Consider the following 144,179-nt stretch of genomic DNA (forward strand, 5'->3'; position numbering starts at 1 on the left):
GAAAACCATACTGGATGCCCGTGATCTTCGGGCCCTTAGACGGCACTGCATCACATACAGGAATGCTACTGTAATGGAAATCACAACATGGGCTCAGGAATATTTCCAGAAAACATTGTCGGTGAACACAATCCACTGTGCCATTCGCTGTTGCCGGCTAAAACTCTATAGGTCAAAAAAGAAGCCATATCTAAACATGATCCAGAAACGCAGGCGTTTTCTCTGGGCCAAGGCATATTTAAAATGGACTGTGGCAAAGTGGAAAACTGTTCTGTGGTCAGACGAATCAAAATTTGAAGTTCTTTTTGGAAAACTGGGACGCCATGTCATCCGGACTAAAGAGGACAAGGACAACCCAAGTTGTTATCAGCGCTCAGTTCAGAAGCCTGCATCTTTGATGGTATGGGGTTGCATGAGTGCGTGTGGCATGGGCAGCTTACACATCTGGAAAGGCACCATCAATGCTGAAAGGTATATCTAAGTTCTAGAACAACATATGCTCCCATCCAGATGTTGTCTCTTTCAGGGAAGACCTTGCATTTTCCAACATGACAATGCCAGACCACATACTGCATCAATTACAACATCATGCTGCGTAGAAGGAGGATCCGGGTACTGAAATGGCCAGCCTGCAGTCCAGATATTTCACCCATAGAAAACATTTGGCGCATCATAAAGAGGAAGATGCGACAAAGAAGACCTAAGACAGTTGAGCAACTAGAAGCCTGTATTAGACAAGAATGGGACAAGATTCCTATTCCTAAACTTGAGCAACTTGTCTCCTCAGTCCCCAGACGTTTGCAGACCGTTATAAAAAGAAGAGGGGATGCCACACAGTGGTAAACATGGCCTTGTCCCAACTTTTTTGAGATGTGTTGATGCCATGAAATTTAAAATAAACTTATTTTTCCCTTAAAATGATAAATTTTCTCAGTTTAAACATTTGATATGTCATCTATGTTGTATTCTGAATAAAATATAGAAATTTGAAACTTCCACATCATTGCATTCTGTTTTTATTCACAATTTGTACAGTGCCACAACTTTTTTGGAATCGGGTTTGTAATTTGTCTTGCATTTAGTCACAATAGAAGAAAACAATGATTACAGATATATTTTTAAAGGTGATAATTTTTTGATTATTTTTTTTTGTAGTAATTTTTGTAGTAAATTTCTTCATTAAAGGGAATAAAATAATATCCTTTCAACTGAAGCCTCGGAACTCCCGGTTTGCAAAATATTACTTGGCATCTTATAACGTTTTCTGTAAACAAATTCTCTTTATTTTTGAACATGTATAAGCATGCATAAGTAGCTGTCCTGCCAATTACATCTTTGACACTATAATCATACTTTTTTGCTCTTCCAAGGGACTCTACAGGGCCTCTGGAGATGAAAGGGCAGTAAAACATACACAGATCTATTCTCATCATGGACAAGAAACTGCGCCGAGTCATTTGCCATTATGTAAGTTGTTATCTTAGAATAAGAATAGAAACCCACCCAAACAATAAATAATAATAAAATTGACGTTTGGAATGGGCTCTGTTTATTTCATCAAGACCAAGAATTGTGTTGACAGTAAACAAAACTAAATTGGTTTAAAGAACCAATACATATTGTGACACTTCAATGTACTATTACATAGTCATTCAGACACAGTCATTGTGTCATTCAGTAATCATCATAAATTTCACACTGTCTGTACCTTGTCTTACTGAGTGAAAGCCATACAAATCATGCAATGCATGCAATGCAAATCATAGACCTAATTTGTAAATCTCTGTGTCAAACATTTCTCATCTTTGTCAGGTGCTAAACATCAGTAATGTGCATGCCATCTTGTACAGTACATGATTCATGTTGATCTTTCCCTGCACATCACCCTCAGTTGTGCAAGAATTGCCTGTATTTGTTCCATGCAGGCTGTTCTAATGTATCTTTCAGCCTTCATGTAACTGAATGTCATTAATTTGGACTAAATGTTAATGTCTTAATTTAAGGTCATGGTAATTATATGTATTGTTTACAAAATTAAATTGTATATTTACCAAACACCATCCATTTCAGACACCAGGGGCCCGTTTCAGAAAGGAGGTTAAGTGAAAACTCTATGTTAACCCTGAAATCAGGGAAACTCTGGGTTTTCCGTTTCAAAATGGGAGGTTTGTCAAACCCGGGAAAGCAGGGTAAGTCAAGCCCGTTTCTGGAAGAGAGGTAACTTATACTCAGAGTCAGTTACCGTGGTAACTTACTCTGTGAACCTAACCTGGTCGGGAGCAGGTTTTCTTTGGTAAACCCAGAGTTTCTTTCGGTCTCCTCCCCCTTTTTAAAGTGTAAGCGATGTTTTAATACCTCATTCATTCATTCACGCCGCAAAATTTGGAAAATAAAATAAATTTTAATAATTTTTTTTCACTCCGTCAAAGAGGAGTATCACAGGACTGTAGGTCAGTGGTGTAGCAATGGGTTTAAATGAGGCTAATCTGATAAATGATGTTTACTTGATAACATCTTTCTGTGACCTGTGGAAGTAACCCGAAATAATCAGAATTTCCTTCAGGATTTCCAGTGTGGTTGGATGCATTGATGACAAGCATGATTACTGTATGAAATGGAAGGATGCCAGATGGAGGGGTATACGAGCCATAACCACCACTACAACTGTTAAATAAGCAAATTATTAAAAATTTTTGGTCATCTTTATTTCCTAATACAAAAGCAAAAGTTATTATTTTTACTTTTGGATTTTAGAAATCTTCCAATACTTGACCATCTCCTCTTCATCTGTCAGTGGTGCTGGTCCAGGTTCTCCCTCTGCCTTCTTGTCAGTAGTTAATTTTATTACTCTAATTAAGAAATGTAACAGGTTGGATTAGAGCATATTTAATTTTGTGAAAAGAGTGTTAGACTATGTGGAAAAAGCTGCAGCGCATTGAAATAGACACTGAATGATATTTAATGTCAAATGTCTGTAAAGTCATTTAGCCCACACCCATGAACCTTTCATGTTTAAAGCTTTATTCAATTGTGTTTTTATACTTCATTTTTAGCTGCTGCCATGTTCCTGTTTCTTTTTCAGTCTTTTTAATTTTTTTTTTTTTGTGGCCATGAGATACCATTAAAATGAATATTAGTTCAATAATTTACAGTTTTCACCTCAGATATTATAACAGTTATTAAGTTATAGACAGTTATTAAGAATTAATGTTACGCATTGACAGAGGTACGCGCGCTGACGTCTTTTTGGCGGGAGCTGTTGCCATGGTGAATCGTAATTTCGGTGCTCTGCTGATCATGACTTTTCATAGTCGTGGTGCACGCGCTTAACTCAGTCAACCTACTTAGAGTTGAGTAAACTAACTCAGTTCAGCTGTTCTGTAACCGAAAACTCAGAGTTTCCCATCTCAGAGTAAGTCAACTCAGAGTTCAAGTTTAAACTCAGAGTTGGTTGAACCTCCTTATTGAAACGGGCCCCTGATCATTTCATTGTCTAAATGTCCCATAATGCCAGGATATTTGTTTAATGTTTTATAACATATAAACATTAACAGCGTTAACAATATGAATGTTATTAGATTCTAGGAATGGTAGGCACAAAGGTGTGTTACTGTTCCAAGTCTCAGTGTTCAGATCAGTATGCTCAATCATGTGTCCTTGATCAATCACTGTGTATATTTTTTTTATACTGTGTTGTAAATAAAATAGAAATAATCAAAAACCCACACTATTTTACTCTCGTTGCACTCTTTCTCAGTCACTTTCATATTGATGGCCCATTATGGCATGTCTCTCATCACTAAATATTCATGGCCATTGTCACTGGATATGCCTTAAGACAAATCATGTCTTATTAAAAGAAAACAATATATTGATTGAACTTTTCTGAGTAAAAAGGATGATTTTCATATCATTTTGTAGTAAACTAAACTTCGTGTAAAAACTCTAGTCTACCACATCGAATTCTCAAAAGTCTTGTGAACAAATATTATGCATGTGTTTTATGGCCTTATTTCAGTGACTTGTTTCACTAAGCACGCATAAACGTTGTTTTCTCAAAAACAAACATGTACATTCATGCTGCTCACATATTATTGTAGCCCAGTTTGTGCTGATTACAGTGTTACCAGACTTTAGCCATTAATATGTTTTTAAGATACTGAAAAACCCCCACAAATGTCAGGGCATGTCAAAACTTCTCCAAGACCCCTGGAGTTGCATTGTCAAATGGTAATAGTTTGGTGTCAAGTTGTGTGATTTTGAACCACACAAAACACAAGTTATTTAACATGTTTCAGCTGTCCATCTTTTCCAGCTATACATGGTCTACCTGCGCTGTGCATGGGCTTCAGACAGTGGACAGTGTTTTCCCAAGTATCAGCCCTTATGTAGGGAGAATGTATTAAAGGGAACATGTATTTTAATTTTTTTGCACACAAGAAGTGGTGACATACTGCCAAGTATGGTGACCCATACTCGGAATTCGTGCTCTGCATTTAACCCATCCAACGTGCACACACACAGCAGTGAACACACACACACCGTGAACACACACCCGGAGCAGTGGGCAGCCATTTATTTTAACTCTCCAGAATGTCCGTCTTCTAGACTTAGCTCCAAGCATACTGTAAATAAGCATCAGTCGATACAACGACTGGTAGATCAATGTTCCACAGCTTCTTAGGGCATATCTGTTAGGGCAATCTGTCAAATTATACATTTAAAAACTATATCTGAAAATATATTATTTTACTGGGGGCGGGGTGTCATCTTCTAAACAAATCAAAATCTTTTAACATTCTTGTTATACAACATGCCAACATTGAAGTGGAGGTAAACATTTAATAACTCTTTATTCAATCCATGTTAGTCACAGAAGAAGTAAACATCTGCACACAGCATTTTTCTAGCATACATGATACACAGAAACATTGTTTTTAGGATAGTAAAAGCACAGAAAAAATGCAATGAAAAATGAAGTTAGAAATTCCTGAAAAGGTGTTCCATAAAAACAAAAAATATATATCTTTTACAGCTATGTAACTACATTAACCAAAAAACATACTATCAAAAACATGGACAAAAACAAAGACATGGACATAAGTGCATCCAGGTCTGGGCTCATGATGTGGAGTGTATATTTCAACAATCAACAGTTCACATTCTTAAATGGGTGTATGTATCTTAAAGTAACAAGTAAACAAATAAAGAAGGGATAGTTAAGCAATTGTTGGCAACTTCCAAACAAAACAGAGAAAATACATGTCACAGCAAAAAAGTTACACTTATTACAAAATATAGAAAGTTCAAAAGAATCATAAGTTGTATTGTACTTGCTAATTATCTGAGAGATTACTTTGACAGATTGTACCTTAAGATTGTACAGCATAAAATGCTTTTTATAAAGTAGCAAATATGCATACTGTGCCTCAGGTGCACAAAAGGCACTGATTTCACAAGTTTATACTGACGTTATTTGTAAATCAATTGTAAGTTTTCCCTGACATGAGAGTGACTGGGTAAGACTTCATACTGTACTTCATACAGAATCTATCTTTGGTTTCTTTCTTGTCTGAGAAGAACAGAGAACTTCCATGTGTCGGTGTACTGTGAGAGCAGGATCTCTTCAGGGAAGAACTCGTCCACCTCAGGAGGAATGTCCAGATCTTTACGCTCCAAGTAGGACACAACAGTGTCTTTAAGACTGGAAGACAGACAGAATTTAGTGAGTTATGATAGATTTTCATGTTCAACAGGACCTTTAGAGTACACCACCACAATCTTAACAAGGCACCCATGGATTCTGCTCTGCAGATTGCTGTAGAATACAAAACCCATCTTAATTAACTTTGATTATCTTGAGTATAGTATTTTCAGTGTAATACTTTTTGCCACCACAATTTTATAGATTTGTTTTTGTAAACTGCATACAAATTTGTGGACAATGAAAGAAGAAAATTATATTCAGACAGCTTTTTGGTCAATAACTTGTATATATAAAAAACCATGCATAACCATGCAAGGATTTTTCTGAAGAACAGCAGGCAGTTTAACTGTTCAGGACAAACAAGGAACTCATGAACAACTATCACTAAACAAAAAAAAAAAAAAAAAACAGAAAAAACAGCTTTGGATCGTTCAGGTAACAACCTGAACTTAAGAATCAAGTGTATGTAAACTTTTGAACGGGGTCATTTTTATAAATTCAACTATTATTTTCTCTTGTGGACTATATGTAAACATCTTTTATGTGAAATATCTTATTCAGGTCAGTACTAAATAAACAATAACATGCATTTTGTATGATCCGTCTTATTCTGGTAAAATAATTAATATTTTGCAGATTCTGAAAGTGTAAAGTTTTGACTTCAACTGTATATATATTTTGATATAGACATTTTTATGGATACATGCCATGGACACAGGACACTATTATAAAACAGATTCATAACTAAATAATATAAATATAAACAAATAAATTTCCCTCCAGTTTAAACAATGAAGCTATATATTTCTAGTTGAGCGTGATGAGTGTGTAGCACATAGTTTGGCCAGTTTCATGTTTTGGATAGCCTTCCCTAGCATACTGAAAACCACTGCGTCATAAATAAATGGTTATTTCAGATATTACTCTTACTAGGATAATTGAGTGTGTTTATATTCTACAAAACCAGTCAGAAATTACTTTTAGTAATTTAAAAAAACAAATAAGCTATTGCTATAGCTTGCAGTTCAGTAAGTGAGTCACATGTTTATTGATGAATAAACTGATGAATTCGTGAGTTTATTAAGTATTCGTCAGACTGATTCCAAAACCGTAATGTGAGTGAAAAGAAATCAGTGAAGGAAGGTGTGCTTTCAAGTAATTTGTTTGTGAATCAGACTACATTAGCATTTATTTGTACCATCCTCATGAGCTGCACTAAAACAAAAAATAAAAGATGTGTAATATTCTTATTACATTAACAAACTGGGTACATTTTATTTATGCTTGTGGCTCAGGAGAATCAGCACTGCACTAAACACTGGTATAAATCACTACACAAGCAATTCTTGAAAATGTTTCATTAACTGTTAAACTGCCTAAATAATGAACTGAAGCAAAAGTGAAACCCTCCCGCAAAAACCAACTGGTTGTGCACATTTGAAGAAAGCAAAATTTAGAACAAAAGTTGCAGCACTTGTAATATTCCTATTAGGTCTCACCCCCAGTCAGGCTTAAAGGTGTCCGTGGCTTTTGGGTTTTTCAGGACCAAAAACAGGAACTCATGCATCTCCAACAGGAAGGCATCAGCACTGGACTTAGTGAAAAAACTAGTGAGCAGCCTCTTGTGTTCCTCCTGCAAAGGAAGTTTGTACTCTTTGCTGATGCCCACAAACGGGTCCTGAAGAGCAGATGAACAAAGTCATTACCACATACAAGCTCAATAAAAGCACAAGACAGAATACTATATACTGTGCTGAGTGTCTCACCCTCTTCAGACGTAGCATTGTCTCTGATTTCAGAGAGCTGAGCAGCTGCCACAGTGCCACACAGTGTTTCAAGCTACACCTACTTAATGCCTGCGCACACAATTATCACATACAGGTATCACACATTGCCAGAAAACAGATTAGTCAGAGGGGTCAATTAGTGAGACTGACATGTCGCGATTTCAGTGTGTACTACTTGTTAATGCTATGATGTATGTAGGTCTTTTTTTAGCATCTTGCATCACAAACACTGTGAAATACTTTTACCTTGATGTTAACTTAAAAAGCAAAGTTTAAATATCTCAAGGCCTCTTCTGTTCCATCTAACAGTTTTTTTAAACACAAGAATGTGTGTTAAACCCCCCTAAGAGAAACATGTCTGTAATGACATTAAACTAATCTAAATAAACAGGACTTCCTTAAGACCAGTGAGGATAGCATCCACTGCTTAAAAATAATAAATGCAGACATGCACAAGTGTGTACATGACCAACCTTGAAGACATGTGGGGCCATGTGGTCAGTCATCTGTAGCACCTCCTTCAAATAAATGCTCAGCTGCATGTGTGGATCTCCCCCTGTCATGGCGAGGAAACCCAGGGCCAGTTCGACTGTGGACAGGGCCTCATACACGTCACTGTAGGACTGCAGCTCCTTCACGAGGTCATACTGTGTCAGAGGCTGCAATGACTCCTTTGGATACACAATAATATAACGGCTTGTGAGACAGGACAATGGATGTAATGGATATAATTTATTTTAAAAGTTGCATTTAAACAATATTAATATTCATTAAGAGCATTTTGGGACCTACAATAACATAATATCAATGTATAAACATCTATAATGTAATAAATAATATAACTTACTTGTTGAACTTTGCTCTTAACGTCTTTAAATATGATCTCATAATTTCTGTCCTGTCTGTTCACCAGTGTTGGAATACCCTGAAACATGAAAAGACAAAAACACAAAACAAAACCAAAATAAATGTAATTTTACTCATTTATCTACTCTACTGGTTGTCAATCCTGAAGAACTACTAAAAAATACACCCAAATCAACATCTGACTCTACTCAATTTGTTGTCAAGCCTGAAGAAATCCTGAAAACACATCTGAACAGGCATTTTTCAGCTCTTGTGGTGCTGTGACGTACATTAAGGGTGATGTGTGGTTTTCCCTGTAGAAAGCGGGTGAGGATCTGCTGCTGAATCTTGGGCAGGTCGTACTCCGCCAGGGTTTCCTGCCCACGCTCCATCCTGTATTGGCAGTTGGACAGCACCAAAGGCAGCACATCCCGCTCATACTCATAACGTATCACGTGCAGCTCCGTCAGGTCACCTGGGCTTACCGTGTAACTGGAAGGAAACAGGACAGAGAATGACCTGGAGGTGCCTAACTGGGAAATTGTGTGTGGTGGGCTAAAAGCTGCTAAATTTAACCGCTAGCTCACAGTGACTCAGGGTTCTGAATCACTGTGAAATTGGAAAACCAATATAAAATTGGAAAACCAATTTTATATAAAAAATTTTATATACCAATATATATAAAAAAAAAAACACCAATCAAAACAATAAAATAGCATACAAAGACATAATACATTACATTTACATTACATTAAATTTAGTCATTTAGCAGATGCTTTTATCCAAAGCGACTTATGCAAATGAGGACAATAGAAGCAATCAAAACCAACAAAAGAGCAACAACATGCAAGTGCTATGACAAGTTTTGGTTAGCCTAACGCAGTACACATAGCAAGGTGTTTTTAAAAAAGGTGTCATAGCAAGGTGTTTTTAAAAAAAAAAAAAACAAGCAGATAGAAAAGAAAAAAAGACAGCTAGTGTTAGTTTTTCAAGAAAAGCTAGCAGTTAGAGAATAAATATGCAATTGATAGAGGGTCAAGTGTGTGTGTTTTTTTCTAAATAAAAAGACGTCAGATAAGTAAAATAGAATTAGAATTGATAGTTTTAGAGTTAGCGGGTCAAATAAAGATAATGAATAATGATAATACATAGAGAGAAAAAAAGCTAAGGATGACTCGCATATTATAAGCCTTCTCTAAAAGGAAGGCTTTAAGTTTTACTTTAAACCAGAGCTCTGAACCGGTTCAAGGAATGAAAACAAAAACCAGAAAATAATGAAATTTTGACAGTAACAGAACCAGAAACAAAATCAAATTTTATAGTTCCGAACAGAATCAAAAATTTGAAATGGCCATTAACCGGTTAATAATGTTATTTTATCGTTCCATTTAATATTTGAAATTTGCTGTCAACCAATAATGAATTCAAGTAGTAGGCTACGGCCTATATTGCAAATGTGGCGCTGATGCGTCCAACGCGTGAAATGCTCGTCCGCGCTCAGCTGTGAACTCGTCAATGGCAATGCACCGGCATTAGATTAGTTTATCCGAAGATAGTGTTAGATGGATTCAACAGATCACACGCACCTGCAGCGTGTCTGTGAATGGAGAAAACAGAATAAAACTATAGGCTTACATAAAAAGGAATATATATATATATATATATATATATATATATATATATATATATATATATATATATATATATATAGGCCTATGAACGAAATATACATAATATTGCCAGAAGTATTGGGTCACCCCCTTCATTAGAATGTTTAAGCATATAAAGATATTCTAGGGAATTGTGTGTTTCTAATTTTATAGCAACAGTTTGGACAGGACCCTTTTCTATTCTAACATGACAGTGCCTCTGTGTATAAGGCACGGTTCAAAAAGACATTGATTGAGAGATTGATTCAGTCAGTGTGGAAGAACTTGACTGGTCTGCAGAAAGCCAAGTCCTGATCCCAGCTGAACACCTCTGGTGTGACTTTAAATGACAGGATTGTACTGGGTGACCCAGTACTTTTGGCAATATAGTGTAATTTACACTTAAAGATTAACAAAACGAAAGAAAGAAGCTGAGTTTCTGAGTTTTTGTGACACAATCCAAAGTTCACAGAAATGAAAACGACAGCAGAAAATAGTTTTCTTTATTTTGTCGCTTAACGCACAAACAGTCAACATATTTTTGCGATAGCCTATTGCAACCTGTTCATTACCAAAATTACAGTATCATTATCAAAATTCATTATAAAAATACAGTTAAAGAACCATATATATAAGTAGCACTGGTCCATTGTGCATTCAGCGTGACCACTAAGCTGATATGCGAAGGATGATGATCGATGCGAGTGAAGTACAAAGCCTATTTCATATATAATAATATTTTAGCATCCAGATACGTTGCAAACATTTTGTGGCGAATGGCTTTACATTTATATAGCCAAAACGCTTTAAAAATCGCCTTAACTTTAGAGGATTTGTTGTGGAGAGAAGGGAACTTTAACTGTTTATAATGTTTGTAAACATTTTGCTTTTACCGGCATTTTAGCCTACATTACTTCTGAATGTAGGCCTAATCATAAAATGCGATGTGAGCCTATGTGACTTTGCCTATGTTTTTTTTTTCTCTCAAAACGCAATTTTTTAAGAGTAGCGTTTAACAATGCAGCAAACATTTTTAAATATCTTGAAAAAATACTTTAATGTCTTTAAAGCGTTAGCAGATTTTCTCTTTTGTTTACTAGGCTACATTTGGCCAAAATCTATAAAAGACGATGCTGTATTGGCTATAATTAAATGCAGCGTGTTGTTGTTTTTTTCTTTCTTTTTGAGCAAAGAAAACTCTGTACTTTATTATCATTATTATTATAGGCAAAAAAAAAAAGAAAAAAAAAAAACGTTATTAACCGGTTTCGGAACGATGATGATACATGAGAAACGCAGGAACAGAAATGTTAAAATATCGATTCTGCTCGGAGTGAACCGATTTATATTTGTTAAAATCTGTAGTGATTATCCTAATAGATAAAGGGTAGGATATTCCACAATTGGGGGCCCAGGGGTTAAAGCAATAAAAAAATCCTCAGCCTTATTCCGGGGAAAGGACGAGGTGGGGAAGCACATACAAATCATGCAATGACTGTGGCAACTTTAACATTTGAAACGGTACTATAGCAAAGTTATTGCTTTGCTAACTCAAACAGATTTTTTTCATGAATATATGGTTGATCTGAAGAATGAAAGCTATAAAATACACTTGGAAAATTATGAGCTGTATCATCACTTATCAACACTAAGGGTGTGACAATACACTTAGCTCACGAGATGAGACAAAATATAAATACTTGGTTCACTAGAACGAGACAATACTTTACAAATATTTTGTCATTTGAAAATATCTTAAAAATAGTATTCTTTTAATTACAAAAAGTAAAACAATGCAGTTGTATTTTGAAATATTTTAATCTAGGGCTGTAACTAATTATTTTGGTAATCAAGTAATCTGATGATTATTTTGACAATTGAGTAATATGATATTTTTTTAGTAACACAAACAGGCCTAATTGAAAACCAAGCTTTATTATGACTTTATATAAACTAATGAATGAGGCAATAATAATTGGCTCAAATAAAATATCAAAACCATGGTTTTATTGAACACTGTTAAATTGAAAACTGTTATGTAATATGCCTATACCTATGCCTATAATATGCCTGTACATTATGCACCATAAATAACAGTAAGTACATCATGTATTATAACAAATACCTGCAGAGGGCGCCAACGGCCTGGTGACGTTTCACTATACAGTGTGATTAAACAACGTTTAAATACATTATTTTAATATTTGGCCACATGCAAACTCAGCAACTTTTATTTTGAAATAGTGATGTACAATAAATGGCATATTTAGAAGCAGGTTGATGTATTCTCCTGTGTTGGCAAAGGGAGGAGCGTCTCCCTGCAGCCCAGAAGATCCAGGGGGCGTGGTTGGATCCAGATCCAACTCCTCCCACCTTACATATTCCTAAACCTACCCATCTCCACCCCCTGATCACTAAACCCACCCATCTCCTACCCCTAAAGCCCCGTTCAGACTACACAATATTTTTTTTTGGTTACGACAGTCACGGTGTCAGATTATGCGATTTTGACTCATAAAATCTTGTCGTGTCGTGAACAAGAAACATGTCAGTCTATACGATGCTATCCGAGCATTCATTCTTTGAATGCCGTCATTAACAAGGTACAAGACAGAAGGTGCTATGAGTTTAAACAAACAAAAGCTAGCAAATAGCGCGTTTTGTCCTGTCTTGTCATCAGAAAACTCCAAAAAAGAAAGAAAACCTGACAATGGACATAAGTCTGGATGACATGAAGAGGATGGTATGGACTGTCTAAGAGAACTGAGGTAAAATATATTTTATCTTTTTTTTTACTGTGTAGGCCCTCATCATAAATGCAGGAGTATTGTTGCCGTAGCTCCACGAACATTTGCTTCATTGTAAAATTACAGATGCCATTAAATGACTGATGCCATTGTCTCATGTCTTCATTTTGACATGTTTGAAAGTTTGTTGAAAGGCGCTTCTGTGCTCCTATTGGCCAGTGTCACAAATGTAATGGAACTTGTCGTGTACGACGGAAAAAATATTAAACATGCTAGTATTTCTGTGTTGATGTTGCGAAGTGTCGCAGAGGTGTCGTGTACTATGACACACTACACGAGAGGAAACGATTGAATCATACGTCCTGACGCCCATTGTCGTTTACGAATCCCCACGACACCCTAGGTCCAAGCAGATCGTGGCAAAATCGGGCTAAAATCGTGTAGTCTGAACGGGGCTTCAACCTACAAATCTCCACCCCCTAGATGTGGATCCAACCACGCCCCCTGGATCTTGTGGGCTGCAGCGAGCCCTACTTGGGCAAAGGTTTATAAATGATTTATGTTGCAAATCTAGTGAGATAATGCACACTGTTTTTCCAGATGAACGTTAAGCAATTCAAATTCACAGCATATGCAGAGGAAGAGTTTAGCCCCTTTCACACATACAGTCTTCACTGGTAAATTACCGGTAAGTTAACGTTACCATCAGGACCTTTTCAAAAATCCTGCTAAATTTGTTCTGGCAATCATATCATTCTTACGGAGATGACATGATTACTCTGAGCTGCTTACAAAGCTCCGCTGCTTTTTAATTAGTTTTTCTATGTAAATATGTGCTAGATGGACATCTTTGACCATTGCTCCTCACAGCTTTTTACTTTACTTACTTACTTTACTTTTGTCATTTAGCAGACGCTTTTGTCCAAAGCGATAACAACGTTGCATATAACAACATTTCAATAATAAACACATAAATGAAAAAACTAAAATAAAAACCGATACTTCTATCCCTTGCCGGTGTCCCTGCCTGGTGGAGTCGCACGGTAGAGTTGATGGTATTTACACTCTTTACTTTTTACTTTTGTCATATAGCAGACTCTTTTGTCCAAAGCGACTTACAAATAAGAAAAAGTAACTAAAACTAAAAGTTACAACTCTATAAATACTATATACCCACAAATTAAATAAAATTGACATGCATATAACAACATTTCAATAATAAACATATAAATGAAAAAGCTAAAATAAAAAGCGATACTTCTGTCCCTGCCCGGTGGAGTCGCGCGGTAGAGTTGATGGTCTTTACACTCTTCGGTCTTCACACTAAGAGGGCTTCACACGACGACTGCTGCGACCGCTGCCGCGGTATAATAACCTTTTTTTATACCAATCCAACAAATCACCATTTCAATTCAGCTGGACCCACTTTCCTGTTTATCAACTAAAAATGGCCAAGCAAGTGCACACACTGACAAGATACGCGATACAGTACGAGACCAAACGCGATTTCAGCAACTCTCAACACAGTAAACAAAATAAGCTTTTTGTCGTCGCGGTTCTCCATTCATCAGGTCTCTGATAACTATTATGCGCGTCTCGTGTTTATAAGAGCAAAAAAAAATCTTATTGGCTAGGAATGATAATTTGGTTGAGAGTGAAAGCTGCGCTCCTCCTCTCCATTGGTAGGTGAACTCATGGACTCATGGTAGGAATTTTTTTTTTCCCGCAGCCAAATGCTGCACGCCAGGGATCCGGCACGGTGCCGGAGAACTTTAAGCCCTGCAACCCATTTAAGACCTTAAAAACAGAGTAAAATCTTAAACTCTATTCTAAAACACAACGGCAACCAATGCAGAGAAAATAAGACGGGTGTAATATGGTCATATTTACATGTGCCAGCAAGAAGTCTATTAGCTGCATTTTGGACTTTGGACATTGATTTAAGTTGCCAGAGACAGCTAATGGTCCAAACACAATTGCCTCAGTATTGCTTTAGTACATTGTAACAGCAAAATAATCTGTTGTTTTTAATGAAACTCTTTAAGAACATGTACATTTTCTGAATAACATTAAATCAGTAAACATTAAGACTCATGGTATGAAATATCTCTCATAGCCACAAATGGTACATGATGAGTTATGTCATGATGATTAATACTTAGGGTTGTGGGTTTGCTGAAGTCAGTAACTCATGAGCAGTGACTACTATATCAAACACCACAAATGACATGGGACTAAATTTGCTGAATCTCTTACCCAGACTCCTCTCCAGTGTATCTTTCAACAGTGTAGATGAGATCGTTGTGCAGGGTGATGAGGTAGCTGACGAGGGCAGTGGAGCACAGGCCCAGGCCGCTTCTTTGCGGCAGCAGCACCTGCATGTCTGCGTCCAGATCCAGATCCTCCCGAGTGTAATCGTGCGGCAGCTTTATCTCTCCTGACACAAACAGACCATCAGACGCATCAATCAATGGAAAAAAAGAATAGACATCTGTCGAATAAATTACTGCCCAGTGGTTTAAAGTGTAAAGAAAGTGGTCACGACAGTGTTGTTACTTATTGTTTCAATAAGTCTGTCACGAATCTGGTCCATGCTCTTCCGGACAATCACCACCAGAGGTCACCTGTTCACCACATTGACCCTCACACTACACAGCACACTGGACTTCAGTTCCCACAATGCATTGCACAGATCACAGCTGTCACCATTCACACATCACACACACCTGATGCTCATTATCACACACTATTTAAGCCTGGGACTTGCTCTTGCTGGGGGCCGAGTATTATTTGCATTTATCACTCTCTTAGCGATAGCAAATTTACATAGCCATTGTCATAGTCATAGTCTTGCCTTGTTTTCCTGCCGTGTTTGACCCTGCTCGTGTTTCCTGGATTTACCCTTCGCTTCTGCCGTTTGGACTCTGTTCGCTCCCCGTTTGGATTATTGCTCTTGTCTCTGGATTATCTCTCTGCCTTGCCCCTTTGGATACTGTTCGCCGATCGTCGACCCACGCTTGCTCCACGGATTGCTTTGTCTTGCCTCCACCATACCTGTTTGCCACTGTCTGACCCTGCCTGGTTACTGACCATGTTTGGTAATAAAGCTTTGCATATGGATCCGCACGTCTCACGTCTCGTCAGCCCCGTTATAAAGTCAGTGAATGCTTGTGAATATTTGGATTTATGCACTGATTATTTATAAAATCTGATCACAATTTAATTAACAATTATAGACAAACAAATCTGATTAAACTAATCATGTTCAAAGTTGTACTTTTCACATATCTATTGAATACTTTATTTAATCACCAACAGTGTATGGTGAAGAAAGCTGCAACTGAATTTTCTACATTTGCAGACAAGGTATCCTACCTACTTATGAATAACTTAATAGATCTTTACCATTGGTAACCAGGCTTTGTGTGCCTTAAAATAAAGGGCAGAGCAGCTTCCAATCTTATCTCCTTAACTGACTTCAATTAGCTTCAGGAAAAGTCATATCAGAGGTTAACTTGCAGTAGTTTATCCAGCCTGCTATGTCAATGAACAATCAGTGTCTTCAATAAAATTTTGAAAAGTGTTTTGTGTTATTAGTTAAGTCAGACTGTGTTTGTCTATAATTGTGACTTGATGAAGATCAGACAATATTTTAATACAGAAATCCAGTTATTTTCACAAACTTATGCTTGCCGTTGTAGGTAGGAGATGATTTACCTGTGGTAGCCAGAGATGCCCTAATTTGGTTCCAAGTTGATATAAAGATTTTTATGCGCTTTTCATACCAAGCAGTGAGTGAAGCTGTTGAATGAAAACATGGCACAATCATTATGTTTGCAATGAAAGTAAACTTTATTATTAGAGAAATGGCATATGCTTGCATGACTGCTGAAAATATTTGTGCTGAAATGGGCTTACTGAAATTATTAACAACAATGAAATGATCATAGACCAATCATAAATATCTCCATACTGACTCAACACTTTCCCATGGCAAATCATCACTAATATCACCATATTAGTACCTGCTTTCTGATTTTGCAGGAACTCTCCAATGGTGTTGTAGTTTAGCTCTGTCATGTTCTGGAACTTTTTTACCAAATCCCACTGGAGAACCAAGATGTCTGGAAGGAACCGCACCAGCCGTAGCTCTGCTTCCTGAAATATACAGCTTTACAGTTTCTGTTTTCTCTAAAATTTTTTGCCATTATTACAGATTTTTTCCTAATTAGCATGCTAAAACAAAATAAACTATGGCTGGCCCTTCATAAGACTAGCATCAAAGTCAACCATGCTAACAGTCAAAGGACTGTCTACACAACATAAACAATCTGTCTAGAAAGCAGGCATCATGAAAAGCATTCTCTGGTTGTTAAACTAATGAGAAACACTCTGGTTGATAAATATCTTACCCTCTGAAGGAACCTCCAGAGCACTGGTAAGTTGTCCCGGCCACTGTTTTGCTCCACAATGTGGGTCAAACTCAACATTGAGACCTTCCTTCTGCAGCTCCAGATGGATGAATTATGGATGAGGGAGTTCCGGGGCAGAGAGCGAAGGAAAAGCCCTGGCTCCCCAAATGTCAACTTCATCACTGGATTAGAAGACACTCGCTCATCCTTCCTGATGAAGGCGTTCACTTCCTTTAGCTGATGCTCCAAAACCTGAGAGAAATATCAAAGAATGGAAAATAATAATTTAGCTAATCTAAGGGTTATGAGAAGTTTCTACTACTGAGGTCATTAATGTAACAATTAATCAACAGCTCTTAATCAACCATTCAGGTTTTACTTTTTTGTTAGGCCCAGTGTTATAAAACAACTACTCAACGATGAAAATGTTTTTAAATGTAAATAAATTTGTCAATCCATTTTATAAGCAATGAAAAATAAGGGAAACAAATGGAAAATAAAGCATGATTTACACACTAAAAGATGCAAAAAACTTTAAGTTGCTTAATGCATTCTGGGTTCTGCGATGTACTAAAAGATGACTTGTTCACCTTCAGCTGATGTGTGATGACATCATTATTCATGGCATTTTCCCATCCATTTCTTGCATTTTTAGTGGAAAGGTTTGGATCGTAAGGAACAGGCCCTGTTTAGAATAACAAAATGTTATGTTTCTTGAATTTCTGAGGGAGGAGATCAATATGGCCAGTGACAAATGTAAGATGAGGTGTGGGACTCTTACACTGGCTGGTCTGATGGGGATCCAGTAGACTGTGGATGGTCAAATGGATTGAACTGACTGTATCATCCAGCCCTTTGCCAAGAGCTCTGCTTAGTTGCTCCATGTCCTTCAAAAGATGGGCCATCAGGAATGGGCCAGGATCCAGCACAGCAGGCTTGATGATCTGGATGAGACTCTTAAGAGAAACATGCAAGAATATGGGATGAATATAGTTAAAGGTGCTGTCTGGTTAAAGAGCTGGGTCTGGTTCCTGATACATTTCCTCAGTTCTTCAAACACATGTGTATTTCTTTTGGATGTATTTAATGTATGCATCACATGTATCAATACTCAAAACCACAATTAGCATATGATCATGATATATATGTATCAAACAGCAGGCAGAAAGAATGTAATACCCGTGGGTTGTTCTGAGCTCCCAGCAGCATGGACATGTGTGTGAGCAGTCTGAGAAGAGCGAAGGGGGCAGGTGACATATTCTTAGTGTCCTGCATGTCAGGTTGGTCACGACGCTGTGCATCACCCAGAATGTGACCCGACTGAGTACGGTCCCCTCTGCAAAGAGGTACAATTGCCTCAAATTGATTAAAACAATTACCTGTAAGAATTACCTCTAAAAAGATACCATCCACATCTCTACAAATAATTATTATGGCTAATAAATGACTAAATTTAAAAACAAAAAAATCCTTAGTCAAAACCGGTTCAACAGGTACAGTAGTCATTTATATAAGGAATGACACATAGGAATGTATAGTGTGCAAGTCAATACTGCAAAATAAATCCCAAAATTTTAATTAAAATGCTAATTTTGTATAGTTCAATAGAACTTTATGGTAAGGTTTTATATGTTAACATTAATTACAATATTTTACATGAAATAATACTCCTAAATAATTATTAATTATGTTTAGTTAATGTCTTCATATATTAATGCATTTTTAACCTTTAACCTGTTAACCTTCGCCCCCATTGTGGGCCTCACAGGTGAAAATAACCTACCTCAATTAAAATGGTAACAGTTTGTGACAAAGTGTGCTACACAAACAAATTAGGTATCTTTGGAAAAAAGACACTCTATGCTTTACTATCTATCATCCAGAGTTGATAATGCTCAAAAAGATAAAAAGTTATAGACACTGACGTGAAAAATATTTTTTCACACTGAATGTTTTTTTATTTCATATACAAATACATGAAATAAGTCCTGGAGCAATCCAGAAAAGTAATGGATTGAAAGCCACATGTCTCATGAGTTCATATTTCAAATTTGAAGACGATACCATGAAAAATGAGATTCCTGCAATATTTTTTCTGAAACTATTTATAGTCCCCCCACCACCCTGTTTGAGGAAAAATAACCACCAAATGGATTGCAGAATTATTTTAGTCATTATACATGTTCCTGCATAGTTTTTCAATTATAAAATAATAGACAGATTTATTTGAGCACTAAAAAATACAAAAATAATTATTTGAGTAATAAAAAAGGAAAAAAAATGGAAAAAAATGCTTTGTATATAGTAGTAGTATTCTGATTGCCAGACATGAAGTGATATTGGCAGACATGGTCATAGAGTCAGTAATCACACGCTGATGTGCTTCCATTCAGATGATAATCAAACAGATGGTCCATATAATCAATAATAGCTGATCATTGAATCACAATGATAGACTTTTTTTTTTCTGAGACTTTTTTTTTCCGTGGACGGTATCATTCTGTTTGTAAAACTGTATGCTACAGCACCGTGTTGTTTTATTATCACCAAGACGCTGTTTTTGAGCGTAATTTATTCCATAACGGACGCGAACAATAACTCTCCCGAAGAAATGAAATGTAAACAAAGGAATATTCATCCTTATTACAACGTTATTGTTTCGCTGGACAAAAAGTGCTCGCTGGGATGTTGTTCTGTGGACCCTTACCTGTCTAACTAAACTGGGATTTCAGCAGTGGACGCGTTTGTGACTCGTTATTACAGTGATAAAGGTACGTACAGCTTTTTTATTCTGCCTGTTTTGATGTGTACTGCTTACACAAATGTAGCAAATACATTCCTTATAAGCTTTCCATCGGAAAACAGCGATCTGTCGTCGATGCTTGAGGCTTAGACCTTCAGAATGATATATAGTTTGTCAAGATTAACGATATTCTTTCACGTTAAATTCATTCATAAACATTAAACTAGTGGGGAAAAAAATGCTTCAGTGCGCTGTCGCTCTGGTAAACGTTAACAGGTTAAGGTAAAAAAGAGAAAAAACAAGCATTAATTGCAAGAGTAACTCACTGTATCTGCATGGCTTGGAAGCCTTGAATAGGATTGTGGTTGGTGCCACCTATTTGTGCGTCACAGTCTGGACAGCGACCAACCTCCATGGGTCGACCACACTGGACAGATAACAGAAAGAAAATCATGTTTTAATTTTAAAAAGAAGAAAAAATACACTAATCTAATTCTGTGCTCTGTGACAATTAATGTTTAGTTAATGCAGCATTAATGCAAATCAGGAATTAAGTTACATGACCCTACCTCACCAACAGTGCATGGATGACCATTAGGACAGACTATAAAACACAAAAGGACACCAGAGATTAGGATATGTTGATATATAATCCTCTCAATGAAAAATGTCACGTCAATGGCAAGGACCTGTTAAAATTCCAGTTCCCTTGGACCCCATTAGGGCTGGGTATCGTTCAAAAATGTTCGATACCGATACCAATACCTTGAGTTCGATACCGGTTCCTGAACGATACTTTTTTCGATACCAATTTTAAGAAAACAGTTTTAACAAGATTACATTATCTAAAAAAACTTTGGTTTTATTTATTTCAGCTTGTTGACATGTATACAGACTCAAAAACTCATCTCCTGAGCCACTGCACAAAGAAACAAAATATAGCCAACACAAAAAATCAGTACAAATAATTTTAATAAAGCTCAAATAGTTTTCAGTTTACACTAGTGCGTGCTCGTTTTAAAACGCATAGCTCAGACAGAATCATCATTTCTATTCATTTATTCTAGGTTGTTAAAGACTTCAAGAAATTTAAAATCTTTATCCACTTTGTGGATGTTTTTATTTTCTTTAACAATGTTTTATTGTTATTAAATTCTATGTTGTAGTATGTCTAATTATTGGAATGCATAAAAACTACTTAGTTTATTCAAATTTATTCTTAAAACAGCCTTATGAAATGTTTTCTTTTTCCTCAGAAATTCTGTTCTGTATCTGGTTTTCAAATGAAGGCATAAAACATTAATTTAATTTTTCTTTTAAATTATTGAAAATAAAACTTTATTTATTTATTTTGGCAAACAAAATGTTACTATTAAAATTAAAACATGGAAGAAATGTTGTGTGATCATTAATAAAAAAAAATAAGAGTTTTAATAATTTTAATAGTAGCCTAGTAGTAGCAGTATGTACACTCTGCTGAACAATATTAATTTATTTCTGCCGCAGTGTCTTCCAAGTTAATCCGAACTTTTATTTTGACGGGTTTCCGGGAATACCTTTACAGTTCTGTGTGTATATGATATGACGCAAGTTTTACTCAAATCAAACGGTAAAATGCTGATGAAGTGACTCTCAGAGCAGTTCTAGAGCTGTTGTTCATGTGTTTATGTCCTCATTTAGTGAGACGGCAGACGCTGAAATGTCACGCGAGCTTCAGTCTGTGTCAAGTAAGCGAAACTGCGCGATATAGAGAGCAGACTGCTCCGTACGCTTTCGAATCGCTCTCGCGGATGTCAAACACTGATCAATCAGCACCGTCACTTCTAGTCAAACACACCTAGTGCTGCAGGCTTATTGGCTCACTGACGTTAATGAGATTAAACCCTTAGGTATCGAAATTTGGTACCGAACGACAAGACGTTTTTCGATACTCGGTGGTATCGAGGCAATTCGGTCGGTGCCTAAAAAGTATCGAACTCGATACCCAGCCCTAGACCCCATGGTGACTCAAAAAAGATTATCAATTTTACTTTATTAATACATGCATTCTGGTCTTGTAAACAATTCTTCAGTATTTTTTTTTTCTTTTCATCATCTTTTATTAAACTACTTAAAAGTAAAATAAAAAGTTAAAAAAGGACGTTAAATAACTTGCTCCATCTCTGAAATTACTTTTCTTTTTCACTGACATCACAAGGCCCTCTCATTTTCTACCTCTCCCTTCTAGCCACTCCATTCAGGTACAATATGTACTGTAAATCACCAATTTTTTTTTTTTTTTTTTTACAAACCAATCAATTCCGGGTGGAGAAAATCCTGCTATACATTTTTCTTTCTTTTTTTTAATATCCCATTTCACTCTAAAATATGTCATATCAGAAGAATAATATGGTTTGTGAAATCAGTTTCATTTTATTTTAACATAGCACACTTTTGTGGAATTTAATTCTGTAAGAAATTATATTACCAATATCAATAGGCATACATTATTGCTTTTGCTGTTATTTTAGGCATTACAACAGAGGCATTACAACTCAATACAACAGAAAATTACATTTTATGCAACACCCAGGCAAACACAGTCAAATATATTATCCTAAACTCCTAAAGTTCTGATAATGAAGTTATTTTTAGTTATCACTGCATTAACACGAGCTAGAACAGGGTAACATAACGTAAATTAATATAGCATTTCTGGTCAGATATTAACCACTGGGTTTTCAAGTGCACTGAATTTTTACAGGTCTTGAATTTTGCATGACACTGGCAAATTCTATAGCAGCACAGATAAACAGAATCCACTCACAATACCACTGAAGTTGTCCCATGGCCTGCTGGGCAACTGCCAACATGTCATCAGGCATAGTTGGGATGAATGAAGCCTGTCAGGAGAACATGATAGAAATATCACACCCAAACACATTTTAGACACCATGTAAAGGGTGAAGGGTTCATACCATCATGTTGTTTGGGGACAGTGCCAGTTGCTGCAGTGGCTTAAGTAAAGGCAGATTTCCACACAGCAGTACTGCAGCCATGTGAACCGTGACCTCTACCAGCACAAATTCTCTGCCTGAGGTCTGTGGTTGTACACGCAGAGCATGAAGATCATTTTTCACCAGCGCTTGAGCAAATGCCCTCATTTCATTATTGACTAACACTTCTGAGCTTCTGATAAAATCCTCGAGGCCAGCACATTGCTATAGAAAACAACATGAATATCAGACACATGGCAGTGATACACATTTATCAAAAAATCCATAGAATACAGTATATAGAATATATATATATATATATATATATATATATATATATATATATATATAAAATTGTTGTGTAGCATATCTTTGTTTTTTTTACCTCAGGTTTAGGGTGCATGTTGGGGTTACCACTTCTGTATAGGGCGGTGACTTCTCTGAACAAAGCCAGTAGCAGATAAACAGCTTTCTTCATGGGTGTGCAGTTGCATTCCTTCTGACAAAGATGTTTTGAAAGACATTGCAAACTGGTCAGCACAGATTAAGCAGTTTAACAAGACTGAGGAAGAGAAATGGCAAGTATTTGATTGCATATTTTAAGCATTACCCAGTACTTATTATTAAAAATATACATTTTAGCACATTAAAGGATATATTTTTTATTGTAATAATACATACTATTGTCCTGTAAAAATAAAAAGCAGCATTTAATAATCATAACATTATAATATAATATAACATAATAAAGTACTATAATATATTATAATAAAGTATATAGAATTGTTATTATTATTAAAGTACCTGCCAAAAGTTTGAAAACATCACAATTATTAATAATTTTCAAATAAATATCTTCTGCTCATCAAGGCTGAATTTATTTGATCAAAATAAAGTTAAAAACCCAGCAATATAGTGAAATATTACAAATAATAATAAAAAAGTTTTCAAGTTTAATATATTATAAAATGTAACGTTATTCCTGCGATGCAAAGCAGAATTTTCTTCATCATTACTCCAGTTTTCAGTGTCACATGATCTTTTAGAAATCATTACAATTTATTTGACTCAAGAAACATTTCTGATTATTATCAATGTTGAAAACTTGTTGAAAATGTTGCTGCTTCATATTTTGTGGAAATGGTGATACACTTTATTTTTCAGGATATTTTGATTAATATAAAGTTTAATGAACAGCATTTATTTGTATTTATCAAATATATTAATTACATTTATTAATGCATTCATTAACTATAAATTTTAAATGCCTTCACTCACTTTTTAATCACTTTCATGCATGATGAATAAAATTATTAATTTCTCTCTCTTTTAATCTTATATAAATGTTTGAGTGGTATCATTGTTTCCACAAAAATATTAAGCCGCAAAATAGTTTTTAACATTGACAATAATGAAAAACTGTTTCTTGAGCAGCAAATCAGCATATTAGAATGATTTCTGAAGGATTATGTGACACTGAAACTAAACGTTTCTAAATGACGAATGTTGCGTTCCCAAATGCAAATTAAAGCGGCTCAAACCAAGCACAGCGCAACTAGCACTAACAGCGAATTGAAACTAAAAACAGTACTGTAACAGTAGACGTAGCGCGTCAGACTACAGCCTATTATATAATTACATCACAACTGTTGTACATTTTATGACAGCTCTAGCAATCTCAAATTCTCACCGCCATTCATAAAAAGTCACGGGGTCGTTTCAGCGACGAATCTACTCGCGTTTGGCGCTTTGAATTTTTTGAACGCTTTTAACTGTCCTGCAGATGGCGCCGCAAGCTCGTGCAGCGCTCTCAGGACCATTCAGTCCATGATGTTTTAGAGAACAATGTTTTTGCAGTTTATTTTGCTGTTTATTTAGGTAACAGGTCATTTATTAAGGCCATTTGCGCGATTTCAATCATCATGCAGTAACCAAACCCCTCCCACCCCACAACCACCACCAAAAAAACCCTCAGATCTACGCGAATCACATAGGTCATCCCTCAGAGTTTGGAAAATACGGAAATCCGTATTTATGAAGAGAAAAAAAAAGAAAAAAAAAAATCACATCCCTGATATGTGTTGTCTTATGTCAAACAAAGTTATTTGAATATCATTGAAATGATCAAAATCAACAATTTAAATTTTTTCCCTTTTGAATTTGGGCCATTTGACATTTTTGCCCAAAGCCCCTGTTAAGACCCTGGTCACTGCCACAGATGCACTGTGATATGGTCTATCCACCTTATTTTTCAACACGGATGTAAGCCGTTTTCTGTGAAGGTGCGAGATGTCCAGTTCACTAGCTGCTGTAGGGAAATAACTAGAGCAGGGGTTCTCAAAGTCTACATTCAAAGGTCCAAATCTGAATTTTCCTGAAAGGTCCGGAACAATTGGTTATTACAAAACGTGTTTTTAATAAACAATACATACATAACATATAACAAATAAACACTCATTTTAAAAAAAAAAGGTTCCCTTTGCTTTCAAAATACTTTAATAACAAGTGCAAAAGTGGCAAAACAATTAATTTAAGTGTCAGCAGTAGAAGTCGACCTATAATGTTTTTTCTCTGGCCAATGCCGATATTTAGAAATCAGGGCAGCCTATGGCCGATATATGATGCTGATTTTTTGGGCCGATTTTCTCTTTTTTTCCCTTTATATCAAAAGAGAGTTTGCGTAAATGGTTATTGCAGGGCACAAGATAGTAATAGTAGTAGTAGTAGCCTAATTCATAGTAATAATACATGGCTCAAAACTTAAGCACCTTCTCAAAACAGTTCTGAAGCATGCTTTGTTTATGTTTGCTGACAGACACCAGTGTTTCCCGCAGACTAGCAAATGCAAGTTGATTCTCTGCCAGCAGGAGGCGCTGTTGGAGCGTGATATATAGCTGTTAACGACTGTAATCAAATAAGCGCTACTTTATCAGCCATTACAGGAAAGACCAAATGAAAATTGGCATCAAAGCTTTTCTGAAGAAAACGGACGGTTCTTTTAAAAGATACATTCATATAAAAACACCCGCGCAGCATTTTATTTTTGAAACGCGCAGTGCTCAGTTTATTCAACGAAGTATAAGCCTTTTGGAAAATCTATTTGTAGCGGTCAGTTTTGATATTGTGACAAGCCGCCACAAATAAATGTATACACTGGGCACTGCTATAAGACAAATTGCCATAATATAAGTGATAGCAAAACAAAACAACAAAATTAAAATATTAGCGGTGAAATGTCGCCCGATTATGTCAAACGTCATACGCTCACTGGATGTCATGATGACAACAAATGTCATGAAGGAAAAGTTTCAATATCTCGCCTGCAATTTCGGACCTTCTCCAAAAGACATAAAAAAATAAGAATAAATAAACAAATGATTTACAAGTTAATAATAATTAGTGTTCTTGAAATATGAAATAGAAGCGGGTCCGGATTGAATTCCCTCCGGGTCCGGATCCGGACCGGAGTCCGGACTTTGAGAAGCACTGAACTAGAGGAATAACAAAGTGCAGTAAATTATAAAAACTGCACTACAAACCATTGTTCATAGTCAGTGTTGGGTAAGTTACTTTCAAAAAGTAATTAATTACTATTACGAATTACATCAATATTGTATTTAAATTACTTTACTAATTACTCTGTCTGAAAAGTAACTTAGTTTCTCAATAAGTAACTTATTCAAATTGCTAATGAGGCTACATCTTAAAATCCCTATAAACATAAATAGAAATTAAACTCTTTATTCTTTAAATTTGAGTCAAACATATAATAGTTTAGTCTTTAGCTTTAAAACAACTGTAATACTTAAATATTTTTATAAAAAAACTTTACCTTCTTTGGCAAAAAAAATTAATAAATACTCTACAAAATATCTGAATAACAAAAAAGCTTAAGAAAAGTTAAACAATACATTTCAGTTTGGCAAGATGTTCAGGAGAAGCCCAACTAGTAAAATTCATAACGGTTTATGTAAAAATAACATGTTAACTAATGTAGGTAAGAATAAATTACAGAAATTATCTTCTCCGCTGAATAAAGCTGTGTCAGATCGTTGTTCTTCTGAGGTAAATCCCATCTTATTCCTCATGGCAGGTCTTTTTTCAAAAACGATGAAAATTAGATGGATCTCAAATTTTTTTTTTAAATCTATTTTTTGTATCTAGGTGAGGGCGTTTGTGCGCAGGTGACTGCATATAATGAGCTCAGATATGGGAAAGACCACCTTGCTTTAGTTTCATACTCATTACAGAATCAGGAATATTCATTTTTGATTTGAATTTTTCATTTTAAAGTAGACACTTCAAGCTTTCAGATACGGAAGAGACTGTTCATATGGATTACATGATCACGAATATTCCTTTTCAATTTGAATTCGTTCATTTTAAAGTAGACACTTCAAGCTTTCTATAGACACATTTCTCATGTCTCTGTGTCAAGTATTCGCTGAGTTTGTGATGCGTAGAATGTTGCACACAGAGACCTAGATGGCAGAAAGCGCAGCCTGTTTGATTTGTTTATTTTACAAGAGCACAATATTTTGTTCTTATTGTCAGTGTACACAGATAAAACTAGGCCCTTTTTAGAATCGACTGATTTTGGTCTTATCTGTACCTGAGTATTTAAGGTTTCTCTGTGAATCAGGAAAAACTGAAAGTGAACGCCAGCACACAGAGGGTTAAATACGGTGCATTCAATTTTATCTTTAGACTGTAAATTTAAATTTCAAATTCGATATTAATTTTAGAACCGCTGAAATGATTTACTGTATGTAATGCAAGTACTTTATAAGTAACTATAATTAAATTACCTAAAAAATTAACAGTAATCCCTTACTTTACTTTTTCGGTGGATAAGTAATTTAATTACAGTAACGCGATACTTAGTAACACATTACACCCAACACTGTTCATAGTTAAAGCAATACATTAAAATATTATGGTAAGACATCAATTTGTAATATCAAGCAGTAAAATGAGCTGTTTTGTAAAGCTAAAAATAGCTGGAAGTAGATGACACTGGACGTCAGACCCATAAAATTTAAAAATGGCCGTGCCTGCTCATAAGGGAAAAATAAGGTGGATAGGCAGCTCTCTAGATTTTAGAGCCACAGTGTGTGTGTGTGGGCATGTGTGTGTGTGTGCGTTGTAAAGGAGTAAAAAAATACCTCAATAGCTTTCTGTATTGCGCTCATGTTGCAATCTAGCATGGCTTTGGCTACTGCATCTCGAATGGTTTTGTAGTCCATTCCACATGCTAGATACTGGTCAATTTGACTGTCATCTTGAGTCTGAGAGAAATAAACATAGCAGTTAAAGAATAAATACTGTCACTCATGACAGAATTATGAAGTTAATTAAACTAAAACCCACCGACTCAAGAATCTCCTGAGGAAACAGCCACTTGAACCCTTCCTGTGTCAGAAGTTTCTGGACATATTCAACCCCATGAAGACTGCAGGTCTTTCTGATGAGGTAAACCCTGTACCAGTCATTCCTGATTTGGCAGCATAGACTAACCACGCTGTCCAAAAACGGTGGGATAAAAGCTGAAGGATCATTGTGTGCACCTAAAATCAGGAAAACAATATCAATACCAAAAGAAAAATTATTTAAATTTCAAATACAGACATTTTTTTCAACTTTAAGTTCTAGCCTTTGACAAACATGGCAACTTTTTTTTTTAGTTTTTGTGTGAATCTCATGAATTCCAAAAGAAATATTCTAGGGTCATAGTGCATATTTCATGAACTGTTGCAATAATGTTTCAAAACTGGGTAGAAATAACAGAAAGCATTGCAAAAAAAAAAAAAAAAAAGTTGCAATGCAACAACAATAAAAAATAAGTTCTTAAAATAAGGTGCTAAAATATTGTGAACAATAACAATTTTTTTTCATGTAATTTTTTAAATGTTTTTAAACCTGGACATCTTCGGTCACGTTTTATGATGTCATGTCACACACTAAAACACAAGCACTACAGGCTTTTTCAAATTACCAGCACTTGTCACTCTATTCACTAGCAGGTCAGCCGCCATATCCAGGCACAATCGAACTCTGGCCACCCGCTGCAGGTGCTCTATAGATGCAGTATGTGCAGACACAGCATCAGAGTGAAGGAACTCCAGCAGAAAACGAGTTTCCTCCTGTAAACAGGCCTGCTGCTCCGCCACAGAATGCCACTGTGTCCGATCATACATTGAGTCCTGCAGACACAGGAGAAACATACTGTACTTCAAAACAAATTTTAAACATAGCACATAAGGGTATTTTAACACTAATTCTTGAGAAATTAATAAAAAAATATATTTTATTTAAATAAAGTAAGATTAAGTTAAGATGTATAGAAAAGAATAAAAGCAAAAAAGCATAACTAGCCTTAGTCTGCATGCTATTTTTCACAGTAGATATGCAGTTATATATATCACCAAAAATATTTCATTTTCATAAAAAACTAAAACTAAGCCATAAAAAATGGCAGGTGAATGCGAGTTGGTCAGGGCAGTGATATACACACCTCCAAACAGTTTATGTACAAAGAATAAAGCTCGGTTTTATCAGTCTCCTCAATGATGTTGCTTTGCTCAACTTCTGTCAGATGCTGCTGAAGATAGTGCTTCACATCATCAAAGCTGAAAAAGAGAAAAGACAAAAAATATTTCAATAAATGTTTAAGAGAGTGCTGTGAGCTGTTAGAAGCCCTGCGCTCACCTGTACTTGAGCAGGAGCTTCAGTACCACTGAACGCACCACTGGATTTTTATCGAAAGAGTCATCAAAGGGAGAAAGAGCCTTAGTCAAGAACCTCCGGTCACGCCCTGAGAGTATGAGGAACAACGTTCTGGTCATTTATTCATTCTAATCAAAACCTAGACCTCCATACATATACTTCATAAACAGACATACCTCTGATCTGAGGGAGTGAGCAGGACTCCACCATCAGGAGGGACAACAGGTGTAGGATGATATCTCTGCTGGGAGGAGTGTTGTCCTTGAAGCACACAGTTGTGACCATATCAATGAAGAAAGCATTGCATCGCATTCTGAAGAATGCGTTTTGACTGATGAGATCCCTAATGACCAAAATAAGCACATCATCTTTTAGAACAATAGAGAGAATACAGATAGACAATCAAAGAGATGAAGAACAACTATTCATCCCAAACAATTAGCAGATTACCGTATTTCATCAGAGGCCTTGAGCACAAAGGCATCAGGCACTTCTTGTACACACAGAGGGCAGTGCATCTGGCCAGGCACCAGCCACTGTTTGATACAGGTTAGGCAGTAGATGTGGTCACAGGGCAGGCTCAAAGGGTCCTGAGGGTCTCCCATGCACACTGGACAAGGCTGAATGCCAAACCTGTGTAAACAAACACAGTGACAAATCACCACACTCCTTTAGTAGCCTCTTACTAAACCTTTTGATTAAAGAAAATATTACTAATAAAAAAACCTGAAAATGGTTTGGGATGCTCCATCTTTGCAGGCTTTGAGTACGGTGATCACTGCCTCAAACGGCTGCCTCGTTTTAAGATTTGAGTCCCGCTCTAAGACCTTTAGCAAAGAGATGAGTGCTGATAAGCAGAAATTAAATTGCTCAAGAAATTATTGTCAAGGAAATGGACAGAGTCGACTCACTTGTGCTAGGCGTCGAGTGTGTTCCAGAACTAGTGGCCTGAGTTTCAACCTCACATCTCCAACACCCAGCAGCATGTGCTCCACAAACAAGGCCAGAGAGCAAATGCGACGCCACCCATGTCTGAAAATTAATAATACAATGATGTAATGATAATATTGATAACTACACAATACAGTAAATAGTCTTATTTGCAGGCAAAGCCAGCACTGGTGACAGGGTTGTGTGCTGGGGACCTAGAATATTGTAATGGACAATGAGGTAGAGCCCTGGGGGCCTGACTTATTTGCGCCCCTAGGGCCAGGCTTTGGACCAATTTTCACGTCATAGCTCACATGTTTTTAGGATTCGCCTTTTTATATTTTAGACATCCATCAATTAAGGTAACGGAAAAAATGTGCTGCGCTGCTGGAAACAACAGCATACCATGCTTCCACGACTGTCAAGATTGGTGCACACAGTGTCTCAGTTGCCCCGACTAAAGATTCTAAATAACAAGTCGATCATTTAATCCATTAAATTGACTAATTGCACATTTATATTAATTTAATTACTTAAATACTAAACCATAATGAGCCTTTAATATATAGGTATATTAGCCTTTAATATATAGCTGTGAAGCAACAATTTTAATTATTTATTAATAAACTAGTCAGTTTTCCAAGTCAGTGTCGGCTGCAAAAATTAAGTTAACAATGCTGACAATCTCCGTAGCACTTTATTTTACAAAAGCATGTTTTGTTGATAATGTGAATGCAGATAATTAAAGTAGACCTATTACAGTTTTCAAATTATGCATTACTCTTAGCTGGAAGAGCAAAAATGTATTTTAAGTTGTTTTCAATGTTATCAGGAAAAGAAAAAAAAACCCTGCATGTGATTGCAGTGGTGTCTCCATGCATTAAGCACGCTTTAGCATTCCGTAGTCTGCAGAAATGTGATTTGCCTTCAATAAAATTCATAGATATAAAACACTTCAAGCATGTCAAGTCTTGATTTTAAAAGGCTAAATTGATCAAATATGAGGTCAACTCACTGCTGGCCGCTAGGTAATCACTTTAAAAAACGAAAACTTGAATTTAGCTAAACATTTTTTCTATATTAACTTAATAAAGTAACCATTTTGCAATCAAAAATAAAACTGAACAATTTTTAATGGCTGCAGTCAGACAAATTCTGATAAGCTGTTGAACAAGGGCCAGGCTAGGGCTTAGATTTGAGGCCCGTGCAGGGCTTTACAACGAGGGGCCTTGTCAAAAAGGTAAAAAGTCTTTGAACCACTGATCTAAGTAATCAAAACAGATGCAGGAGCAACCAAGTCCCACACTGTCAGACTGAAAAACAGCTTACTCCCCAGAGCTGTAGGTGCTACCAAGCAATAATGTAACAAGAATAGACAGATAACATGTTACTTGTACATGCTGTAACATTTCCCAAGACTCATAAGACAATAATTGTAGAGCTCATAAAAGACAAATTTTAGAGCTCATAACTCACTGGATGTGGGTGACCATCTGTTTGCTTTTCTCTCCATAGTGGCGTAGGCTAACCTCACAGCAGACCAGCTCAATTGGGACCTGTAGTTTTTTTACGCGTCTAAGCCAGGCCAGACTCTGAACATCTCCATCTAGAGTCTGGGGCTCCAGGTATTCAATACAGGCCACAGCAGCGTACATATCTAACACCTGAAAAACATAAAGGTAGTCAGGGGGGGAAGTAAACAATCAATCACTGTGATACACTGTAATAAATATTTTCATGCATACTTTGACAGCAGAAGTAAGTTGAATGCAATTACCAATTCTGTGCCCTCTCTGGCACATCTGTTATCAATTAGCATGTGAGCAATCTGAGGTTCTATACTGATCATCCTGTAGAGGTTCTGTATTCGATTCTTGAAATGATGATAGGCAGCATGAACCCATGCCAGAGAAATTACTTCACTTTCATGTGCTTCCTGACCACCTCTAAGCTCATGTACGCCACAAGTAAGGGCGCCACATAAGAGCTATAGAAAAAGGTAAAAAACAACACATGAACAAGTGTGCTTGGATATGCAGATGATGGGTAGAAATCTAGCTCTGAAAAGGTCTGTTTCTCACCTTGAGATCCACCTCTAATGTTACATTCATTGTCATGGAGATGAAATCCTGGAGATACCTGTGGAAAAACTCCATCTGCATCTCTTGGGTTGCTTCAGAGATGTACCTGCCCAAGGGGGTCTTCCAAAAGAACTCTTCAAATTGCTTTATTGAATGTCCTGTTAAAAGAAATGCAAATACATATTTTAAAGGAAAATTAAAGGAAAATGTAAAAGAGAACTCTTCAAGAGAACAAACCTGACTTAAGAATAATTGGTCATAAAAAAAAAACTAAAAAAAACATAGCAAAGGAAGAAGTTGTGTAAAATACCTTCTCGTTGCAAAGCATGCACCCAGAGGTCCTCTAGACTATCTTTAATCCTCCAGCTGAAAGGCAAGGTGCAAGCCATGTTCCTGTCGACTGCAATGTGGTTCTGAACCAAGATTGTCTTCATCTCTGAGCTATAAAACATAGTGTTTTCAGTTACAGCAATGACTTTTGCTAATTGTAGACATGATTGCTTAGAAAACATTGTTAGTGTATGATTGAGATTTACACAACATGCTGTTGCTTTTAATTTGTGGGGAGAATGAGTTCTGCTCATTGCCATTATTGTTATTATTTGGGTAGCTAGCTCGATACCAGTTGAGTAACTTGCTCAGAAGGATTCTCTTTTAGCTGTTGCTCAAAAATAACAGTAGTTGACCTTAAAGAAAAAAAACTGACTGAGCAGCAATGCTAAGAATGCAATGCATATTTGCTTTGCATTATGAATTCCTGTCAGAAACAAAGTACAATCAAGCTTGTGAAACCAGGAGCATTAGCATATTTGCATATGTTTTGGGCCCAACGGCTCACAAAATGCACCTTGAAATCAAATAATTACATACTTGTTTTCCATTCTTGTGTAAGGAACATTTAGTAACTTGAAATCTCCAAAAATGTCCAACCACAGTTTCTTCAAAGATTCTTCAGAATGTCTATCCAGCAAGAGATCTAGATTGCAGTCGCGGTCAATAATTGAAACAAGTTGTGCAAGGAAGGGAGTTACTACTGCTTGAACTCGCCTCCATAGGGCATGTCTAAAAAACAAACAAATAATTATTAAAAGTAGAAGTAGTTGAAGACAGAGTAGAAGGTATAGGGTAGAAGACAGAATATATAGAAGGTATAGGGTTTTACAAAGAGCCAATAGGGACTAGTCAAGCCAATGAGGATCCATGAGAACATCTGAAAGGGTACAATCCAATATACTGTGAAAAACACTCTCTCTCTTACACTTACCTAAAAGTCCCACCTTCTTGCAATGCATCAGTATTTAGTGCTTCCTTTGAGACCCAGCTCTTAGCAGAGATTGTGTTTTCATCACGAGTCATCAATAGAAAATGAAGTCGCTTCTTTAAAGTTTTCAAAAATTCAGCTGGTAAAATAAAAACCTAAATATCAGTGATCCCTTATGAGACAGTTAATGAAAGCTATAAAGAATAACAATAGAAACAGCGATCTCTCACCGTGTAGAGTCTTGTTGTCAGCCAATAGCATTAGCAGAATCTCTATTCTCTTGGTACTTCGGGTGCTTGCCTCTGTCTGATCTCTTAGCATGCCAACTGCACTCTGAACACAGCTTCGCACTAGTGCTGTGGTGTCCAAAACATTCTTCCAGCCCTACAAACAACTACATTTTTACTTACCGAGTCTTCCTAGAAGTGTACTGAACAATAGTGGCAACAGGGTGGCAATAGTATCAAAACATTACTGAAAATATAGTGCTGTTGTTGAGGATGTGACTCACAGTATTGTCTTCTGGCTCCATCTTTTCATCTTCTGTGTACATGTCATCAACCTCCATAGCTGCAAGCAATAAAAATTATTAGAATTTTTTTGAGAATGTGAATCAACCCTTTAAAGATTAATGCTCAATATTTTAAAAATAAAATGGCATCACCTTCAGGCTCATCTGCTTTCTCTTCAAACAGCTGGCTAATGGTCAGACACTGCAAGGCTTTTATATCAGATACAAAATCTTTCGATCTTCTGAGGTCATCAATGTGGATTGACTTCCATGGCCCTTATAAAAGAAACTTTAGAGATGAGATTTTCGCTAAAAGAAACAGTGTTGATCATTGATGAAATCAAACTAGTCTTACCGCCATTAAATCCAATGTAGGAAGTTCCACCATCCATTCTGGGTAGTTTAGTGATGAAGTACACAAAAACCTTTTGATTGTCCTCTTTCCTGAATTTGTTGATTTCATTGATAGAAGAATACCTGGAAATATATTTTAAATTCAAATTACGCTGCTTTGCATTTACTGAAGTAGCAAAATATGCCACCAACCACATTTAACTCACTTTGCAGATGCAATGACATTTAACCTTTGGGAGCCTTCATCAAAATCGGATTGGATGATAAGTATCTTGTCCCCAGTGGTGGTTTCCAAATAATTCCTGAATACAGAGAAAAGGGTTTTAATACATTTAATTAAGAACAAACGAGCATTTTTGTTGTGATGTGACATGATGTAGTGATGTGAGCACAATACTTGATTTTCTTGAGGAATGAGTGTTCCGTGTCAAATTGCTGTAGTGAGAGGAGCTCTATGTTTTGAACTACGTTGTGTAGCTGTTCAGTTTCTGCAGCAGTCAGAAGCCTTGAGAATGTAGTTATCTAAGGATTAGAAAAAAGAATGCAAGTGTTAATATTGAAATGTTATAAATTGCTCTAGAGCAGTGGTTTCAAAACTTTTTCTCTCCAAGGTCCCTCAATATCTATGACAGTACTTTAATGCCCCCAATGTAGACTATTGTATCTACTATGTAGTGATGAAATGTACTATGTAGTAATGAAAAAGCTGCTTGGCTTCAATCTCTTTATTTAAAGAAACTAGAATTGGCAATATTTTAAAATAACCAAGTAAAATAATTATAAATAAGTAAAATTAAAATAATTAAATCCTAATTCCATTGAACATTTCAATTACAGAAACTTCAAGAACCGAATGAATCATTTATGATCAATGAATTTGCAATACAGGAGTTTTCTAGTTGTTTGTGATTGCGGGATAAGAATTATTTATTTTATTTTATTATATACATATTTGTTAAAATTATTTTTTACACATTAAAATATTTTACATTGTGACTTGATTAGGAAAAAAAAAACATTTTCATTCAAGAAATTAATGATTTTAAAATTGTAATAATTTTGTTAACATCTCGAAACCTCATATGTTGTACTGTTTAAAGGTTTTCCAAGAAGGGAACCCTGGTTCTTAAATATTACAGTTGCTGAGGGAATTCATTAAAATAAGAAACATGCTGCCAGTTTGCATCATTTTAGCTGTTTTACCTTATTTTAAACCTTGTTTTAAAGGGTTAGTTCACCCAAAAATGAAAATTCTGTCATTAATTACCCTCATGTCGTTCCAAACCCATAATACTTTTAAGATTAAAGATATTTTAAAAGACCCGTAAAATTAAGATATTTTTTATGCATCCCGTGAGCTCTCTGACCCTCCCATAGACAGTAAGGATCCTTACACGGTCAAGGTCCAGAAACATAGCAGGGACATCGGTAAAATAATTCATGTGACATCAGGGGTTCAACTGTAATTTTACGAAGCTACAAGAATACTTCTTGTGCAGAAAGAAAACAAAAATAACGACTTTATTCGTCTTCTCTGCATCACCCTAGCACCATTTTGGAGAGTATCCACTGAACGTAAACAACGTATGCTATTCTGTGTCAGCTGCATCACGCAGATACGTTGTTTACGTTCAGATCAAAGTGCAAACAACCTAGACAATGTATCCACGTGACACAGCTGACACAGAATAGCATACGTTGTTTACGTAAAGTGGATCCTCTCCAAAATGGTGCCAGGGCTTCTCGTAGCTTTGTACAATTACGGTTGAACCCCTGATGTCACATGGATTATTTTACCGATGTCCTTGCTGTTTCTGGACCTTGATTGTGTAAAGATTCTTGCTGTCTATGGGAGTGTCAGAGAGCGCTCAGATTCCATCAAAAATATCTTAATTTGTGTTCCAAAGATGATCAAAGGTCTTATGTGTTTGGGACAACATGAGAGTGAGTAATTAATGACAGAATTTTCATTTTTGGGTGAACCTTCTGAACCATCTTTTACAAGACTGCTGAGGCCCCCTAGTCAGTTCTAGCCCCCAAATAAAAACCACTCCTCTACAGTAATAATCAGAGTATTTAAAATACAATGGATTTACCTCTGTGAAAGAGGCATGGCTAGGCCCTGCTTGCTGTAGGTGAGAAAGGATGAAGTCAGCAAGGGAACTGTGCTTCTGGTCTTCAAAGTATACCCTTGACAAGTGGTCACTTTCTACATTGGAGAGGGAAGTGCAGTCCAGCCGAACCACAGCATCTGGTGTTGAACAGTTTAAAAGGATCAATTTAGCCTCACCTAAGATAACTTTTCTAGGATCTGAGAGCTCCTGTCCTTTGAGTTGCTCTGTAACTTGTACCACAACAGATGCACAAGTGTCCGAGTGGAAGCCAATGAAAGCATCAGCTGGAAGGTAACGACGTGCTTGGGGAGCAATTGAGTGCTTGCCTCTAGCAGAAATGAAGGATTGAACCCACTGTTCAAGCTTCTCAACAAGGTCTTTTTGCTCACTCTTTAGTACAGTATTGAGGTCAAGATAATGTTTCTCCAATCTGTTGATCAGTGGAATGGGAAACTGCTTGTACACAATGTCCTTCTCTTCAATGACAATGAGCCTGAAGTCTCTGTGCACTCTGCATTTGACTCTGTGGGTTCCAAGCCCCAAATCCACATATTTCTGACCTCCAAGGCTAACGTAATATTGGTTGAGGGCATCATACAAGCTTTCGTACAAGTTCTGCAAGTTCAAAAGCACAACAGTTTGGCCAGTTTCCATACAGATCTTGACACGGTTAATGTTGCGGCATATCTGAGTATACTCCTGGTCTTTTGGAAAGCTTGAACCAAAGATAATCTCTGGTTGGTACTGGTCTGAAAAAAATGTTTGCTGAAGAATTTGAAGGGCTGCATAGTTTTTGGTCAGAACCAGAAGGTATCTGCATTCTTCATCTTGTCCAATGGCTGTGATGTTCTCTCTTACAAGCTCAATGGCACTGATAGTCTCAAGCTTGGGTTTGATATTTAGTCTGCTGGTGAAAACTGTGACAGCATCCACATTATCCTTGCCACTGAAGTTCCTCAGAACAGCCTTCACAATCTGTTCTGCACTAGGTTTCTGATCATTGGCTTTGGCAACAGCGAACATCATCTTTATCAAGCTGTAATAGTCTCGCAGGCCAAAAAAACCTTTTCCCTGTTTCTTACAGATGTTCAGGTAAGCACGGGCAAATGGCTGAAAGTAATCTCTCACCCTTTCAAGGATCATAGCATCTGAGGAACATATTCCTTTTGCGCTCTCAATCAACTCCTTTTCATCAGGATCACCACGTGAAACAAATATCCCTCTATTCATCTTGGCTGGGTCCAAAGCCCAGTTCGAGATACCGATGAATCCCACCTTCTTGTGTGGTACCGGTTGATCATCTATGCATCCCTCTTCCAGCAAAGGATGTAAAGTTTTCAGAGGCATTTTCTGGGAATCCTCAGCCAAACCTATCTCATCTAGCACTACCACTGAGACATACTCTGATAGGTTCTTGCCTTCCTGAAAACGGGCACATTGCTTGAATGTATTGATAATCCCATCTGGTGTAGAATGAGGACTGCACTGGAAGGAAACAAGATGAATTTGCTTCAGTTTTCGAAACAGATCAGAATGGGCTGCTTGGCCTTGCATGCCATCTGCAACCAACGTTTTAGACAAGGACTTGGAGCTTCCAGGTTTTCCAACCAAAAAGAGAGGTATTCGTAGTTCAATGCAAATCACCATCATGAAGACATTTTCCTTCAAGGCATTGTTTCGGGCAATGGTTTCACCCAATGGAACACCACTCAGAAAAAGATCCTGAATAACTGAGATCTCCTGCAGCACTTTCATTGGGCTGTAAGTCTTTGGAAGGTACCCGCAAATTTTTTTTCTGTATTTCTCTTTATCCTCCAAGCAGGCATGGTAACATACACCGACAGCCATAACTAAAGACCAAAGAATCGGGTCTCTTTCATCAGTATCCCTCTGATGTTGATCGCTTCTCTCTGCCCTCTGATTACTCTCAAACTGGTCAAGCTCTGAGAGTAACATTGGGTGATTTTTGTAGAACCAGCCAAAAACTTGCATGCAGCGCTCTACATCCCTCAGACTCACAAAACTACATTCATCCTGTCTTGTTCGCATGTACTTCTGTGAGGATGACAGAACATCTGTAATGGTTGTGACGTAATCTGAATCAATTAAATAGGTTTCAGATACCCTTTCGATAATTTGCTTGATGTACATTTTTTCAGTATGGTCATTGAGCTGTCCAAAGTCCCAAACTAGTGGAATCATACTAGGTGGTAAGGCCTGCACTCTGTACACAAGCTGGCGAAGTGGAATGGATCCAAGTTTTTCATCGGTTTCATCAGCACGAACTCTGTATCCCAAACCAGCTAACTCCAATCTCTTGATCATTACATCTGTGTGTTTCCTGTATGGGTTGCAAGCAGCAATGATTTGCAAGCCAGTGTCACCTGTCAAATCCTGTCCCTCAGCAGTGTTGTCACAAAGAATTTCCTTAATACTGCTAATGGCCTCTGTTGTGTTTGCTTCATCAAAGAACAACACCGTGCCAAACCCATAATCCAGCTTGTTTCTTAATGCCATGGCCTCTGCTTCTCTCACTTTGGTGTAAATCATGTCTGAGCTTGTCCCTCCATGAACTTTGACTAATTTCATGTTGTCAGTGGCAACTCCACATCTGTGCATCTCACAAAGGAATTTTATTAGCCTGGTTTTCCCACATCCTGTCTCACCCATTATTATTACAGGAATCCCACAGCGGAAGCGCATGTGAATTGCCAACATTTTCAAAATGTTGTCTGTGGTGAGCTCGTATGTTTCATCTGGGTCAAGAGGCCACTGTATTCCTAACACCCTGGAAAGTCTCTCAATTTTCTCCCATCTTGGGAGCTGGTCAAAATCAACATTAAAAGGAACTCTCTGTAGTTTGAGGCCCTCATAGAGCTCTCTGGTCATAATGTTCTGCTTGATCACTCTGTTTGTTGATGGATCAATTGCATCAATCCCATTCTGTGCATTTGGCTGAAGATGAAAGCCAATGAATGTCATGGACTCATGGTCATCATTGAAGAAAATATATGGATGTGGTTCTGACTCCCATCGTTTTCTTATCCTAAACGGAGCCAGATCCTCTTCATTGATAGAAGCAAGGTCATTGTGCAGTCTCCCAGGACTCTGGTCAGAGATGCTAAGTGAAGGAGTGGCGAAATCCTTTGCCATGAGAATCATAAAATCAACAACAAAATTTTTGAATCCCAACAGAGTGTCCCCTATGAAAGAAAAATCACAGAAGACCGATCTCTCACAATCCCGAAGTTGTAAGTTCAGGAACCAAGTGAAATTCCGCAACTCTGCCCAAGAGGGGTCTACAATGCCACAGTACACAAACAACATCTGCAGGCATTCCACATGAGTTCCTTCAATTCCTTGGTACATGAAAGCATCCAAATTGCCACCATTGTAGAAACGCTGCAGGTACTGATAAGGCCGTTGGTAGGCCTCACTCTTGAACTCTTGGTCATCCATAAGGGGATCATCACTCTGTTCTAATAAAGGATCTTCCTGCATTCTCATTTCCAACTCAAGGACCTCTTTGGGTGGACGGCAGTAGACACTTGGAAACACATCCAGGAAAGCAGATGGAACTTTTGCACCCTAACATGAAGAGACAAATTAATTTACGAGGCATTTGTCTAATTAATGACAACAAATCCTAAGTGATTTAATGAGTTTACTTACAGCTCTTCGATCATTTCGGGATGTCCCAGGTCTTAGTATCTCGATGACATACAAGTGCTTATTACTGCTTTTCCACATGTTTCCTTCTGAGTCCATAAGGTAACCAAGGATCAGCAGCCTGAACAGAAATTCATGAAGTCCTTTCTTTACCTGTAAGTATATAAACAATACTGAAAACAGCATCAACATTTCTTTCTATTCCCAAATAAAATAATTTAAAATTTTTTAAATTTAAATCAGGTAGCTACCATGGTGGTGACATCAAAATGATAGACTGAAAGATTTTTCTTGGGGCTGTTGAGTAAGGACTGAAGGATGACATTTTCATCAACTCTTGGCTCAATTAACCTGATGCACTTCAGCTGTGAAGCCTTCTTGGTGATCTTCTTCAAATTCTCATACATTCGTTTAATGTAAAGTGATTTTCCTAGAATGCACCACACAGATGTAATTACCACTTTTAGCAAAAATAATTATAATCACAAATAGGGTACATTATTTAGCTGACACAAATTCTGAAAACTAGCCAATTTAAATCCATTACTTGAATATATACTCACCAACTCCTGATCTTTCTGAGGATACAACTCCCACACACTGTCTGTCTTTGAATACAGCAGCAGCACTGGATATGTCAGCTGGTACTGTAAAATGCCTAACAAGGTATCGCTGAATACTGACAATTGGTTCTTGGGGAATCAAGTGCAATCTAAATTGACTAAAAGCTGAAGGAAGGTATGCATGATCTCTGTTAGAGCTGCAGACCAACACAAGTCTGTAATCATTTCTGCTCCGTGCACTTTGGTGCTGAAAAAATTGTTCTACTTTGTAGCTGATTTCATAGGTAAGTTGGTCCACATAGAGCATAGTGTATATCTTCTTTCCCCTGTAGCCGTCAGAGAGACAGCGCCTGAGGAAAAGTTCCACTTCTTCATATGAAGTGGAAGCACTACAGAGGAGTACTTCATCATAGGTTGGTAGAGGCTGACCGTTGCTGCTCATGTAAATTGAAATGCAAGATATCAGAATTTCTTCAGAAGGGCAGATGATTAAATTTGGTTTTCCAGTAGCCATTCCATTTGGAAGTTCTCTCTGAATGTACGGTGTTCTCTCATCCTGTGAGGAATCAGCCTTATGTTCGTTGGGGCTGTTGGCCAAAATTTCTAGAAGATATCCAAGTCTTCTGACATCAAGGGAGTCTGGCAGAAAATTGTTCATGTTCTGCATGTAAGCATTCCAAATCACAACTAGCTTTTTTGACCCAATAGCATCCCCCAGCTGGCTTGCCAAGACATCAATCAATGGGCACGGTTCCTCAATACTCTCATTCTCCATCATACTGGGGACTTCCATAAAAGTTTGAAAGTCTAAGTCATCATTTTGCTCAGGACCCTTCTTAATTACTTCATACTGAAGCCTGTGCCAAGCCTGTCTCAAATCCGAAGTGGTGCAATTAGGTTTGATAAAGGAGAGCATCATAAGAACTTGATCTTCCATTGCAGCTACATTGCCCTGGGCTAGCTGATGGCACAGGTAGACTACTTGTTCTGCAGTGTAATAGTTTAAGAAATAATGTTGAGATCTCTGCTTGTCCATAAAATCTTTCCAGAAGCATAAACAGCTCTCCATTTTCTTACAGACTTCTGGCAGCTGTTCTGTGACATCACCTTCCATCATGACAACACTGACGACATTCCCCAAATTGAAGTCCATAATGATGCATGCTTCTTTACTATTACAGTTGATGTTTGCCTCCCAATGTCTGAACAATGGATTTCCAGCAACAAACAAATCAATGAATACAGAGCCCAACCTCTGTACACTGGCAAAAACCTGGAAAAAGGAAAGAAGTTAATTTGGGGATAATTATAACAGTCATGGTGAGACAGAATAAAATATCTAAAAGGTAAAAGTCACCTCTGCAAACTGATCGACTTCACACTGGCCCTGATCTCCTTTGCCAGACATTAGCATCAATTTATTTTGAAGATCTCTGAGGTCTTCCAGAGAATAAATACGCTTCTCACAGCCCTCATCATGCTCTTCCATAATATGTAGCTTCAGAATATTTTCCAAACACAACTGAAAAAAAGCAATACTCAATGTTTGATATTTCTTAAATATATACATCAATTATGCCATTTAATAAAGATAAGATAACTAAAAATAACCATTGAGCTATTGTCACTGCTTCTCAAGGAAACTGTATAAAAATCTAGCTAAAACTAACTTAAGTGGAAACTGTGGAACCTCTACTCACGCTCTAATTGGTTCATTCAATTCTATGTCCCCAGCCAATCAGTTTCATGTAATTATTACTGTTAACACATATTCAGTGAATGCCATGTTTGTTAATTTCTGGATTATCAGGTGGTGGCGAACTGAATGAGCTGGATGATCATTTTGGTCTAGCAACAAATCAGCTCCCATTTTTAAAATATCAGCACAATCACCTTCCAACTGATTTTTTTTTTCCAGCAAACATCTTGATCGAGATGACCAGGTCTCCAACAACTAATATATTGAGCTCTATCTTTTCAATTGCCTAAACTAGTTTTTAACAACTGAAACCTGATTTTCCTTGCAAGGCCCTGACCAAGACAACAGTCAGTTTGGTCAACCAACTAAACCAGCTTGAAACCAGTTAGCATTTTCCAAATCAAATCTACCCCTTCAAGCTGATTTTAATCGGCAATCCAGTATAATGTTAGCAAATACTCTGTTTGAGTTCAGATAAATGTAGCACAGATGATGCACACAGTTAATAACAAACCTTCTTTTGATTTTGTGCACTGATAACGTAGATGCCTTTTGTGTTGATAGTCGATGCCAGAGATAGAGATGACAGCTCCACTGACCCATGACTGTCCTTGACTGTTTTCAACCATTCTATGTGTCTTGCAGAGTCACACTGAAATAGAGAAAATGTTGGTGAACAAGACAATCCTATTTTCTTCCTCTGGGTAGTAAAGCTAGCAGATACTCTTACCAATTTTTTGGGGAGGTTGGGATCATTGTCAAGTGCCTTCCATAGCTTCTTCAGCATTTCTTTAAAGTGCTTGAAGCCAGCATCTGGCTTCAAATCATAGAGCATTGAGGAGTAGCCAAGAACTGCATCATGAAAACAGGCTACACGATCCACATCCAAATCATTCTCTCCGGCAGAGATGGAAGCCAAATCCACAAAGACTTTCAACTCATTGATATCTGAAGTAATAAAAATGAATAACATTTGCTTATAAAAAAGCATAAGAATTAAGAAATCCCATTCAATTACCAGCACAAACATCTTTTTACCTTCAAGAGCCTCTTTAACCCAAATAACAAAATTCTTTCTGAGGCCAAGCTCCCTAAGGCACAGTCTACGGGAATCGGTGATGTCCACAAGCACAGTTTTTGCCTGCATCAACTCATTGTCTATGCTGTCAAGACGTTCCTGTTTAAATTCCAAGTGTGTCTGAAGGGAAGAAAGCCTCATGGGTTTACCACATGCCTTTTGTTCATTAAAAAATGCATTATTTGACAATAATAATAATGGTAAAAATTAGATGACATACAGTAACAAGCAACTTCTCCAAAACTTGAAAGTCTCCTTGTAGGCAGAGTGTTTGTTTGACCATCATGACCACCTGAGCTGACTCTACTGCCAGATGAAGCTCATGGTATTGCTCGATCTGCTGTATTCTTGTCTGGACCCAGCGCTGGTCATCATTGCGATCCAGTTTGCATATAATTGCAACTTCTGCTTCAAGATCATCATATTTTCCCTTGTAGGCTTTGAAGGTTACATCAACTTCTTCAAATGATATGCTACCACCTTTAAGCCTTGTGTATATGTTTTTGTAGGCATCATAACATAGTTCAAATATTTCACTATGAAGATCTTCAAGTGTGATAATCAATTCCTCCTCTGAAAATATTATTGCGTCATCTTTAGAGTTCTTTGCAAACACTGCTGCCTGTTTCACCCAACACAATTTGAAAATGTAGCTGTCTTTATAGCTGTTTAAAATCTCTGCCATAGATCGAACATCATCTTCTAGCTCAAAGTAGGTGACTACTCCTGACATTTCAGAGGGAATCTGATTTATCGAATTAATTTCCATGAACTCATCCAAGTCCATCTCATCAATGTCAATATTCAGTTTTTTGTCCAACCCTTCCAAATCAACTGTAAAACAGAACAAACTTAGTATTAAAATGAGAGCAATCTGTTATTGCGATCTTTATGAATGCAATCTGTTATTGTCAGAAGCTCAGTAGATAATGTAGCATATACTATACCCATCACATGCTCTTGCAGATTGCGGCTCATTGTAATAAGAGCATCCACCAGTTCTCTCTCATGATTAATAGCCTTCACCTCCTCTTGTCTAGACTGAAGAAGTCTCCTCATGGCAGTGGTGTCCTTGTATTTTTCATTCTCACAAAAACAGTCTGTAAAAACAGTAGGGTAATGACTCCTCATATTATTGTATAGTAAAAGGGTCAAATCTCACATGTGAGGTGTTTTACCTAAATTAAGCAGCTCAAAGAAAGCGCTCCTCTTTTGCAGTATGTGATTGAGTAGCTTTATTGCTATTTTCCCAGTCACAACTTGATTTAAAATGTTTGAGAATAATGAGGTTGCCATGGCAAATTTCTCTCTAGCCTCGTCAGAAAGCTGATCAATCAGTTTTTCATCAGCACCTGCAGAGCAAATAAATAACAACTGTCATGCTGTTTCTGTCTCATTAATTGTAAACACAGCAACCATATAATTATAATAACCATATAATTACCATGAAGCTGGAAAATATTCTTAGCTGCTGTCCAGCCCAAAAGATGTTTGAGAATAACTTCTTCTTCCACCAGATAGGTTCCTTTATCATCTTTTGGCCAGGACTTTAGGATGATGGTAGATACAAGCTTTCCAAATTTCCAGTTTATCCGATATTCGTTTAATTTCTCAAAAAGTTTCCCCTCGGATTTAGTCTGTTAAAAAAGTCTGCACAGTAAGTTATATTTGCACACTTCCAATATTCAATACCAAACAAAAGCTACCCTAACAACTGTTAGAAAGAAATTTGAAACCATGTACTTTCAACAATGTACTGCTTAAACACTGAAAATCCCAAAGAACAGAAAAGTCTAACATCAAATACATTTTTATCTCTATGCGCTAATGACTTCTGAAACCAAAATGAACATCGTCACCATTTATTCCACTTTGCGTCAAGTGCTTTCCCTTGTTTTGCATTAAAATTGTGCAGTTCAATACTTGTACAATACTTGATTCTGATTGGTCATTTGCAGCAGGAGGTCAGATGTTCAGAGGTCTTGTTTCATACAAGAACAACTGCTGTAATCTGCATCTTAATTTATTGACTATATTGTAAATTAAATCAGAGGACTGTAAAATTGTTGCAGTATTATTGTTGCCATGGCTGATTGTTTTGTACATTGTAATGGATTATTTTCCTTGTGGAATGCTAAGGAAATCCTATACAAGTAGGATTTTAAGACAATTTCCACTCAAATATTTCATATTAGTGTTATATATGTTTTGCACAGCCATGTAATATAAGCATAACTGTACATTATCCCTTACATGTTTTCCACAAAGAAAGAAAATTGTTTGAAAATACCTAATTATAGGAAGTAAGCAAACATAAATTTTGGGTGAACTATACCTTTCCATGCATACACACAGGACTGTATATATGTATACTGCATTATGCATTTCAAGCCAGCAGTGAACAAGCCAGTGTGAACAAAGTGAAAGACCTTTACCTGGCATATTGTGGTAACAGCCTGGAGAGCACATTTCTCGACACTACCCACCAAATAAGGATGGGAGGCATTAAGTTCCTCAATCTTTGAACAATAAACCTGGATTTGATCCAGATGATTTTCCTAATAAAAGTAAAAATAAATAGCTTATTTACAAGTACAGAAAATGTTGTCAAAGATAGTTATAACATTTTAATGTCAATAATTACACTGATTTATATCGGATGACCCTAATATACATATAAATTGATAGTAATTACCAATCCAGATTGCAAGTTCTAAACTTTGAAGCTAAGACATCATTTATTTTGCCGTGTCACTGTAGATTCAGTATTGGTGCAGGAAATACTGTCAGAATATTTTAGTACAGTGTTCCCTGCACACCAGTGGAATAATGAAGATATTCATAGTTAATGTAATTGAAAGTCATGAATTTTTAATTATTAGTATTTTTTTTTTTGTTTCTGAAAATTATAAAATAGTGGACCGTTTTCCAACCCAACTAAACATGTATACTAGAGCTGTGTAATTAATACCTGTTGATATTTCCCCTCAAAGTCTGTTGTAAATGTCTCTCTCCATTCTTTAGTGAAGTCCTTACTCATGAAATCTATGGCTATAATGTTATTCCAAATCTGTCAAATAGAACATAAAACAATTGTTATAGTAATTATATAGATTTAAAGTATGCAGACTGGATTAGTTAGCTTGTATGAACATTTGTTCTGCTTACCTCAATTTCTGTAGTGAAGCTGGCACACGTCACATAACCTCTGTTTAAAAGTCTACCTTTTAAAGTTTGTGTGCTCCATGCTCTGACAGTTTGCTTGGCCTCACTGAGTAATGCAAGTTTCTTCTCAGAAAAAGTGTCTGCTTGTTCTGAGGTCTTAAAGTTGAACAAATATTAACATGTTCATATCGAATCAACGGTATGTCTTCTGAATGACTATTGGCTTTAATCAGAAATTTAACAAAGATATTATGATTTCAGAATGGAATACCTGGGCAAATCCTGATACAGAGGCGACAAGGTTCATGCAAGCAACAGGAATATCAGTGAAATTCTGTGCATAGCTGTAGTAATGAACTAGATTGCAGATCTTTTGTAGAAGTTTGCAAGTTGCTTGTATGCACTGAATGCCATAATCCTCATTTGGACAGCTACAACAGTAATGAAAGCCAATTAAGCAATGTACATTGATAAGGCCATTGTATTTGTTTGGATCAGATTTTCTTCTTCTGCATTTTATCTTACATTTCTGCCATGAGCCCCCAAGGCAATAAAAACAGAATTTATGCAAATCTAATGTATTTTAGTAAACTTTACCTGTATTTTTTTTCAAGCAAGTGACTTTGAATGTGTCCCAGAATCTCTGCTACACTCTATGATATAAATATAATCATCAAATATGGACAATACAAATGGCAGCATTTTTCTCAGTTACAGATCCTTTTATTTGCCAAAGATATACTGCAAGCTAAATTAATCTGTTCTGGTTTGTACATAAATGGTTATTTCTTGTGATGGCTTTATACTCACTGTGGATGTGGAGTAGTTTATTTCAGTGGGGCATTTCATGGTGAAAACCTGTAGAATGTCCAGGAGCTCTGCTTGGATGATAGAGCTGCACTCCACCAACTCATCTACTGACATCAGATACATCCAAGACCGAGCTAGCAGTTTGTCCACCTCCACCAAATGTCCATGTGTCTTCATGAGATTGAACATCGCCCTAAAATAGAGGGATTCAACAGACATTAATGATATATACATACATACACACATACAGGTGCTGGTCATAAAATTAGAATATCATGAAAAAGTTTATTTATTTCAGTAATACCATTCAAAAAGTGAAACTTGTATATTAGATTCATTCATTACACAGAGACTGATATATTTCAAATGTTTATTTCCTTTAATTTTGATGATTATAACTGACAACTAATGAAAGTCCCAAATTCAGTATTCCAGAAAATTAGAATATTGTGAAAATGTTCAATACTGAAGACACCTGGTGCCACACTCTAATCAGCTAATTAACTCAAAACACCTGCAAAAGCCTTTAAATGGTCTCTCAGTCTAGTTCTGTAGGCTACACAATCATGGGGAAGACTGCTGACTTGACAGTTGTCCAAAAGACGACCATCGACACCTTGCACAAGGAGGGCAAGACACAAAAGGTCATTGCTAAAGAGCTCTGTGTCCAAGCACATTAATAGAGAGGCGAAGGGAAGGACAAGATGTGGTAGAAAAAAAGTGTACAAGCAATAGGGATAACCGCACCCTGGAGAGGATTGTGAAACAAAACCCATTCAAAAATGTGGGGGAGATTCACAAAGAGTGGACTGCAGCTGGAGTCAGTGCTTCAAGAACCACCGCGCACAGACGTATGCAAGACATGGGTTTCAGCTGTCGCATTCCTTGTGTCAAGCCACTCTTGAACAAGAGACAGCGTCAGAAGCGTCTTGCCTGGGCTAAAGACAAAAAGGACTGGACTGCTGCTGAGTGGTCCAAAGTTATGTTCTCTGATGAAAGTAAATTTTGCATTTCCTTTGGAACTCAAGGTCCCAGAATCTGGAGGAAGAGAGGAGAGGCACATAATCCACGTTGCTTGAGGTCCAGTGTAAAGTTTCCACAGTCATTGATGGTTTGGGGTGCCATGTCATCTGCTGGTGTTGGTCCATTGTGTTTTCTGAGGTCCAAGGTCAACGCAGCCGTCTACCAGGAAGTTTTAGAGCACTTCATGCTTCCTGCTGCTGACCAACTTTATGGAGATGCAGATTTCATTTTCCAACAGGACTTGGCACCTGCACACACTGCCAAAGCTACCAGTACCTGGTGTAAGGACCATGGTATCCCTGTTCTTGATTGGCCAGCAAACTTGCCTGACCTTAAAAATTCGTCACGCACAGAGACCTTGCACACTGAGTCCGATGCGTTTTAATTAATCCGTTGCGAAAAAATTCGCAAAACTATACAAAATGTCTTCAAGCAGTGAGGATGATTTTGTTGTCCTCTCTCTTTTTAAAAAAAGAAAAAGAAAAAGGAAATATTGGGTCCATCCAATCCTTAGATTGCACAGAGAGGAAGTAGAGTTCCACCTCCTTATCAAAGAGCTGCGGGATTACCCCGAGAGATTCAAAGTATATTTCAGGATGTCAGTGCCTCAGTTTGATACTTTGCTAGCGATACTGAATCCACATATTAAAAAGACCACCAATTTCCGTGAACCAATTTATCCTGAACAGAGACTGTCTGAGGTATGGATACACCCACACACACACACACACACACCGAACTGCGGCATCGGAAAGGTGCGCGCCAGGCAAAAAAAAAATAGGCTACAGCAGTTCTTTATATTCTGTATCTTTGTATTCCGCAATTTGTTTGTCATAAAGTGCTCTGTGCTGCAAGATGAAGTGTATTAATTTGTCTGACACTATTTTGGATTTTGGCTTTCGCTTGTACGGTGACTCTGAATTAGTGTTGTCAAAAATATTGATATTTCGATAAATATCGATACTGAAATATCTGAACGGTACCAATATTAATTTCCCGAAGTATCGATACACCGATACTAGCCGAGCTGTCACTTTCACTTCTCTCCAAAGGCGCGTGGACAAGCACCACACGTGACCGCAATTGTCTCCTTTGCTCTGGTTAAATAGCAAAAGTGAAGTGAATAGAAAGATGACTGCTCTGGTTGTTAAAGAACACAGCAGGAGCGCTATCTGTAGGATCTATGATCTCCGCGATGCAGAGAACGCGCACGGAATCCAGTCATAAAAACGGAATTTACAGTTTAACGCGGAATGTCACGGAATTTGTCAAAGTTTGGAGGAATTAATCAAAAGTAGGTCATTACACTAAATCGCGATATGGACTAGTATCTGTAAATATTAAGCTGCAAAAGTCGATTTAAATATGAATCCTGCATGTTCTGCGCGTCTCTGTGTGAATGTGCTGCATGTGCGGTTGTGTTTACTAATGTGGCGCTCGCGGTGATTTCAGCGTCTGCCGTCTCAATGAGGACATAAATACATCAACAATATCTCCAGAACTGATCTGAAAGGCACTTTACGAGCATTTTACCATTTAATTTGAGTAAAACTAGCATCATATCATACACACACAGAACTTTAGAAGTATTCACGGCAACCCGTCAAAATAAAAGTTCGGTTTAACCTATTAAAGACCGTGTGCCAGAAATAGGCTATATTACTGTTATTTAGTAGAATGTACATAATACTACTACTTACTACTACTGTTCATTTTTTTTAAAGAAATAATCACAAAATATTTTAATAGTAAATCCCCTTCATTTGCCAAAAATGTAAATGTTTAATTTTCATTAATTCAAATATAAATGAATTAAAATTGTTTTATGCCTTCATCTGATATCCAGTAAAATTGAAATACACAACACAGAATTTCTGAGGGGGAAAACACATTTCATAAGGCTACTGTAAGAATAAATAAAAATTGTTTGTATGCATTCAAAATAGCCTAATAGACATGCTAAAACACAGAATTTGGTAACAATAAAACATAAGGTGAGAAAAAAATTTAACATTTCATACGGTCCTAAACGTGTCATTTTTGTTACACTTTTAATAAATTAAAATGTTAAATTGTATAATTTTCATGATTTTAATGAATTAGACATGCTTTTAGATTAATAGCTTTTAATTTGACCATTAAAAAAAAAAGAGTCCAGAAAAATTCAAACGGAAAAAAACAGAATCCAGAAAAATTTAAATGGAAAAAATTGAATGTAGAAAAAAATAAAACGGAATTTGGGGAAAAATAAAACGGATTTCATAGGACCATATATCTGGAAATATTTTGGTTATGAAGCAAATGAGAATATCAACAAATAGAACTTTTAATTAGTACATGTATTAGTAAACGTTAGTTTCAATTAACATTTAACTTAGATTAATAAAAGATTAATAAATAAATGCAGTACCTCAAGACATTTTTTTGTTAATGTAAAATATACCGCATGTTCTCGACTTGTTACATTTATCTTTAAATTAAAAAAATTACCCCCTTAATATTGTGGCAGTTTTTTTCTCCGTGGTATCGAAAATGGTATCGAGTATCGATATTTTTCAAGGTATCGTATCGAAGTTAGAAATTCCAGTATCGTGACAACACTACTCTGAATTGTCAAAACACCTTCTCAAAGCATCTCAAAATGCTATATACGGATGCGAAAAACGCAAAAAAAAAATCGAACCCGATCCGAATTATTTTTTGACGGACGAAAATTTTGGAGGCAGTGTGCAAATGTGATTGACAAAACGTGAGGTCGTATTTATTTTTCAACGTGGTAAATTTTGGACGAAAAATTCAGACTCAGTGTGCAATGGCCTTAAGGGTGTACTCACACTAGGTAAAGTCGTACTCACACTGGGGAAAGTCATGGCCTAATGGTTAGAGAGTCAGACTCGTAATCCAGAAGGTTGCTAGTTCGAGTCTCAGGTCTGGCAGGAATTGTAGGTGGGGTGAGTGAATGTACAGCGCTCTTTCCACCCTCAATACCACGACTGAGGTGCCCTTGAGCAAGGCACCGAACCCCCAACTGCTCCCCGTGCACTGCAGCATAAATGGCTGCCTATTGCTCTGGGTGTTGACGGTGTGCGTGTTCACTGCTGTGTGTGCACTTTGGATGGGTTAAATGCAGAGCACAAATTCTGAGTATGGGTCACCATACTTGGCCATACGTCACGTCACTTTTTCACTTTTCAATCTTAACCGTGCCCGAGTGCGTTTGACCCCCAAAGCCTGGTTCGTTTGACTAGTGTGATGGTTCCGTGCCACGCTGGGGCACAGTTCGTTTATCCGTCCCTGGCTCGGTTGGAAGAGGTTCTAACCGCGCTGCATGATACGTGCAGCATGATTGCGTTAACATTTCTTAGTGGCAAAAGTGATAGATCTGTAAAGCAATATATTGTGAGAGGGCCATGTGTTATCGCATCCCAAACGACTCAAAATAATAAACCACAAAGTTAACAAAATGAAGCACTCCACTGTGCTGAGCGAGAGCGCTTCTCTTCTGTCTTCACGTGCTATCGGAAACTTCATGTTTCCCACTTATGAAGTCGTGATTACGAGCTCGTTGCATTCTTTTCTGTTAAAAATAACAGTAAACAGTGGTGGGTGAATGTTGATGCTTAGCCTAAATAATTTTATCATGTGAGCCATGTGAATGCTCCAGCAGTCTTAGGCCAAGATTAAAGTTAAGATTTTCTAAATTAAAATGACAGAAAAACATTTGGAAACCTACAGACAAATTTAGTACCTTCGATCCTGGGATCTTGTGTAAGTTGTATTAGCTGATTTGAGTCCCTGTAGTCCAGCCCAGCTCTGATCATATTGTGAGTTGACCTTAGTAGACACGGGCTCAAATGGTTTTGAAGTGCCCTTAAGAAGGTGCAGTAGTGGAATTACAATGATCCATTTAGGCATGTCCTCTGCTCTCACCCTGTTGATCAGTTCCTTCACCATGTCAGAAAAGCTGAAGAGCAAATCCGTTATCAAACGTTATTAAGAGCTTTTAAATAATGTTAAATAATAATTAAACCAATGTTCTGAGATAATTTTTATAAGCTGTATTGACAATGTCTGTGGCATGCTGTTGAAAAATAATTTAGGCAATTTGTAAAAACAAACACTTTTACAAGACAATGGAAGTGGGTGATTGTATTGGAGGGTTTAAAGCCATGTTGGAAGGCATTTAGCAAATAATGACTTAAATTTAGTTTGTTCCACATACAAAACCACTGTATTCAAGAAGACCAAATAGCGCACAGAGACTACTTTTGTAGCACATTTGAAGGGTTCATCCAAAAATACAAATTGTCATTATTTATTCGCCCTTCTTTTGTCTTCAACAGAAATAAAGAAATTCATACATGTTTGGAAAAACATGAGGGTGAGTAAATGATAACATTTTTATTTTTGGGTGAACTTTCCCTTTAATTCAGTATGCATTCACTCTATAGAAAAACAACAACAAATGTATATATTCATCATTAATATAAATAGTGCAAAATAACAGCACAGCAAACATTGTTCTCACAATAAATACAATTGAATTTTTGTGTGTGGGACTTCTTCTGTTGTATGTACAGTATTTGATGTGTTCAATGCTTCTGCCGGCAATCATTCAGTTGTGCAGGGGGTGTTTCTTTATTTGTTATAAAAGGCTAAATATTTGTAATTTAACAAATGTTAAAATAAAATGACCTTGAGATGATTTTGTATTCTTAATTGAACCAAGGTGTACACATGTTCTACAGTTAATTTGATGTGATGATCTCTCAGACCATGTCTAGTCTAGTCTAGTCTAGACTTGGTCTAGGTCACAAAACTTTCTGTATATTTAGTTTTATTCCAGAAGTGTTTTGTTTTGCAACATGTTCCCTCCAGATCTCTATAATTTACATAAAACCAAAATAACTTTACTCACTTTTTAATTGCTGAGAATGATTCTGTTATGTCTGTCCAGAAAGACAGGAATTTATCCTTAGGCAATTTTGGCAGGCACAGGGCAGTGCAGAGACGAGAAAGAGTTGTCTTTTCTAATTCTAAATGATACTGTTGCCATACATAAAGCATAATGAGGCCAGCCTTCAGTGGTTCCTTGATGAATTCGCTTTTTTCCTCCTTGTCTTTCTGTAACTCGGGAGTCACCCTCTCCAGCATGAACTGCTTCAGAAGCTTTCTCACCTGACATGATAAAAATACGATATGTTGGATTTTATGTAGACATTTGCATTTGAGCACTGGATGCCGGTTGTGCTCTTAAAGGCATAGTTCCTCAAAAAGTAAAAATTCTGTCATTGTGTACTCAAGTTTATGTGTCTAACTTTAAATGTGTATGAAGTTCCTTGAAGAACAAAAGTGCAATACTGCATAAAATAATATTGCAGAGTAGTGTTTTCTATTATAGGAACTGAGACTGTCAAGTTAAAAAAGGAAGACAAAATAAACACCATAAAAAAAAAAATAAAAAAAAAAAATCATAACATTTGTCAATTTGCCACTTGTGCTATATTCCATATGAAGTCACAAAAGAGAAAATTTATTAAAAAAAAATATATATTTCCTGTAGCCATAGCTCTTAAATCTAATTTAATGTGAACTAAAGATGTTTGACATCATAGATCCTGATGTGGCATATATATATGTATTGAACGTGACTACAAAAGATATTTAGAAGCTGTCTTCAAAAGAATATAGTCATGTGAATTGCTTTTGTCACTTTTTGCTTTTTTTAGATATTGACAGCTCCAGTCCCCAACATGCTGAGATATGGTTTTAATATACACTGACTGAGTATAATATTCATGATATAATTAGTGGAAATGGATTCCACAAGATGTTGGAAAACTTGCAGACCCTTACTGGACACCATTCAGTTTGCTTATTAGCAAACAGGACCATGGATGATGCAATCAACATGGGATCCTTACAGAAAAATAAATATACTAAAATGTATTTAAAATACATTTACTTCATGTTAAGTATACTATAAATACATTTATTTATGTACTTAAAAATACCCTGCACCATGCTAAACTGGTACACATAAGTCTGCAAAATTGGCTTATATAAATGTTTATATAAATGTGGCATTATATTATATGCTTATATAAATGTGAATTGTGCACAAGTAGTACTCCAAATAAAGTTTAAAAATAATTTTTTATATCAATGAGTCTCGAGCGTCAGTAAATATGTCAATAGATTTTGAACTACACAGAGTGTGAAATAAATGTATTTTAAATATATTGATTCATTACATCCTGCAACATCTGGATAAACCTGACTAAACTAACTTCTCTGTGCCCACCTCCACCAGTCAGTGGATCAATTTCCTGAAAGCAGCAGCTAGTGAGGTTGGGGAAATTCACATCTAGCACCTGCAATATCAGCACTGGTGCGCAACAGGGCTGTGTGCTCTCTCCACTAATCTTATCCCTATACACAAATGACTGCACCTCTACAGAGTTTGTACCTCAAACTCCTGAGGTATACAGATGATACCACTGTCAATGGCCTTATCCAAGATGTTGATGAATCTGTTTACAGAAGAGAGGTTGAACAGCTGGCTCTCTGGTGCAGTCAATATGACCTGGAGCTGAACATGAGAAACCCCAGTAATACCGTTTTTCACCATTCTCAACAGTGAGTCATTCGGGCTCCTGGGATCAACCCTCTCCCAGGACCTGAAGCGGAACACTCACATTGACTCCACTGAGAAAAATCCCAGCAGAGGTTGTACTTCCTTTGTCAAGTTCAATCTGCCACAGGTTACGGTTACTGAGTTTATTACTGTCTGGTTTGGGTCAGCGACCAAATCAGACAGAAGACGACTGCAACGGACGACTGAGACAACTGCCCAACCTTCAGAACTTGCATTCTCAAGAATGAAGAAACGGGCAGGTAACATCATAACAGACCCCTCACACCTAGACTACAGATTGTTTGTACTAACATCCAGGCACAAGAACAGTTTTTTGTCCCTTAAAGCAGACAAATTACTATCTACCTGTATTAGTGCTCTTGTGGTGTTTTTGAAATATAACAGAAAACGTTTTTGGAGGAACTAGTCTTGTAATGTATGAATGTGTTTAGTATGTAATGAGTTACATATGGTTTACTTACATCTTTTTCACTGTAATCGAGTGAGGACCATTTTGTATGTGTCTTTTCAAATACAAAAGGGTTTCCATAGACCTCAAAAAACTGTTTGAGTTGACTAAAGAAGTTGCTGAGGTTCATTTTGCTCCAGCTTCTCAGGAGGTCAAAGATACTTTCCAGCATGACTGCACCAGCAATTTGTCTCCCCTGGAGTACACTTTTCTTATGATCAGGCCAAACAGCTTTTCTGATCCAGTCAAACATATTATTAGATGGTTCTGCACAGATGATATCATCATACTGATGCCATTCCCCTGCAATACACCAAAAGAACAAATTTAGTCTCTTAAAAGTGAAAATTAAAGTTTAATATAGAATTCTGAAGAGCTTCACCTACCTTCATCATTTAGGAGGTGTGATTTAACAAACAGACATCGGTTGGTGGTTTCATCTGAATCCAATTTGTAGATGTATTCATAAAGTAATTCAAACTTTTTTTGCTTTTTTGCTTTATACACAACATACTTGTAGGGGATGGACACAGATGCAGCATCAGTTTTTTTGCATACAAATTTCCCTTCCACAAGAAATCCATGCTCTCCAAGATCCCTAAAAATCAGATTATTATTTAAATAACTGGTTTCACCAATGAATAATAAATATCTGGCTCTGAAAATCTTTACTAACCGTGTCACAAACAGTTCGACCAGATCTTTTTCCCAGTTACCAATGTGACTACCAGCTCTTATAAAAATATAATCCTCCTCTGGCTTAAACTTGAAGTGTTTTGACAGGACAGCATGAAAGTAAATGGTGAGTCTGTCACTGGAACTTATATGTTGATTTGATGCTGGATTTCTGCAATTAAAAAAATATTGATACAATAATATTCCAGAGGGAAAAACTGTACTATACACCATGTCTACAACGGACGCGAGGGGTGCGGCGCAACAAAATACTATAGAACTCATTATAATCAGCGATGCGGTCTACACTGGATGCACAAATCCCCGACAGTAAACTGATGGACGCTTTGTCACGTCCAGTGTAGACAGACTTAAGCTGTCGCGTCCGGAGTAGACATTGTGTAAGTGCAACCAAAAAGTTCATTCATTACAGCATACCTTTTTGGGAGCGCAACACACTGACTTTCTGGATCATCACTTTCTTTTTGTTTCTGGTCCATAGCAAAATCTTTCTTTCCATGATCAGACTGCTGCTGTTTCTGACTGTGCTCAACATTTATTGGTGAATCTCCACTGGAACTGTGATTCTTCTAAATGCAACATAAACAGAAATGGTCATCTTTTAAGTCCATGTTTGGAAATTCAGCATCTTTACTTCTTGTATTCTGTCGACTACGTAATATTTCTGCAGTTAAGGTTCTCTTTCATTCTGTGGTTTCTGACAATAGGGAGCTAAAGGATGCCCTGGTCTTTATTTGTATGATGGGAAAATTCCACACTCACAAAGCATGATACCTTAACTTTAAACCTAATGGTACAATATTCACTTCTGATTTACTTTTACTTTACTCATCACTTCAAATAATCTCCTCTAATAGAAAAGCTTTAAAAACATCCAATCTTATAAAAAAATTAATAAATAAGTAGCTTTTATGATTGTATGATTTAGGTTTCATTTTTTTCTACTTCATTTACCTTTGAATTTTTAAAGTACCCCCCACATGTTCTTGTTCTAATGTTTATCTGTATATTTCTGATATGGTTAATAAAAAAAAAAACAAAAAAAACTTTGGGCTACCTGAGATTGTCAGCGCTAGATAATAAAACATGTCTGACTAGCTTAAGCTTTAGTTCCCTCTAATGACAGCTTCCAAATTTACAAATAGGTAAGATTTATTATTCGTTTCAATTTATTAACATTAATTTATCATTTGTATTGTATCATTTGTATTTCATTTTTGCTTACCTTAGATTTATTCTGTTGGCTAAATGCCATGTCCTGTGATGAATTCTGTGGTTCCTGATTCTGATTTCTGTGAAGATGAAGTATGTATTGTCATTTCAGTTAAAATGACATTAGAATCGTAGTAAAAAAAAGAAAAAAAAGAAAAAGCATTTATCATAATACATAAAAAAATACATAAAATAAATACTTTTTTGTTTTAGGAGATGAGACATGCTGAATGCCTTTACTGGTTTTAGTTTCCCCACTTTTTTGTTTCTCAGATGCTGTATTCTTCTGGTCTGCAGGAGCAGACTGCTGCTTCTTACTCTGCTCAACCTTCACTGAAGAATCGCCACTGGGTCCGTGATTCTTCTAAATAAACATGAAAAGAAATGCTGATCATATACAGTAACTCCATGTTTGGAATTTCCGATAACAGACCAACATATTGGTCCAGTAAACCAATCAACTATGGGCTATCTGAGATGGTTAGCATTAGCTAGTAAAACATGTCTGTCTGCCCTAAAATTTTGCTCCGTCTAATTCCAGCTCCCAAATTTACACCGTAGGTAAAGTGCATTATTTGATTCACTTTATAAAACAATAATTTCATTTATCATTTCTATATAAATATATTTCATTTTTGTTTACCTTAGATTTATTCTGTGGGCCAAACACCATGTCCTGTGATGAAATCAGTGGGTCCTGATTCTGATTTCTGTAAAGTTAAAGTATGTATTGACATTTCAATTAAAATGACATGAGAAACATGGTTTAAAAAACAAGAAGCATTTATCAAAATACATAAAAAGATTTGCATACTTTGTTTTAGGAGATGAGACATGCAGTATGCCTTCACTGGTTTCTGCTTCCTCACTTTTATTTTGTTTCTCAGATGCTGTATTCTTCTGGTCTGCATTAGCAGACTGCTGCTTCTGACTCTGCTCAACCTTCGCTGGTAAATCTCCACTGGAGCTGTGGTTGTTCTGTGCCCCCACATCCTGATCATCTGTCTCCCTTTGAGTTCCTGTGCTGCTCTTTATGTTTGCATTCTGGTCCATATCACCATCTCCATCTAGATTAGATTGTTTTATTTTGGACACACTCTTTTGTACTTTATTCTTAGATTTAACTTTGTCTTCTTCAGCTTTCTGATTTGCACCCAAGGTCACTGCTGGAGAAGCTTTGTCAGTGCTAACGCTGATCAGCTCTTGGGTCAATTGTAACTTAGATGTTTCTGTCATTTCAGGTGCTACACAACTCTCCTTGCTACTATTAGGTGGCTCATCAGACTGACCTACAGCAGCATCTATGGCTAAAGCAGAGACAGCATGTTGTTTCAGCTCAGCACTTTCAGTTTCTGGTGGGCTCAGATGAGAGGATGATTTAGCTGGTTTAGGTATTTCATCTACATTGCAGTAAGAGCCATCACTGTCAGAAGATTGGTCTTCCTCCATTTTATTCTCTCTTTCAGTCAGCGATATATCAGAGAGATCTGAGGTCAGAGACGAAGGGCCCTCTGCAAAACCAGCTTTTTTCTTCTTCTTCTTTCTTTTCTGTAGATGCATGATGAAAAATAGAATTTGCATTATAAATTACAACAGAATTTTATAAGTATTACACATTAAAAAAAAAAAAAAAAAAAAAAATACAGGACTATTTCATTGTTAGAATTAATTTTCACATCCAGCACCTTTTTCTTTGGGGTAGGGATTATATCCTTATTTGGTCGTTTTGGGGATACATTGGAATTCTGGTTATCCAATGCTTCTGATTCACATCCGATATCAGTAATTTCTGCATCGGTACTGTGTGGAATGTTTGAGGAGGTTTGAAACTTGTCTTGTGGCTTGTCTGATAAACAAAAAAACAAAAGGTCACAGCAAACACACACTGGGTCTCATTCACTAAGCTTAAATTCTAAATTTAAGAAAAAATATAGGAACAACTCAAAGCACACGTACGCAAAAAGGACATAAGCATAAAAGTAATTAAAATTACTCAATTTGAAATATGATCAATTTGTATGATGAACAGAGCAATATTTAAGTAGATAAATATTGGTCAACCATATAGATGTATATGGAGCACATATAAAATGTGATATGATGTCACATCAATAGCATAACATTTAGTTTATATTTGTCTTACAATATCATGACAGTCAGGCCATACAAGAACCAATAAGGTTATTAGTTGTATGTATTAATTTCAGGCTCTCTTTATGCATTTTTGGAGCTTGAAACATTCTTTTACTTTCATTGTATGGGCAAAAACTACTGAAATAGACTTTAAATTCCTTCTGTGGTCCACAGAAAGAAAATTAAGTCTGTCTTTTACAGTCTGTGCAGTGTGCACATATCAAGACTTTCTAAATTGGACAAAATTAGTTAAACCCATCATATATGACAGGCGGTTGGAGTTGGAAAGTAAGATGCATTTGTGACATCAGCTAAAAAGAAAGTTGCTTTGGAGGTGGAGAATTTTTTTTTTTTGGAATAATTTGTATTAATGAATCACACACAATAAGACCAAAAACATGTATTTTGATTTGATGTTGACCTTAAGCAGTCAGCACTATGACAAAAGAATGAGGAACTGTGTCCGAAACTGCTCACTCATTCACTATATAGTGAATGCCACATAGTTAAGTATATGGAAAAAAAACTCCTAACCACACAGCATATTGTTAGATGCCATTTATACACACGTTAAATGACCTGTCTTAATGTCAAAGTAAATGTCTTTTTATAATCATAAATCATATCTTTATAATTAAGTGATACTTTAATGGAAATAAACAAAATGTATGAATAAAAATATGCACAAATAAGCATTCAGAATAAGGAAATAAATAATATTAAGTAACAAATGAAATTACAGAACAAAAAATGGTAAGATCTATAAAGACTCAAGCACCCACCTGCTGCTGTCTCATTTGACTGAGATGTCATCTTACAGCCACACAGACTGCAGAAGTTTGGTGCCTTTTCCAAAGACACATGACTGCACTCAGGACACTTCATTCTTTGGTAATGTCTGCAAAGAGCACAAGTATGAGGAAAGGGGTCTTACCCACTATTTCACAATATAATGATAACACACAAGTGGTCACATGACTTCTAAAAACTCCATATTGCTTTCAATTTCCATTTGCATATAAGCCAAAGTTCACCATCTAGAAAGTGAATTTAGTAAACACAGACTGTGGGAATCATGTGAATGCCCACAATTCATCTAAATGAAAACAGCCCCACACTTCATCTCTAAGTGCAGATCCACATTTAAATAAATATTTAAGGCACACTCCAATAAATGCCTACTACACACAATTGAGTTCAAATGCCAGAAAGTCACTAGGTAAAATGTTTCTATTCTGCATTTTTCTAATTTAACGCAAAATAATAATTCGTCAAAAGTTGTAATGTATAAATAAAACATAAATGAAGACAAAAAATAAATAAAAATACTATGAATTTGAGAATGGCTTGGAACTGACATGAACAACCTGATAACCATGTTCTCTAGAATTATTTAAGAATGTTCCAAAGAGCATCTTGTGATTCAATCTAAACTTTAATCTGTATAATGGAGCTCACATGGAAAACTTGGATTAATATATTAGATATTAAATATGTCATATGACCTTGAAATAATGCACATCTTTTTATTATTCATTTTATGTTTTTTTTTTTTTTTCAACATTACATGACCATTATTCTAAATAACTTTGGCTAAGCATTCTACAAACATTCTATACTCTCTATCAGGAAGCCATTGTGATATGTACATACATGACATTCACTGACCTGAACTTTCTTAGGATTTTTATTATATGTTGCTTGCCAAACCTTAAAAGCCAACAGCTTCATCACGTGGTGGAAAAATGTATATAAATTGTGATTATTAAAATTTATTGAACACTGCAGTGTTTTATTATATTATGTGTTGATACTATTTTATAAAAGCAACAAGCCACTCCAGTTTTCCTCCACTTTACTGTACATTCCTTCACGATGGTGAATTCACTGTAAATGACTGTCTTTCAGGACTTCTGTTGAAATTCCCCTCTTTCGCAAAATAAAAATAATCAAGAGAACAAATAAAACTACATGCATTAATACAAATATAAACGAATAGACAATACAGAAATTTCACCTAAATTAATACAGAAATTAGTTAATAAACTAGCAAATGTAAAAACATACGAATTCGTGCATTTTTTCGGTCGGCCCTCCTCTACATGTTGCCAAATCCCCCAATAGAGGCCGCTGTCGCACTGGAAATTAAAAGTAATGCGAGCAAGAAGAAACCCGCCACAAAATGAAACCATAATATATAGATATTACGATTGTAATCACCAATCGCATACGGGTATATGCGTATAAATATATATATTGTCTACAAACGATAAGCTGCTCCTTTCATTATAAGATATTACTGAAAACGGCAGCCTATGACGTGTCTGAATGGCGAACCTGTATTTATTTCACAACCATCCTTTAATCAATTAAACAAACAAAACGTATGCGTCTGACATATATCGACAACTTAACTTTACGATCTGTGCATAATAAGCACATATTTTATCAGTAAAATTGCACAACTGCCCGATACAAACACGACTACGCAATACTGACGTTGACAACCAAGCTAACAATAATTATGCTCAGACAAGTTTACTTATTAAAAGAATAAAGAGTCTGTGCGACTGTTATTTTAGCTGTATAACGTAGATGATCTGATAGATGATATAAACGGCCTATCAAGACGAACTCGCAGTCTGGTCTTTTCCTCATGTGACATGCTAAAGCTAAACTGACACACATTATGAAGGAATTTGCGTCTTACCTAGAGCAGGTGTGCGTTTTCAAAGTCACCGTGGCATACCATCGTGTATTTGACCCTCAGTCAGATCTGATCACGTTCGTATGCTCCACACAAACCATGAAAGTAGCTGCTGAGGAAGAGCAGAGGGAGCTTAACATAGATCTCTGAAGTTTCGTTTCCTGAAAAATGGGCGTGATTTTCATGTGTATCCATTAATACGAAACTACAAGCCAATAACACAATGGGAAGTACTTGCATTAAATTGTCTGCTAAAATGCCAGTTTCTTGCTTATCATTGTTTTATGTCATAATATTTTATAAATGTTTATTCAGAAGGGTTTTACTGTACACTTCTTTAAGAAAATATCCCCACACGCCCTCAGTTATTTTTAATTCTAGTCACAGAACATTAAATGTAGGAAATATGTTTTTTTTTCTCCACATATTTGACAAGTATGAAGTATAAGTAAACTTTCAAATAGGAGAAACCCTTGAACTATATTCTGCAGTGAAATACATTCTGACTGAAATATTCTGCATTTGTTTCTTTGTAGCCTACTTTAAAGACACAAACATGTCCTGCTTTCAGGTGTGGCAGCATCAGCATTTACTACAGAAAGGTCAAAGTTATTGTGGTGATAGCTGAATTCCTCAGCTTCCTGAATTGAAAGAACTAAAACAAACATTAATGTCTAATATAACACAATGTACAATAATACAAACTTTAGCAGAATATAGGCTATGCGATTAATAGAATAACTTAATGGCACTTTTGATGTAGCTAAAGGAAAGTAGGGCTTAATCATTATCACATATTCATATTTCTTCTGTCAGCACATGCCTTGAGGCTCTGTAATTCATATGTGCCCGTTTTGACCCTTCTTCCATAAACTGTGATTTTTTTTTTTTTTTTTTACAAGATGCTTTCACTGCTCTCAATGCTCATTCTGCCCCCTGCTTGTAGCAATTTATTTGCATTGTTGCAAACTGTGCTGCTGGTCACTAACTATAAATCTGACTTCATAGCACTTGTTACTTCATAAGCCAAACAACTTGTCTTACAGATGGAATTCCTTTAGAAACTGAGATCCCTTTAAAGGTGTGTCTTCTACAATCAATATATCAGAAAAGATTTATTGACAGCCATTTTATTTGGTCCTAAGTATCACAAATATGTACATGCTTTTTCATGTGACTTCTAGATTAATGTGAAGCGTTTCATTCCTTTGATGCCTTCAGGGCCTGTGCTTCACTTAGAAGGCTTATAGTGACATTTATGATAGTGGACTTCTTGAAAAGATCACCAGGTCAACTCCAAAATGTTTAGCACTGTTGAGTTGTGCTTGGGAGCTCAGTTCACCCAAGGAACAAAGCACCAGTTGCACTACAGAAGTGACGTTTGACAGACTGGTGTATTATCAAATACTATATTGGATTTTGTTCAATAAAGCAGTTTTGGTGACTTGACATCAGTCAGGAGATGAGAAAATTGGAATCTTCCTGTCATTGATTTACTCCTGTATTTAGGGCTGCTATTGTATATTTTCCAGCAAAACGCTCTGATAAACCTGGAAATTAACTTTTAAATCGATGATAGAAAGCTGTCCAAACACTCAGGGAGTAAAACAACCCAAAGCTGTGATGTATATATAATATTTGGCCAGTATTTCTCCAGAACATCCACGTGCTATTTTGCAAACTTATTTGTTTGTTTTTTGGACAGCAGTGACTTCCTGACTTCTAGTTGTTTGTTATGTGTTTGTTACTGTTTTGCCTTAGCTGAAGATAAGATAAAATATTATGACCAGCTGACGCAGAAATCAATGCTAAATGCAGGGCTGACAAACTTTTTTCCTCTGTAAAAGCCAAAAGGAAAGAGAGAAGAAAGAGATTTGAGAAAAGAGAAAAGATGACAATGCTACAATGGAGTTTCGATAGGTGATACTGGTGCCCAATTAACAATTTCAGGATTTTTTTTTTTTAGCAGTTTCCACTTTGTAGCTATCTTATATGGACTTTATCCAATTCCTGGAGCTTGTGAAATGGCTGACGCACTGACTGACTCATGGCAACAGTGTGTAGAGCGTGACTTCTCAGGTCAGGTTCTGCTATCTCATCCTCAAGGTTACCAGTCTGGGAAGAGGAATTCAAAAACAAGGATTAGAACTAAGTAAAGGACTCAAAATAATAATTGTACTTAAAAAGCTTGTTTCTCATTGCTTACATATTATGTACATCAGAGGCTACCTGAAGATTTTACGTAATTTGTGCAAAATGCTAACAAGGATAAGAAGAGAGAAGCTAGGCGGCAAAAAAATTCAGTTTTATGTTTCAAAATGAAAAAAAATGTTATGTTATTATTTATATTATTATTTCATAATGCCTGTTTTTTCCACTAAAATATATAGAATAAAAAGAAAGGCCAATTCCACAACATAGTGCTCATATTAATGGCAAGAAAAAGAAAAAAAGACTATTTACACACACATAGAAATATGGGCACACACATGAGCTGTACTTATCCCTCGTATATTTGACTTCGTACAACAACATCATTCAGTGGACAAAACACTGGTATACCATACCATCAAGATGTTAACCACTTAAATATTTTACTTTTTGTTAATACGGATGAAGCGCACTGTTAAATTTAGCCACCAGTTAGCGTTGCTACACCTGTAATGGTGAGAAAGATTCAAATATCGGATGTGTACATCAATGCACCTTTTTATGCATTTTTTTTTCTTGCAGAAAGTATTCAAATTAAACGTTTATGCCAAGCCATTTTGAATACTGAATTGTTTATCCTTATAGTTTATTTAACATGAGATTATTACATTTTTAGAAGTTTGTTCATAGGATGTAGCCTATAGGCCTATATCCTACACAAAAAGGCAGAAGTAGTAGGCTATATCTAATCTTTGGATAACATTTACATTTATATTAATGGCTAACCGGATAAAATTTTGTATGAGACTCATAGTAACCTAACAGCAATTTTAGTCATTTGCTAGGAGTAGATAGTAGACAATTCGGATAAATAAGAGGGATAAATCAGCTGGCATGAATAAGGTTATCCTCTACAACTGTTATTTTAATAGCTATCATCGGGATACTAGTCTATTATAGTTTTGCTTTGAAATAGATTTTGTTTTATATTTTCTTCTTTCATTTTAATTTTAGTTAGGCCTACAGTTGTAATTGTGTTGTGTGTTTTTAGCATTTTTATTAGTTTGGGTTATTTTAAAATATGTCTTTAATTTTAAGTTTTGTTTCATTTATTTGTATATCAAGTCGAACTAAAGGAAAATGAGAACTGTTGCCTTGTCAACTAGCTTAAAATGGTTTTCATATTTTATTTTTCATATTTTTGTTTCAGTAAACATTTATTTCAAGTAACGACATTTTTGTATAATTGAATTTTCGTTAACTATAATAACCCTGGCTCTACAGTAACCTACTTGTTTCTTTTAAAATGTAGAAAGCGTAACTGGTGGTGATGGCGCAGTGGATAAGACACATGCCTTTGGTGTGAGAGACCCGGGTTCGAATCCACTGTGAGACACCAATGTGTCCCTGAGCAAGACACTTAACCCCTAGTTGCTCCAGAGGCGTGCGACCTCTGACATATATAGCAATTGTATGTCGCTTTGGATAAAAGCGTCATTTAAATTTAATGAATAAATGTAAATGTAATGAAGACAGCAGAGCCCGAAGAGCTTCAGGGAACAACATCAGCAGCTATGAAGAGATCTGAAAGACTCACACTGCTTCTGCTCGTTTCTTTACTAGCAGTTTGTCGTTCAGTGGATGCCTGGTATAAACAAGCGGCGAGACCGAGTTACTACCCCGTGGGCAGAGCTTCAGGACTCCTGCCTGGGATCAGGAGGTCAGAACCAGAACTAGAGGCCATCGATCCACTGACAGACATCAGTGCCCTGCCAGAAACACATTTCCCACGCAACTTCCTCAAAAACATGGTAAGATTGCTACAACAACTTATTGGTGTCTCTCTTTCTAGCTATTCATAAAGACTCAAAATGTCATATTATTCATATTCTAAGTTAAGTTGATTTTCAGCTTTTTCAAAACAAACCTTAAACTATTCTGATCCTACCACAGCTTCTTCCAAACTAAGATTACAATATCAAAGCATACATTGTATTACAACACAATTATCATACTTTATGATTATTATTTTTTCCCTCTCTCTCTCTCTCTCTGTAGCCTATTTGTGTAAAGAATGTCTTTCCAGACCTGCAAAGCTGTGAGTTTCTTCAGGACAGTAGCTTGTTTAAGTGTGGGGCCAGTGTGATCTTCAGTCTGGACTCAAGAATCTGTCTCAGCAGCTGAGAATGGACAGTACCTTTCAGTCAATCTGAACTACAGTATACATACAGTATTTGTAAGGTCTGAACAAGTGCACTCTTAATATTGCAGTAATGTGGAATAAAATGTTTGAATGTCATTCATTAAATTCACATCAAAACTGTAATGTATTTTTTAGTTACTTTTATGTGGCTATTAATGTGGCAGTGGATTTTAGTGGAAGCATGAATTTATTCACATACAGGTGTCCACAGGAGTGGTCGCAGATATAATTTCTTACACCATCTATGAACATGTTCCATTAATGACGACACCTACAAAGTACCAGTATTTTGTTCGTTTTGATCACACAATTTTGTTTTCAAACCGATCAAGTTATTTCAAGTAAATGCCCCAGATATGATCTAATATAAGGACTTCAGTGTCATTCAGCAACTTGACCAGATCCACTTTTTACATAGACATGTTATAGTACAAAGCAAAACATCCAGCTAAATATAATTCAGCCCATTTATTTACAACAACACTTTAATGATCCCACAATTAAGTCAATTAACTAAGCAAGTAACAACTCAAAGATGCCCGTAATTAAAATATAAAAAATGTATTGCATTTATATGGATTTCATGATGTGTTAAAAATAAGCAATTTTGTTAAAAATGTACACACAGCAGACAAAAATAAAAACAGGAATATAACAAATAAATTAGAGAAGTGAGACTGTTTGAAGGTTATGTTTAACAATAGTGCTCATGGTGAGCTGGAAGGCGTCACGTACGCTGGAGGGGTCTGTGGCATTGGTGAAGTGAGAGTACACCATCTTGCCTGAGGTGGTAGCACATGCCAAAAACTGGTCAGTCACATATTGAGCAGCACAACTCACATCACGGTCAGACCCTGCATCCCAACACAAACACATTAATCAATTCCTTAATATCACTTACCAAATATCATTCCAAAAGTTAAAAAGACAATGATGTCCTTGTGCATTTTTTATACTATTACATACAGTATGCTGTATACACATGTATCATGCAGAGTTTGAAATAAGGAACAATTTACTTTACAATTTAATTTGCTAAACCCTGCCTTAAAAAAAAAAAAAAAAAAAAAAAAAAAACTCATTCCTACCTTAGCTATAAGCTAAGCTACTATACTCTAATACCAGTCTAAAACAGTCCTGTGTGTCTGGATATGTAAAAAAAAAAAAAAAACGGAACTGCACAGACATTATGCAACAATGCTTAAACATTGTTCCTAGGGCTCTTAAGGCCAATTCACACCACACAGACAAACGCCATCAAAACTCCAACAAACGGTGTGAATTGGCCTTTATAAGAGTGACGGGAGGTATCCAGAGAAGATGGATTATTAGTATCTGCAGCCTCTGCAAAGGGTCAACTAGACATGGAAGGGCAACAAATCAACAGAGAGAGAGAGAGAGAGAAGCAAACAACATCTATGGTCATTAATTGAATATTTTGTAACTTCAAAAAGCTTATTAATAAACCCTGTAAAGTAGAATTATGCTCCACAGAAATAAAAGGACTGTGTTTAAAAAAAAAAAAAAAAAAAGAAAAAAAAAAAAAGTGTAGTACCTTTGAAGTCCGGCTGATAAAGTCGCAGGTGTCTCCCAGAATACAGTATTTTCTCAGCAAACAGATCAATTTTGTTCATAAATAAAACCTGAAAATTGAATTCAAAGTTAAAGAAAATTAAAAACATCTGAAGCCATTCAGTCCTTTCAATTCATTCATCCCTATTGTTTGTCTATTGCAGAATAAAGTGTTTGTTATATTAATTAGTATACAGGTACATCAAAAAATTTGAATATCGTGAAAGTTAATTTTTTCTTGTAACTTTTCAAAAAGTGAAATATTTTAGATTCATTACAAGTAAAACACTTCAAAAGTTTTGTTTTAATTTTGATTAGAGCTTACAGCTCACAAAACTCAATCAGTATCTCAAAATATTAGAATATTTACATATTAGTTTCAATTAATGGCCATCCCTACAGTATAAATTCCGGGTATCTCTTGTTCTTTGAAACCACAATAATGGGGAAGACTGCTGACTTGGCAATGATCCAGAAGATGAACATTGATGCCCTCCACAAAGAGGGTAAGTCACAGAGGGTCAGTTGACTGGAATGAAGAAATTGGGTAGGAAAATGTGCACAAGCAATAGGGATGACCGCAAGCTTGAGAATATTGTCAAGCAAAGCGGATTCAAACACTTGGGAGAGCTTCACAAGGAGTGGACTGAAGCTGGAGTCAGTGTATCTAGAGTCACCACGCTCATACGTCTTCAGGAAAAGGGCTACCAAGCGACTTCTGAACCAGAAACAACGTCAGAAGCATCTAACCAGGGCTAAAGAGAAAAAGAACTGGACTGTTGCTCAGTGGTCCAAAGTGCTTTTTTCAGATGAAAGTTTTGCATCTCATTTGGAAATCAAGGTCCCAGAGTCTGGAGGAAGAGTGGAGAGTCACAGAATCCATGTTGCTTAAAGTCCAGTGAAGTTTCCACAGTCAGTGATGATTTGGGCTGCCATGTCATCTGCTGGTGTTGGTCCACTGTGTTTTCTGAAGTCCACAGTCAACACCGCAATCTACCAGGAAATTTTGGAGCACTTCATGCTTCCTCTTCTGCTGACAAGCTTTATGGAGATGCTGATTTCATTTTCCAGCAGAACTTGGCACCTGCCTACACTGCCAAAAGGTACAAAAAGCTGGTTCACTGAGCATGGTGTTACTGTGCTTGATTGGCCAGCAAACTCACCTGACCTGAACACCATAGAGAATCTATGGGGTATTGTCAAGAGGAAGATGAGAGACACCAGACCCAACAATGCAGATGACCTGAAGGCCGCTATCAAAGCAACCTGGGCTTCCATTACACTTGAGCAGTGCCACAGGCTGATTGCCTCCATGTCATGCCGCATTGATGCAGTAATTCCTGCAAAAGGAGGCCCAACCAAGTATTGAGTGCACAGAAATGAACACTTTTCAGAAGCTTGACATTTCCGTTTAAAACATCCTTTTTTATTGAGCCTATGTAATATTATAATTTTCTGAGACACTGAATTTTGGGTTTTCATTATCTGTGAGCCACAATCATCAATTTCAAGAAATAAAAGCTTGAAATATTTCACTATGTGTAAAGAATCTATATAATATATGGGTTTCACTTTCTGAAATTAGTGACAAAATATTGACCTTTTTCATGATATTCTAATTTTTTGAGATGTACCTGTATACTCTGAAAATTATTGTATGACCATTCTTAATAGGACCATTACCTAATGGACAAAGACTATCATATGGAAATGCATAACTGAAGTGGTACAGAATAATGGATGTAAAGAGAGGTCAGCACTTGTTGTAATGAAGCAGGTTAGGTGTACACACAATCTCAATGAGTACAGACAATTATGTGCGGTTATTAAACTGTGGGGTTTATGAAACTGATTCTTTCAATGGAAAGGAGCACATAAAAAGGAGCACAAATACAAATCAAGCATCGTACATATACATACAATACATCGTAATAGTATAAATAATCATCATCATCATATTTTTTGCAGACAACATCTTTTTTGTTTTTTTACCCCAGTTCAGATCAAAGATGACAATAACAATTAAATAGTGTGAAAGCCCTAATGTCAGATTACACCAATTTTACTGACAGACATGAAACAAACCCAGCTCACCAGAGAAGCTCCTCTGAAAAACACACTGTTACATGTGGACCTGAAGTACTCCAGGCTTTCATGGAGACGGTTCTGTGGTTTAAAAAATAAATAAATTAATAAAAAAAAAAAAAAAAAAAAAAAAAGTTACATTTTGTAATCCTTGGTATTGGAGTGTGACATGTTATACAAGGAATATCTATGGTAGGAGCTATTTTCAATCCACTTCATTTTTTCCTCTTTTTGCACTTTTTAAACTTTCCGATTAACCTTCGATGGTTGAAGGGCGAGTAGAATGTCACCTAGTTTTTGAAAATGTTCATTATTGTATTCATAGAGCGAAACTTTCGCAGATTGTTTAATGAAACGGTTTAACGAAATGTAACTCACATAGTTCATGCAAAACATCACAGGGCATAGACCAAATCCATACATACAATTATGCGGTTAGCAGATTCTTACTCTTTGCAAGAGCTCAAGATGTCTTCAGTGTCTAAGCTTGCATAGTGTACTTTACGATCTACATGCTTTTAATTTGTCAGATCTTAACTAAAGCCTGTTTTGACAGACACAAACTTTTCTGACAATAATATAAGATCCAACTAAATCATCTGGGTTTTGACCAAATAGGACAGCATTCTAGAGTTAGAAAGATCCTGCAATATGACAAGGTCTCTAAAATCAAATATGCTATACTCACCTTGGAATGATTTTCATCAAGGTTTTGATCATACCCACTAAGAGGCACCATAAACAGCACTGCCTGGACATTGTCAAAATAACTGTACCACTTCTTTCTTTCTGAACAATGACCACCCACATCATATAGCCTATAAACAAATGAGTATTTGTAAACAAATTATTCATAAGAAAAAAGAAAAAAAAAAACTGAATCTCATATGACCAAGTCAAAATTGGTTAAACTAATTTGAAGTAAGTTAAGTTTAAAAGTTAATGAAAATTTACAGTGTGCTGCCTTCCATTTAAATTTAATTCAGGTGTACATAAATATTTTTATCCTTTTTTAATCTTAACAAACCCTTGTCATTGTGATTTTACTGTATGGAAAGGTGAACATTCTGCTAAACATCTTTAGTCAGTCAGTAATGAAAATATGGACATAGAATCACAAACAACTTTTAGCTATGATAATATTACAGAAATCTATGCTTTACCTGTACAGTGAGTTGTTGACTCTGAACTGGGTTTCGATGACACCACGAGTCCTTACTCGCACTCTGAGGACATCCGTTTTAGTGGGGATGTAGTTTGGTGCGATGATGCGACTTATGTTCTCAAAAAAACTCCATTTGTGCAAATACAAAACAGAGGAAAAAAAAAAGAAAAAAAAAAAAAGTTTAATGCTCAATTTTACACACAAAAAACAACGTGCCCATTTTTTCCCTAAACAATAATTACAATGGTTACCTCGAAGATAAGATTATTAAATTAATAAACAGTATTAAACATAACAGTATTAAATATCCTGCAACTGTCATTCATAAACTATGCTTACTACCACCACATAAGTGACTCATGACATTATTTGCAATTTGGAAAATGATATCAAACAGGGGAATTAAAGAACAAGCCACTTAGTCAAACATGAAGATTACATTCAATATTTTAATAGTTCCAAATGGCAAGATGAAATTATTTACCAGCCATAAATCTTTCATTCAGGGATTTGAAATGAGAAACTTCTGATGTTAAAATTTCCCTTAGGTTAAACATTTTTAGAAGATGCAGAAGTCATGGCCGATGACCCTTTTATTACAGTAGATGGTTATTTTACACATGGCCAATGGAGACAGAGATTGCTGTTGCTGCATGCACCTCACCATAACCTTTCATTCAGTTTATGGTTGAATCAGGTTTGTTTTATTTTACCGTACCTTTGGTCGATGTTCCTCCATAAACGCACATTTTTTTATGCACAGTTTCTAAACAAACCATCACACTGTTAATGACTAGAAAGCTATGCTGCAGTTATTTGCATCAAAGAGTGATTTATTTATGTGATTGGCCAAGTTGAGAGACCACAGATGCAGTAAAATACTGCAAATTGTTGGAGCATCCAGCAAACACAAGGACTCTAAAAATAGCCATTAAAACCGATACATTTAGCAACAAGTAAATTTACAGCTATGCAAAGTGTGATCTCATTCATTGTAGTATTTCACTTCTCATCTATTTCAACATTTAAAATTCTCACGCAAGCATCATTTGTTACATAAGAATAATTGACAAACCCAAACATAATTGAAATCTCCTGCAATACAAGCAATTGTTCCTGAAATGAGCCAGCTAAGAGCTGTATTTGCATATGATGCAAATACTAACAAACAGGGGCATGGCTACAGGAACATGGAGAGTTTTCAATGACTGCACAATTATTTCCAGGGACAAACATTACATTACACACTTCAACAACTCCCCATGGGGAGAACTTTACTGCAATAAATGTAAAATTATTAATATGGCATATAAGGATGCAGGAAAACACTTCACGATTATTCAGTCCAGGACAGATGTTCCTGTCAAATAAAAGTTGACATTCTATACAGCTTAGCTAATAAACTAGCTAATTTATCATGTGTCAAAAACATCTTCATTGGGTGATTACTTGAGGCAACTTTAATATTTTAATTTAACTTGCGTGAGAAGTTATGTTCGCCTGACTCACAACATGCTGACTTTATATTGAGTGTGAACTCATGAACCCTAATTTGAACGTTGGCCAGAAGTATAATGTTTGTTTTGAAGCATCAACTTTGAGGAACTCAAACAGTAGCATTATATGGACTCACAGAGAGTCCCATTTTCTAACTCTCCATGTGTACCACATAAGAAAGTCATATATATTTAGGATGATAAGAGTGAGTAAATGATGAAAGAATTTTCATTTTCATGTGGAGTATACCTTTCATGAGGTGGAAAACAGTCATGTCAGTAAATTTCAGGGAAGCAAACCGTGACATTAAAAGGAAACTATAGCTTCATTATGCAATGACACAAATGGCAGAGAGGCGATTACTCACTATAGTGCAGAATCATTGAGCTGGAACTCGTGGCCTCTAGCCACTGCCGCCCTGATGCCCAGATCCCCCCACAGACTGCAGAATGAATGAGCCACAAATGGCAGCAGTTCCATATCCTCTCCTACACAACACTTGCATGACAAGATGGCACGTGCATGGGCCTGTAAGAAGATAGCAAGGAATCTGAACGACCTGTGGTTGAATCGGTCAAAACTTCCATCAAGGACATAGCCTGGTCATAAGGTTAAAAATAATTTTAAATTGGATCATGATTAAAACAGTTTATGCCCCAATAACACATTTATTTGTGACCCTGCTGTTCAATAACACTTTCACGACATTCAACTCACCCATATAATTTGTTTTGGGCACATTATAATGTGTATTAAAACTCTTGCTCAGTCTCAAAGGTCACGGCACATATGCCAATATACCTATATGCCAATTGCTGTTTGTTTTTATAATATTCTATATTATAACTACACAATATTTTCCCACAATATTATGCATAATATTAGAGGTTAGAAAGTTTTGTGTGTAGATATACAGTGTAGAGGTGAGATATAAAGGACACAATTTGGTGTCATGTGCATGTACAGAAATTTGTTTGTTTTTGTTACAGTTTTAATGCCACTGTAAACTTGAGAAACTGTAGTAGTTTTGAGACAGAAAACAGAAAGGTCTTTTCACAATGAATCCCAATTTGGGTCTAACGGAACTGCCAAGCACAACATAATGAACAGGTATGGATAGATCGTCTGCATAACTCACCTTGTTTTTTTTGTTTGACAAATTAATGCGCAGCATTCCCATACCATGCAGCACAAACTTCATATTTGTCAGCAGGTTATCCAACACAGCAGGCTGTACATTTAGAAGAAACCAAATAATTAAAGACTAACCATTTGGAAAATAGTAAAACATGCAGTGTGCTAATAGTGATGCACTAATGCTGTAGCACTGTAACTTACAGCATAGTCCAATACCGTTTATAATTCACATCGTACAAGCCATGGCACTTATTTTCCAATAAAGAAATGTGTCTTTAATCTAGACTTAAACTGACAGCGTGTGTTTGCCTCCCGAACAGTGTTAGGTAGATTGTTCCAGAGTTTGGGAGCTGCCTGACAGTATAAATTTCATGATACACCCCTCATATTTATTACTATGGAAATATTTAGATTTTTTTTTTCATTAATTTGAGGTGACACCGTCTAAATTTTCTCTCACCTGTTGCTGATTACAAGAATGTTTAAAAAATTGTTTGGTCCTGCTGTTCTTGTCTGATGAAGGCCTTGATAATGGCTCAAACATAATTTTAACCAATAAAATTGATCTCTTCAGTGCTGCACCTTTTCTAACTGACATAACTTTCTCTCACAGAAAGAAATGCCTGACAATGAAATACTGAACTATCTTCATATTGCATCTATAAGTACTGTATTGTACATAATACTTAAGTGCTAAAACTTGAATCTGCTGCTTCAAGACAACAAATGATGCGGTGTATGTTTTTACTTATATGCTTACAATACTTTGGAACAAAAGAACTTCAATGCAGTGTTGGGGGTAACAGATTACAAGTAACTCAAATGACCTAATCAGATTATTTATTCAACTAGAAATGCATAATTAAATTCACAACAAAATCTCAAAATACAAGTTACTTTGTCTCCCAATTTCTTGATTGAGACCTCTCTTGTTTCCATGTTGAGAGAAATAAGGCGCAGAGGCTTTGTGTGTGCCGAGTAAACATGGTTATTGTAGTTGTAGACTAAATGTGAACATGCATTTACTTATCCTAATTGCTCAAAAACAGATTCTGTATTCCTAGAAATGAATGAAATCAGGGAAATACAAACTCATTTAAACATCACATTTGTGTGACTTTTTTTAAATTATCGCTAAAATAAGTGTTATTTTTTTGTTAGCAAGTGCAGCCCAGGGGAGAAAAGTTAACGCAAAAGTAATTTTTTAATGTAATGTAAAAAATAACAATTACTTTTAAAGGGAGGAATGCAATACTAATGCATTTCTTTTAAAAGTAACGTTCCCCAACATTGCATGTAGTGTTGAGAACTAATGCAGTAACCCTGACAAAAAACCCATATTAACATACTATATGAATGCCAACTCTGTTCTGACACTGTATCAGTCAATGCAAATTGCTAATAGCCTAAATATCAACTAAATTAAATAAGTCAATGCTGCACCTTGAAGCTGATGAGTTCTTGTTTTGTAAAGCCATGGCTGTAGATGATCTTCATCTGTTTGATTAATGTGCTTTTGCCGCTCTCTGGAGTACCTATATGTTTGGAATAAAACATTGCAGTACAGCAATATTAAATAGGGGAAAGTTTCTACTGCAGAAATCAGACATGAAACTACAAATACAATGCTAGATTTCAATGGTGTTTTAAAAGGAATGCATATTACATTCAGGAATTTGATAAATAAACAGTTCTTTTCAGATTTATTTATTTTCCAAATGTTTATATGGCAAAACACGAACAGTGTAGAACTCAGTTACCCAGTATGAGGACTCTGTGCACGTGCGGCTCGCGCTCAGTTGGAGCATGCTGCTGATTTTTGCAGGATCTTTTCTCTTCATTTCGCAGATTCACGCATGTCTGCACAGCCACGAGACATGCCTCCACGAGATCAAACGACAACATTATATGAATTAACTACTACTCAAGTCAGTATTGTCTTTTTAAGTACAACTTTATATTTAACTTACCTGCAGGGATGTTAAAACGTCAAAACATCGAAACATTTCTAAAACTATTATATAGGCCTATTTAAAATCGTATTTTATAAAATCGTGCAATATTTGCGGTAGCCTTCGCGCAACACACCTGTTCAAAATGCGGTTCAGGGACGTGACGTCATAGGACATAATAGAGACTTTATAATGAAATATGCTCTCTAATTGATGACGCAAGACCTTACAATAAAACGATTAACAGAGTGCATTGTTTTAAAAAAATAATAAATAAATAAACAGTCCTAGAATTTGCTTCGTTTGTTAGGCTATATTTATCCAAATGGTCAAAATATAGACTTTAAATATTTATTCAGGCAGACGTGATCTCTTACATATTTAGATATTTATTTCTTTGTTTGCATTTTGTGTGTGGATTTATTCGTATAAATCTTATTAATTTAATCATATAAAACTAGACAAGGAGATTAGGAGATTAAAAAGCTGCAGTATCCTACCTTTCCAAATAATTCGCATTTTTATTTTTACAAACAAATAAAAAGTAAATAATACACCATGATGTGGTTATTGATGAGGATGATATATTGGAATAAATATGAAAATGTTTTGTATTTCACAGTATTATATTCGCAAGGGCAAAAAAAAAAAAAAAAATCATACAAGCATGCCGTTGAAGAACACAAATCTGTCTGATATAACAATACAGGAATAAATAACATGGGATCATTAATTATTATGATCCCATTTTATTTATTCCTGTATCGTTATCAGGAATAAAAAATAAAAAAAACCTTTTAATTTGATTTCCCAAAACCAGACAGCACCTTTAATTCAGTTAAAGAATTAAGTATCTTTCAAGTTGATTAATATATTCGCAAAAAGAGGGTTATACTTAAAAAAATAAAATAAATAAACAACCTTTTATATATTATATTTTTAATAGAATTAAAAAAAATAATACATGGAAAAAAACAAAAACAAAGTAAGTCAGTTCAATGTTGAATTAAAATATTATAATCCCTGAAACCATTATATTTAGACAGTAGTTAGTACCATGATTGAGGTTTCTTGTCACATTATATAGCAAAGCACATCAAAACAGTGTTATTTGGTTTCAGTCCATCATGGTTTCTATGAATTTTACACAGATTTCCACAGATAAGAAGACCTCTTGTGGCTATAATTGGTAGCTCATTCTGCACAAGTTCTGGTTATGGCATACACATACATAAGAAACAAACTCAAAACTATGCAGACTGTAAAGGAGTGTATGCCTTTCCTCATGTATAATGTGACCAGGCTTAACATGCTGATCTGAAATTGTAATTGATCTGAAAAAAAAAAACTCTGGATCAGCACTTTCACTCTAAGAGCTAGTATAATTTAATTTTAAATCCATTTAAAACAGAAACTTTAAACATCTTAGTTTAAAGGAATATTTCACCTCAAAATCAAATTTTGCATGTACTTTAAAGCCAATATTTCAATGCTTCCGTGAATTTTAGAAGATATTAGGCAGACAGTGTGAAGTGCTATTTTCCCCAAAACAAAAGTGAATAGTGAACATGACATTTTCATGTGTTGCACCTGTTAACTGGTTAACTGGCATGTCCACTTGTGAAATGACGAGTTTAAATTCATTTGTCCACAGTTTAATTTTGAGAACTGTGGCAGTAAAAATTATCAGTAAATAAGACTGACATTTCATGCTGTTTGCATGGGGATGTGTGGGGAAGTGGTGTGTGGCCAAGTATGGTGACCCATACTTGGAATTTGTGCTCTGCATTTAACCCATCCAAGTGTACACACAGTAGTGAACATACACCTGGAGCAGTTGGGGGTTCGGTGCCTTGCTCAAGGGTCTCACCTCAGTCGTGGTATTGAGAGTGGAAAGAGTGTTGGTTATTCACTCCCCCACCTACAATCCCTGCTGGACCCGAGACTCGAACCTACAACCTTCAGGTTACAACTTCAACTCTCTATCCATTAGGCCACGACTGCTCACACAAAACTCTTGTTTCAACAAACAGAAGAAGTTTGGGAAAATAAAGTACAAGACATCAACTTTCATGGTACTTTTGAGTGGAATGCCATGAGTGAATGAATTTTTTAGTGAACTATACCCTTGGACATTGAGGGAAATTTATCTAACAAAAACATCCTGAAATATACTATATCCTTTTGAATAATTATAATGGTTAAATTAAAAAACAATCATAAACAAAAGTTTTTTTAAACCATATTAAAATGCATGTTTGATTAACACCATATCTAAACTATTATTTTCATATATATTTTTAATAGAACAATTCACTTTGTTGTACCTTACAAAGAAAATACTTAATATGAGTATTAGCCATTAATAATGACAGATAAATATTAATTATTTATAATTAATACACTGTTTAGGACAGAAGACTGTAGTGCTCTTCTGATGGATTCAAATCTTCAGGAGTGTTGGTTTCCAAGCAAAGCTTAGAATAACTCTGGAGTTACATGTGTAGGTAAAGGTTACGTAGGTCATGTTGGTCATCAAAGTGGCAACATCCTGAACACAGCAAAGTGCTGCACAAGTTCCAGCCTCTCTTCTTAGTGAACAGATCTGATGGAAATGGCCCACTGCTGTCAGGAAATGATGAAGAGGACCTTCAGCTGAAGAGTGCGAGAGTGGTTCACAAAAGCAGATGCTCCCAAAACAACACATGCTAATTCTTCAATGAAAGGAGCTCTCAGCTGCTGGTGTTCTGACAGTATGTAAGTCCACAATGTGGACACATTAGAAAAGAGTCAACTACATGTACTGGGTTTTGTTAGTCTTTGATGATGTTTTTTTTCTTCCCTACAGCACAGCCTGCGCTCTCTCTTTAGCCTTCTCTTCTTCTCGTCGCTTCATGGCCTGGATTACCGCCATCTCTTTGGCCTCCTTTTTCTGGTTTCTCGCCTCAAACAGCAGCCTGGCAGGCACAGAAAGGAATAATGTCAGCATTGCATTGATCATTCCTGACAGTGATTGTCCAATACAATTTACGGTAAAAGAACTACTGAAGGAATTTTCTAGATTTAATGGTCACCTCAGTTGTGACCAGCCAAATATTACTTTATTGTTATTGAACATTTTTACTCACAGAATTAATCAAGCTTTGAAATATAATCATCATCATAATAATAAATATGGGAGCTACAAATATCTGCTTTTAAACCCTCCAGAATGTCTTGTCCCATTACTCTTGTCCCATTACTATTGGATTACTATTGTAAGTGCATTAAACATGTTTCCAGTTGATATATTGACACTTAGATATAAGTTGAAATTAAATTTAGTTGTAGCAGCACTTGACAGATCCTGTCAAAATAGCTTAACTTGTTTTGAAAACAAGTTATGATAAAACAGTGGTCATATTTTTAAATGCACATTTGAATGTGTATTTTTTTATTTTACAAATTTAATAAGTACGATACAACGGGTAAATGCACACCTTAAAATAACTTTAGCGACGTTTGTACTATTTTCTGTATATTTTGTATATTTTGTAGAAGGAAATACCATAATATGGCTTTACATTACTGACAATAAATAAATTATTTTATTAGATGATGTGATTAATATTTTTTTTACATATTGTTTCAAATTATAAATTTGGTTATTATCTCTAAATTGCACACCCACAAGCACACCATTTTGCATACTCTTCAGTTGTTTGAAAACTGTTTAATCACCTTGAACAATGATTAATAAAACCTTTGTCTCAAAGTAGACAAGTCGATCATTTATATATATATATATATAAAATTAGGCAGAAACGACTTTGCAATGCTTTGCGCTTTGGTGGCAAGTATCAGTAAAATGTCCATGTGCATAGTGAAATGTGGATGTTTATGTTCATGTGTTGTGACATCAAGAGGTTTACAGGAGAATGAAGTCAAAGGACCCTTTTACCCCAGTACGCATTTACCCCCATTATACCCTATACATTGATTAAGTCAATGCTGCAAATGACAGTAAACAAAGAATGTGGTCACCAGTTAACAGGTAAGAGCTTAATGCAACACCTGTTTTTGATGATCCTCTGCACAATGACATCAGTGGTGAGACTGTTTCCACTATCCACTGTTTGCAATATTCCCATTTTCCTGGGTACCTGTGCATAAAACACATGCACAGATTATGAAATAGAAGTGTATTATGTTGGAATTTTGAATAATTATTGTATCGTGATACTTACAGCATATGGGTCTGATCCATCTCTGTCTAGAAACACTTCAGTTTTTCCATGGCACACCAGGTCTACCTACACCATGGGGACAGAGTATTACTCTATGGCTATGTTTACACAGCATAATATGGTTTAGCTGATTCCAGTAATCAGTTCCCACACATATTTATTACCAAGAGGTAACTGCATTCTATAACCAAAGTCACTCCCTTAAATTTTTTATAGGATACTCAACTGCAGTTTTGACCTACATGACCTCTACACGTAACTCTACAATACGGATGTGTCCAAACCTTCAATACCTCATTATAACAGATTTTAAAAACCTTTAAAACCACTGTATGCAATAATGAGTGTGTGGAGTAAATTAGAGTAAACTTTATGAAATGAGCTGCTTGGCCAGTATGATCGCAAATCAAATAGTCACACTGTGTCTCTGAAAAACCAGAGCTTGTTAAGTGGAAAAAATATTATGGCAACAATTTAAGAATCTGTCTGATCTCAATCTCTAATCTCAAATTTTTTACAGAGTCCTCTTATTTGAGGTTGTGGATGAGTCTTCACACAACTCTACGCAAAGTTCCTCTGGAAAATAAATGTAAAAATGATTTTATTTACCGTAACATTTAGTTTTATTATTTTAATTAGAAGACACTGAAATTAATTTTATAATTGCAATAACAAATAATAATTTTATGGGTTATACAAGGCATATTTGTTAATACAGTTATACAGGTCCTTTTCAAAAAATTAGCATATTGTGATAAAGTTCATTATTTTCTGTAATGTACTGATAAACATTAGACTTTCATATATTTTAGATTTTAGAAATTTCTGAACGAATAGGCTGTTCCCAGAGTGCTGTATCAAGGCACCTCAGTGGGAAGTCTGTGGGAAGGAAAAAGTGTGGCAGAAAACGCAGCACAACGAGAAGAGGTGACCGGACCCTGAGGAAGATTGTGGAGAAGGACCGATTCCAGACCTTGGGGGACCTGCGGAAGCAGTGGACTGAGTCTGGAGTAGAAACATCCAGAGCCACCGTGTACAGGCGTGTGCAGGAAATGGGCTACAGGTGCCGCATTCCCCAGGTCAAGCCACTTTTGAACAGAGAAGCAGCACTGGACTGTTGCTCAGTGGTCCAAAGTCCTTTTTTCGGATGAAAGCAAATTTTGCATGTCATTCGGAAATCAAGGTGCCAGAGTCTGGAGGAAGACTGGGGAGAGGGAAATGCCAAAATGCCAGAAGTCCAGTGTCAAGTACCCACAGTCAGTGATGGTCTGGGGTGCCATGTCAGCTGCTGGTATTGGTCCACTGTGTTTTATCAAGGGCAGGGTCAATGCAGCTAGCTATCAGGAGATTTTGGAGCACTTCATGCTTCCATCTGCTGAAAAGCTTTATGGAGATGAAGATTTCATTTTTCAGCACGACCTGGCACCTGCTCACAGTGCCAAAACCACTGGTAAATGGTTTACTGACCATGGTGTTACTGTGCTCAATTGGCCTGCCAACTCTCCTGACCTGAACCCCATAGAGAATCTGTGGGACATTGTGAAGAGAAAGTTGAGAGACGCAAGACCCAACACTCTGGATGAGCTTAAGGCTGCTATCGAAGCATCCTGGGTCTCCATAACACCTCAGCAGTGCCACAGGCTGATTGCCTCCATGCCACGCCGCATTGAAGCAGTCATTTCTGCAAAAGGATTCCCGGCCAAGTATTGAGTGCATAACTGAACATAATTATTTGAAGGTTGACTTTTTTTGTATTAAAAACACTTTTCTTTTATTGGTCGGATGAAATATGCTAATTTTTTTGAGATAGGAATTTTGGGTTTTCATGAGCTGTATGCCAAAATCATCAATATTAAAACAATAAAAGGCTTGAACTACTTCAGTTGTGTTGTAATGAATCTAAAATATATGAAAGTCTAATGTTTATCAGTACATTACAGAAAATAATGAACTTTATCACAATATGCAAATTTTTTGAAAAGGATCTGTACAGTATAGTACAGTAAATACTGTTGTCAATCCTAAAAACTGTCTATGTGAACATGACTGCTGGCCCCATTTTTTTATGCAGATGGTCAAAATCAGTGTTCTATCAAAGAAAGTCTGACAAAAAGTCAAGAAAATAATTGAATACAGTGGAAAAGTTTTTACCTTGAAATGGTCCAATAAGTCTTTTGTGACAGCATATGGTGCTCCTATAACAACCTCAGAGACATACTGGGAGATTTGAAAACAAAATGAAGAAATTAATTAATATCAAACTATTAAATAGGCATTAACAGCAATGCCAAAGATCAATCCTCACTCGACAGGCCAGCACACTCAGAGTCCTCTCATGGATGTTCATGATTGGATAGTTTTTCCCCTTGTAACGATTCACCTCCTAGAGTGATGATAACAATAATAAAAAAACGAACAAACATGCAGTGCCTCCTTTTTCTCTCAAAGCTCTTATGTCCTTTGAAAGACAATCAGCATCATGCTTAACCAAGAAGATTAAAATTTTAAATATATTTATTAAGATTTTCCTGTATTCAGCTTACCTGATCAAAGTGCAAGCCCACGATAACATATGGCTTCTCTGAAAGCTGGGACACTGCATCCAGGAAATCCACATGGCCAATATCTGATTTGCATCAGGTTAAAGAGGACAACATTAATATTGTCTTACTCGTGTTCTCAGTAAAAGCAAAGAATAAAGGGGTCTCAACAATACAGTATGCACATTCACAAATCAAGTCAGAAAAACCACAGCACTGGTAAAACTACCCACAGTGACAAAAGAAATCTAGGGCCTAATTTGTATTTTCCACAGGGGGAATAGGTCAGCCATTTAAATATTCTTAAACAAATTGAACATTGTACACAAAACATCCAAAGAGAGTTTTAAAATGTGTACTGAACCTCTTGACAAACAAAACTTTTATTCATATTGTGAATGTATTATATACAACCTGAATTGATAAAATGTTGGGACGTTTTTTAAAGTTGAATAAAATAAAAACTAAAAGACTTTCAAATCACATGATCCAATATTTTTTTCAAAATAGAACATAGATAACATAACAAATGTCTAAACTGAGAAATTTTACAATGTTACGCACAAAATGAGCTCATTTCAAATTTGATGCCTGCTACAGGTCTCAAAATAGTTGGGACGGGGGCATGTTTACCACGGTGTAGCATCTCCTCTTCTTTTCAAAAGAGTTTGAAGATGTCTGGGCATGGAGGTTATGAGTTTCTGGAGTTTTGGTGTTGGAATAGGTTTCCAGCTGCTGAAGAGTTTGTGGTCATCTTTGACGTATTTTTCATTTTATGATGTGCCAAATGTTCTCTATAGGTGAAAGATCTTCAGCACCCGGACTCTTCTACTGCGAAGCCATGCTGTTGTAATAGCTGCAGTATGTGGTTTTGCATTGTCTTGCTGAAATACACAAGGCCTTACCTGAAATAGACGTCATCTGGAGGGGAGCATATGTTGCTCTTTATATACCTTTCAGCATTCATAGTGCCCATATATGCACCCTCATACCATCAGAGATGCTGGCTTTTGAACTGAACATGCAGGAAGGTTTCCCTCCTCTTTAGCCTGGAGGACACGGCGTCCGTGATTTCTAACAAGAATGTCAAATTTGGACTTGTCTGACCATAGAACATTTTGAAACAGTCCATTTTAAATGAGCCTTGGCCCACAGGAAACAACGGCGCTTCTGGACCATATTCACATATGCCTTCCTTTTTACATGACACAGTTTTAGTTGGCATCTGCAGATGGCATGGCAGATTGTGTTTACTGACAGTGGTTTATGGAAGTATTCCTGGGCCCATTTAGTAATGTAAATGAAAGAATCATGCTGAATCATGATGAGTGAGGCAGTGTCGTCTGAGGGCCCGGACTTCCACCTTGTCCATTATGCACAGAGATTTCTCCAGTTTCTCTGAATCTTTTGACGATGTTATGCACTGTAAATGATGAGATTTGCAAAGCCTTTGCAATTTGACATTTAGGAACATTGGAACATCCCAACATTTACGGAATTTGGGTTGTACAGAAAGCAAGAGTTCTGCACCCCTGTGAAAACTTTATTGATTAATTTAATTTTTAAAAATATCAATGAATGACAGCATAATTAATTTCTATTCTGTGCTAGCTGTTTGCTTTAATGCTGAAGAACAATAACCAGCATAGACTATTATGCTCACACACTGTGCATTTGAAAGGACATTATTTATTTTTTGTTCTTGTTGTTGTTTTTTATGCAGAGCATTTAACAAACTTCCCTTTGCCAAATAAAAATGACAATAGATAAGAGAATGAACAGGGTAACAATAACACTTGTTAATGGCCCAGTGAGGTTATTTATATACCTTAGTATATAAAAATGATTTCTATGCCTTTATATAATAGGGGGACATGTCCCGTCTCCAAGTTACTTTATTTTCAGTAGTGTAATAGCTGTAATAGCTCTTGATGATGTTTTGAGTAACCCATGCTCACCAACTGTATTTATATAAATATATACTCTATATATATTCTGTCTGTTCAATCACATGAAGTCATACAATTTGTGTAAGGAACAGACACACAGAATTTGTTATTTACTGACAATCTTCACCTCCAACTGATTTTTTTAAATCTCTTTATAAATGCATTCCGTTATATATTGTTTCAAACATTTAAATAATAGATTTTATTTTATTCTTTTGATTTTAACAGAAGAAATTTTGGGTGCTCTAATTACTGTCTTTAGCATGTAAGGATACGAAATAGATCGAAAGCTCCAGCCACATAGATAATGGTGTCTCCTGGCTGTGGTTCCTTTCCTGAGGCAAATTGGATGATTTTTTGGGACGTCTGCAAGAACTGTGACACTCCTGTCCAGGGACTGTGGCCTTTAGGGCCCTGTGGTGAGCAGTACAGAAATGATAACAAATATTACAACAATAAAAATTAAACATTAAACTAATCATTGTTAATAATACTTTTTTTTATATAGTAATACATTTATTATACTTAAATACAATATATGGAGCACGATGAGAGCACTTTGGTGAAGAACTCATTTTAATCCAGCAGCCCTTTGAAGAAGCCAACAAATGTTTTTTTCTGATGTCAAGAGCACACAGTAACAATAACTTTGTGGTCAGCACTCTTGACATACAGTGCATCTGCGTGCGTTAAGTCAAGTTTGAGTCCTTAGCAATGGGTGTTTTTGTCACGTCCAGTGAAGGTCTTGGGACATTAAAGAACTTTTCTCTCTCCATTTGGAGGCAATGACTAGGAATTATTTAGTCAATGTTAAACTCAGAAACAGAGGTGCCATTCATGGCTCAGTCTCTGATTATGGACTGTGATGACAATAAAGCTTTTTTATGTGCAAACTTGGCAGAGGCATGTGAAGGTAATGCTAGCAGTAAGAGGAACAAAAGAGCAAAGCAGGAAAACAAGTAAACAACCCTTGGAGGGGGAGGGGGATCTGAGAATGACTAATCAAATTTTTTTTTTTTTTGTATAATGGAATTCTGGGCTCCCTATTGACATTTGTAGTTGAAATTAACAAAAACAAACAAAAAAAAGCCAGATACCTGCAAAATCATTATGGCTGTCACGCCCCTGGACTGTTTTGTTGTGTTTTTGCTCCCCATGTGTCCGTAACCCAGTTTCTTCCCTGTCTGATTAGTTAATTCCCTGCACCTGCGTTTCCCAATTATCCTGTGTTTAAAAGCCCCAGTTTGTTCAGTTAGTGTTTAGCCCGATTCGGACGGTAATTGTTTCTCATATGAACGTCTGTAAAAATTAATTTACATATCACCTCTGTGATAAAACTCATGGATTCGGACGGCGATTTATTCTGTGATCCTGACAGAACCCGAGAACGCGTTGCTCACGTGACCAGTCACATGATTGTGTGAATACAAATGTATTCTTATTATTGTGTAAAATGTAGTTTAAAATACTTTAAATATTATGTAAAATATATTCTTATTATTCCAAGCATATTTTATAATGTATAATCCTATTTATTATTTGATTCTTTAAATCTCCTGTTTAAAAATAGGAAAATACTCGCTATAATTGTATATAACTTAGTTATACGCGATATATATACGTTTATAATACACATTTTAAAATTGTATTGCATAGCTGCTGCTGCCATAATAAAGACCCACTTCGAATGTGTACGTGCTTTTCTTCTCTTTCTGCTCTCACTCGCTGTGGGGGAGAAGTTATGAAGTATTGTTCTTTTAAATACTTTCCAGCATTTCAGAAATAAATATTTATTAGGGCCGGGACTCGATTAAAAAAATTAATCTAATTAATTAGAGGCTTTGTAATTAATTAATCGAAATTAATCGCATTTTAATCGCATATAAATATTTGACCTGAGAACAGTGAGAAGTAAGTTTTTTTTATATGGATTTTTAAATTTCCCATCCACAGGGCCAACCAAAGCGGTCTCATCAGCTTCTTTGTCCATGTTCACTGTGGTTTGTTTTTGGCTGTTTCTCAATATGTGTTCTTCAGCGATCTTGCGTCCTTGTGTTCTCGTTCTACGTCATCATTAACCGTCGAAGTTCAGTTCCAATTCTCAAGAACGCAAGTACAGAGGATGCATGAAAGTGCCCGGATATGTTCTTGAAACTGAGGATGCATGAGTGCAGACTTGAGAGAATCGAGCCGTTAGAAATCCCAGAAAACGCTGTGGGTGGCCGGTGTACGGAAGCCTGTAAGCTTTAAAGTCGCTCTCACAAATACTTAACGGCTCTTCAAGTTGAAAGTAAACATTTATCGTTTTGTTTTGGTTAATTTTAATAAAGTTATAAGACCCGGAGAAAGTCTGCATTTTTATTGGCATATTAAAATGAATTTTAACAGTAAAACATATAACGCTGTAAAATAAAACAATACAATTATATGAAAGTAATATCTATAATAGTATGAAATGTTTTAATAAGTTATGATATGACATTTTGTAATATTGATTGTTCATTGGCCGTTTCTTATGCTGAGACTATGCGGTCAGTTAAGCAGGAATGCAGTAAGTTACATCTCAATTCTCATAAGTGTGCGTTCTGTGTTCTCGCGTCCTTCCGAGTTCGTTCTTCCAAGGAAGCTTGCCAAGACTAGGGCTGGGTATCGTTCAAAAAATGTCGATATCGATACCGATACCTTGAGTTCGATACCGGTTCCTGAACGGTACTTTTTTCGATACCAGTTTTATAAAATCAGTTTTAATAAGATTACATTATCTGAAAAAACAATTTTTTTTAGCTTGTTGATATTTATACAGACTCAAAGCCTCATCTCCTGAGCCACTGCACAAAGGAACAAAATATATCCAACACAATAAATAAATAAATAATTTTAATAAAGTTCAAATTGTTTTCAGTTTACACATCTGTTAGGCTACGTTTTACATTAGTGTGTGTTCATTTTAAAACACATAGCTCAGACAGAATCATCATTTCTAGGTTGTTAAAGACTTCAAGAAATGTAAAACCTTCATCCACTTTCATAAGTGGGTGTTTTATTTTCTTTCACCATATGTTTTATTGTTATTAAATTGTGGTGTAGTATGTCTAATTATTTGAATGCATAAAAACAACTTAGTTTATTTAAATTTATTCTTAAAATAGCCTAATGAAATGTTTTATTTTTCCTCAGAAATTCTGTGTTCTGTATCTGGTTTTCAAATGAAGACATAAAACATTAATTTAATTTATCTTTAAATTATTGAAAATCAAAGTTTATTTATTTTGGCAAACAAAGGGAGGTTACTATTAAAATTAAAACATGGAATAACTGTTGTGTGATCATTACTAAAAAAAAAAAAGTTTTAATTTTAATAGTAGCAGTATGTACTGTCTGCTGAACAATATTAATACCGTTAATATTAAAACCGAACTTTTTTGACGGGTTGCCTGGAATACCTTTACAGTTCTGTGTGTATATGAGATGAGTTAGTTTTACTCGAATCAAACGGTAAAATGCTCATGAAGTGACTTTCAGAGCAGGTCTGGAGATGTTGTTCATGTCCTCATTTAGAGAGGCGGCAGACGCTGAAATGACCGCGAACGTCACGCGAGCTTCAGTCTGTGTATAATAAACAAACCGCGCGATTTAAAGAGCGGACTGCTCCGTGCGCTTTCGAAACGCTCTCGCGGAGGTCAAACACTGATCAATCTGCACGTCGCCGTTTCTAGTCAAACACAGCTAGTGATGCAGGCTTATTTGCTCACTGATGTGATGAGATTAACCCCTTAGGTATCGAAATTTGGTACCGAACGACAAGACGTTTTTCGATACTCGGTGGTATCGAGGCAATTCGGTCGGTGCCTAAAAAGTATCGACCTCGATACCCAGCCCTAGCCAAGACCGGTCTCCACGAACGCAAGTCCGTTCTGAAGCTAATTGGTGCTCCAGTATAATCGGTCCGCCGAAACTCATCCAGTGAGAAACGTTCCGCGGTGCAAAAATAAGTGCGATTAAAATGCGTTAAAAAAAATTAACGCGTTATTTTTGTGTAATTAATTAATCTAAATTAACGCGTTAAAGTCCCGGCCCTAATATTTATGCAAATTACACCGAAGTACAACAGTTACCGTACGGTGTTCGGGAGTGTTCAAAAAGAGGTTGAACGCTGAATTTTGAATCGATTTCTTCTCGTAATCTCAGAGATGTGGATTCGGACGGCAATTAAATTACCCCATGACCTTGGTGTTTGTCAAAAAACAGTAGGTAATTTGGCCGGGGATTTTTACTGGGGTGGTGAGAGAAAAACACAGACGTCTTGGATTCGGACGGCAATTAAATCACCAACTACCCCCTGTAAATGGTGAAAATCACTTACGTCCCCCCTGAGAAACAATTACAGTCCGAATCGGGCTTTTGTCGGGTCTACTTGTTCAGTTTGTGTGTTTCCTGCGATTCCCAGTGTTGAATGTACACTGTGTATGGACTTTATTAAAGATTGTTTTGTGTATTCCATGTCTCCTCGTTCATCCAGCGCAGATCGTGACAATGGCAGGCTTGCAATGCTGATTTGGTTCAGACAATACGGTTTTGTACACAAATTTATTCAATACTGTATTACTGGTGGAATGATTGATTTATAACCAAACTACCCAAGAAATCCTCTGTAGTGTACTTCAAAACATTTCACTCTTCAAAAAAAGATTAAGACAAAGGGAATAAAACTACCAAAAGGGAATAAAACACTCACTCTCCCAAAGTTGTCTGTGTGTTGTTGATAGTCTGAACTGCCCTGAAGAGGAAAGAAAGGAAAAAATTAATATCCAATTTGATAATGTGTAATTATAGACATATCAGAAACATATTCTACACAAGTAAGCAAAAGCAGATGTGAATGCTTGGCCGGTGTATTGCAAGCCTATGCAATACTTAATGTGCATTTTTGCATTTCTGTGTCGTGACAAACCTCAGTATTCAAGGTATTTTTTTTTTAATTTGAACAGAAAATTTTTAACAGTTTTTATGATCAGTTCCAATACAATATCAGTGAGAGTGTTACAGACATAAGGTGGAGGTGACAATGGTGTAAACATGGTACCAAAGTGACAAGCCAATAGCATAAATAAGTAGGGTGAATATGCTATATAACAAATAATGTTTCCATACAACTGGGGGTTACAACCCAGCAACATGTACTTGAATTATGAACTGAGGTCTGACATGTTTGAAATCAAGCTTGACTAGTGAGACCTGTCTGCATTTACAAATGTTGAGTATGTTTTGGGCCTCACCATGTTGCTGTGATGAGCTTTGGTCATAAGCAGCATGCGGCCGACCAGGTCTGTAGTGGACACACCTTGGGTTCTCTTGCACTCTCTGAAAAAGTTCCACTTTAAATGAGAACCGTACTAAACATTAGCAGCATGAACAGCAGAGGTGTGAATGGACTTACCTGTACCTGCCCGACTTCTTCACTTCTTCATATGTGTCTTTCCCATCCACAGTGAGAGTGATGTCATCTGAGGAGACACGACCACAGTTGATTCAGATCATAATAAAGCTGGCATAAGTGAACTACTGTGAAGTGATGTGTTGAATACTGTGCACAAAATACTGTGCATGCAGGACCAAGACGAAACAAGGTACTGAACAATTTACTGAAAACTATATTTCCAGAAGAGAGTAGTGATGCTCTGGAACCATTCAGCTTTGCTTTTTATATGTTACTTGAACAGATTGTTGACATTTTTATATTGACTTCAGTTAGTGCACAGGAGCACTGTCTCATCATGAAAATAGGTACAGCTTATAAAAGATAATAAAGTAATAAAGTAGGTACATAGAAGTACTTAAGTACTGACTTTGTAAGAGCTAAAAATGTATGTTCTTTTTAGTATGTATGTAATCCGGTCAATCCAGAAATCCAAAGCTTCATGGCCCTGGGGGTCTCATATTCTGTACTGACTTTAATATCAATGTTTTAGCACAGTTTAGACATGGTTATTATGTTTAGGCTCTGACCTCCATGAACACAGAAATCGCAACAATATTTGTCCAGTGTCTCAAGCGTAGTAACGTATGGAGCTCCTTCCACGATCTCATCCACCCACTTGATTGCTCGCACCATCTTATATCTCTCAGCTTGGGTGAACACTGGAGGACCTTTGTGCTTAGAGATCTCCTCTGCATGAAAAGAGAGACATTAGAATCAGTCAACTTCATTTCCATCAACTATTATTTGTTTTACTATGGCCAAACTATCCAAAAAGTGTTTCTGATTTTAACAGCTAGACAGCATGGTATCCTGGTTCAACATCTAAAAAAATAAATAAAACAGACATTTTTGATTCAGCACTTTTAAAGGTAACATGCAGTCTTCAGTCTAAAATTATGTCTACGATCTTCATCTACAGTACTGGTTTTCAACTTGCTGTTATCTTGTCCAGTCTGTGGATTGAGTGTTTAACTTTGTTTGTTCAGTGTTCTTTTCTTTTGCTCACATATTTCTCTTTTGCCCAGTTTGTGTTGCGGTTACCTGTTTCCCTCCAGAACCCACTAATTTTGGACTGCTCTCTTGTTGATGACCTTCTGATTGCATTGTTGGTACTGTTTGCCCCTCATTTGAATTCCTTGTTGGCGCTGTCTGCCCCTCGTTTGATCGTTCTCCCTGTCTGACCTTGATTCTCCAGTTTGTACCAGTGTGTGCCAGTGTGTACTGTACTATTAGATACTTTTGTGAGAGAGAATCCTTTGAGTCACCATCACAACCCATCTATATTCTAATATGAAAATTCTAAATCAATCAAAACCTATTTCAGTCATGCCTGCATTCCACATCTCGTGTCAGCTCTCATCTGTGCAAGCTAAACAAACATATCAGTCACTGATTGAAAAGCCTGTTGTCTGGGCAATCTATGCAACTCCCACATTCTTGGTACATAATCTTTCATCACAAAACCAAACGCAAATAATCATACGTAAAGTTTATTCCCACTATCCCAATTTGTTTATTCAATTTATCAATGTGTTACACTTGCGCTACACTACATTACACTCACACATTGCTGTTTGTTGATTATATGTAACACATACACTGTCATGAAACTAAAATCGATATAATCAACAAACAACAATGTCTGGCACCATTTATGTGTGTGTGTCCTTACCGTCAGTATGCACTCCCACAATGAGATAGTCCCCCATAGCCTTGGCTTGTCGAAGTTGGTTGGAATGACCATAATGGACCATGTCATAGCTAAGAAGGGAGTAAGGTAGATAAAGACAATTGTTAAAATGAAAAAAAATATCATAGCATTCAAAAGCAAATGAAAGCAAACAATCAAAGCAAGTTTTACTACAATTTATACTCAAGTTGCCAAGTTGAGAAGTTGGACAGGGCATGGCATATTAAACATTTTTGGCATAAATGCTGCAGCCTCCCCTCCTTTTTCTTGCTAAGGCTCATTTTAGCTAGTATTTTATGTATAACCAAAATACATAATTAAATATTTTCATAAGCAAAACCAAAATGTTACACCTTTTCTCTAATGCTTTTTTTTTTTTTTTTTACAATTTACCTTTTTATTATTTTCTTCACAAATAACATCTCATATTTCATTTCAGTAAGTCCATAACTTGGGTGGTTGTTTATAAATTTAGTCTCAGCATTTGAATAAATACCTGCTATATACAGTACAACATTGTAAAGCTAAAAACTGACTCTTTGTCTTTTGCTATATGCAAATTAATTTATTATTTAAAAATTATGCATTAATAAACAATACATAAATGAACAAATAGTAATATTATAATAACAAATACATACATTCACATTAACCTGACAGATAACACATTTTTACAATCACATTTCCCACCATAAGTCCACCATTGTAGGCTTACCATTACAAGGGCACAGTTTTGAACAGGTTTTTATGTACTCACTAAATATCAGAATTTTTTACCCAAAATATCTCACATACTGCGAGTTTAGCATATAAAAGCAATGCGATTGACATCACACATTCTAAATATCGCATGAATTATAAAACTAGCTCATAAAATTACACAGTACTGTTCTTTTTCACAGAAAGACCAGAATAGAGACCATTGTCCATTGTCTATGTAAATTCCATTACCATACTGCTTCCACATACTTCTTTTGTGCTTGTTTTTGTTTTTGAGTATTTTCAAATTTTTATCAGTGATGATTTTCATTGCTGAAATACATCATTTAAAAACATTAAAACGCTATAAATATGACACATTTCCCCAATTCTCACCATAATTTAATTTTAAAGTGAAATACAGTATGACCTGAACACGTTAGACAGGTTCTTTGAGATTAATCTATGAATAAACCAAACCTTTTATTTTTCACTAACATACAGCATAAAGAAACATTGTTTCATACTCGCTGTTAATCTGATTTCACCTGTAATAATATTAATAGATTCATAAAATGAGATCATTCAGAACCTTTCACTGATTCTTATGTTCCCAATTTATATTAATGTGCTTCCCAATCTCTCTAAGAAACTTTCCATACCATCTGAGTGCCTTTGAATGGAATTTTCAGTGTTTGACATTTATATTTGCACTACAAAAAATCGTTTGACATTTATATTTGCACTACAAATCATCCTGCACTGTTCCCCAACCAGCTGCTGACTCAAATGTCTCTCTTTGCACATGTACAGTATTTGTGAAGCATTCGTATAGTTTGTATTTTTTATCTTCTATTTTTTAGTTTGTATAGGGTAATATTTATGTGAAGCATTCGTATAGTTGTATTTTTTATCCTTTATTCTTTTAGTTTGTATAGGGTAAATACTTATAGTATACTTATAGTTAAATCTGTCAGTAGGTTAGTAGTGTATAGGTTTATAGTGTTTTTTACTTCATTGTTGTATGTCTGTATTCATGTAGCACCGTGGTCCTGCGAGACACGACATTTCGTTCCACTATATGTCCCCACTAATAGCTCTGGTTTGGCATTATTTTTAATCTTTGATGTCATTTAGGTATATGATGTCACTATAGTGAAAAAATTATATACTACAATATATTTGAAATACATTTATTTTGTGCTAAGCATATTACAAATACATTTACATATTCATGTACTTAATAAAAATACCCTGCAACTGTATACTTTATATTTTATTTATTTTATAAATATTTTTGTATACTAAACTGGTATACTTAAGGTCTTAAACAGCTAATTTTGTACTTAATGCACTTTAATTGTGTGGAAGTAGTGCTGAAGTGCAACTCAAGATATACTAAAGCATATCTGATTGTGCTAAAGTGAAATTATTCCAAGTATACTTCAGGTACACTTTAAATATCTTGCATTTAAAGACCAATATTATTCAAAGATCATACGATCCTCATCAATAGTGACATTAAATCACATTTTAGGCTTAATATTAAGAAATGTGCATTGTGTACAAGTAGTACTACAAATAAGGTTTATTTATAATTTTTATATCAGTAAGTCTCAAGCGATATGTCAGTAAATATGTTAAAAGATTTGAACTATACTTAATATGAAATAAATATATATATATATATATATATACCTACATACATATATACGTATATATATATATATATATATATATATATATATATATATATATATATTAGGGCCGGGACTCGATTAAAAAAATTAATCTAATTAATTAGAGGCTTTGTAATTAATTAATCGAAATTAATCGCATTTTAATCGCATATAAATATTTGACCTGAGAACAGTGAGAAGTAAGTTTTTTTTATATGGATTTTTAAATTTCCCATCCACAGGGCCAACCAAAGCGGTCTCATCAGCTTCTTTGTCCATGTTCACTGTGGTTTGTTTTTGGCTGTTTCTCAATATGTGTTCTTCAGCGATCTTGCGTCCTTGTGTTCTCGTTCTACGTCATCATTAACCGTCGAAGTTCAGTTCCAATTCTCAAGAACGCAAGTACAGAGGATGCATGAAAGTGCCCGGATATGTTCTTGAAACTGAGGATGCATGAGTGCAGACTTGAGAGAATCGAGCCGTTAGAAATCCCAGAAAACGCTGTGGGTGGCCGGTGTACGGAAGCCTGTAAGCTTTAAAGTCGCTCTCACAAATACTTAACGGCTCTTCAAGTTGAAAGTAAACATTTATCGTTTTGTTTTGGTTAATTTTAATAAAGTTATAAGACCCGGAGAAAGTCTGCATTTTTATTGGCATATTAAAATGAATTTTAACAGTAAAACATATAACGCTGTAAAATAAAACAATACAATTATATGAAAGTAATATCTATAATAGTATGAAATGTTTTAATAAGTTATGATATGACATTTTGTAATATTGATTGTTCATTGGCCGTTTCTTATGCTGAGACTATGCGGTCAGTTAAGCAGGAATGCAGTAAGTTACATCTCAATTCTCATAAGTGTGCGTTCTGTGTTCTCGCGTCCTTCCGAGTTCGTTCTTCCAAGGAAGCTTGCCAAGACTAGGGCTGGGTATCGTTCAAAAAATGTCGATATCGATACCGATACCTTGAGTTCGATACCGGTTCCTGAACGGTACTTTTTTCGATACCAGTTTTATAAAATCAGTTTTAATAAGATTACATTATCTGAAAAAACAATTTTTTTTAGCTTGTTGATATTTATACAGACTCAAAGCCTCATCTCCTGAGCCACTGCACAAAGGAACAAAATATATCCAACACAATAAATAAATAAATAATTTTAATAAAGTTCAAATTGTTTTCAGTTTACACATCTGTTAGGCTACGTTTTACATTAGTGTGTGTTCATTTTAAAACACATAGCTCAGACAGAATCATCATTTCTAGGTTGTTAAAGACTTCAAGAAATGTAAAACCTTCATCCACTTTCATAAGTGGGTGTTTTATTTTCTTTCACCATATGTTTTATTGTTATTAAATTGTGGTGTAGTATGTCTAATTATTTGAATGCATAAAAACAACTTAGTTTATTTAAATTTATTCTTAAAATAGCCTAATGAAATGTTTTATTTTTCCTCAGAAATTCTGTGTTCTGTATCTGGTTTTCAAATGAAGACATAAAACATTAATTTAATTTATCTTTAAATTATTGAAAATCAAAGTTTATTTATTTTGGCAAACAAAGGGAGGTTACTATTAAAATTAAAACATGGAATAACTGTTGTGTGATCATTACTAAAAAAAAAAAAGTTTTAATTTTAATAGTAGCAGTATGTACTGTCTGCTGAACAATATTAATACCGTTAATATTAAAACCGAACTTTTTTGACGGGTTGCCTGGAATACCTTTACAGTTCTGTGTGTATATGAGATGAGTTAGTTTTACTCGAATCAAACGGTAAAATGCTCATGAAGTGACTTTCAGAGCAGGTCTGGAGATGTTGTTCATGTCCTCATTTAGAGAGGCGGCAGACGCTGAAATGACCGCGAACGTCACGCGAGCTTCAGTCTGTGTATAATAAACAAACCGCGCGATTTAAAGAGCGGACTGCTCCGTGCGCTTTCGAAACGCTCTCGCGGAGGTCAAACACTGATCAATCTGCACGTCGCCGTTTCTAGTCAAACACAGCTAGTGATGCAGGCTTATTTGCTCACTGATGTGATGAGATTAACCCCTTAGGTATCGAAATTTGGTACCGAACGACAAGACGTTTTTCGATACTCGGTGGTATCGAGGCAATTCGGTCGGTGCCTAAAAAGTATCGACCTCGATACCCAGCCCTAGCCAAGACCGGTCTCCACGAACGCAAGTCCGTTCTGAAGCTAATTGGTGCTCCAGTATAATCGGTCCGCCGAAACTCATCCAGTGAGAAACGTTCCGCGGTGCAAAAATAAGTGCGATTAAAATGCGTTAAAAAAAATTAACGCGTTATTTTTGTGTAATTAATTAATCTAAATTAACGCGTTAAAGTCCCGGCCCTAATATATATATATATATATATATATATATATATATATATATATATATATATATATATATACACATATATATATATACATATACATATACATATATATATATATATATATATATATATATATATATATATATATTTATTTTTTTTTTTTACTGGGGATGCATTGAAAGTGACGTAGAATAAGAGTGTTAAGATGAACTTTTATATATTAACATGATGATGCCAACAACTAGCCAACGGCTTGATTCTGCTGTATCTTAAGTAGACAGGATTACAGCAACACTGGCCATGAGCATGAAATATTAATTACTGAAACTGGTGTGCACTTTGCAGGCACCCAAACGGCAACTGAGCTGGGAGAATGATATCACATGCAGAAACCAGCAGTGTTTGAAAGCCCTAGAAATTTGGTGACCTTGTGCATATATGGGGTGAATATGACAAAGCATGTCCTGTTATATTTCAAACCAAAATCAAGAGAAATAATGTAATATAATCTAAAAAATATATAATTACCTTTACTGTAACAATAAAAAAAACAGTATTTCAGCATTTATATATCATGATAGTATTTGTTGTACTGCCTGGAATGTACGGTGATGTAGATTAAAGTAATTATATTTCAGTATTTTTTGTACAACATATCTTTATTGAGTTTTTACAACGTTAAAAAAAAACACCATTCCCCAGAACATATCCCAGGCAGGTAAAAAAAAAACCACCTTCTTACAATCCATAACTTCACACATCTAAAGCTTCTTCAATATCTACATTTTTAACAAAGTCTAAAAACACTTCCCAGATATAAAAACTTCAAAGGGTTTTCTTCTTATTACATATGTAAGCTTTTCAAGAGCCAAACATCTTAAGTTTTTGGTATTTTTCCAGCACAGGGCAATAGAACGTCTTGCTTGTAATAGACACAAATCCACCAGCTTTCTTTCTTTAGTGGACAAAGAGCAATTGTCTTTAGACATAATAAACACATTGCAGGACATAGAGGAATTGGAGGGAAGTAAATTGAGAAACATATTGAGTCACCCCAACCCAAAACTACTGCACCTCCTCACATTCCCACAATATTTCAGTATTTTACAGTATTATAGTAATGAGAGTCTAATGAGGATCATTATAGTGTATAACATAAATTTATAGTGTATAACAAAAAAAAGTGTAACATCTATATTATGGTAACGTGAATGGGGGCACAACTAATCATCATAGTTTGTTTGTTTTTTGGAGAGTGTGGAGATGTTTTAATGCTTTTTCTTCACTGTGTGATTCTCAGTTAAACACATGCTAATATATATGTAAGATTTAGTGACTGATTGACTCATTGTCAGCTGATCAGACCTGCCTACCAATCATGGTATGTGGTTGCTGCAAGGGTCATTTATTCTTCTGAGGTCAATCAAACCCTGTTAAATCACTTGGTTCTCTGTACGGCTGCATTAACACAGCTGTCACGAGATACACAACATTGCTCTTCACTTGATCTTAATCAAATAACATGCTTTTTATATTTGTCTTCATGAAGGCTTTCACTGTCAAAGTGGAATCCACACTCTTTATGCTGACTAAGTGCTGACCATTGCTCAACATGGACTTAACGCATTCTTGTGCTGAAAACATTACGTCCTCCTGCCCTATGCCCTGGTCAGAACATGTCAGGGAGGGATTACATGACATTTTATTGTGAATGGACTTTAGCATCTTGACAATTCAGGATTAGTGATTACACTTTCACCTAGAACCTGCACAACAATATTCACCTAAATTTTCACTGGAGGTAAAATGGATATTATATTTGGAATGCTAGAGAACAACATTGGTAGGCCATCGGACTGCCCATCTTAGTGTTGACCCTACTTCATCTCTGATTCTATTTCTCAGATTTCTCTTCTAACCCAGTTGCTAGTTTGGACTGTCTCATTATTAATGACTGGTTTGCCACTGACTTTGATCCAAATGTAAGGATGGCACTGAGGCAGAACTGGAATCCATTCGCAGAAGTTTATTAAAAGGATTTGCAGTAGACAGCAACGTCAAGTCGGGCAAAGGGTCAAAACCAGAGTAACAGTTAAATCCGTTGACCAACACAGGGGCAATCCAAAAGACGAGAGTCAGGAAGCAGGCAGAGGGCTCAAACACAAACATCCGTCCAATCAGATAAACAGAGCAAAGGAGCAAATCCAGGAAATCAGAAGTCGAAATAATCAAGGCAGGTAAACTGGCAATACTTCGCAATCTGCCATGTGCTCAGTATCCGTCTTATAAAGTCACCAAACAGGAAGTGTCAGTAGAGGAAGCGGCATGCAGTCAGTACTCGAGTGAGGGCTCCGTCTAACCCCCCCCCCCCCCGGAGCACCTCCTACATACCTCCTGGGGCTCTACGTGGCTGTCCCCGTGGTCTGGATGCTGGTCGATCGGGTCCGGCTCTGTGAAACTCCTCAATAAGAGAGGGATCCAGAATGTCACGGGTGGCTACCCAGGACCTCTCCTCAGGCCCGTAGCCCTCCCAGTCCACCAGTTATTGGAGCGGACCCCTTCTCCTCCTTGAATCCAGCAACATGTTCACCTTGTAAGTGGGGTTCCCATCAATGTCCAAGGGTGGTAGTTGCTCTAGGATTTCGGCCCCGGGGTTAGCATCCGGGTGGACCGTTTTGAGGAGGGAAACATGAAAGGAAGAAGAGATCCGATAGTTAGTAGGAAGCTCAAGCTGGTAAGTGACCTCATTAATACGTTTGAGAATCTTAAAAGGGCCAACATACCTAGGGCTGAGCTTCCTGCTGGGCAGCCACAACTTGATGTCCCTCGTGGAGAGCCAGACCCGTTGTCCTGGTTGGTAGGGAGGGTGTGGACGCCGTCGCCTGTTTGCCTGGAATTCCTGTATTTGTACAGCCCGTGAGCGGACGTGAGCGCTGTCCCACACCATCTCACTAAGCTTTATCCACTCGTCCACAGCAGGGACTGAAGAAGGTTCACCAGACCATGGGAACAAGGGGGGTTGAAACTCCAGGACACACTGAATGGGGGTTAGACCTGTAGAAGAGTGAGTTAGGGAGTTTTGGGCATATTCCGCCCAAGGTAAGAATTCTGACCATCGGTGTTGTTCGCGGCTGCAGTAGGTGCGTAAGTACCTGCCAATCTCCTGATTGAGGCATTCCACCTGACCGTTAGATTGTGGGTGGTACCCTGACGTGAGACTCACATTGATATCAAGGTGTTTGCAGAACGCTCTCCAAACTTGGGATGTAAATTGGGTGCCTCGGTCGCTGACGATATCCTCTGGTAGGCCATAAACTCGTAAGACGTGGTTAAACAAAGCTAGCACTGTTTCCATAGATGTGGGTAGACCCTTTAGGGGAATAAGCTGGCAGGACTTTGAGAATCGGTCGATGATAACCAGTATAGTAGTAAAGCCATCGGAGGGGGGTAGGTCGTTTACAAAGTCAATGGAGAAGTGAGACCAGGGACGTTGTGGTATGGGAAGTGGGTGGAGGAGACCAGATGGTAATTCCTTGGGTGTCTTGGATTGTGCACAGACTTGACAAGCTTTGATGTAAGTGGTGATATCTTTGGTCCTGGATTGCCACCAGAAGGAGTTTTGTACGAGGCGGAGGGTATGAGAGATCCCAGGATGACCCGTGCTGATAGAAGTGTGGACCCATTGCATGATACGTGGCCGCATGTCGTGAGGGACGTATTGTTTGTTTGGGGGGCAGTTATTTGGAGTTGGTTCATTCTGTTTGGCTCTTTGTAGCTCCTCCATAATATCCCAGGTTACAGGAGCTATGACCACGCAGGAAGGAAGGATAGGTTCTGGGGATGAGCTCTCGGGATATGGGTTGTACCGCCTGGAAAGTGCATCCGCCTTACTGTTCTTGCTGCCTGGCCGATAAGTGACTGTGAATTGAAATCGAGTGAAGAATAGGGCCCATCAAGCTTGCCGTGGATTGAGTCGTTTGGCGTTCTTAATGTACTCCAGATTCTTATGGTCAGTGATAACTTGAAATGGATGAATAGCGCCCTCAAGCCAATGTCTCCACTCTTCCATGGCGGCGTTCATGGAAAGAAGTTCCTTATTGCTCACATCATAATTTTGCTCTGCTGCCGTTAGCTTCCTTGAGAAGAATGCACAGGGGAACAGCTTGCCTGGTTGACCACCATGGTTGTGATAAGACCGCTCCGATTCCACAGTCCGAGGCATCGACTTCTACCATGAAGGGCAAGCTGGGATCAGGATGTTTCAAGATGGGTGCAGTCGTGAATCTTTCCTTCGGTGACATGAAGGCCTTTGTGGAATCCTCTGTCCATTGTAACTTCTTGAGGTTATTTTTGAGAAGGGTGGTTAAAGGAGCTGAGACCAGGCTATAATTTCGAATGAAGCGTCGATAGAAGTTGGCAAAACCAAGGAATCGTTGGAGTTCCCTGATAGTGTTTGGTTGTGGCCATACAGTGACTGCTTTGACTTTGGTCTCATCCATCTTTACTCCTTTGTGGCTGATGTGGTATCCCAATAAAATTGTTTGTATGACGTGAAACTCACATTTCTCTGCTTTGACGTATAGCTGTTTTTCAAGGAGTCATTTGAGGACAGTTCTCACATGGGTGATGTGTTCCTTCTCAGTCTTGGAGTATATCAAGATGTCGCCAATGTAAGCTATCACATATTGGTTAAGCAGGTCTCGGAAAATCTCATTGATGTATTCCTCCATGGCCTGACTCTCTGTTCTTGACAGTGGGTAGACCTTGCTCTTGGGTGGTATGGCATTGGGAAGTAGATCGATGGCGCAGTCCCACGGACAGTGGGGTGGCAGTTGTGTGGCTCTGGACTTGCTGAACACCTCTGATAGATTGTTATAACAAGAAGGGATGTTTACTGTCTTATGGGTCTTGGGGCTTTCAATACTGGTAGTGATACATGGTAGGGGCTGAGCAGTCAAACAGTGATGGAAGCAGAAAGATGACCAGCAACGAAGCTCACCACAATGCCAGAAGATGTCAGGGTCATGCGTAGAGAGCCAGGGATGTCCGATAATTACTTCATGGTGGGATGAGTTGACCACATACGGGGTTATGGATTCTTGATGAAAAAGGCAGATGGTCATAGTAAGAGTTTTGGTTCTTTGAGTGATGCCTTCTCCGATGAGGCTGTTGTCAATGGCTTTGATTTGTATAGGAGGACTGCAAGGTTGAGTGGGAAAATTATATTTCTTGAGGAGGCTGCTACTGATTAAATTACGGGCTGCACGATCATTGCTGTAAGTTTAATAAAAGCATTATCAGTCTTGAGGGAAACAGGAAGCAGAAGCAACTTATTATGTAGAAGAAAGTAATGGTCAATATTTACTGTTTGTGTAGTTTGGCGCTTGTGGGGACATCCGGAACAGCGGTGACCTGTCTCGCCACAGTAGAAAGCATAACTGAAGTTGTCGACGTCGGATTCTTTCTTCTTCAGGTAATTTAGTTCTACCAAGTTGCATGGGCTCGTTACTGGGAGTGGCTTCAATGGGCTGAATACTTTGGGTTGAAATCAATGGTTCATATCGAGCTCCTCTGTTGACTCTTCATTTACGGGGCTTGTCTCGTTAGGTTATCAATCTTTATGGTGAGTGTTACAAAGTCTGGGAACGAAAGATCCTCCCCCTTGCAAGCTAGTTTGGTCTGGAGTTCATGGGCGAGGCCTTGTTGGAAAATAGCTTTGAGAGATACATCATTAAATCCACTTTGAGCAGCAAAAGTGCGGAATTCAACAGCATAATCAGCAGCAGTGCGGGTCCCTTGCGTTGTATGCAGAGTTTGTTTTGTTACGCTCTTGCCTCCAGCGGGATATTCAAAAACCTCCCTAAGTTGTTGGATGAAGTAATCGACGGAGATTCTCAAACGTCAGTCGGTGTCCCAAACTGCAGCTGCCCAATCGATCGCTTTTCCAGTCAGCAAGGTAATTAGAAAAGCACATTTATCCATTTCAGACGCAAACTTATCCCCTTGGTGATTTAGATAAATTTCTACTTGACGAAGAAAGCCTCTACAATGCTCAGTGGATCCATTAAACTTATCGGGAAGAGCAAGGCTTATCGTCTTCGGCGTCGGGGAGGGAAGTGATCGGATGTAGTGAGTCAGGTGTTCATTGACTGACTGAAGATTAACGAGTTGTTCCTGGTAGCCCTTTAACAGTTCATTTTGGTAAGCAAACGTCGTCTGCAAATTTGAAACATCTGCTGGATTTATCGTAGGCGAAGTATTCTGTAAGGATGGCGCTGAGACAGACCTGGAATCAATTTGCATAAGTTTATTAAAAGGATTTGCAGTAGACAGAAACGTCAAGTCAGGCAAAGGGTCAAAACCAAAGTAACAGTTGAATCCGTTGACCAACACAGGGGCAATCCAAAAACGAGAGTCAGGAGGCAGGCAGAGGGCTCAAACACAAACAATCAGATAAACAGAGCAAAGGGGCAAATCCAGGAAATCAGAAGTCGGAATAATCAGGCAGAGTAATACACAGAAAGTCAGTCAGAAAATAACAATGGAAAACGCTCGGTAAGGCAGGTAAACTGGCAATACTTTGCAATCAGCCATGTGCTCAGTATCCGGCTAATTGGATTGGATTGGATTCAATTTATTGTCATTGCACATGTAGGTACAAGGCAACGAAATGCAATAAAGAAGAAGAAATACAGCATAACATGAGGAAAGAGAGGAGAAAAAAAATTGTCCTCACACTACGCTCCTGAACGAGAGTGCAGTGTGAGAACAGACAAAAACCTCAGCATAGAGCACAGTCAACACAGGAACATAACTTGCATAGTAATCCTAGTTCAGACGAAACAGCCATCCGGCCAGCAGCCATTACAGCGCAAACACACAGACCCGTTATCAACTGACAGGATGAAGCGACGAAGGCGTGGGATGGGGGTAGGGAGGTGTATGAGTGTGTGTATGTGTAAGTTCGTGTGAGTTTGTATGCCTTGAAATCCGTTTCGCCAGCACTCCAAACCAGTCGACTCAGTTCGCAGGTTGTGATGCGACATAGCAATTGCCATGGAAACGACCTTGAACAGAGCACAAGCGCCCGACAATAACAAGGTGTTTGATGGGGGGAGGGAAGAAAGAGCGTCTCCCTGCAGTATTCACAGGAGAGTTGATACCAGAGCGGCCTTGCCAAGCCGTTCTGTTGTGGGAAGCCGGAAAGAGATAAGATTGTTTTGTCTTTGGGCGAACAGCTGTCTTCCAGTTTCACAGCTATTCTCATTGTCCATTCTGATCTCCTTGTCCATCAATTTTCCTTTCCAAAGCCGAGAGCTTAGCCGTGATCGAATCCATATTGCGGTTAATCGTCTCTGTTTCAGAGGCGACCGCTCTGCCTACAGCCTCAATCATGACGGGCAGCCTTGAGAGGTTTTGGATAGCCAGTCCTGTCTCCTTAATTTTCCGATAGTTTAGGGCAACGCCTAATCCAAATAGCAGAAACCCAGTTATCATGGTTCCGAATAAGATGTCTTCAATGTCCTCCACGGAGAGAGCCGCCAGACACACGACCCGCCATCTCTCCCATGCGTCCATCGTGTAGCCAGCAGCAAACGTCCCAGCGGGACATTCCGGTTCTCCAGATCCCGCTTTCCTAGTCGAGAAGATGGTGTCAATTGCGTTAAGAGACCAGTTGATCAGATCCATAATTTCGGTTTTGTAAATAGTGCAGCGAGAGTCTCTTAAGAAGGACAGGACAATACTAGAGAGCAAGCAGGGAAGTTCAGGATAGGGAGGGAGGGAAGAAAAATGCGACCGCCTTCGAACAGAGCCAAACGAGAAAACTAATAAAGTCCAAACAGGAAGTGTCAGTAGAGGAAGCAGAGAGAGTGGCATGCAGTCAGTACTCGGGCGAGGGCTCCCTCTGCTGGTTTGGTGTTACACCAAATTTGCACTTTGGTGTTTTAACTGCATCGCTCATTCTGACCCCTTTTTTCCTTCATCTTCTGAATAGGCTCGGTTGCTGTCTGGACTGCTTCCATGGGCTTGGACCTTTGCCTGGCTTTCAAGACCCCTTTGATTTGGCCTTGCTGTTGAAGTTCTGCTCAGAACTCTGACTTTTCAGTTATTATTTGTCAGTAAAGTAAAGTATAGGTTCAGCATGTATCTGCTCTTGGGTCCTTTTTTTCCTTAAATACTGGTATTGCTATGCAGGTGGTTGGTGGTTGCTTTCTGGCCCAAGCCAATAAAGTCAAACCCCATTGTGGTCTTTGTGATATTGTGGCCTCTGATTTGGGTTCCTTCTTTAATGTAACGATATGGGATTCTCCCTTTTTATTGTCAATCAAGTACAAAGTCCAATCAATTAGAAAGTAATTCTGTCAGGGTGCCAATGTTGCCAACACCCAGACAAGCTTAAAGCAACAAGCATGTTGCCAATACCCAAATTAGAGCTTAATGCAACATGCATATTGCCAAGAATTGGCAAAATCTAATGTTGCCAATTGTTGTTTTAAAGAAACAAGCATGTTAAACATAGTAACCAAACAAACCTAAGCAATGAGCTGCTTATACCTGAATAAAGCAACGAGGACAACAGTAAAAGTTGACTAAAGCCTGGAATACACTACGCAATTTTTTCCCCGATTTTACAGCCTGAAGAACTTTGCGCTAGTTGAGGAAAGTCAGAGCCAGTCTGCAGATTACAGCTGACAGATTCCACAGAAAATCGCGCAGTGTATGCTGGTCACAGACTTTTTGTCTCAGACTTTAATTCTATCCAGTCAGAGAATATCAAACATGTTTGATATTTTCAGCCGATTTTAGAATGCATATGTTTTCATTTATCATGCGTCTCCTAGCAACAGGGTGCACGTTTCTGCTTGAATTCTTTGTGATCAGAACAACTTTTTCTGGTAGTGATCACTTCAGTTGCATAGTGTATGATGCCCAGTTTTCCTTTGTCACTATTTACAAAGTTGGTAAGTGTATGATGCCTAGTGTTTTAAAAATCTGTTCAGATTTTAAAAGTCGTGTAGCGTATTCCACCCTTTAGCTGCATTGACGACACATTTGGAGATGGAAGGAGGGTGAATATTAGACAGATGTGACAAGGAAGCTTTGATCTTCCTCTGGAGCATGCAGGGAGCGCTGACTAGGTCTGAATCTTGCTTTTGAGTGCACGGTCACATTAGCGAAACTCTACGAAATTTCCAAACCAAGCAGTTAATATTAGTCAACGTAGCAAATTCCCATGGTATTAAATATATATATAGGGCACAATTATCAAATACTATGATAGGTGTCATATTCCTATATAGGAAGACATGGATCAGCTGAGCTATAGCTGATGTGAGCTTGACTAACGTGACCTGCCAGAACTGATACTATGCTTGATTACTGTAGTATAATTCTCTTCAACATGATTCTGCAGATGCCTGATTCTGATAATGCACGGCCCCATGTTGCAAGGATCTGTACACAATTCCTAGAAGCCGAAAACATCCCAGTTCTTGCATGGCCAGCATACTCACCGGACATGTCACCCATTGAGCATGTTTGTTCTGGATTGGCGTATACGACAGCGTGTTCCAGTTCCTGCTAATATCCAGCAACTTCGCACAGCCATTGAAGAGGAGTGGACCAACATTCCACAGGCCACAATCAACAACCTGATCAACTCTATGCAAAGGAGATGTGTTGCACTGCGTGAGGCCAATTGTGGTCATACCAGATACTGACTGGTTTTCGGACCACCCCAATACAGTAATACTGCACATTTTAGAGTGGCCTTTTATTGTGGCCAGCCTAAGGCACAACTGTGCAATGATCATGCTGTCTAATCAGCATCTTGATATGCCACACCTGTGAGGTGGATGGATTATCTCGGCAAAGGAGAAGTGCTCACTAACACAGATTTAGACAGATTTGTGAAAAATATTTGAGAGAAATAGGCCTTTTGTGTACATAGAAAAAGTCTTAGATCTTTGAGTTCAGCTAATAAGGACACACTAAGACTAATATGAAAGAGTAAGCATGAAGCAAGACACAAAAACACAACTAAACAAGACATAAATCCTGACACTACACCCGTTCTCCCACAAGGCACATCTTCAAGCTGTCAACAACAGTACAACTGTGGATGGTGGGAGGGGGCTTTGGAGGCAGACAGAAGTGAAACATCAAATGAAGACGTAAGGTAGACGAAGGACCAGGAACAGGAGGAGCCAGGGAAGGCGAACACAATGCTGATGTTCTGTCGATTTGTGCTACCCAGTCAGATATTGCTACCTCCCATTAAAACAGTAGGTAGTATAATTTGACAATGAAAAATGCTACCTGTCACATTATGGTTTATTAACATCTACATCTACACCTACCCCAACCCTAAACCTACCCTTACAGTAATGCAAATACAGTAATTATGTGTTATTCACAGTTTTGGCTAGCTGTACAGCTACAACCGGAAACTAATTATAAATACATGGCAGGGGGGTGACGTAGGTCCAAGGTGTAGCCGAAGGGGCGCGGGTGTGATGAAAGACCATGGCAGAGCACAGGGAGTGCAGAGCCAAGGTGGAGCCAACAGGCTGACATGCCAAGGTGGAGGAACAAACCCTTGGAGCTGGTTCCAGAAGAGCTCTTTCAGGGTCTCATCATCCTATTGTGCCTCATTGTAAAGTTGTAGATAGCCCTCCACATATTCCTCCAGTAACCGGCCGTTCTGGAGAAAGCACTCTTCTTCATCAATTGTGGATATTTCATCTGTCACATATAATGTGGATTCAAGAAGATGCTTGACGCAAAATGATAAGCAGGTTAAGGAACTAAGAAGACTTTTATGGACACACTAAGACTAAAATGAAAGAGTAATAATTAAACCAAGACATTCAAACAAAAATGCAATTAAACAAGACATTATCTTGACAGCAATACTGCCTCCATATTCTTCCTCTATATCACACATTCAACGATATAAACAGTGTATGTTTCAAATGTTTTAAATAATCATTTAGTTTTTACAATTTAACAATTTTTTATTGTGCAAATCCAATAATGTAAATTTAATGGTGCATTAAGGCATTATGAGAACTAACAGGTATTCGCTCCATTCACTCCATAAACTATTGAACATTTGTTAAGTATTTGAGAGAAGGCATCTTGAAGGCACCTGATGACCAAATTAAAAGAAATTTGAAAACGAAAAAAAAAAATCAAGTATGCCCAGAGCGGTTTGTGTTCACAACACACATTTATAGCAAACCATACCAACATCTGAAAGTCAACTATACTCAGACCACCTCCCAGCCACCTTAAAGCAAACTTTGGGTCTGTTCACTTTAAAGGGGTCATTATTTGGAGTGTTCACATACGCACCAAAAATCCAGTGAACTGTGTTCAGCCCCCTGAATAGGACCGAGAGTGAAAACACACAAACAGCTCACAGTCCAGAGAGAGAAATGCTCACTCTCCAAAGCCTCAAACTCAACATTGGATCCCCAGGACCCTGACACATGTGGTGCCTCAGCAACCACAGAACCCGAGCAACTAGGGACAGACTATCTTCCTTCTTTTTTTGAAAAGAAGGTAAGTTTCAAGTGATGCACTTTCAATTTAAACTTACGTGCTGTTGTGTGCAGTTTAACGAGCCATTCAGTGAAGCTTGAGCACAACCAAAGCCTAAACACTCACACGCATTTACTATGAGTGTCATCAGCCAATGAATGAACTGCTGTGATTCTATACAGATGCTTCAGACAATTGTCACACCTGGAGGGGGCTCCCATAGCATCAGTTACTGATGCAACATGAAGTGATACCTATAAAATAAAAACAGTAGTGCAGCCAGTAGCATCATGAGCTGAGGCACCGGCTGACTGTGACATTCTCTTGTTATGTAGTAGAGGGTTTTATGGGAAGAACAGGCAGGTGTGGGCTGAGCGCACTGTTTACACTGCCTCTCTTTGGTAGTTCACTCCACTGTCTAATATTCTGGCATCCCAAACATTCTGCAACATTTGAAAAAAACACCATCACACAGGCGGACAGAAATGGCTGGAATTCTGAAAGAGAAAGGCTCTATAATCCTGTTCATCATGCACATGAATCACCAAACACATTTTCAGTCAAATGAACTCACAAACTCTGATACTTAATCAGACAAAGCCTGCTTTTAGAGAGAAATGTCTATCAACTCATCTCTGTTATGCGTTGCTGATCGTAGGAGGCAGGAAGACGAGGGATTCAGGATAATGAGGTTCTTTTAATCGTGCAAACGTATTAACACCAGAAATAACAGCATAAACATAACTTTAATTTGAGACTCGACAAAGAGGATTGCTGAACTCAAGGCTTATAAAGAACACAAACTAATGAGGAAACAAGATGATTAATACAAGACAGGTGAAAGGAATAAACGATGATTAACTAATGACAGGAAACCGACCAAATAAGGACAAACAGGAACTAAACAGAAACTAAACCATGACAATCTCTCAAGGCTGATAACCCCAACTCATAAAGTAGAAAAAATGGCAAGCCTGTTGGCACGCCATACATTTGTTAAAGTGTAAGTCATCCCTGCTCAGTGAATTACATGTGCTAGTGTGAAATAACAGACGGATTCTGAAGGTGGACAGTGTTTTTTTTTTTCAGTCTGCAGCTTTTAGTTACGTTAGAACTCTGTATGTGTTGTAGGCCTATAATTATCACAACAAATAGCCTAATATTTTAAGCATAATCATTATTATTGTTTTTGTGTTATTTACCACAAATATGCATCTGTAGACATGCTCTTATATTCATATAATAAGTAATACAATATAGCCTAGTATGAATAAAAATTCATAATTTTTAGTAACAGTGGTCGTAATATTTACGGAAGCAATCAAAACTTCTTAAGCATTCGATGATATAAAGACTTTATATTAGATGTGGTGCATTGCTGTGGCTGTCAAGTCTATAGCCCGTCACATTATCTCATTTAAATGTAAGCAGAGCTCTCTAGTCGTGGGATATTGTTTTTATGCCAATGCGGTAAAAATGCATTCCAGCGTGCACTCACCATCCATCGCACCAGACGCGGACAGTACGCCTCCTCTTCTCCGGACTGCAAGCTGCGGAGGTCGGAGCGCTGCTCACATGATGCCCGTTCATTTTATACACCCCTATTTACAAGCACAAAGCACAAAGCAAAGTCAAATCTCTGATATTCACTGGTATTCAGTGCGTTTTACAGGACTGGAAAACCTTTGTCCTTTTCCAGGATAGCCGGCTTCTGCGTTAAATGAAGGTGAAGTTCTAATGTGGGACAACGCCTCCTCTGCCGGCCAGCAAAATTACGAATCATACTACAGTGAAGGCTTACTCATGAATATTAGTGATGTAAGATGACGTTTGGTCCGTGGACTTAATTCATTTGCTGAAAGGCTAAGAGGTGTTCGTGCTTCTGGGCAAATGAAGTGAAAGCAAACCAACATACGCTGCAAAGCTTCTTTCTCAGTGAGAGAAAGTTGGTTAATGCAATTTTAAGAGCAAAGCTTGCCAACATGAAAGATGTTTCTTTCTCATGAAATGAAATGTTATTTGCTATGCAGAAAGACAGTTTTCAATGTGTTAGAAGTTCTATGCACAGAAAGTAATGTTAGAGCTTCAATAAGTTAGGGTATGAACGAATCATATTGGTCATTGGTCATGGCTCATGGATATTAATTAGTTCGCGTGCTTTACGCCTCATGAAGCAACGCCAGCACGATGCTTTTGGGAAACGAAGCCCCGGGTTAACATTCATAGTCTGCACCTTTGCCATAGCAGGATCTGTAAATTCGTTTCCTGGGAAGTGGCGTCATATGGTACGGACTCGTACGATGAGCGGTGACAGGCAGCGGACATTACTGTTACATAATCGCAGCAGCTCTCATGTCATGTGACAAGCAGAGTTGATGATGTGTAACAAATAAATGCATATAATCAGTTCATTTTAATAGGCTAACTATGATGCACTGACGATATAGATTTATAGAATTAGTTTACAAAGAAATCAGTTAAATATGGATTATTATATGTTCAGTGAACTTTTATATACCCCAATAATGCTAGAAATAGGCCTAATTTCTGAAATTGCCAGTCACGATCTATTTTAGCCTAAATGGAGAGGCAGTTTTATTTGTCTCTTTTGAAATCATATAATATTTTTTTTTATAAATACACATATTTAGTGTTGAGGTGTGAATAATAAAACACTTATGGGCTAAACTGCTGGCATCTATGCACTCATCCAGACAGCAAAGTTTCTTACAACTTGACACCAGGTCAGAAGCACCCACAGCCAAAAATTATTCAATTTCAGTATTACTATTTAATTATTTTTAATGTTTGTTTTAAATTCCTTGTTTTTATTGTTGTGAAGTGACATACAGCCAAGTATGGTGACCCATACTCAGAATTTGTGCTCTGCATTTAACCCATCCAACGTGCACACACACAGCAGTGAACACACACACACACACACACACACACCGTGAACACACACCCGGAGCAGTGGGCAGCCATTTATGCTGCGGCGCCCGGGGAGCAGTTGGGGGTTTGGTGCCTTGCTCAAGGGCACCTCAGTCGTGGTATTGAGAGTGGAGAGAGCGCTGGACATTCACTCCCCCCACCTACAATTCCTGCCGGCCAGAGACTCGAACCCGCAACCTTTGGATTACGAGTCCGACTCTCTAACCATTAGGCCACGACTTTTATTGCTGTGATTATTATTTGTTGTGATTATTTGCTTGTTTTTATTGCTGTGATTATTATTTTTTCACTATTTCACTTCCTTTTATGTAAAGCACTTTGAATTACCACTGTGTATGAAATGTGCTATATAAATAAACTTGCCTTGCCTAATAATTATAAGTATTATAATTATTTTTACAGGCTAATACAACACACAAGGAAAATACAGCAATCAATATCTGCTTGTTTTTGTATGCCAAAAGCTGTTTTGTGTTATCAAGGTACAAAACACAGACGCTGTGTACATCTTTAAGTTGATAATTTATTTATTAAAGTGTAAACCTATAGTTCCACTTCTACAAAACATGGCACATTAGAGTTTAGACACAAAAGTTCACACAAATGCACAGTTTTAATAGCTCAAAGGCTATTAAAAGAATAAAAAATTCTGTACTGTAACCTGCTGCTGTAACCTGTTTCATCAAAGCCTAACTATCAGTGAAGATTCATGATGGACTTTGCAGTAAAAACCACATTATAGTTGAAAAATATAAATTTCAGATGTATCACTTTTTTCCACATGTGCGTGGACCCCAATGATGATTATATATTTTTGTTGTTGTTGTTATAAATTCAATTTGTTTTATTATTTATTGTTTGTATTTACTTAACACAAATAAGTTGATACCCCTTTATCAGCACGGTCAAACTTATAAGAAGCTTTTAGCGCCCCTCTGGAGATTTATGATGCAGCAACACATAGTTCTTATCCAGCAGATGACGCTCCATTACTGCACCAGGAGAGCATATTGCCCACCATTTCTCTCCTTTCCAAAAAAAAAAGAAAAAAAGAAAATTCTGAAAAACTATAAGTAAGGTCCATAAGTAAGTTGAACAGTGGACATTTCACCCCAAATGAACAGCAAAAACAGAAAAGAGAATAGGGTAGTGTGGAATAACCACAAGATAAAATCACAATAATTTTTTTATTTGAGTGTTTTTAAAGCTTGTCGTTTTGTAGAACATCACCGTTCTATATGACATGAAAACAGTAGGGCCTGTAGATAGGGAATACGTGTTATTTTATAAAAATATAGTTATATTTTCATAATGATATAATTTTTTTTCTCAAACATAGTCAGGGGTAAAACGCCCCCAAGGGGCAATGGGCAATTACTTACACTGTTCTGAACATCAAATCCTTTGTTATTCCATCAAAAGTATTCTTAACTAGTTGGTTAGATAAAAAATATGTGGATTTTATATTTAAAAATTACCCCAAGTTAGCATTAGGTAGCTAGATAGCATCAGCTAACAAAATGTTTCAAATAGGCTATTATAATTTTGTAATTCACTGATTATATTGATTATAAACTGCCTGTACTCGGATATTTCTGTAAATGTTTCAAGCAAATTGCTTTGTCAGACTGGGGGGCATTTTACCCCACCCATGAGGCCGTTTTGCCCCATAGGTGGGGTAAAACACCCCCTTGGTACAAATATAATGTTTGTAAAAAAATTTACATGAAAACTCTGGACAATTTTCATACTTTTTTTTATATAATTTATGTCATTGTCACTAAAACTATGCTATCTTTTCTGAACACATTTAACTTTTCTTTCACAGAAAATAATTACACAGTCCTTAAGAGGGCGTTTTCCCCCACTCTACCCTATTGGTGTAGGGCAGGCAGATGAATTATGGACACAGAATAACATTTGAAATAAAACCCTACTATTATTCTACTATTATCACTATAGCTGTAGTAGGCTATATAACATGTGTGTATGCTATGTAATGTGTATGGCAGTTTCAGAATTTTAAGTCTTCTTCCTCTAAGACCAAAATTTCTGAAATTAATGAGAGCTATGACCATTAAACGGGTCTGTAGTGCTTGTTTCATAGGCACACAATGTAAGCTTGGTATAATGCGGATCATTTGTCTTTACAGAATTACCATTTTCCAGTGAAATGGCAGAAGAAGAAGAAGACTGCAGATGCACTGGTCTTCAGGTTGTGCATCATATCTTGATTTGTGTCAATTCTGTAAGGAAGTGTTCTTATCTTACAACTCATTAAGAGCTCTGTTGCTCGATAACACAGAAGAGTAGATATGGATCTGATTTGCTTTCTGGAGTTGGACAGCAGGGCTATTTCTGGAAAAGTAATAAACAACCACTACCAACAGGTATTATTTTCCATGGACATGAAAGAGATCAGTACCCACTTTTTGCCACGAATATTAAAGGTGCCATAGAATGAAAAACTGTCTTTACCCTGGCATATTTAAATAATAACAGTTCTGTACATGGAAATGACATACAGTGAGCCTCAAACACCATAGTTTCCTCCTTCATATGTAAATCTCGTGATTAAAAAAGACCACTGAAAAACAGGCGAATCAGAACATAACACCGACTGTGACGCAACAGTCGGGATCACTACGCCCCCAACATTTGCATAAACCCGCCCTTGTTCTAAGCCGGCCGAACCATCAGAAGCTCTGCAGGTATTGTAAATAAACAAGCGCGGACAACAGCGAAAATAACAAAATAAATTTTATGTTCCAGGCCGTGCAGGGGGTGTGAAGTGCAGGGATGGGTTGGTGTCTGTATTCAGAAAGGCACAGAAAGCAAATAACATGAGCCACTAAAGGGACAAGGTTAGCTCCTTGCTATCGGTAGCCTGTTACAGTACATAAGATTTCACTCTCAGTAAGGAGAGATGAGGATATTGGCGAATGACTTACAGATCCTGAGCACCACTGACAAGCATCTGATCTTGTGAAATGTGTGGTAAGTACTGTTGCTCCATAATGTAAACATAGTTTGTGTGATCGCGTCTCTTGAAAGAGAAACTATAACGCGATCGATGGATCGTTCAAAAGCAGTTTCAATGCCTCGCATATTAATAACGGCTCCCTGATGCCCGCGTTTTATATACAGTATAATTACCCAACGATATAACTGCGAGAAAAAGTATTTAAATATATATTTTCCTCCCTGTGCTTCCTTCTTGCTGATGAGCCGTACTGTGAAACAGCCAATCAGAGCAGAGCTCATTATTATTCATGACCCTGCCAAATAAGCCAATAACAGACCGTTTCATTCTAGGGAGAAATCCTAGGGTTGTAAATGGACATGTAAAATCGTTTCTGGAGATTTTTTGCCCTTACCTAAGCCACATACCTTCTGTGTAGATATCAGAGAACAATTTAAAATACTGTATCAATGCATTCTATGGCACCTTTAAGGTCTGTAGTGATCTTGCCTACAATCGTTTTGATGTTTCAGAAAAACTTCACATGTGTTGACAATTCTCTCTGAGTTAGAATTGATTCCAGGCCAACAGAATCCCTGGATCTTTTTTACATTTCTTCATCCTAAGATGCCCTTCATGTATCCTGGAAAGCATGTCTTTTGTCAGCACTTCTATTCTCTCATCTCAAAAGAACGGCATATACAGCTCAGCTCTAACATTGTAGAATTGTGAACAAGGGTTTTCATTTACAGCTTGTAAAAGTGGATATTTGCTTGAATTTCTGATTAAACCACAGTGGAACTCACTTTTGGGGATATACATGTTTATGGTGCATGAGATGGTGCGTCAGCTAGGACTATGTACTGTATTTCCCTGTACACTTATTCAAATCATATTGTTGCAGACTTCTCATTCTGAATGAGTGCAGGCATCTCATTCAGATTCTTTGATCTGCTGTGGACAATGGTAGACTACTATTACTTCATGAAATCTCTCAAATCCAAAAGCCAAGCCACTCTTTTCAATCAGACCATATCTGCACTCAGATTATGTCCTATTCCCTGATGGTATAGGCTGTCGGTTATCATCCATTTGCATTTGCTTGGAGTAAAACTGGGCCTAACTTAAGTTTTGACACATCCTAGGAGATTTTGATGTTCTTGGTTGAACCAACTGGGGGCCTCATTTATAAAGTGTGCGTACGCTCAGATTTGATCGTAGAGTACGCTTAAATCCACGCCAATGTTCATATTTACAAAGACGGCCTTTGACGTGGAAAAGTGCTCAGCGTCACGTCAGGATCTGAGACAATTGCCGGAGTACTGACCCAACCAATGAGCACACACACACAGCAGTGAACACACATGAACACACACCCGGAGCAGTGGGCAGCCATTTATGCTGCGGCGCCCGGGGAGCAGTTGAGGGTCCAATGCCTTACTCAAGGGCACCTCAGTTGTGGTATTGAGGGTGGAGAAAGCACTGGACATTCACTCCCCCCACCTACAATTCCTGCCGGCCCGAGACTCGAACCCACCACCACCACCCCGTAGGGGAAAACAGACTGGCAAGGCAGGACAAGGCTGGGCAGAGCAAGGCAAGGCAAAACACAAGGTGCATGCAACACAGAGAAAAAGCATGCGGTCGAAACCGAACCGTGTCCCGAACAGAACACACACACACAGAGGAGCGCATGGCCCGAGCGAACTCGAAATTGCACGCTCCCACAGCAAGAACAAACCTGGAGCGTGAGTGTCCGAACCCCGACACGAAACCAGAACCGAGTCTGAACAAGACAGGAGTGCCGGGATCCAAACACCACGCCCCAACATGAAATAGAGCACGCACGAGAGAGCGCGCGGCTCGAGCACACTAGAAGCCGCGCGCTCACCAGAAAACAAGACAAGAAGGGAGTGTCAGGGCTCCGTCACAAAACCATGAATAAACTAGACCGAAGTGACAGAACCTTGACAATTAGTGCATAAGTACCTGAATTAGGATGCAAGATTTAAGGGACATAAAGGCAAATAAGTAATATCATCAATGGCAATGAAATGTACCTTAAATTACAGAATGACCCATAGCAGGCTAACAAAATATAACAACATGCCAGCAACACATTAACAATGCTAAGCATTCAAAGTGGTTTTTAAAGGCATATTCTGTATTCTACTGGTGCCAAAATAGTCTAATATGGTCTGACTTTTAAAGGGTATTTTAACATTTCAGACAAGGCTTTGTCAATCCAACAGCAAATACATGAGAGAAAATAAAATTAATAAACATCCCTTTTATTATTTGGCCTGACTGCTAAATTTTCACATAAAGTTGATTACAAAATAAACTTTATTCCCCTAATATGATAGCTGGACTGAACATCATGTGACAATGTTGCACACTGTTATTTGCAGCAATTATTAAATATTAAATAATCCTGTTCACATACTATTTGTAAGGAATCTCACGTAAATAGCGAGCTAGTATTCTATTCCTAACACAGGCAATAACATGCTATATTTCTCCTTCAGGATGCTATGTTGTTAGATATAAGAGATGTGGAAGAGTGAATGTCTCGATGATGATGGTGCATGGGCCCCATTAATTGTGCCACTGGCTCCAGGCTGAGAGATCTGGGGCAAGCACCTGCTGCAGAAGTGGGTAAGAATGACGAATGCTGTCCTACATCACCCATCCGCTCATCTCTCCCCTCCATGTGCCAAATTACTCACATCCTGGGGGCTGTCTGGGTTTTCCTCTGGAGGGGAGCATATCTCTGAAGAGGTCTTGATGTCCCACGAACTGGTCAACCACTAGATAATAGATATTTTACAATAATTACAATTATATTAGCTACAATAATTGCCAATTTAATGAAGAGACCACTATTTCAGTGGTCTCTCAAAGATTAATGATTACTCTATTGATTAATCACTAACTTGAATACTGGGAGTGACAAGATGCCCCATGATATAGATTACAGTAATGCTATGGTAATATCAGTTTTAGTTATTTTGAAAATATCAAATTACAAAAAGAAAGTTACATTTTAAGTGTTGTTATGTAGCTGCCTTGATATGCATGTAATCAAACCATATTAATTTAGACAATTGCATGAACCTATTTTATTGCAATTCCATTTTTAGGCCCTCAGTGTAAAAGCTGAGAGAAAAGTGTTGATAAAAGAAGTGTTTAGGGCAGCGAACACTTCTAAACAGAGGAAAAAATTGCCTTGTATGCTACCAACCCAAATTTAGGACAGGCATACCTCATGACTCCAGTCTTTTACTCACGTCAGGCCAAAAATATGTTCTCAGAGGTTGCTTGAACTAGGTCGACTGACATCTTTTTTTGGATCACAGAGAGAGAAATTGTGCCATCTAAATGATAGCAGTCTCCTAAAACCAAAATGAACAGCAATAAGCCTTCCCCACTGGTTTATTTTTACATGAATCGAACTGGGTCAATAACGATGCCATGGAACATATCTCTCAAACTGGGTAACAAATTTCTAGAGTTATTAACAATTTAAGAGAAATATATTCAAAATATATTCATTATATTTTCAAGTATTTGAGTCCCTCAAGTTCTGGATCTTTCTCAAAACATTTTTATTAGTCATATACAAAATAAAAGAAGCTGTAATTCAACAAACATACATTATGTACAACAGTAAATCAATAACGTAGCCACATCTGAAAAATGGTTAACTGCATGGTTCAAATCCACAGTCATTAAATATGAATACAGTGTTGTATCTAGATTGCAAAAAAGTACAACAATTTAATCAATAAATAGTTACAATTCACCCATTTTGTTACGGTGTTTCATACAAAGCACTGCAATATATCTTATTACAACCCATTGATAAAAATAACCAAAACATATTCTATCAATGTTCACCAATCATAAACTCACATTTCATATCTTTATTTTATTGACCCACAAATCTGAGACAAAGAACTACTCTTAGTGCCAAATATAAAACCCTTTACAGTCACCTGCTCAGCAAACAAAGAAAGTGATGAATTATCAGCCTAAAGCTTGATAGCATTGCCATTACTGTGCTGACTGAAAAAAAGCTGCTTTTTGATCGGATTCATTAATGATTCAAGACCCATAAAAACAATGACAATGCCTGTTGCATAGCCTACCATTAAATGACTATAGTCACAATAGCTCTGTCCCAAAACTTAGTGAGCTGCACAGGCATGTTAACGGAAATGGAACTGAAATGACATACAGTGGCACAGATCTGTGCTTCTCACAATTTGTGAACAAGAGTCTGTAGTTATAACTGATTTTGACATAAGGATGTTGCAAAGCATCCATTTTTTTTAATTAATTGAATTATGTTTATCTATACTGAATGAAAAAAAAAATGACGTATGTCTGCAATTTCGGGAGAATGTTTTGAAAGATAATTTTGGGATTGTATATACTGTATGCAACAAAGGCTTAGAATTTGGCCAAACAGCCTTCGAGTCAGGAATGCACCTATGATGCACTAGCATGCTAACTAGGGTTGGAACAGAGCTAATAAACACACATTTAGCTTTGCAGGGGTGACTGTATCCCACTGAAATATCTTTCTACTCAGCAGTCCTTTTACAATAGTGCTAAAATACAAACTACCACAAACATCATTGGTCAAGAATATCAATAATTTATGTGCACATAAGGGTACAGTGTGGCACTTATCCAAGAACTACATTAAACACCACAGAGAAGTGCTGTGCGAAACAAGTATGATGAAAACCTCCAAAAAGCTGCTTTTCAAAACAAGAAAACAACATGGGTGGATGTGTTGAGTGCATTATGTGAGCAATGAGCTCTAAAAATAGACCAGTCATCAAACTGCTGAAAGAATACAACCTATATGCTGAAAACATGGGATGCATATTTTACTGTAGCAAAACCTCTTTCTGATGGTGGGTAGAAATGTTTTCAGAATCTGGCCTTGAATCTACAATATGAGGCGGAGTTGAGGTAAGAGGGCAGTGCATTCTTGTCACAGTGAATCAGTTTCAATGTGTTAATTTCTCCTTATAGGAATAGTTCATCCATAAATGAAAGCTGTCTTTACTTACTTTGCCATGTGTTACGGCTCACTGCTGTAAAATAAGCCCCACCAGGTGATCAGGATTAGACCTTTTATCACCGTTAAGGGGTTCATTTTGCTGTCTGTACATTATCCTGCTTATTACACATTTAATTTAATAATAATGATAGACATTATATGACGCATAATATTGCATATATGAGTGAAAACATTTTATTAGAACTGATGTTTAAGGGGATGATTTGCAGAGAAACAATTACTGACATTGTATTGTTCAGCCTTATAAGACTTGGAATATACTGTAGAGCGAACAAGTCATATGCATTAATTTTATGTATATTCTGTTCACTTCACAACCATTCAGCTGATTTTCAATCAGGGCGACAAGTCGAAGTACTTCTGGTGCTTTTTATTTTTATATTACACTGAACATGTGTCCTGAGATAACAACAGGGAAGAGCCCATTTCATTAGTGCATTTCACTTACCCTGATCAACTTTCACAGAGGAGTCTCATGAAGCTTATTTCAAACATCTTTGCGCTGTATGTAGTTCTGCTCTGAATCCACAGACAACATCTGTCCATCAGATATAGAACATGAGCAAGATGACAGGGTTGACAGTCAATTAACTTTTTAAATATTATAGCTCTGTTCCAAACCCCAGTGAGGGACTGCGTTGCTGTCTGTAGACATACGGTAGGCAGCATCCGAACTGAAATGGAGCCTTGTACTGTAAATGACTAATCCGAAATATTCTATATAGGTCGAAACACTGTACTCACTGTTGATTTCAATAGAGTTGAAATTACATTACAAAGTTGCTAAGCTTAACCAACAATACGTCTAATTAACGATAAATAAAAACCACAAACAAGTATTGGGTAAAAAAACCCCTCAACTTTTGTTAATTTATATACAAACATTTTAGCAATAATTATAGTTAAAATTTAATAAGTTTATCCACCTTTCCTGTTTAGCTGACATTGATTTTCAACCCTTCCCCTTAACATCACAATCAAATCAAGTCGCATTCTACTATATTTTTCACTTGTGTATTTTGCTCAAAACGTTTTGGCTGTTTATTATATAGTGCTTTGGAGACTAGATGCATTTCTTTTTCAGTAAGTTTGTCACTTGTTCTGTGCCATGCCATGCTTCCTTATTTGGTGTCTTTTACAACAGTCTTCCTGTTGGGAGAGCATATATGATGCCTTAAATGGACAGTTCACTAGGTTTTGGAACAGAACCACAACTTTAAATTCAGCTCTTGCTATTTTTGTTGCCCTCAAACATCAAGGATAAATTGTGTTTTGCCCAACCACCTGTGCTGGAAGAGAACCTCAGACTGGCTATGCACCATTATGAAGCGTCACATTGGGTTTGTTATAGTTAGCTGCAGTAAAGCTGGAAATTATATCGGTCAACAAATCCCAGATGTTCTGAGTGCAAGACATCTTCATTACAGAGATATGGAAGGAGCCAATTGAACAACTGGCTTCTGTACACCATCTATATTACTTTATAATATCCATTTAAAGAATACAGCTGGACACTTACACAGTGAACAACACTGCCACCTGACCACATACACAGCACGCCACGCGCCACCCCACTGCACGCGCCTACTTACTAGAAAAGCAATCAGACTTCAATAATAAGCCACTTTTGGTACAACTGCAAAATTGATATCAAACTATTTTTTGTTCATATAAATAACTTTTTTTTTCTGTTTTCTTATTCATGAAAGAAAAACAACAAAGTAGCTGGAGTAAGACATCAGAGAGCATTTGCTAACAATTCAACAATAAAGCTTGTGTTGGGTCGCTTCGGGAAAACTAACTTCCATCCACACCAAGCACAGAACAACGAAACTACAGCTCTACGACTTTGAACAAAGCTAGAATGATCAGTTTTACCAACACGGTTTACCAACTTCAAATATTTTCTAAAAACAAGTAAATGCCTCCTCTCTCTGCGATATATCTTTAAGAAAAGGCTTTCTCATGTCTGCAAAAGATGAACATCACCTGCCAGACAGCTCAACAGGGTCTCTGCTCTCCCATGCATAAATACAGTAGTTTATTGCCTCTCCTGGTCATATTCCTCAGAATATAACTTGTAAACATCATTCCACTAATGGAATTGAACTTAACTGGAAAGAAAATTGATAGGTGAAAATAATTTTTGCTCGCTTTGTGAATTTGTGTGGATTACAAGATCCATATGTCTTAAGGGAACACTGCCATTTCTGATAGAATAGTGAATATATTTACTTTTACCCATCTGTATATCAGTCAGTGGACAATATCAAGCACAGGTAACTCAAGTTGGAGCTAAAGGGAACAGTTAACCCAAAAACAAGAAAATGAAAACTGACATTTCAAGTTAGTCATACGTGTTTGGATTGACACAAGGGATTGATACAATTTCTTCCATGGAACACAAAAAGGAGATTTAGCAGAATGTCCATGCTCTTTTCCATACAATGAAGGCATACAGTGGCCATGTCTGTCCAGCCCCAAAAAGGATAAAAATCTCTCCCTCTCTTCCATTAGCACATGCACGTATTTAAATTTTGTGGCATAAGATGCACTGCTTCAGGTTTGATGTCCATGACAAACAGTGTTGCGGAAAGTTTCTTTTAAAAAATAATGCATTGCAATATTGTATTACTCCATAAAAACAGTGTTAATTACATTACTTTTTGTCACCTGGGCTGGGCTTGCTTATTTGTTTTTAATAACAAAAAACTCAAAAGTTATATTTTTGGCAACTGTAAAGGCCCTTGCATTCAACATGGGGATAGGAGAGGTGATAATGAATAAATGGGAAAACAAAATAACTTACTTTACTAGTTTGAAAAAGTAACTCAGATATTTCGTTGTAAATTTAAAAAGCAATGTGTTACTTTACTAGCTACTTTAAAAAGTAATCTACTCTTGTTACTTGTAATGTGTTACCCCAACACTGATGACAAATGGCATAAATTCTTTTGTCTTTAATCACAGGAGGTTTAAATGTTACAATGTGACTTTTTGTGACTGTTTTTATGATACTTTTATGGTGCATTCTAAATTTTTTTGTAGAGATTGACACTCGCCAGTCAGTGTATACTTTCTACTGTGTGGAAAAAAGCAGCACAAGAAACAAATTTTGTGTTCCATGGAGCAAGTCATTTGGGTTTGGTACATGACGGTGACTACATTTTTTAAAGTGAAAGTTACGTGACATACGACCAAGTATGGTGACCCATACTCGGAATTTGTGCTCTGCATTTAACCCATCCAAAATGCACACACACAGCAGTGAACACACACACACCGTGAACACACACCCGGAGCAGTGGGTAGCCATTTTATGCTGCTGCGCCCGGGGAGCAGTTGAGGGATCGGTGCCTTGCTCAAGGGCACCTCAGTCATGGTATTGAGGGTGGAGAGAGCGCTGGACATTCACTCCCCCCACCTACAATTCCTGCCGGACCTGAGACTCGAACTTGCAACCTTTGGATTACGAGTCCGACTCTCTAACCATTAGGCCACGACTGCCCATAACAATGACTGCCTGTTGATAACAATTCTTCATTAACAACAAGGGTTGTAAACGACATCAGAGAGACTTTGGACATCAGAGATGCATGGTAAGAGCAGCTCTTGCTGAATTTTATCACGTCATATAACTTAAGTAACCCTGTGCCTGATGAATACGCTAACCAATATACTTACAAATGTTCCCTGTTTGTGCATTATGACCGTGCTTCTGTTTTGGACTTGACAATGGTGATGACACTGGTGGCGGCTACTTTGCCTGGTATGAGAGGCCCTATGACAGATGTGATGGGGCCCCTGGCAGCGGCAACAGGGCTGCGGGCCACAGTTCTGGCAAAACTCTGGAGAGCCTCATATTTGGAGCGCAGCACATCAAGCTCCACCTTCATGCTAGCATTTTCTGAGGCGAGCTTCTCCACCTCCTGCTGAAGCTCCGCCTTCTGTTTCTCCAGCTCCTCCTTTTGGGTGACACGTTTGACGCGGCAGCTGGCGGCATAGCCACGGTTTTTAAGTGTGCGCCGCCGCTGTTTCAACTGCAGGATTTCCTCCTTGGACAGACCACGCAAGTGCTGATTCAGCTCCCGCACAGACATAGACACCAGCTCGTCATCCGTAAGACTTGTGCCATTTTCACCTGGCTCTCGCTTCACCTGCAGGGAAACACATGGGATGAGATCAAGAGAGAAGAGAGGGATATGAGGCCAGAGACGACTGAGGGCAACTGGAATGATCTTTAAAGGAACACTCCACTTTTTTTGAAATTTTACAACTCCCCTAGAGTTAAACAGTTGAGTTTTACCGTTTTTGAATCCATTCAGCCGATCTCCAGGTCTGGCGGTAGCACTTTTAGCTTAGTTTAGCATAGATCATTCAATTGGATTAGACCATTAGCATCTCGCTCAAAAATGACCTAAGAGTTTCGATGTTTTTCCTATTTAAAGCTTGACTCTTCTGTAGTTACATCGTGTACTAAGACCGACGGAAAATGAAAAGTTGAGATTTTCTAGCGCCAATATGGCTAGGAATTATACTCTCGTTCCGGCGTAATAATCAAGGAACTTTGCTGCTGTACCATGGGTGCAGCAGGCGCAATTATATTATGCAGCACCTGAAAGTAGTCCCCAGCTATATCATAACTAGTTTCCTAGCTGGGGACTACTTTCAGGCGCTGCGTAATATCATTGTGCCTGCTGCACCCATGGTACGGCAGCAAAGTTCCTTGATTATTATTATCAAACAAGCTGCAGTGATGAGCCTTATCCAGCACATGTTCAGTAAAGTTCTCTCTCTAAGTGAGAAAAGGAAGGGTAAGAACAATAGTAATCTTAAGTTTAAAAGCATAGCAGTATGTTGACTTTCTCAATGTTGTAAAATATATTTTACAGGATTGAGAATATTTTACTAATGAATTTGCTGTTACCAATAATAGGAAATGTTTAATTATCAATTTAATCTCACAATTCTGACTTCTATTCTCACAATGGTGAGAAAAGGTTCTCACATGATATAAAACAATTACCGGTTATAAAGTCAAATTCTGAGGGAAATAAAGACTATTTCTTACCATTTCTAATCTGCATCTCACAGTTCTGACTTTATAACTTGCAACTGCACGTTTATATCATGCAATTTTGAAAAGAAGTAAGAATTGTGATATAAAAAGTCACCATTACCTTTCTTTGCAGTGTGATTTATTGTGTGGTTTAATACATTTCTTCTTCTGATTTGAATTAAGAAGCATTTTGTTTCTAGAAACTTCACCTGAACATACCTTCAGTGCTTTGTTGCCCTTGTTTGTAGTAGTCATACCACAAGAGCCACTCTCCACTGCCCCACTCGATAGGTCTGTGAATACAAAAGAGAGTTCACAAAGATCAGACAGACGTTTCTCAGTCCAGAAGGCAGACACACATGATTTGATCATTAAGATCTATTCCAAAATTCATGTAAATTCATGCAATACATTTCTAAGAGAGAATATGTTAATTTCTCTGTCAAAATCTTTATAGAATTTCCTGTTTGTCACCAGAAATGCAACAGATTGCAAAATAAAGTCATAGCAAAAATAAACAAGTGGTCTTTACGTTTTATACTTTTGTCTTTACATATACTATAGGGTGAACTCTGTTCTGCTCTCTACGTATGACACGCTCCTCCCTCAATGCAAGTCTTCCTCAATGGGATTTTTTAACCATTTTATAATTCACCAAGTGAAAATTATAAAGCTTAGAAAGCACATAGCACATTGTCACTTTGGAATTATAAGATTTTATCTGACATTTTTGTCAAATTGAGCTATTCACAAATTCTTATTCTGTGACAACTTACATTATATTATTTTTCTAATAATATAATGTGTACATTTTGGGGCTTTTTATCTAGAAAACAAAAAGGATCTATCTGCAAAAACTTTGAAGCTCAATATCTCAAAACCACTAGGAATGCAGATAGAATTTAGAATTCCAAGCCAAGGTGACAACATCTCTCCCCAAAAAGCAGCACAATTTAAGGTATTATTCATACCAAATCAATAATCTTAAGTATGATTAAAAAAAAAGTAATAGTGATGCCTCTCTTTCTTATTGCTTTCTGAGGCAAGCACAACACATATAGTACATATCACAGTTCAGGGCCACATTATTAACTGCAGTTCTGTTTTCTCACTCTATAAACACCCTGGCTCTTTACACACAAACTCTGCTGCACTACACAATCAAACTATCTTTGCTAACATTCTGCCCAGAACTCATCAACTTCCTTTTTTTCAAGTACCACTGGATGTGGCTGCAGCAATCAGGACACAAAACATAAAAAACAACAGGGTTGTAACAACCAAGGTATAGTTCACGAGTTCACACCAGTGTTAATTTTGGCAGGCATTTCTGATTTAGTCTTAGTCTTTATCTTGAGACGAAAATGCTTAATAGTCTTAGTCACATTTTAGTCATTTGAGTCTTTCATAGTTTTAGTCGACGAAAAGTCATTGCATTTTTGTCAACTTTTAGCCATTACTTTTAGTCAAACTGCAGTTACCAACATTTATTTTGGTAGCTATTTTATATGTAGTATTCAAACAAAAACAGTCATCAATTCTTCTCTCTTTAGACCAAATCAATGAAGCTTATGAGAAATTTGAATCAAGGATTGAATTTGGAAAAACTGGAATAAATTGTAATTTTTTGGTAGAGATATAAATTAAACTCATTTTTCGGATACAGTAGGTGTACTTAACAAGTATACATTTATTTAACATCTTTTGTTGGTTAACATTTATGACAGATAATTAGGAATGCTGTCCATTTAAGACGGAAGGTATGTATGTAATAGCCTACTGACACACATTCAGTTTTCACCCACCTGTTTAAGCTCACTTAAACCATAACGGACTGTATTTCCATGAGATACTCTACATGAGAGACATTTGGACTGCTGTGTGTGTATTTGAGAACTGAGAGCTGATCGCGCGCTGTATGAGAACTGAAGAAGTGGAGCGTGCGCGAGAGAGAGCACTTCTATCAGCGCGTTTCCGCCTATCGCACCTTCCCTGACTTTAAGTTAATCGACAATGAATTGTGACTCCCGGGAAAAACGGGACGTCTGGTCACCCACTCCCTAACCCTTCGGGTGCTGAGGCCATTGTTTCAGATCGCTAGTTCGCGTTTTGGTAGCCTATCCATCCACTGCGGCTGCCATGCAAACGCACCTTATCCAATGACAGAGACGCACATTTTGAAAGACAAGACAGTTAACTTAGCCTATAGGATGTATTTTGAATGTCCGGTAGTCCTCAAATAACATTTTAGTCCCGTCTCATCTTGTTAACGAAGACACGCATAAATTTCGTCATAGTTTTTATCATCAGATATTAGTTTTAGCTCGTCAACGTCTCGTCTTAGTCACAGAAAAAAGGTTCATTGACGAATATTTTTCGTCGTCGTCTTCGTCAACGAAATTAACACTGGTTCACACTTACATATAATAATAACGGAGTAAGTTTATGCGTATTTGGTGTGCTGTCCAGGGAGAGGGCTCCGAGCTCGGTAATCATTTCCGAGCCCGGGGTACTCCCCTCGACCGGGGAGAGGGTACGAGCTCGGCATTTAGCCCGGACCCAGAGTGCTCCCCCAAAACGCTATTATTGCAGGACAGCAGCCGAAGAGGGGCTTGATAACCCCCCCAAAACTTGCATGGCTTAGGGCTGAAGGGATGCTGGATACTGCTGTGGTAGCGGTACTTCTGTGGAGTCTGGAAGTAGAGATGAGAGGGAGGTAGAGATACAGGCTCCTGCGGGAGCAGTCACTGCTGCGGCAGTGGAGGAATATAGAAAAGGCTCCTGCGGGAGCAGTCACTGCTGCGGCAGTGAAGAAATACAGAAAAGGCTCCTGCGGGAGCAGTCACTGCAGTGGCAGTGGGAAATACAGATAGGACTCCTGCAGGAGCAGTCACTACTGCGGCAGTGGAGGAATATAGAAAAGGCTCCTGCGGGAGCAGTCACTGCTCCGGCAGTGGAGAAATATAGAAAAGGCTCCTGCGGGAGCAGTCACTGCAGCGGCAGTGGGGGAAATACAGATAGGGCTCCTGCGGGAGCAGTCACTGCTGCGGCAGTGGAGGAATATAGAAAAGGCTCCTGCGGGAGCAGACACTGCAGCGGAGAAATACAGATAGGGCTCCTGCGGGAGCAGACACTGCAGCGGCAGTGGAGAAATACAGATAGGGCTCCTGCGGGAGCAGACACTGCAGCGGCAGTGGAGAAATACAGATAGGGCCCCTGCGGGAGCAGTCACTGCTGCGGCAGTGGGGGAGTACAGACAAGGCTGAATGTAGTGCTGTTGGAATGAATGGAGTGGGGATGGGCCGTTGAAGGTGGATATAGGTGATGTTAAAGAGGGGTTGGCTAGGGAGGGTATGAAGTTCGGGTTCTCAGGGATATATATCATTAGAGGGGTAGGCCGATTAGTGTTTGGTGAGCTTCCTTGATGTGGGAGCGGTCTGATCGAATATAGCTTTTGAAAGCTTCTGACGACCAGCGACCAAGCGCTTGAATCTGCTGCTGGGAAAGGCCTTTATGGGCCGCTGTGGTTGCTGCACCTATTCGGAACGAGTGGCTGGAAAAGTTTTCGGCTGGGGTACCAGAAAGGAGCAGGACTGACTTAAGGTGCTTTTGGAACCAGAAGCGAGTGACGGGGCGGTTCGAGTCGTCTGTAAACGGATGGGAGTTTAGCCTGTGATTTCCTGGGGAGGAGGAAAGCTAGGAGGGCTTTGTATGGTGATATGGGCGATAGGAGGTTGAAGATGTAAATGAAGTGGCCTTTCTTTGACTGGTCTGTTTTACTTCGCTTAATGAAGTAAGAGATAGTTTCATCGTCCAGCACCGCTAGATCAGAAATGGTGGGGTGAATGATTGGGTTAAAGCTAGATGTGATAGCGAGCTCAGAGCATCTGAGAAAGCCGATAAAAGCCAGGATAAACATGGCGTCGAGTGTACGTGCGGTGTGGATGGAATGGTAACCTCTGCGGAGGGTGGAAATACATTCAGTCAAAATCCAGGGTTGCCTGGAGTCTGGGCGGGTGGGATGGGTTTTTTGGATGCCTTTGATGAGTAGGGAGGTTTGAGAATTGGCTATTTGGGGGGAAGGGGAACCATATAAAAGTTTGTGGAAAAATTGAATTCCGCTTAGATAACCTTTAATAGAGCTGATTTGGAGCTTTTTGTTGACGGTGGGAGATGAAGGAGGTGATGGAGAGCAGGGAAAAGTTGGGGAACAGCAGGTTGTAAGCTGAGTGAAAATTTTTGAAGCATTTCCATGCTGTTAGGTAAGACTGTAGGGTCCTGGGGGATACTGCTTGAATAATCGAATTGAGGGATGCTTCGAGGAGAGATTTCAGAGGATGATTTACGGGAATATCAGCTCTGAAGAGGGAGGTACCGGGGTTGGGAGCAGGTCCGCCTCTGGCGCCAACGTCCTGAATTTCTGGAAGGCAAAGCGAGAGAGAGAGTCGGCTATTAGATTTTTGGACCCGGGAATGATGACGCCGGCGCTGGTGAGTACCTGGTGAAGTCCTGCCACGGTCCAATTTTCCACGGCTGGGGCGTAAGAAATGGCTGACGTGAAGGAGGATGCTGGAGAAGGTGGCTGATGCCTTGAAGATGCAGGTGATGGCGTGCCTCGACGCCTGGATGTATGAGCGGGTGCTGCACGGGAAGGCCGGCGGCCCCGTGTTGCAGCCGTGGGCTCGAATGTGATGTCCTGCGGAGCGCTGGTGCAGAGGACAGCTGCTGGTGATGCAGGAGGATCCGTGGCTTCAAAGGAATTTTCGTTTGCGAAAAGTTCTATCTCTGACATGATTCTGCGATTGGGTGTACAATGCTGGAAGACGAGAGAAAATTACGGTAAGACTGCTTGGTTATTTATAGGGATTCTCTCTCGTGCTGATTGGATAGGTGGTGTAATTGCTGATGATGAATTGGCCGTGTTAATTATCTGCATGTGCTCCTCCCAAAATTTATTAATAAAACATCACCTATGAAAAATGCTTACTGCAAACAACCAAAAGCATTTCAGAAGCACCAAACTGCTGCCTTCTGGGAAAAGAACAACCAAAACCAACAATAAACGGATTTGTTAAACCAAGTATCAATTTGTTGCCCATGTGAATTACATTTTATTTAGATCCCTATATCAGATCCTGGAAAGACAAACCCTGTTTTTTTTTGTTTTTTTTTAAATCGAAGCGCTTGGATGAATAACGCTTTAATAAAGTTAAGATCATTCACAACATACTGTATGTCATTAAGCTCATGTAACAAAAAATAGGGCAGACAATTAGCAGTGCTGCATAAATGTAGAAAAAATAATATCGGTAGCACTTTATTTTATAGTACGTATACTTCCCTGGAACATATTTTACGGTAAATATATTTATGGTAAATATATTGTACATACAGGCAAATGAGTGGTAACACAAGGTACTTACCTGAAGTGTATGTACATGGTAACAAATAAGAAACACGGCTGTACTTAACAGTCGTACATGCAGAGGTGGGTAGAGTACCCAAAAACTGTACTGAAGTAAAAGTACTTGAAGAAATATTTACTCAAGTAAAAGTAATAGTCTGAATAGTTACTTGAGTAAGAGTAAAAAAGTATCAAATAAAAAAACTACTCAAGTAGTTAGTTACTTTGGATCATATCATACCTGTTCACAATCAAGAAATCACTTAAATAGGACCTGCCTGACAAAGTGAAATAGACCAAAAGATCCTCAAAAGCTACACATCATGTTGAGATCCAAAGAAATTCAGGAACAAATGAGAAGGAAAGTAATTGAGATCTTTCTGAGTCTGGAAAAGGTTATAAAGCCAAATGTAACTCGTTACTACCCACCTCTGCGTACATGCATGGTAATTAGTTTGTACATACAGACAAGTGTGGGTAATAACGGTCACTTACAGGTAGTGCCCGTACATGGTAACTAATTAGATACTTTACTGTACTTACTAATGTATATACATAGTAAATATGTTGTACTTATGGACAAGTGGGTGCAAACAGGCAGGTCCTTACAGTATCCGTATACGGTAACTAATAAGACACATTACTGTACATACTAATGTTATGTACATGGTAAATGTGGAGCACCTATGGAATAATGTGCCATTATGTGGTAACAAACAAGACACATTCTGTACTTGGTATACACGTGGTAAATATGTAGTACTTACAAACAAGTGTGTGTTAATGTTAAATTACTCTCCACAACAGTGCTTACAAAGTTTGAAGAATTGGTCATTCCTGTGTAATGTTTATGTAAAATGGTGCACTTTAATTTACAGTCCTATTTCCATATACTTACTATGTACATCTACCATCAATTACTCAATAAGTACCTTGGTCCATGTTTATACCCCCAATTTCCTATTGTACTGTAGATTTTCATAAATAAACAAAACAAAAAAACAATTACATATAAAAAAGACATACATTAGAACGGATAAATAAAACAAAAATGGTTAAAATTGTCACAGAAGGACCAGACTCCTCTCCCAGCCAATTACCTCGCTCCACCTCACCAGACTATTAATCACCAGCACCTGCACCTCATTATTACCTTCATCACCAGCCACATATAAACACCTTCACCAGTTCACTCAGTGTCCGATCTTGTACCTGCGACAAGGACCGACGCTCTACGAAGCCAAAGTGCTGAGTATACCTCTCTTACCATTACTTACCTGCTATTTACCTTCTGCCTTGTCCTTCTCCATTCCCTCTCCATCATCAGATCCTGTTTGGCTGTTGTGGCTGTCCGCTACCTCCCGTAGTCCTGGCACACCGATCTCTAGAGACCTGCCAAGACAAGAGAGACATTATAAGAATCACCGATCACCAATCACCACTATCCACACGAAGTGTGACTCACCTGGGTTGGAAAGCTACCACCGTTGATGTGTGACTGAGCACCTAAATAAAGCACCGATTATTGTACTTACCTCTGTGTTGACTGTTCCGTTACAGAAGATCGGACCACGAAGGCTTAAAGGATGAGTACGAGCGACCCATTTCAGCAATTGGTTGACACACTCAAGAGGATACTTGTCCGTCCTTCTTCACCACCACGACCGGTCTCTGCACCTACCTCAGTCACTTCCGCAACAACCTCTTCTTCGCCTATAATGTTCGCCAGTCCCATGGCCCGACCAGCGCCCTACTCAGGTGATCCGGAGGAGTGCAACGGCTTCCTGCTTCAATGTTCTTTAACTATTGATTTACACCCGCAGATGTGCTCTACTGATCAAGCCAAAATAGCCTTCATAATCACTTCCCTCACGGGCCCGGCGCCGAGATGGGCTGAGACGATCCTTAGTCAGGCTGGACCCGCTACACAGTCATATCCTCAATTCCTCGCCCACTTTAAAGAAGTCTTCAGCAACTCCCCGGGTGATTCTACGGTTGGTGAGCAATTATATAAACTTAGACAGGGAACCATGGATATTCGCCAGTATTCCCTGAAGTTTCGCACCCTCGCAGCCGCGAGCGGCTGGAATGAACCATCGCTCATCACAGCCTTTCGTCAAGGTTTGAATTCTCGCCTAAAGTATCAGCTAGCAGCTTACGACGACACTTATGGGCTAGAGAAATTCGTTCAACTAGCAATACGATGTTCCAATCGTATGAAGGCTGTCTCCATGGAATCCACATCTACCGTCGACACTCCTCCCACTCGCCAGCCAGAGGCTCGACCGGAACCTATGCAAACAGACTCCTTTCATCTGTCCCCTGCTGAACGACAACGTCGCATCAACAATGGTTTGTGCCTATACTGTGGAAGCTCCGAGCATGATATCCAGTCCTGCACCCTTCGGCCACCTAGACTTCTGGTGAGTGGCGTTCAACCGCAAATCGACAAGATGAATCCCTTATCTACCTGTGCTAATATTGTCCTCGATACTCACCTCATGCCCGTCACAGTCATCCTTGACTCCGGTTCAGCGGGGAACTTCATCTCGGGAAGGCTCTGCCGTCAGCTCAACCTCACTCCCGTTGCGACCGAGCCCTCTTACCAAATCCAAGCCATAACAGGTACGCCACTCACCCGTCGTCTAGTTAGATATAGTGTAGGCCCCCTGTCACTTCGTCTTGGACTGTTACATCACGAATCCATCCATTTGCTCCTTTTAGAAGAATCCACCGTAGATATTGTTTTAGGTCGACCCTGTCTGGTGAAACATAACCCCATTTTATCCTGGACCTCGGGAGAGGTCCTAAGATGGGGTACTAATTGCTTCCCTCGTTGCTTTCCACATCTACCCAAACCACAATCATCTACGACCCAAGATCTTCCAGTCCTGACTACCAGTATCGAGAGCCCGGTGGAGAAGCAATCGGTGGAAATTCCCCCAGATTATGAAGCATTCCGCGACGTTTTCTGCCCTAAGCGCGCATCACGTTTACCACCTCATCGGCCATGGGACTGTGCAATAGACCTAGTTCCGGGTGAACCAGTACCACGGGGTAAGATTTATCCCCTCTCTCTTCCTGAACAGAAGGCGATGGAGGAGTATATTGAGGAGGCCCTTAACCAGGGATATATTGTACCATCCACTTCCCCTGCTGCATCCAGTTTCTTCTTTGTCGCCAAGAAAGATGGAGGCTTAAGACCCTGCATTGATTACCGTAAACTAAACCTAATCACCGTCAAATACCGATATCCCCTTCCTCTTGTCCCGGCGGCTCTCGAACAACTCCGCGGTGCCACCATATTCACCAAACTGGACCTCCGCAGCGCGTACAACCTCATCCGCATAAGAGAGGGGGACGAATGGAAAACAGCCTTTATCACCCCTACTGGCCACTATGAGTATCGGGTTATGCCCTATGGGCTTGTCAACGCCCCCTCTGTCTTCCAGGGCTTTATGCATGAGGTGCTCTGGGATTTTCTACATCGATTCGACATCGTTTACATCGACAACATCCTCATTTATTCCCGGAGCCTGGCCGAACATCGCCACCACGTTGCGGAGGTCCTCCAACAACTCAGGAAATTTCAATTGTACCTCAAAGCCGAAAAATGTCTCTTCCACCAGTCTTCAATCCATTTTCTCGGTTACATCATTAATCAAGGTGGCATTCGCATGGACAAGAGGAAGGTGGAAGCCATCACCACCTGGCCATGTCCAACCACCATCAAAGAGCTGCAACGTTTTCTTGGATTCTCAAACTTCTACCGTCGCTTCATCTCTAATTACAGTACCATCACCAGTCCTCTAACAGATCTCCTGCGGGGCAGTAAGAAGACCCTATCCTGGGATATCAATGCCACCAATGCTTTTAACCGTCTCAAAGAGGCCTTCACCACGGCACCACTCCTAGTCTATCCAGACCCTAACTTACCGTTTCTCGTGGAAGTTGACGCCTCAACCACTGGGGTTGGTGCAGTATTGTCCCAGCAGCAGGGGAAACCTCCTAAATTCCATCCATGCGCCTTCTTCTCCAAGAAACTCAGCCCGGCGGAGAGGAATTATGACATCGGCAACCGCGAGCTACTAGCTATCAAGTTAGCCTTGGAGGAGTGGAGACACTGGCTAGAGGGAGCATCTCAACCATTCACTGTACTCACTGATCATAAGAACCTAGAATACCTCCGTGAGGCCAGACGTCTCAACCCCCGTCAAGCCCGCTGGGCTCTATTCTTCACCCGATTCAACTTCCAGATTTCATATCGCCCAGGTACTCGGAATATCAAAGCTGATGCTTTATCACGAATTCATTCTCCAGATGAACCTGCCGATGAGCCAGAACATATTCTACCCACCAACATAATTGTGAACCCCATTGCCTGGTCCTCTCCACCAGTCGTCTCAGACACTCCTCCAGCCAATCCGCCGGGCTGTCCTCCAGACCACCAATATGTTCCTCGGACACAGCGCACTCCACTCATTCACTCTTCTCACACATCTCTTGGTACTGGTCACCCAGGGGCCAACGCAACTCTCTCGCTGCTAAAAGATCGCTTCTGGTGGCCTAACATGGCTAGGGATGTGAGAAGGTTCGTTCAGGGCTGCCCAGAGTGCGCCAAAGCCAAAAGTTCCCGACATCTTCCTGCTGGCAAGTTAGTACCTCTACCCATTCCTAATCGCCCCTGGTCACACTTAGGTGTAGATTTCATAACCGACCTGCCACCATCCGACAACCACACATGCATCCTGGTTATTATAGATCGATTTTCCAAGTTTACTCGACTCTTATTCCTCTGCCTGGGTTACCCACTGCTATGCAAACAGCTGAACTCCTCTTCAACCACGTATTCAGATATTTTGGTCTCCCCGAAGACATTGTATCCGACAGAGGACCCCAATTCATCTCCCGTGTCTGGAAAGCCTTCTTTTCTCTCCTAAGTGTGACCATCAGTCTAACCTCCGGATACCACCCTCAGTCAAATGGGCAGACAGAACGAAAAATCCAGGAAATAGGGCGATTCCTGAGAACCTTCTGCCATAGCCGCCAGAACTCCTGGAACCAGTTCCTTGGCTGGGCCGAGTACGCCCAGAACTCTCTCCGGCAAGCCTCTACTGGACTCACTCCCTTCCAGTGCGTACTCGGTTTCCAGCCTCCCCTGTTCCCGTGGTCCGGGGAACCCTCGGATGCTCCTGCAGTGAATCACTGGTTCCAAGAGAGCGAGGGAGTCTGGGACTCCGCACACCATCACTTGCAGCAGGCTGTGCGCAGGCAAAAGATCACCGCAGATGCCCGTTGATCTCCAACTCCCACTTACCTGCCGGGTCAAAAGGTATGGCTCTCTACACGGGACATTAGAATGCGCCTGCCTAGCCGCAAGTTGAGTCCCAGATTCGTTGGCCCCTTCACCATCTTGGAACAGGTCAACCCGGTCACGTACAAATTGCAACTCCTGGCACATTACAAAATCCATCCCACATTCCATGTCTCTCTATTAAAACCCTACTATCCCTCTGTTTCTCCAGAGCCTGGTCCGGACGAGGAACCCCCTCTCCCGCTTATCATCGACGACGGGGCCATCTACAAGGTTCATGACATCTTAAACTCCCGGCGTCGTGGTGGCAGACTGGAGTACTTGGTGGACTGGGAAGGTTACGGCCCGGAGGAACGGTCTTGGATCCCCAGGGATGATGTTCTTGATCCCAGCCTACTAGGGGACTTTCATGCTGCTCATCCAGATTGTCCTGCACCTCGAGGCCGAGGCAGACCACCACGACGCCGAGGTCGGCCCTCAGGAGCGGCCCGTGGGGAGGGGGGTACTGTCACAGAAGGACCAGGCTCCTCTCCCAGCCAATTACCTCGCTCCACCTCACCAGACTATTAATCACCAGCACCTGCACCTCATTATTACCTTCATCACCAGCCACATATAAACACCTTCACCAGTTCACTCAGTGTCCGATCTTGTACCTGCGACAAGGACCGACGCTCTACGAAGCCAAAGTGCTGAGTATACCTCTCTTACCATTACTTACCTGCTATTTACCTTCTGCCTTGTCCTTCTCCGTTCCCTCTCCATCATCAGATCCTGTTTGGCTGTTGTGGCTGTCCGCTACCTCCCGTAGTCCTGGCACAGCGATCTCTAGAGACCTGCCAAGGCAAGAGAGACATTATAAGAATCACCAATCACCACTATCCACACGAAGTGTGACTCACCTGGGTTGGAAAGCTACCACCGTTGATGTGTGACTGAGCACCTAAATAAAGCACCGATTATTGTACTTACCTCTGTGTTGACTGTTCCGTTACAAAAATGTTTTGATGTATAGATCTAAAAATGTATAGATCTGTGTCACGGTATATTAATCTACTGCCTCCATCATGTCTCGTGTATCATTGTCTGTGCCTGTGTTTGTGTGCGAGTGGGCGTGTCCCTCGCTCCTTGATCAGCGCGCCAGCTGATCTCAATTCCCGCACCAGCTGCTGCCAATTCACTCAGCTATAAAGCCTCACTTAATACTTCTCTCCTTTGTCAGATCGTTGGATGTACTTGGATGTGTTGGATGTGCCCCAGTCAGTGTTTCTTCGTGTACCATCGTCTTCCTGTTCGTGTTCGAGTGTGTCAGGAGTCTTTGTCTCACCCGGATCATCACCTGCACTGGATTCACCCTCGACACTCTTCACCAGCACGCTGTTCATCTGGTCCCTGCACCACCATCCCATCCGAGAGACTGTTGTCTGTATTGTGCTTGTGTTGTCTGACCATTAATAAATATACTCACCTGCATCTTTGCTTCCGCCTCAGTGACTGTGGCAATCTGTCCACTGTAGTGGGTACCATACATCAGAAGATTAGAGATTGTTGCTACAAGTTTGCTTGAGACTAGCGAGAACTGGACTAGTTTCCAGTAGTAGATGTTTTCTGCAAAACTTGTCAATTGTGACTGTTCATTGTTGGCACAGGTTTATCATTAACAGTGTGACAAATTTACCACAAATTAACAAATTTGCCACAAAAAGAAAAAAAAAGTTTTAAAGGAGGAGAAGTGAGGAGGTATCTCAGCAGCTGTTTATGAGCACTATTTATTCATAGCACACATTTAAGATAAGTTTTTAAAACTATAGTCTCCAGGCTGGAATCACTGTCTGGAGATTTAGGTATGAAGATAAAACTTAGGATGATTTTTCTGCAGTATTATATTATAACTGTTTGTTGTTTGCTTTGGGATCTGATCAGACCCAGAAATAGTGACACAAGATGTCAAACAAGTGTAAAGCTGACAAAAAACACTGAAAAAAACCTGACAAATCAGAGCTGATTATCTGTAGAGAATAGACATCAGATTCACAGGAAAACAGAAAACGCTGAGTGAAGCCACTTACAAGAAAGCAGGTGAAGTAATAGAGAGAGACAGAGAGAGGGGGAGAAATAAAGAACAAATAGAGCGAGGGAACATGGGGGGTGCTGGAGGAAACAGCCTTGTGAAAAATGTGTCATCAGCTCATTTGGGCTAGCTTGCAAAACGAAGGGTAAAAACCCCTGATCTCAGCAAGGACCCCAACCAAGGCACCAATTATGAAGCTGTGTAGCTGAACTCAAATGACCACAGCGATCATTTCCAACCTTGAAACCCTGCCAGCATTCATAATTTAGAGGGTGTTTAGAACCTGCAAGGTCTAGAGATACATGCAATGATAAATAAATTTCAGTCCACATACATATGATAAATGCTGAGCCAACAAAAGCGCTGTGGCCTTGTGGTCCCTGTGTCATGTGTTAATGATTGCCTTCCTTTACCGAGGCCTCGGGGACTAGTACACAGATGGATGCCATTGGGCTGGGCTATGCTAAAGAAACACCAACCTTCCCCATTTACCCGTCCTCTACAGCACAATGTGACCCACCAATAAAAGAAAACAAACTAATTTCACTGCTCCTGAACTTATTACACTGATCTCTGGAATATGTGATTGTGATCGGTCAGTGTCAGTATTCTGTGGTTAAGTATTTCTTTACAATGAGTGCAGGAATTTTGTATTTTGTAAACTGGCATGAAATAAGCAAGTTACTTAGTAATTGTATTTGCAATTTTGTAGCTTTAAAAGTCTGAAATTGATTACTGATTTAAAGTTACATTTAAAAACTAAAACAAGATTTATAACAAGTACAGCAAAAAATAAAAAGTAAAAATAAAAAATAAAAAAATATAAATAATAATAATAAATAAAATTAAAGGTAACATTTCAGTTTAGGGATCAATTCTAACTATTAACTAGTTGCTTATTAGCATGCACATTACTAGCATACTGGGTGTTTATTAGTACTTATAAAGCACATATTAATGCCTTATTCTTAGATCCCTTAAGCCGACCCCACACCTAAACCAACTGTAATAACTACCTTACTAACTATTAATAAGCACCAAATTAGGAGTTTATTGAGGTAAAAGTAGTAGTTAATAGACAAAATTGGTTCCCAAACTAAAGTGTGACCAAATTAAAATGAAAATGCACAAAAATTAATTGTTTCATAGCTTCAGTTCTCATTAACAAGATGAGCCAGCCATAGTAGCACACAAAAGCAATGTATCAACTTCTAGGCTCTAAATCACAGCCACACTTGTTTCCTGCATACTAAACACCAAGGTATTGAAAAGCAAAGCATCTTATCTATGCTTGAAGGTGCAGAGTTGATTTTTCTAATAACATTGTGTGCATTCAGAAGAGTAGGATTTTGTTAGAATGTCTGATTTAAACTACAAGACATTCCTCAAGATGAATGATTCTGATGTATTTTATGCTGATGTTAACATAAAATACTCTTTATCAGAAACCCTTGTTGCCTGACCATATTCAAACCATGGCTCCAACAAATGCTGTTTACATCTAAAGATATGAACCTTTAAATTAGATACTTGCAAAGTGATACAAATGGGTTTTTATTTTAAATAATTTCTTCTATCTTAAAGTCAGCAATAAAGCAGGTCTAAAAAGAATCTACAGAATTTCTGCATTACCTGTCCCATTTTTTGAGGAAAGTCAACAGAATTAAAGGTTTTTAAAAGTTTTTGAACAGACTTAATACTTTACTGTTACTGGCAGATTAAAGCACATTCAAATGTACACATTCACATTCTAGCCAAAATTAGACTTTCTGTGATGCACGGATTCCATATGTGCCTGATAAAGCAAGGCATCATTTCAAGTCATGTTGCAGGTTATTTTAATTTGCAATTTTATATATTATCTACATGTACTAGTTCTAGGGATTTCCTTATTCCTCAAGTCATACTTCTTAAAAATGCAAAGGTATAGAACGTTCAGAAAACTGTTTTATCTTTAATATCAACAGTTTTATCTTTAATACCACATTTTTTAAAACCTATTAGTTTCTTTATTGTCTAAGTCGGAAAAGAAACAACCAGTCATTTAACACTTAGGGCATTAAAGGGATAGTTCACCCAAAATTAAAATCACTTACTCACCCTCATCATTGTTCCAAATTACATTTGGATGTGAATTACATTTACATTTAGTCATTTAGCAGACACTTTTATACAACTTGACTATTACTTGACGAATTACTTTCTTCAAGGGACACAAAATAAGAAATTTTTTGAAGAATGTTTGGTGGTGACCATTTTCACTGTTTTGGACACACACACAAACTACACTGAGACTTAGAAAGTAAGTCAGTTTTGGGATGATATAGAGTGAATATATTTCTTTATCCCATTAAGCCCCCATAAGCCCACCACTAGTTCCACTCATGACACAGAGCACATCTAGTGTAGAAGATCAATGGAATGATCAAGGAAAAAGTCTTGTATATTTTAGAGAAAGCCATCAGGTTTCAGCACACTAATGTACACTCAAGTCATTGTCCAACCTGCTGACCTCTCGAAGCCATGATGACCCTTAATTAAGACTGCCACTGGCTTAGAAACCCTATATTTCATTTCATGCATGATCAACAATTCTGTTTTTATATGCCTCATCGAATACAACCAAAAAAGAAAAAAAGAAGAGAAAACAAGTAGTGGTGTACAGAGCTAATCATCTCTCCCTTCAAAAGAGTCAAGTCAATTATCAAACAAGCTGCATGTGTCGAGCACCATTTAATTGCAAATTAAAAATCAGACTCGGCTGATGGCTGAAGTTGTGTTTCTTCAAGACGGGCATCAATTTATGCGCAGAGGGCAGGAAAGCCATAAACTAGAGGCGATTCAGAGCGTTAAAAGGAGATGCAAATTATTCTGATGCTTTCAGCAGTGAAGAAGTGATGATGCACCATTAACAGTCAATAACCCAAAAGTAGCACTGTTGATAGTGGAAACTGCAGCGATAGACGAGTGAGGATGGCCAAGAAGATCTTGAGAAGTATTCTCTCAAAGTCAACCCTGCTTACATTTCAGGAAAAAAGCCTAATCAGTCAGCTATGATAACAATGGAATCCAAATTTGGCAAATAGATTGAATTTGTGAACTCAATGAAAGGTAGATTCATTATTGACATTTGGTCAAATATTAGCTGTCAAATATTAAGGGCTAAATATCTGAGTTATCATACAAACTGAATGTACTAGAACAGCGTTAGAATAAAGAGGAGAGAAGAGCACAAGATGTTTCATATATGTGCTTGGAGAATGGGACTTCTGTGCTTGGAGAAACAGACAAGCTAAAGCAATCAAAAAAAAAAAAATCTTTAATTGAGCATGTGTACATTATACTGCATTTAATCAACAAGTTTGACTTGAAAAGAGGTCATCTATTGGGGAAAAAAATCTTACTTACTGAAGTTCAAATAATAAAAAGGCCCAAGGGTCAACCCTTTTGAGCAGGGCTGGATATCAGCAACTTTACTTAAAAAAAACTTTATGAGTTCTTGAACATCTGCATTTTTCTTTTGTGAAAGGACAATGTATGTGGGAGAAAGAAAAAGAAAACTTAAGGACCTGAAATTAAGGAATCAAAATCAGAATAGGTCAATTACATACTATTTCCATTCTTACTCCAGACTAGTCGAAATTAGAATGCACTATAATGTGATATGAATAATAAAACTATTCTGTGACATCCAGTGAGAGTTATTTATGTCTTTAGACACAGTTGTTTGTTAAATTTAAGCTCTCTGATGGCTTATTCCTAATTAATTCTACTCTATGTGAACATCTTTGAATAAAACGAAAATAAAACATTTTTGCACAGTGTTACATCTCAAAGAAAGAAAGAAAGAAAGAAAGAAAGAAAGAAAGAAAAACGCCTAGCAACAGCAGGCAAAAGACAACTGCAGTAAAAAAAAAAAAAAGACATCCTCACTTACACAGAGTTTCATCATCGACACCCCTCCCAACACCCCCCAAAACCCTATTAATCTTTTCTGGAGTCCTGTGCTGTTAGAGCTCTGCATCCAGATAACACTGTACTTAAAGACTCTTTCAGGGACTGTAATTTCTGCAGAGATGGCATAAGAAATCGAAGATACAAGGAGCACCTCCTCAACTCATTAACGACTTTCTTTAGGTTGCATCAACTCATGTCCTAGCACAGCTTCAGCCAATGAGTGGCAGCTCATGTTAAATAGAAATACCAGTCAAAGCCTGTATCACAGGTAAAAGGGACGCTGGATTTATAGAAGGCATGTGATAGACCATACATCTTTCAAAAGAAAGCCGCTATCTAAACCCCTGCTGCTCGATGAAGGTGCTCATCTGTTCTTGTTACCTGCTATGGCAGGTGCAATTACACATGAATAGATGGGGTTTATGACACAAAAGGGCGTCCTTATATATGCAAGGCAGATTTAGGTCTGCCTAAAGCTATTGTTGATTAAGTCAAAAGATCTATTACACAAACTTGTCCAAATACATAAATGTGTACCATACAAAAAAAAAAAAAAAAAAAAAAAAAGCAAAGGTTCTGTACAACACCTTATTCAAAATCCTCTTCAACTGGGAAAAATTAAATATGATGATATTTTAGCTGTTAGGCAAACAAATGAACAAGATATAACCACATTGCCATACATTCAAACAAGGTTCAACTATATAATGATTTTTTTCTCCATGCACATTTGGTCAGGGCAAGTAATTTTTTTTAATTAAAATTATGTATTAAACTTAATTACACAACTGGGCATGTTATCAATGTGTGTTTAATGAACGCTGTCTTTGTTTTTCAGTGCAGTAATGCTGGAAATTTGCAACAGTTTTTGTTTTGTAACCAGGACATAGCAATGCCATACAGTGAGTGCAATTTAAAATGTTACATGCTTCTTTCCTAAAGTACAGACAGGACATAAAGTCATAAATACACTATATTCAAAAAGCTTTAATAGTGTCACTCTAACCTTCAGCTCAATACGGATCACATATGCTCATGGCAGTCAGGACTCAGGAGTGCTATTGATGCTTAGAATTGTGGTCAACAAAAACCTGCTCCTGCTGCTCCTGTTTTATGCGTATTGTAGCATAAAAGCAAGCAAATTCAGAAAAGGAGCCTTAGATCAATCTTAAGACAGAGATCAAAGTTTATCAGGAATTTACATTTGGCAGAATCAAAACTGAGAGGTACTCAAGCATTCTAACAGGCCAATGCACATTAACAAACAGCGTTTATTAATACACACGTTTATTAATCAACATCTCGTAAATGAGATCACTCTAAAAGTCACCTGCTTCTGAATGTCATACTATATAACAGATAGTCATCACACAGACAAATACATAAATCCGGGAACTGATTCTGAGCTAGAGGCATGCATGAACCGAGCAGCATTATGATGAATCAGCATCCACGATCCGATCCGATTCAAACAAACAAAGCGATAGACTTTTTTCATGCCTACAGGAAAGACATCTGAATAGCGTTCGAACAAATGAAACCCTCCTTCACTCCGGTTTTTACCTGTCAAAGATCTGTGATGGAAAGACTGGATAACAAAAGACTCCATTCGCCCATTTAGATATCAATATATGAATACAGCATCATTTGATATTGACAAACACACGCGCCCTACCTGGTGCTGAAGCGCACAGCGCCCTTATGATGAAACAGCAGCTTTGTGCTGAGATGTGTCTGCGCACGCACATTTCTGCACATCCCCCTAGCTGTCACTATAATGCCTCTAATTCACACAGGGAATCCCCATAGGCTGTGCGTCTCCGATTCCAGCCATGCTTATTAAATGTGTTTATGATACACAGCTCGTTTGCATTTTGAATAATAAATGCACGTGTGTGTATACAGCTGCTTCAGGTAAATGATATGTTATATTATATATGTTGCCTATGTGAAGAGAGTGAGTGGAGGCGTGCATGCAAACTCAGCACCACAACACTGTCACTCAATTGATGTAACAATAATCGAGTCAACTCACCGGTTACAGGTGCCTTTCTGTATAAGCGTGTATTGGTGTATAGAGGATTAAAAGCGTGCTTGAGCGAAATCCGATGTGTAAATGTGTTATTGTTGCTCGGATTCGCTTTCTCTTGTACTGAAATCATCAGACGTCATATGATGTTTGATCACGTGGCTTCATTCATGAAGCAGCTACGACACCGCTTATTTAAAGGAGCCGTCTGGAATGCAATTTTTAGTCATTTATATTTTAATCATTTTTATGTATTTTCATATATATATATATATATATATATATATTGTGGCGGGAGGAGCCAACGACAGTGGGCGTGGCGTCAAGCCTCGGAGAGGTTTTTATTAAACAATATATTAAAATAAAGTGTCCAAAGGGGAAAAAAGTGTCCAAAATAAACAGGGATCTGGTGTCCTCGTCGTGCTGCGGGGCTGTGCAGGAGGGCAGTGTTCAGGAGGGAAGGGTCCAGGGAAGGGGCGGAGTCCGGTGGCCGCACGCGCTCCCCTCTCGGGGCCGGGAGCGAGTTGCGGCGACGTCTCTTGCGCGGCTTCGTCCATCTTCGGGAATCCCGGCGCTTCTGGGGGATTCGGCGGCCCGGCATCCTGGCCCGTCAGCCGCCTAACGGGTGCGGCAGTCCTCCTCGACGCTCCCTTCCTGGACCCACGAGGACACCAGCGTGCATGCACGGGGGAGAGACCGGTCTCCC

The 144,179-nt window shown here is 37.9% G+C and overlaps 4 protein-coding genes across 6 annotated transcripts; all 4 read right to left on the reverse strand.

Moving 5' to 3' along the window:
* Nucleotides 1–4,545: 4,545 nt before the first annotated feature.
* Nucleotides 4,546–62,896, reverse strand: LOC306846013 (E3 ubiquitin-protein ligase rnf213-alpha-like). 3 transcript variants are annotated; one of them, XM_079379069.1, is made up of 70 exons: nt 62,708–62,896; nt 60,780–60,895; nt 59,550–59,710; nt 58,679–59,412; nt 58,508–58,574; nt 58,065–58,228; nt 57,878–57,944; nt 57,070–57,221; nt 56,633–56,803; nt 56,343–56,554; nt 55,970–56,259; nt 53,769–54,028; nt 52,599–52,814; nt 47,828–48,020; nt 47,615–47,670; nt 47,289–47,448; nt 47,021–47,173; nt 46,824–46,922; nt 46,288–46,410; nt 45,297–45,489; nt 45,031–45,204; nt 44,800–44,952; nt 44,073–44,686; nt 43,813–43,972; nt 43,505–43,722; nt 43,289–43,426; nt 42,433–42,597; nt 41,076–42,348; nt 40,764–40,942; nt 40,516–40,665; nt 36,826–40,431; nt 35,127–35,251; nt 34,936–35,031; nt 34,731–34,852; nt 34,529–34,651; nt 34,376–34,434; nt 34,095–34,248; nt 33,868–34,003; nt 33,474–33,665; nt 32,914–33,044; nt 32,604–32,761; nt 32,300–32,509; nt 31,999–32,186; nt 30,504–30,624; nt 30,319–30,419; nt 30,043–30,225; nt 29,769–29,935; nt 29,575–29,680; nt 29,381–29,495; nt 28,862–29,069; nt 28,237–28,433; nt 28,032–28,154; nt 23,252–23,362; nt 22,849–23,091; nt 22,698–22,773; nt 20,461–20,495; nt 20,218–20,318; nt 18,328–18,484; nt 17,930–18,104; nt 17,739–17,833; nt 17,149–17,400; nt 16,762–16,894; nt 16,454–16,537; nt 14,993–15,173; nt 8,631–8,832; nt 8,342–8,419; nt 7,968–8,165; nt 7,474–7,563; nt 7,207–7,385; nt 4,546–5,704 (listed from the first exon to the last, which is right to left on the reverse strand). In XM_079379069.1, exons 2-70 carry the CDS (start codon nt 60,880–60,882, stop codon nt 5,551–5,553), a joined length of 15,963 nt encoding a protein of 5,320 aa, XP_079235195.1. In that variant the 5' UTR covers nt 60,883–60,895; nt 62,708–62,896; the 3' UTR covers nt 4,546–5,550. The 3 variants fall into 3 exon arrangements, with proteins under 3 accessions (XP_079235195.1, XP_079235194.1, XP_079235196.1); XM_079379068.1 differs by having other exon boundaries at nt 23,252–23,365; XM_079379070.1 differs by lacking the exon at nt 42,433–42,597 and having other exon boundaries at nt 23,252–23,365.
* Nucleotides 62,897–67,721: 4,825 nt separating this feature from the next.
* On the reverse strand, nt 67,722–76,419 carry LOC306858235 (guanine nucleotide-binding protein G(o) subunit alpha-like; the record flags this gene model as incomplete). Its single annotated transcript, XM_079398666.1, has 9 exons — nt 67,722–67,912; nt 68,614–68,701; nt 70,725–70,796; nt 71,404–71,533; nt 71,879–72,007; nt 73,745–73,905; nt 74,516–74,608; nt 75,958–76,049; nt 76,275–76,419. The coding sequence occupies 9 exons, from the start codon at nt 76,417–76,419 to the stop codon at nt 67,722–67,724; spliced, it is 1,101 nt and encodes a 366-aa protein (XP_079254792.1).
* Nucleotides 76,420–78,755: 2,336 nt separating this feature from the next.
* LOC306845381 (ethanolamine-phosphate cytidylyltransferase-like) lies at nt 78,756–110,412 on the reverse strand. Its single transcript, XM_079378150.1, has 14 exons — nt 110,311–110,412; nt 110,126–110,228; nt 92,333–92,421; nt 91,188–91,349; nt 90,619–90,685; nt 90,458–90,542; nt 89,917–89,958; nt 85,457–85,595; nt 83,236–83,318; nt 82,998–83,075; nt 82,844–82,909; nt 80,693–80,758; nt 80,520–80,608; nt 78,756–79,423 (listed from the first exon to the last, which is right to left on the reverse strand). Exons 1-14 carry the CDS (start codon nt 110,408–110,410, stop codon nt 79,309–79,311), a joined length of 1,284 nt encoding a protein of 427 aa, XP_079234276.1. The 5' UTR covers nt 110,411–110,412; the 3' UTR covers nt 78,756–79,308.
* A 12,271-nt stretch (nt 110,413–122,683) lies between these two features.
* Nucleotides 122,684–125,191, reverse strand: LOC306859465 (transcription factor MafG-like). Its single transcript, XM_079400498.1, has 2 exons — nt 124,918–125,191; nt 122,684–123,796 (listed from the first exon to the last, which is right to left on the reverse strand). The coding sequence occupies exons 1-2, from the start codon at nt 125,068–125,070 to the stop codon at nt 123,344–123,346; spliced, it is 606 nt and encodes a 201-aa protein (XP_079256624.1). The 5' UTR covers nt 125,071–125,191; the 3' UTR covers nt 122,684–123,343.
* Between the last annotated feature and the right edge of the window lie 18,988 nt (nt 125,192–144,179).

The sequence above is a fragment of the Barbus barbus genome (assembly GCF_936440315.1).
Source record: "Barbus barbus genome assembly, chromosome: 3".
In the NCBI taxonomy this organism is placed as follows: Eukaryota; Metazoa; Chordata; class Actinopteri; order Cypriniformes; family Cyprinidae; genus Barbus; species Barbus barbus.

Excerpts from the sequence above, each read along its gene's own strand:
- LOC306859465 (XM_079400498.1), bottom strand. The coding sequence starts at position 125,070 with ATGATCAAATCATGTGTGTCTGCCTTCTGGACTGAGAAACGTCTGTCT. Across the intron at positions 123,797-124,917 it reads AGGGCAACAAAGCACTGAAG|GTGAAGCGAGAGCCAGGTGA; the intron begins GTATGTTCAGGT and ends GTTTCCCTGCAG.
- LOC306846013 (XM_079379068.1), bottom strand. The coding sequence starts at position 60,882 with ATGAAGTGTCCTGAGTGCAGTCATGTGTCTTTGGAAAAGGCACCAAAC. Across the intron at positions 43,427-43,504 it reads CCAACCTCCCCAAAAAATTG|TGTGACTCTGCAAGACACAT; the intron begins GTAAGAGTATCT and ends TCTCTATTTCAG. Across the intron at positions 28,434-28,861 it reads GAATAGAGTGACAAGTGCTG|GTGCACACAATGATCCTTCA; the intron begins GTAATTTGAAAA and ends TCCTGATTTTAG.
- LOC306845381 (XM_079378150.1), bottom strand. The coding sequence starts at position 110,410 with ATGATTCGTAATTTTGCTGGCCGGCAGAGGAGGCGTTGTCCCACATTA. Across the intron at positions 85,596-89,916 it reads ACACAGACAACTTTGGGAGA|GGCCCTAAAGGCCACAGTCC; the intron begins GTGAGTGTTTTA and ends TGCTCACCACAG. Across the intron at positions 80,609-80,692 it reads ATGGATCAGACCCATATGCT|GTACCCAGGAAAATGGGAAT; the intron begins GTAAGTATCACG and ends TTTTATGCACAG.